Here is a 106456-nt window from a genome sequence, read left to right as displayed (position 1 = left end):
CGCGAACCAAACATTGTTGGGGTATTGTATCGGCCACGCGCCGACTTAATTGGCCGACAGATCCCCGTGCGAGTGGCGAGAGCACCTCGCTCTAGGAGAGAGGACTATGCAAATACTAATAAAGGCCTGAACTCTGGTTGGGATCATGCTCTTGTCGTCAATGTAAGGTTTACTGTTAATATCTGGGCACTCGAGGGGAAAACCTAGCTAAAGCACGTAACTTCCTTCATTAGTTGAGCATTTCATACAATATGTTATTCATGACACTTTTTTTGGGGAAAAGCGCAACACTTGTGTAAATCATATACGAAATAAGCATCCCAGATACCGTCAACGAGACATGTGAATTATTAAGGGTATTTGAAGAATCAAATTATCTTATAAACGCTGCGTAGGTTAAACAGCAGTTTGGATCTTCGTGATCCAATCCTTTTTTTTGTAATTGAGGATATGAAGTCTTCCTAAATGTTGATTGTGACTAATTTTGAAAACTTACTTATTGAAAAATAAAATCCTTTTTTATAACATGCCTAAATTACAAGAGATTAACAGCAGTAAAGAGGCGTAGCATGTCAGCGCGGGATGGGGGCAAGCGAAGCCCCCTCCCAAACTACTGAATCTCCTCCCTGTCATTAAAAAAAATCAGCGAATAGAACTTATTAGGAAATCTGGGAGGAAAGGATGAAGAAATATAAATAGGAAAACACAATTTCATAAAGAACAATATAAAAAAATTATGGGAAAGAAATTACATTTTAAAGAAAAAATATTATTAAGATTATGAAAAAGATGGGAAATGAATTTATTTCATCGAAACCCCAAGTTTTATTAATAACAACGGATTAGAAATGCGGAAAATAAATCAAATTGACATTAAGTAAATTATATGCTTGAAATGATGCGTATATACAAGATTTTAAATCAAATCAAAATAGGAGGTAACGTTTAACTGTAAAAAGAGTGTACATTATCAAGAGGTACTTTCCTCAAGATGGCTGCGATTTCCTTACATGAAGAAGTTCAAGAAAGTTTGATGAGAGGGAAAATATCAAAGGAAGGAAGAAGATGAAGAAAGAGAGGATGATGATGAAAAAGAAGGAGGAACAAAATCTATTATTAAGAGTCGACTCGGAGGTAGGGTTACACATACGAGATGCCGCCGGAAATATGCCTGATTTGGCGGGAGAAAGAGTGGTCTGGGAAGGACGGCTGGAGAAATGGAATTACAAGAAAGAGAAAAGTGAAATTAAAAATGGGAGAAAGTTAAAAAGATGGATATCGATGAAGATAGCTGAATGAAAGTAGGACAGATGGACAGATATATAATGCGATGAATAGACATTGAAAGATAGATAGATGGATATAGATAGATAGATAGATAGATCGATAGATAGATGCAATTTGCATATTCAAGTGAAAAATAGTGCAGCATTATAATGGTAATGTTGATTGAATGACAGAATACTCAGTTTATAACAGACGAAAAGAAGAAAACGTAGATGTTTGGACAATTTAGGAATTAAATCATAACATTCTAAACTTTTCTTTTTTTTCGAGTCCCGCCCGATTTCTTTACCATGTTTAAAACCGACGAGTCTTTGCGAGGAAAACTGATAATTCCGGGAATAGCTGGAACCTCTATCTTGATCTTATCACCTGCTCTCAACGATACTACTGGAGATGCTTAATTAGATGAAATGCTCAACTATTGAATTACATTATAATCCTAATAAAGTATATGGTTTTAAAGAATGATTGAAACATAAAAAAACAATCATTGATCATAATAAAGAAAAACTGCAAAAAACAAAGTTGAAGAAAGGAAACTAGCTGAACAGAGAGATTTACTGACAAACCTTTTTCCAAAAATGGGATGAGTTCTTTATTTTCTAGGCATGCTGAGGTAGAGTATAAGTTCAAGTTTACAGAGCTTATCAGTAAGATAAAGATATGTAAGACAGACGGAAACATGGAGAATAGGCGGTTCTCCCTGGTCTGGTAAAGTGAAGGGAGGGGGGCAAGGCTGTCTTAAGTTTATTTGAATAAAAAGAGAGAGAAAAAAAACATAACACCGACAATTTCATCAAAATCGGATGTAAAATAAGAAAATTATGACATTTTTAAGGTCTTCTTAATTTCATAAACATTTATATGCACTTCCTGGTTGGTATTTAAATGAGGAGACTTATGACTTCATCCACTCACTATTTCTTTGGTATTTTATTATAAGAGATGTGAAATAATCTATTTTTCTCCTCATTGTCATGTGAAACAACAATAATTCCTCCCTGAACAAATAGAATTAGCATTGATCAATATTATATGGTTCAGTCAAGTTGATCCATATTGTAAAAATTGTTATATGCATATACATTAATCTTAATGCAAACATAATTGTTATATGTATATACATTAATCTTAATGCAAACATAATAAATCTGAAATATGTTACCTCTTCTTTTCCTTAATTTTACTTAATTATCAAAAGAAAAGAAAATACTTCTAACGTCACTGATGGTCAACCTATCAATAACTAATAACTACTAACCTCTGCGAACTGATCTCTGTGTAAAAAAAAACATGGACATCGTTTTATTTGTTTGAACTAGTTATTTGCTAACATCAAAAAGACATTTCAAAACAGGAGAAACAAGATTTGATTATGATTGATATACCGTTTAACTACCGTCTCTCAATACGAATAAGTAGTATTATTTAGTAGTAGTAGTATTATCATTATTATTAAATCTATTTAGTGGCAGTGTTATAAACAAATAATAAAGTTTCGACATCGTATTTCGTCGTTCTTTAGAAATCTAGTGAAAATTGTGATTGTTGCGTTTGTGAGATTAATTTTGCTTTCTTTATCGATAGTTTTTGTTGCTATTAAGCAAAGATCACCAAATTTAATGTCTACATAAATAATAAAAATAATCATTAAACTAATAAAAATCAATGTCTGAAAATAATCTGTTATGCTGCGTCATATATCTTTCGAGTAGCTCATCATAGAAAGTTATTAAAATGTTTTCAGGTTTGCGATACTCTATAGGTGAATGAATGGATCCTTTATTGCTATACTCGCTTAGTTGATAATAATTATACAGTCACGAAACCGACTCGAATTCGACCGGATAGATTGGTCGGTTATTAATTGATTTATCCGATGTAACTAACGTATGATCTCAGAAGTCAACTTGGAATCCTACTTTTGTTCTTGGCTTAATTTATTCCACAACCACCACCAGAGGGATCAACTTATCCGATTGATCAACTTGTAAAAGGGATGATTATGTCAGGATAGGTTGGTTGGGAACATCAATCATGTATCATTTTCTTCTTTAATATGACAAAGGGATGATGGGGGAAGATAAAATATCAACAGGTTCTTCGGGCAAAATCGACGGTGAGGGATGCGGTTATACGCGGGCTTACTCCGGGCGCACAACGGGGAGGAGATCGAAGGAAGGAAATCACCCTTTAAGAATTGATTGCGGAAAATTTGAGCACTTTCTAACATCCTTCCTTTTACCGGTTCAATATAACGACTGAGGGCGTTTTAGTCAGCGAGGATGAATGTGGGGGGGGGGGGGGGGTGGAAGAGGCAACACATATTTTAATCATAGACCTGTCGGCGTGAAGGAGGGAGATGAAGAACATCGAATACTTCAGTGATTGAGGAATCACCAAAGTAGAAATCGCGCCCCTGAAAAGCATGAAAAACACATCTTCAAGAGAATAATGACTTAGCAATAAAGACAAAAAGACCCCTTTTCGGCAAGCACTAAACGAAAATGACGGCGCGGGGAGAGGGGGAAGACTGCCGCGCGTACATGTTCGATCGGGCTCTGTTTGTCCTCCTATTAAGTTACGGGAGAGATGTAGTTTGTGCGCTCTTAGTCAAGTATTTGCCGTGGTGTCCAGGCACGGCTAATAGTAGTGCTAATGGAAAAGTAGACGAGGAGCACGGCGTCCTAGGTAGTCATCCTGCGTTGATGTCGAATTTGCAAGTCAAAATTGAGTCCTGTAAGTAGACGAGGGTCAACCTTAAGACCCTAGAACAAATAAAGGGTATTGGATGCTGATCATTGGAGAGAACGGATAAGAGAGGAGAAGGAGGGAAGGGGAGAGGCATCAGTGATGGAGAAGAGGGGAATAGGACGAGGTTTATTGATTATCCCTGAGATGCTGAAGTCCCGATGCGGTGGGGGCCTTCTGCCTTTCACCGTTACTCATTCCACCACCAAAAAAAAGAGAAGTTACGTGGCTTTTAGGGTTTGATGAATGCCCTCTGAAAATGGGGCTTCATTATTGACTCGAGGAGACATGACATTCAGCGATCATTTCAGTGTGTCCTGTAGATAAGGTGCAAATAGGGACATTATTTAAGGGGGGAAAGGAAAGGATGAAATCAACAGGGGAGTTTTTAAATCTTTGCTCGACAAAATAATGGTGAATAGAAATTGTACTCTTGTCTTATAACTATTTACCGAATCATTCGCTCTGTTTCTTCATGTTCTTAGGTAGATAAGATAAACGACGCTCTAATATTTTGACATACATTCGAGGTCTGAAGGGAATTATGAAAACTTCTTCCTCTTAAATTGTCTCTTGTCTTGATATTCATATTGATAATTTTCCCTTCGCTTTACATTTTTTTTGTGGGGGGGGCCTTTCTATTTTTTGATATTTACGTGGATCACCCTTATGGCACCTTCCCTTCTATTCCTCTGAACATGCTAATACAATATATTTTTTTTCTGATGCAGCTCCCTTTCAAATCACCATTATCTTCCCCTTGGTCGTCATCAACTTTATTATGAGTAACATGATAACCATAGCCCTGGCAGTCAGCGTCATCATCGTTCTTTTTGTTTCTTTCCCCTCTCTCCTTTCCATAATATCCTCACCATTTTCCATACCCTATCTTTCAATCATTCTTTAACACTTTCGCTCTGTGAGATATAACACTTAGTACCGTAGCATGATCAACATAAAAAATATGAATTGGATGCTTAGGGGTTTGCAGGGAATGCGTGAGGATAAAAACAAAGAAGGGCTCTATCAAAATGCCTTGCTGGTGAGATTTGATGGATGGATGCACTCCGGAGGGGGGCAAGGTCTTTGCTTGGTGGGTCGGCTGGTCCTGCATCATGGATGATGAATGTGCTCATTTCTCCGTGGTGTCTCTGGTAATACGCATTGGATGATCTTGAGCATTGTTTAAACAGTGTTCACAGTCTCCTTTGATTTTAATTAGTGAGTTTGTTCCGACGAACAAGCATGCTGAGACAAAGTCAAGTTATATTGGAACTAGCGTTCGGCGGGACAAAAACGATCAAATGATTTTTTCCTTCTTTTAGAAATTAACTAGCAGAATTGTATCTAAAAATATTAAAACAAAAGTAATATATATATTTTCTGTCTATCTTGGGATTGGTTTCAATTATTCTCTTAAGAAATGTGGATCACAATGTAAACATGAAATATAAAACAATGTTTGTTTTAACTGGGTAATGTCAATATTTGTGCATACTGGTTGTTTACTTCATGTTAGATAAACAAGAAATCTTAGCCAAACCAAAATTTAGATATAAAAAAATGGGTATGTGGAGTGTCACAATGTTAATTAAAACGAAATTTAGAGTTATTCTTCTTTCTATTAATCTGCTACTTCAAAGCTGAAAGTGTTATAATTATGTCAAGTCCAAATAGAGATAGTGGTTCGAGAATGAAACTAATTAGTCAGTTCAAGTGAGGGGTGTATGTGTTGCAGTGTAATTGATCCAGCAGGTCCTAATAAAAAGAAGGTTTTGAGATTTAATTAGAATGCTAATGAATAATTGAACTACTTAAAGACACCTCAAGCTACCTGACAGATGGATGAGAATGAGTTGAGGATGTAACATGAGAATTAGAAGCAATCTCGAATGTTCGGAATGTTTTTGCCAGAACAAAGACCAACCAGTAATGAATAGAGAACATCATTCTAAGTTTCAACATTTCTCTCCAGTCATATTACATGTTTTACTTAGAGAGTGGAACTTTCATGATGACAGCGTGCACCAAGATATCGACTACAAGCGATCTTGATATCGATAACAGGAAAACGGAAGGAAGCCATCATCTCGCATGCATGGCGGCCATTTTGTATAGAGGGCAGTCTCCATCTTGTATTTCCCTTGCCTTTAACCCAACGCATCTAACGTGCCTCCAAGAGCCATCAGCCGTTCATTTAACATTCATAACCATTCATTTAGTTTGATAATGACAAGGTAGTGCCAAATGTTCGCATATTATATCTCACGTCCGAACAAATTCTACCGTCTGTTCATTTATTTCGTCACCATTGCCCTACTTGCCGTGCAGACCAAGCCCCCAGATTCCACCTACAACCTCGGTGTCTCTCCCTACGGTGTTCACCGAAACTGCAGTTGTTACTCCCGCTCAATCGTTGGTCAATGAAGCTCATTACTTCACCGTTTCCACGATACGGAGTATGACTTAAGCCAACATCGCTCCGAGCCCGCCCTCTGCCCTCATGTCATGGATGTTCGAATCAGAATGGAGGCGTTTGAGGAGTCGTCCCTTGAGTCGACCGGGCGAGGAAGTGGAGGACTTGTTTCGGAGATCCCTACCCTCGCCCTGGAGCGGCTAATGTAATACAGCCCCACATGTAGATATCCATGTATGTGCATTCGCGTCATCCAGCATATGTTCACAATCTTGGCTGGCCTGTAAGGGGAGCCAAACTGCTCAATAGCCCGACAATAAAACAAGAATGCGAAAGTAAGACTCAAGTGGTTTGTTGACTATGTATTGAGCAAACATTTCTCGACTTATCACCATATGCGAGTCTTCCTGAAGCGACCACATAATCGCCATTGCTGTCACATCCTCATTACGATACTGGCGTCTTGATACTAAGTTTTGTTTCCAAGTAACAAACTAGAAGAGAAATCATGCACTGAAATGAATAGAAAACGGATAAAAAAACTAAACCGCATTATTTTGTTTTAACGAAGGAAATCCTTGCCTATTTTGTTCATCATGTTTTCCTTTTCTTATCAAAGAAAATCATATGGGACCAACAATGAAGACATAAAGAACAAACCAAAAACAAGATAAAACAATATAAAAAAAAAACACATTAAAGCAACATACAGCAATAACACACAATTAATCAATCAATTAATCGAGCGCGAATAATATCCGAATTTAAATGATTGTTTGAGGAATGAGGAAAATTGCAAGTACCTCAAAAAGAAATATTGGAATGACGAATTTTACTTTTCGTGTTTACACCATATTATTTTCCCCTGTTACCTTTGTTCATGGAAAGGGGAAGAGAAATGCAATGTTAAAATTGAGATGTCCTATGGAGTTCGAGTTTTTCTCAAGCGCGCGTTTAAGAGTTGGCAATAAACGCGTTGCTAGAAAGTATTATCGATCACTCGATCGATTATGCTGATCAGGTACCGACCAAGTCCATGTCGCGTGAGGTCTCGCGTGAGATACGGTGCGTGGCATCGCGGGAATTCTAAATTAGAGAAGAAATAAAAAAAGGTTTTAATACATATAAGGGAAGGGTGCCATCTATAAGGGGAAACTACTGAAAAACAATCTTTTTTTGACAGAGAAAAACGGTTGTATAAAATAGAAAAAAAAGATAAAAACCGAAAAAGAATTGAAGGGGAGGGGTCGTGTCAAAATATTACAAATGTTCTTGAAGATGGGAAATAAGATTCGCATTTAGCGGGAAAAGGAGTTTTGGAAATGCAATTCATAATAAGAAAAGTGATTGTAAATATTAAACATTGCATATTTGATCTGTTTCAAATAGACATTTGACATTCTAACTTGTATTTTCTGTCCGTAGGGTCCATGTTGGTTTACTATTCATCATATCAGTCGCTGTATAACGAATAAAGTGGTATGAAATAATCCCCTATTTTCCTTTCAATCAATGCCATTTTCCTCCGCCTCACAGCACACCGTCTAAATTTTATCCGCCGGAAAAGAGTCGTATCCTCGGCAAATATATTTTCGCCCAATATCATAATCTTGCTCTTTTACAGATATCCGATTTTTTTATATTAATTCTCTTGCTTATAACGCGATACACGATCGCTGGACCTTGTTCGTTTCGGAGTGTGCGCTTCTATTGTTTCCAGCGCGCGCGTGGCAAGGCACGCGTGGCTGCGTAATCGCTCCCTTTGTCTTAGCCGGGCTTTTGTTAAGCGAATAGGCACGCGCGCAATACAAAAGCTCTGTAGATTTAGATGAACGCTTTTATTAGCATGGTTAAATGCGAGTTAGCAAGTGCGCTACTTCTTGTGCATCGTGCTTAGTGGAGGGGTTAATTCGGATCGCACAAGATCGATGCGATTTACCCTTTTCGATCTCGGTGATAAAAAACCGGGCATAATTGAGCATTTTGCTTGCACCTGACATGCTAACCTCGCAGTATTTTATGCTTACAATAACAGTGGATACGTGTTTCCGATTCTACATAAACCGAAAGGAGAAAAAAGGAATGAATAGATCCTCTTGGATGATGTTGCATATCTAGTTTTGTAATGTTTAAAAAAAAGGTTTAGAAAATGCACTCTGATTAGAATGCTGTATAAAAAGTATGAAAAACTAAGAAAAAAAATGTAGGACTGTTCAAATAGCGGCAACATTACATATAAATATACACCAAAACCTTAATAAAAGAAAGAGATTAATAAAGTACTGGGGAAGTTATATGCTTTCCCTATCCGCACCCCCCCCCCCCTGAAACACAATGCAAAGGCCTACGTAGGAAAACCATGCCATGATATAGTTTTGTTTCTTGTTTTACATTTGTCCTGTCCTACAAGGAATCCTACCTGACATACTAATCATCAAGTCAGGTGTACTTGAATAACACTCTTCTGATACCCCCTCCCCCTGCTCTCTCCCATCTTTCCTGTCACCCTCTCCCACTCCCAACGCCTGTAATTTGCGCTCTCTATAATGCGTTCCCTTGCTAGCTCGCTCACTCGCCTACCAGAGAGAGACAGAAATCACCTGCTTTGTGACTCGTCTATATCTTTTATGAGTGATCTCATATCCCACTCGCTTCGGCTCCACATCTTTAGCCGCCAACATTCCCGCGTGAAATTATACAAAATGAATAATAGAAACAAGTCTATTGATATGAATCTGAGTATTCTGTTCTCGCTGGTACCCCCCCCCCACACACACCTCCGCCCCCTCTTTCCTATTTTGACTATCTTTAGGTATCTCTCATACAGGCGAAGAAAAATCTGTGTTTCTAGATATTTTTGTCATCATTCGTCTGTTGTTGTTTTTGTCCTTTTATTTTTTCAAGTACATCTCTCATTTACACACTTAATTATATATCTTTGTAGAAAATTTTTACTTTGCACACGTCCAGAAACTAAATATAAATATCTCAATCTTTCTTTTTGGACCTGAATCTAAACAACCCAAGCCTAATTGACTGTAATTATTTTAATCCAAAATTAATTTTCCCTATATTTTCAACTGTCGACCCCCCCCTGCCCATCAACTCCTTCCCTACGGAGATCCGACAACCCCACCCAACCCCACCGATCCTTTATCATCAAATCACCAATTGCTTGGTCAGAGAACCTCCCATCATGCATCATTCCTGTGTGTCATGGTAACCTGTTATAAAGAGACTGATGTCCCTATATATTCCTTGTCATTTACTGCCTTGTCTACATACTATCATCAGTCATGGTGAAGGTCAGCTTACCATTACATATCCACTAAGAGACAAAGGAGAAGTCATAACACAGGCGACAGTATAAATGATGCCTGATCTTTATAACCCATTATTGACCAGGCGATAAGCATGCAATAGTATACTTTGATCTAATCAACTTTGTCTTTGCAGCAGTAGATAAGAACATATTAAGAGAATTTAGGAGGGGACAAGATGTTGTAAGATGAAGGAACAGTGTTGTAAATTTCAATACATTTGGACCCTTGCTGACAGGACAATAATACTATTACGACTGGTAATAATGAGAATGATAACACCAACAATGATAGCTTTGCAGTAATGATCGTGGTGAATGATGAATTAGTAAAAAGAGCACAAGATGATGACCCTATCACGAATCTGAAGGTGAACATTTTAAATTTACGTTTTATATATAAATGTATATGTATCATTCTAAAGCAGTTTCGATGTTTCGAGTTATTCACACTGTAATACTTTTAACGAACACTACTTATTCTTGCATGAACAAAACTATAAAAAGCTTACAAACTGAACAGATAAAATTGCCTTTCCTCTATCTATTACTATTGCTTTCTCAACGGATCAATATATAACAAATTGTGTTATTTTCTTTTTCGAGTTTGCATTACGTATAAGCCCAGCTGTCCGCCCTAGATAATACGGGGTGTATTTTGCCCGATCTACCCAGTACAATAGAACATGATAGGAGGTCACCTGAAGAGAAATTGTGTAGTTTTAAAAGAGCCAAGAGAGTAGTTTATATGAACAAAATAGCCAAACAGAATCGATGTGACCCTATCGATAAATGCGTCATACAGTTTTGACCTATTTACTCACATTTATGTTAATTAGGTCGAAAATTACTATTGAAATTTCTATTGTTTCTTTTCATAAAGAAAAACTATAAAAAGCGTATAAATTGAACAGATAAAATTCCAATTGCTATTGCTATTCCACTCTGTCCAATCTTACTATTATTGTTCTTTAATTGTAATAAGAAATTGGATAAAAAAACATTGTTAAGATAAATATTTGAAAACAAATACAATTGTTAAACCATCTATTGTAACCTACACATGGGTAATTTTGGAAAGGAGACAGATAAAAGGGGAGGATCAAGGGACGTGGTTATATTTTCTTTTATCAAAATAAAGATATTTACACTCAACCGTCATAGAGGAAGAGATGAGCGAAAACTTGTATAAGTACATGAAGTAATTACTATAATGACAAACAGGACGTAGCTCAATTTATCTTTTACCTTCTTTTTATTTAATCTTTTTTTTGCAACTCCCAGGCAACATGTAATAGAAAAGTATCACCAGTCCCGTTATTCTTTCGCCTTGATTTCTGTTTGTATTTCGAGCATTTCCTATCTACATAATATACAGGTTATTCTTATTTCCTTTGTCGATCAATTTATTGTACATTATTTTCAAACACCGCAATCTTCTCTTTTATTAATGCAGACCGATTCGGAGTAAGTTCATAGTTTTTAGTTAAACCACTGTTTTGACCTTGACTCACTATAAGAGACATATTGCTGATTTCAAGTCATGTATTCATAACGCCTCAGCGAGTGCGAATAGACCCTGTGTCCTATGTAATTCTTAAAGGGCTTAGGCGTCGAGGATCCGTTATTCCATACCGATATTTCCGTTATGATCTGTCTTTATGGCCAATGGTGTCTGTTTCGATTATCAAAAGTGAGAAATCACATGTCCACCTCCGCATGTTCCATTTATAATGGTTTTAGATTGGCAAATATTTTCAACAACAGCTTGATCAAGTTGATTTTGCTAAGCGTTATTCCGCTGTGAGAAAAATATTGGTTTGCGCATTAAATTCCATTATTTAGAACGTAGTTTACCTACACGTGACTTTTGCAATTGACTGTTTGCACAATTACGATAAGAAAAAATTACATGCAGATCGGGAGCCCGTTTCATGAAGACTCGTTATAGTAACAAATTCATAATATCTATAACAAATTTGTCACCAACCAATCAGATAAAAGGATATCAGTAGCTTTTAACTGTTTTTGCAAATATTTCTTGGAAACAAGTTTTATGAAACGGGGCATAGATCTATTATAATCTACAATGTTCAATTGTACAACCTGATCGCATCTGTAATAGATAATTTTCCATAATATTGTATTGACAGGGAGTAAAAGTGAACAATTCACATACCGACAATCGACAAATTTTGCACCATTTTATGCATGCTACATTTCAAATCTCTTGAATTTCGCTTTCCGTCGCATTAATTTTAATGAACGTTTTATATATCATTCTATATCCTTAAATGATTAGGTCTCCGTTATTTACGGGAGCGGTTAGGAAAGAACTATTTAGGCGAGTCTTTATGAGAGTTATTACTATGATATCCATATAGCTTTTATCGACGGAATAAAAATAATTTCAATAGGAATATTTTCATAACTGTTAACGTGGTAGTTGATACTCGTGGAATAATGGATTCAAGTTCCGCCGGAGAACGGGTTTACGATTAAATGGCGTATTGAATAATACCGATATTGCTATCCTTTAACGGTCGTCTGCCTGAATCTGTTCGGGTGTATATGATTGGGCAGGTGCGATTACGATACAGCGAGGTCATATCGATTAATCGATTGAAAATCACAGTGCAGATTTCGAGACGATACATAGCGGCTTGGCGGGAATGTTTTGTTGCAACTCTTGTTATTTTCTCGCAATCGTTCGTTGCTCGCAGTCAGTTAATTTCCGCTTAGCTTTTGTATCCAGTAATATACCTTGCGACCTCCGAGATGTGCTGAATTTCCAATAGCTTATTTTTCCTTACTTCTCCCTCTCTTATCCTTTTCTTTCCTCATATCCTTCTCTTTCCCTTATCCCCCTTTTTTTTACGTCAGGGAGTTTATTTGAATTCGTACGACGCTATTCACATTTGAGGGTACAGCAGAGCGATCGATATCGTATAAGTATGTCATGCTTTGGAAGTAAAGGGTATATTTGTTGCCATACATGGCTTTTGGTGGTATTTCGTCTCTCTCATAATAAAGCTGCCCTTAGAAATAGATGAGAATAAATTGAAGTATATCGATGAACACGTGTAGTTTATTCCATAAAAAAAATCCTTCGTGAAACTCCATTGTTGGCTATTCCTACTGAGCCTAGGGGAATGGATTTACATACAAGTGCATGTTATAAGCTTGGCTTTGCGATTTCCATCGTATAAAAACATCTTCCAAATAACAGAACATGCAGTGACAGAATACCATTGCTCAAAATAAAAATATTGGTCACGTTAATTTCGACTTCAAAGTTATGTTTTCTTATAGAATATATAATATTTATATACAAAGCTTTAAGGAATTTGTGGCAAAATAATTACACGTGAAAGAAGGGCACCAGGTAGGTTTTTTTGCTCTATATACACTAAGGAAAATAATACTTTTGTAATACATGGGCTTTTGAGTGAAATAAGATATTTATTTAAATCAGCAATTTAATGTTCATCTTTCAGAACAATTATTCTATCAATCATTGCTTTTGCATGGTGTTAGAACAATTTGGTAGATTAATTTTTTTCATAAGGATCATATTTGCAAAATCCAGTATTCAACTCAATTAAGAATGGGCAAGGATCTATAGTTTGGGGGTTATCATTCAATAATGATATCTCATGCCAATCCTTTTATTTCCATTCAAAGACGATAAAGATCAATATGAATAAAAACTTTCACGTTTCAATGACTTATTTAGATTGTCGTCCATTATGTTTATTGATACATGTGATTGGCAGTGATCATCGATTGAAAAGTTATTTTCTTGGAATAAAAAGACCTGTCAATATAAAGAAAATTCAAAATAAAAATAGCCATGCCCTATAAAGTTCAACTATACCCAAGAGTGTCATTAAAAGCAATTTAGTGTGTATGAAAGAAAGACGGGACACAATAATGATAGTACATCAAGGGTAAAGAGAGATGATAATGTGCTAAAAAGGGTTTTCATGTTTCTTTCTTCGCTTTGATAAGCTCATTTAGGCGGGATTCTTTCTGTGGGTCATTTAAAGATAATTTCATCTCGTCATCTTCTGTTGATATGATCCATTGGTTCTGGCACCTGTTTCCTTTCCTGTCTGATACAATATGGCGTGCTTCAGATCTAAAGAAGATGAAGAATTATTATTTACTTTAGTCTTTCCCCTTTCATTGTCTTTTCACTTTGATAGCCACATAAATGATTATATTTTGATACCCACTATTCCATGTACCACCTTCGTACCCTCTCAACATGTCTCAATATTATGCCCCCTCTCTCTCTCTCTCTATCTTTCTCTTTCCTTATCTTTCTCCCTCACATTTTCTCTTGTGGATCCTTGTATTTTGGAGTTACTTTCTTTGATGAGACCGGATCTAAATCATGCACATTGTGGAGCTGCTCACTCCATCTTCTCACTTGGTCCACCACCAACCTAACTCTCCGCCCTCGCTATCATCGAATTAGAGCCATCTCCTATGGTTATAGCAATCCTCAATCTTTCTTACCTTCCTGACATTATCTATTTAGATCCATCCTGCCTTACCGTCCCGATACCACCCGCTAAACGCATCTCAAATATGCCATATAAAATGAGTGTCTTATTAAGGCAACCTTGTCTATTTCTAATGCCAGATATTTTATACAGAACATGATCTTCTGATGATAACCAGGAGTTGAATACATCTCTCCTTTGAACAATCATGATAGTATGCGAGAAAATGTGTTCATGTGTGGTGTTAAAAACTCACAAAAGATATGCTATCTTCTACCTAATAGTCTAAAAAAAAATTATGGGATCATTCAAATATTTAATTGTTCCTACTATATATTTTTTCTTGATACCCCAGTTTACACAGAGATATGACATTTTTAAGGGATTTATCCTAATTTTCTGTCTGAAACGATTTTGATCAAAAGACTATTTTTCTGTCTTTACTGTTAATTACTTTGCCTAATACCATCGGGGGGATATCGTCCAAACTAACAATACACAAAATATAGAATATTTTTACGACGATCTTATACCTTTTTGTTTTCTTCGGAACACTGGAAGTGTTTAAATCCGAAAAGGGAGTGAGTGCGGTATAAGGTTTGAACAGTTGAAAACATTTTTACATCCAAAATATGCTGTGCGCCGCGATCCTTTTATTTTTTTATGAATATACCAGTATATCAATTTATGCATTATGTTCGATTTTTGAATCACCGTTTTCGTTATTAGTTGATAGATATTATGAAATTGAATTTTATTGAAGTTTATTTACATTATGAAACAGTAACTTGCTGACGTAGACACCTGAGAACTAAATTAAAACATATTGCACAAAATGTAGATCAAGCTTGAAGAAATAATATTGATATGTATTCCCGATGTGCACAATTAAAGAATGCAATTATAAATCAGAATGAAAAAAAATCATGGACAAAACCCAGCTAAAAAAGGCATCTCTCAAATTTTAATAACGATCGGTAATATACTCTTTTTAGCGAAATGGAACAGAGAATTCAAAGAATGGCAACGTGTATTGTGACATCATTTTCAGAGCAGTGCTCCGAAAGAAAACAAAAGAGACAAACCAAACCTAAATTGGACAATGGCAGATATTAGTTTTGTTAATTACATGGTAAAAGTCACGTGGGGGTAAGTTTAATTAAAAGCGGACTCGTCTCGCGATGCAGCTACCACCGTAAAGTAATGTTTGCGTTAAGGCGCGTGTGTGTGCGTGCTTGCGTGTGTGCGTTGTATGTGTGTGGCGCTTGAACTAAAAACACCATTTATGCAGCAGGAATGGGATAGTAATCTAGAATAGTAGGTTAGAATAGTTTGATGAAACTGTCTAGGATTTGTTGTTCTTGAGATTCATGTATTTATATAAAGTTTAGCATTATATTGATAACTGGTAACTGACTTCGAGTCACGAGTCATATTTGGAAAGCTTCGATTTTTCAGGTTTAACGCATTTTTTTTCTGCGTGATTTTGCAAGATTTCGGAATGTCCTGGCAATACACTATATCTACATCTACCATAGATTAACTTGTATATTTGATGAATTAATGTATGCTATTTTTTTATTCTTAACTATACACTTAAATATTCGGAATGTGAATGGATATCCACGTTAAACTAATACCAAAACTTTGTACCAAAGTTTAAATAGGTAACACTCAAAGCTGAGATAAATCTACATTTACCGCAATTACCGACAAATTTACCACAAGACGGTTTTATTTTTTAAAGGCAATTATAATTTCCTACAGCATGTCTACTTCTAATCCTGATAGCATTATGACCACAACATCAACAAAAATATTTCAATTTAATCCTGAATATGAATGGACATACCCTTATTCATTCATTTATACTAAGATACTATACTAAAGATGTTACAAAAATGTGCTTCGAATGTTGGGAATAAGACTTCTGACAATGCTATGTTCATATCTACTGCAGATGGTTCAAAATAAGCGCATATCGTTTTTTTGTTATTTCATTCACCACGAACTAAAAAAATTTCTTTTTCTATAAATTGCCATGCTTTAATGGAATTCTAGCATCGACAGAACTAATACCTTTGCAGTGTTCGGAGTGGGGAGGGGGGGGGGGGGTAAAAAAAACTTTTGTGCTAATAGAAAAGTTCTACCCATGATGGATTCCTACATCACGAAAACTATCTTCAAAACCAATCATACTCTTCCTTCCTTTATCTCAGAATGCCCATCACCCGTCTTATTTCATCCTTCATCCTGTCAAAAATATCAATTTCTTCACTCTGATCATCTATATCTCGCCCTCTTCCCAAAACTTTCTTGGTTTTTAATTCCTAGACTCCATCATCTTTGGTCTCCAGTTGACCTTTATGTCTCCATTTCTTTATCCAGAGGGCGATTGTATTACACTCATACTGGCTCCACCCAGCCGCCACAAGCAGGTTACATTAGACGGGTAAAAAACTATTAGGTGGTGTAAGGCCGTGTTCATACAGCTAAGAGATAATCTGCTTTCAAACTCACCAGAGTTAAAAACGATATTGACATTCAGCATGTGGGATCGGATTCAACTGGGTCCAATGAATGGGTTATAAGGTTCCGTTAACAAAGTGTTTATTGAATGGGTTGCCCAACATGGCAGTACGTACCATATCTGGTCCGATTTAAATTGGGTGGCTTTCTCCCTGCATCGATAATTTTGCGCACGAAACCTGCTATGAAATACATTAATGGGGTTAATAGGACTGAATTGGAATACTGTTTCATTAAAGCAACCATAAAATATGATAAAAACAAACCAAAACGGCTTTCAAGTAAAAGCGGTGTGTTCTGTAGTACGTGTTGATGGATTAAAGTAAAAATATTGATTTTTTAGTAAGGTTTATTGGAATCACATACTGCTAAAGCATTGAGCATCGAAGTTTGCTAATTGATAGTTTGGGATATGAATTGACACATGCCATGGATGCATCATTTATATCACATTACATCTCTTGAACATTTAAAAGAGGAAATCTGATTTGATTTGAAATTGTATGAACAAAGCTTGAATGTTTCTTTTATACCCATCGACCCGCACACAACTCGTCTTGACATAGACGCCACGGCGCTATTCCAGCCCACCCGCCTTTTTTCCGCTCCCCTTCGCTTCACTTCCCCATACATACACGACCCTATACACCGACCGTTTACAATATCCATCAAAAAATCGTGCGCTAGATTATTACCAATTTCCAAATATCACCGATTCCCGGCCAAACTGGCTAGAAGCTCTACCTTTAGAAGATACAATTTTTTTTCTCCATCCTCTTCCCATACTCTGTCCTTTCTTTTTGTTTGATTAAGGAGCGAGCGAGGATAATGCCTTGCATGAACCTTTAATCGCAAAGCTTTGAGCGACTTAATAAAGAGCTCTTCAACAGCGCGCAGAATAAAATCAATCAGATCTCCCTTCTTACTCACTCATTTTCATCTTGATTTTTTTGTGTTTGATTTATCTCTGATGTTTTATTAACTCCAGCCCACTTTATTGGCGCTCTACACTGACATTTTCCCTGCAAAGTGGATGATAATAGATTGCCCGTCTCTACCATCGCCAAACCCAATTTCTTTACCACCCAAAACCCTTCCCTATTTTTTTCTCAAACCTGTCTCGTTCCATCTTGCCTGGGGGTTGCACTTTTATGTTCACGGGAGCTCGTGTTAGGTAGGAATTCTTCCAATAAAGACCCATTTTATATGCGAGATGTGAGAGGGGGAAAAAAGAGAGAACTGCATAAGACAAATATAAAATGGCTGCCGGCGAACTATTAGAGGAAGGAAATTCTTTGAAATGATCGATTTCCTCAGCATATTTTCGCGCGCGCGGGAAACTTCCTTGGGTCTTAAATAAGTCTTCGTCAAGACGAGCCATTAAGGATTTCCTCCGTGACAAAAGCATTTTCCTTTTCTTGTTTCCGAGACGGAAAGTTACGTAATGTCATTTCTCAGCTCATTAATTGAACACACAATGTACAGCAATAGAAGAAAGTGGACTTTTTGTGTACATTTAGTTGTCATTCTCTAGCAATCCATTACAAGATAAGAAATGACGGTCAACACGAAAATGTGACATGTCTAAGATGTATACAATATTATAGTCATAAAAGCCTAAATGACTTCATTATTCATTTATATTGTAAAATAATAATTTGATTAATAATAATTACAATTATACAAGATTAGCATGATAGGTAAGGTGGTTTCAGTGACACTGGTAAAGGATTTTTCATTTTCAGACGATATGCCAATTTTTTTTTTTACCCATTCATAGAAATTAGAATCGTAGTTCTTATGAAAATTTACATTATAGAACACTTCTACCATCTTCTATCTCAATTCAAGCCCTTATGCAATTCATGAATTAATTTCTTATTTTCATAGGCGAAATCTACGAAAAAAAGGATTCTTAAATGAAAAAAAAATGACAGCAGTGTTTGTTAAATTATAATAGAAGAGTGTAAAATGTTATTTGTCAAATCTTTGCTTGCAATGATGAATAAATATATGGCTTTTAATTTGATGTAACTGTTAAACTTTTCAAATGACATTATTTTCATAATTCTTGTTTGATATTACACGTAAAATATCCCTTTTTACCCTCTAGAAAATCACACGTTATGCATCGACAATCATTTTTATTTTGGAGATTGAAGCATTTTTTAAAAATCCATTTTCTTTTTCCCCCTTTTTTTACGTTTACCTTTTTTTAAATTATTAACACTAAAAAAGGCTGCAAAACAATTACTTTTCATTAAAACGTGTTTATTACTGTGAGATATAAAATTATGTAGATATCAACCAAACAGCCAAATTACGCTCTATAAGATTTGGCAATTGGTGATCCAGAAAGATAATATACGGAAGCTCGCCGGCGGCTGAAATAATTCCACATTAGTAAGTCAATTTGAGTGGCGAAATCTTCTGATGATAGCAACTTATTATTGAAAAAATAGATCACCTAAATTCAGTTTTATTGAAATATTTAGATTATGTCCCAGATTTGGCGCAAAATACTTTGGTTGCATAGATAAGACGGTAAAATAAGGCGCGTTTTATATTAGACTGGTAGCCCGAACGGGTTTCGTTCCAGTTCGGCATGTAAGCTAAACGCCCAATCGGGAATTCGGAACAATACGCTTCACAGGCCACACGTAGCGCTACCTCAAATAAAGCGCGAGTGCACGTGTGATGGGGAGTCCATGTTATTGAGACTAATACGGCCTGGAGTCCAGGGGGAGAAAATAGTACGGTGAACCATCGAAACTCAACACCCCTACCTTGGGACACCCAACCACCCACTACTATTTCTTCATTGACTTTCAAAGTCTCGACATGATCCATAAAGCGGCCATTTACAGTCAGAGAGCGTTTCCTGTGCTTCAGGGAGGATAAAACATGTGCAATATTGCCTGAGAGCTCAGTGGACGCTCAGGATACGGTCACGAGGAAATAAAATGCGGGGAAAAAATAAGGTGCGCGTCGTAATCTCTTTTTTGTTCTTGACGGTACCGCATTCACCTGATCTGTATTTCACGCGCGCGTTTTTAATATCGAGCGATCTCGCGCGTCTCGCGTAACCCTTTGAGAATATTAAGAAAGAAAACGCTTGTCGTGTAGATTATCGCCCGCGAGCGGGGATATAGGTCGCCAAACCCTTTTTCGTGATAGTGATATGCAAATCTGATGTTATGTCGGGGCTGGCGACTCAGCGCCGCGATCGAGATATCCACACCAAAACCCTGAAGCATTCCATCGGGAGAGTCGCCCGGTAAATGTCGAATCAAATATGACTTGGTGCTATCAATATGCGCTAATCTTACTCACAGTTCAAAAGGCTCGGGAAAAAGTCAAAGTGGAGAAAGAAAATCGTCTGCGGTGGGATAATGGACACGAAAGTCATAAAATAAGAATATCGGACCGTCTTTCAATAATAGCTAATAACTGCGAAGTGATTGGATAATATGAGAAGAAATAAAAGAGCGTTAGTCGAGTATGCATCCAGGCTATCAATTAGTATTGACGCGCTGCAAGCTACCAAATAATAGTTAGAATGATAAATTACTGGACGGCCTGATCCATCTTTGTTATTTGCGGACACCATCAGTTCGAGTCAACACATCTAATGTTGTATAGAAACCCATCCATCCAATAAACCCATCAAAGGAACTTACAAATAATTATTAAAGAATTGTCTTCCACTCAACTTTGTATAGCCCATCGTTTTCTCTCGGAGTCGACAAAGTCAAGCGACTTAATGATAATATAAACCCAATTAAAGTTTTTTGGTTGGAAAAGAAAAAAAAAGGTTCACAAGGACGAAAATGTTAAAAATAATGATTAAACTGAAAAGATAAAAAAAATCGCACTTAGAAGCCCTCTCATTGTTTTTATTTTTTCAAATCAGAATTAAGGGCATTTAAAACAGGATTTGTTTATTTTGTAAGCCCTCTGTGTGTTTGATATATGATTTTCTCTGACTTCCAATACTCCAGCATCGGAGAAAAACATAACCATTCTCCCTTCCTTCTTTATATTTCAGACATTTCTTACTACTATTACTCCTCTGTCGGCATATTCTGATCATTTGCTCTTTTTTATCTATATTTCATCTGACCTTCTTTCCAGACATTATCTTTTTTCTGAATGTTATGTTAAAATCCATCGCAAAATGGATTTTTGTATTGAAAAAAAGGATTTTAAAAATGTTCTTTCGCTTCACTCTCTCTCAGATGTTTAAAAATTTTGCACGATATTCTGTCTTCTCCTCTCAAATGTTTGATTGATTACACAACTGCCTACTTATCAACATTATTCTACGGTTTTTTTTTATTCCAGTAGTGCAGATAGTTCTTTTTTATTTGTTACAAATATTTTTGAAGTAGAAAAAAAGTAACAATTTAATGTCAAATTGTAATGTCCAAGTTGTTTTTGATGGGGATATTTCAATAGTTGAGTTACAATTAATACACAAATATTGCACTGATGACAGAATGCAGGCGTTGCTATCTTCATTTCAAGAGTGAAAACTAAAAAATCAAATCGTTAAAGCAGACAGAATAAAAGTGCATTGTTTATTACCTGATGTTTCGATTATCAGGAAAATCATAAAAAGTTTCTAAATTAGTGTGACGATGGAAATCTAAAATCACAATGACTACCTAGTACATAAATCATCAGCTCTATTTTTTAATAAAAAAAACTGAGTCGTCATCTGTCACTAGCAACCGCGTATATTCTCGCTCTCCGTCAAATTTGTTGATGATATATGAAACATTATTTATTTGGTATCTCAATAATAAACACATTATCGGCTGATCAGTTCGGTCTCTTTTACCTTGTATAGCAGTCAACATGGAAAAAAAACAATTTCACAATGAAAATAGGGAGCGGGAATAGTAATAATAACAGTATTAGAGGACATTATCACTTTGCTGCGTACTCGCTCTCTCTCTCTCACTCTCTCTTGTTCGTGACCTCAAAATGGACAGGAAAAGTGCATTTACACCATCGGTGGAAAAATTGTTCTAAATTGAATAAAAGTACGGGGAATCCGACGTACTTTGCATCATAATGAGGCCTAATTTAGGTCCCGAAGCCGGGCGACATTGAAAGATGATTATGAATATGCGTATTTCAATTATTGCATTTAGATATGACCAGGTTTTTCATGTCTGATTTGTTATGTTACTTATAGTGTGGCAGTATTTCAATATCGGTACTTAACTCGTTTGATGCGAACGCTTTTTCATCTTCATGTATAAAATATAATATTTGTTTCAGCCCCCCCCCTTCCATCAACCAAATTTAAACAAAATATTTCCTCAAATAAAAAGTAAAATATGCTAGAAAATATTTTATTTCATATTCATTTTCAATTCTTTATTCCATTTCCATTCAAAACATAATACAAAGTAATATAAAGCAATACACATCAAGTACAATTTTACAGACGAGCATTCTTACTTCGTAAAACAAAAAAGTACAATATTGATCATAAATGGAAATTAGGGGGATCCACGTATCTTGATAATATTTTAGTTGTCGATATTATTGGATTATTTCTATTATTTGCTTCGTATTCCATCCTTGATCTAAACTTTCTGTGGCAAATACTATTTTTTCCCCTTAATGACAACCGTTTAAGAAAGAATAGTGATGACCATGATGACTATGTTTTAGCTTGGTCATAAAGTTAATGATTACAATGATAACATATTATAGGACTAGTTCCGATTATGAATAAAAGTAAAGTTATAATGATAATAATAACGATAAACACACGTCATTCATCATGATTATTATACTACCGTAGTTAATAATGATAATGGTGTGCTAATTATGTAGCGCTCATTGTTTCGGCGCTCATGGCGTTCAAGAAAAATAACATACACGCAAACAATATTAGAAAAGCAAAAAGAATAAAATTTTAAATTCTGAATAAAACACATTATTGATCTGTTACAATAAATATTTTAAGTATCTCACTATCTACCTATCATATCTATCTAATTGTCTATCTGTTTATCTATCTATCTCGTTTAATACCTCTCCCGTTTCCGTATGTTTATATTTTCGTTTCTCTGTCTGTTTCTACAAGTGTCTTTTTAACAGTCTCTTCGATGTTATGTCTCTCTGTCGACCTTTCTCTCCTCCTTTCTCATCTCTTCTGCTGCTCCTTTAATCTCTCTCTCTCTTTCTTTCTTTCTTTTCATGTTATCATAATATGAGCAAAACGTACTCTTTTTCTTCCTTGACCGTGACAGGAGCCCGCGGAGCTCGTGCTACTATGTTTGGCCACGGAAGCCCGGAAATGTCGCTCTCTTTCCTCCTTTCCTGCCCTGGCTATATAACTCCTAAAGCTACATTTCAACTTCTCCCTCCCGCCATTATACCATCCAATCGAGCCTTGGCGATATTAAAAACATTCCCATGAGATCTATCTTTTTCTTTTGTGTGCATCCATGTCGTATTTACTTAAGACTTTTCTCAATCTATTCACTACCTTTCCCTGTTGATTGGAACTATTTTCCCCTCATATTGCTGAAGACTTTTTTCATATATCTTATTCCTCGTCAGATTGCAATATAAACCTTCAATTCTTTATCATTTATGTGTCATCGGTGATAGTGTTACACTCATGACCATTCGCTTTATTACTATTCCTCGCCAATAGTAATTACCACTCCACTACGAAGCTCCATTTTACAATAACGCGTAAGATAATAGAAATCTATACCCAAATTTTAAATCAACATAACGTTACATCCAAATATCTACTATTGTTGATTGGACATTTTTTCCTCTCTTGTCATTTTTGCCTCAACCTGAAATCGTTTACTTAATGACTCCGGGCAAGAGAACGCCAGCCACAATATTCATAAGATCTCTTGTGTTGTCTTAACGAATCTCTGTGATTGTCAGTGTGATTTTGATGTGTTTTAGAAGGTATTCGATTGGCCAAAGTCACCATCGCCACTGTGCACGCCACCGCTGAGCCCGCGGGCAATATTAGTCGGCTGGGCGCGATGCCCTTCGCGTGGAGCTATATTGCCATGTTAGATTGCTTGAAGAATCATAAATGCATCTTGACCAAACAAAGGGGGTGAAAAATCACTTTCGATCTCTTTGCCTACCAACCCCCCCCCCCCCTCTCCCTCCTCCCTCTCTCTATCTATCTATCTATCTATCTATCTATCTATCTTTCTATCTATTTATTCATCTGTCTGTCTGTCTATCTATCTATTTATCTATCTATCTATACATCTATCTATCTATCCATCTCTCTCTCTATCTATCTATCCATCCATCTATCTATCTATCTCTCTTCCTCTCTCACTTCCCTTCTATCTATCCCATTCTCCATTTCTTCATAATATCATTTCTCTCCCTCTCTTTTCGTCTCAGCCGTGTCATTCTTTCATTCTATCTGTCTTACCTTAACTCTTTTATTGTTCTGTTTACCTTTGTTAATCTTCCTCTTCCCCCGTTCCGATGTTCTCTCTCTCCCACATATATGTACCCCTCTCTATTGCTCCCTTCCTCCGTCTATCTTTTCTTCCAGCTCATTTATTTCATTTTTACTCCATCCCATGTTCCAAATATTCAACACAATTGCATAACAATCTCTCATTCATACATGTACCTTACGTACACACGCCCTCTAAACAATCACCGTTTCTTATTTCTTTTTATCTTCTCCTTCTTCTTCTTCTCTTCTTTTCCTTCTTCTTCTTCTCGGGCTCTCCCTCCCCCTCCTTACCCCTTCCCGCGTTTCTCCCTCTCTCTCTCATTCATGCTGGACATGATTGAAAGAGAATCACTTAGCTCGCAGGCAATTGTCTATCGTGTGTAAGTCCTCAACAAGTTGAATTAAATCTCCTCTAATTGCGAATATAGAGCTCCCCCCATTCCTTGCAGCGCTGCGTTTACTTATGAAAAGATAACAAAAATCGCATGTCAAGTCCCGCTCGTATTACACGGGGGTTCATTTTCCCCGTCCCCTCACATGATTTTCATGGCGGGAAAACAATGCCATAAATATGATCATATTGTCTCATTAAATATCGTCTGTCATTAGTGTTCAATGCCCTTTGCCCCTTTGATACTAAACATGAAGTAAGTTGCTTTTTGATAGCAGAGCTAATATATTTTTGTTTAATACCTAAATCAAAAGTAATAATGAACAGTAATCGTTGTCTCGAATCTTCTTGGAATTTGAATATTGTATTAGCATTAGGAAAAAGAGTTAATCCTTTATCCTTTTCATTTCTGATTTATATCAATAGGCTAAGAATGTTAAATAAGCTGTGCAAATTGAGTAATAATAATGGCAATAATGATGATGATGATGATAATAATAAATGATAATAGTAACAAGAGTAATAATAATTATAACAATAATAACAATATTAATAATGATAATAATGATAATAATAATAATGATAATAATAATACTAGTAATAAAACTTTAAAATGATATGTGAAGAAAGCACGCACTATAACTTAAAAAGGAACATATCATTAGCTCTTCAATACCTGATTAATGATTTCTGCTTTCCGGTGAAATTCATGTACAAAAGTCAACTGTCACAGACCCATTGCGGATAACATACTTTATGTAATCATTCTCGTTTCCAGCAATAGCAAGCAAATAAAACAATTGACCAGCTCATCATAAAGAATCTATAACAAATCAATAAATAAGTGACATAGTAAATTCGTTGTCAATTACTTTACAATGTCCCTTATCATTGCCAGATACTCATGATGAAAAATAAATCTTGTTTAATTCTACGGAGACGTGTGAATAGTTGCTTGACGCGTTGTCATAGAAACATCCGTATGTTGATGCGCTCTTTGGTGTTGATTTTACGAGTGGAGTGTTTAATGCGTTTTGTCTTCTCTCGCTCTCCTCGTTACGCGATGATAGGTGAGAGGATAAACACAAGCCTATTTAATAATATTGGTTGATTTACAGGTGATATCATTTTCGCCTGACACATAACGCATTGCTTAATATGGTAAATCATGATTCTAAACGCGATTATGTTACATGAAACATAACTGTTTCCTATGGATCAGTTTGATCAATTTTTCTATTCACAGGAAAAAAGAATTATTCTATTTTATTTGAAAGCTTCGTGTTGTAGTGGTTCTGACTCTTGTCTTGCAATTAGAAGGTCGTGTGTTCGAATCCCACCATATGGCCTAGGGTACTTTGGCAGGACGTCAATCTACTCTCCACCCAGGTAGGATGTGAAAGCCTATGTAATATGCCTATGAGTCTTGGAACTCTTGTTGGAATGCTCCCCAGGGAGTGGAGAAAGGATACATTACGTGCAGGCATGGCAGGATCCGATTACCGAGGTTATGATAATTACCATGTAAAGTTCTTAGCACTGTGTGTAGCTATCATTATAACTATTATGATTATTTTGTAGAAATCGAAAAAATAAGGTGCAGCTGTTCACTGTAAAAATATTGGTTAAAACTTTAACCAGCAAGAGGGTAATTATGTGTCCAACCGATTTGGGGCAGAATATTTTACCCAATGCAAGAAGCATATTGTCAATTAAGGTTTAAAAAAATCAACAATTAATTTAGATTGGGTAAAATTTTCATCACACTGGATTAATAAAAATTACCAAAAGAAATGCCCAGTGCTGGTTGGACACGTAATTACCCTCATGGAGCATTTTTACCCAATATTTTTTTAGAGTGTAGATTACAAAATCTTAGAACTCAGAATTTACAGGAGAGGAGGGGGGGGGGGGGGGTGAGAATTGCACAGGCTGGAAATATCTATACCGAGTTTCCCCTTGTCGTACTTACAAATACCAATTCATATCTACAAACACATTTAAAAAACGAAGATACATCTCAATTGCTCAAGAAAAGCGGTAGATATGATTCTGCTTGAGAATTGAGCAAAGAAATAAAGAATGTGGGTATCACGTGATTATTTGGAGAGCAACAAAGAGCAATGATATTGATAATGGCGGTTGACAGTCGAGAGAATGGAGAGAAAATCACTTTTTGCACGTGGGCTATGCTTCACGTTAAAATGAAATAAAGAGGAGAAAATTAATCTTCCCCTCACCACAGCTCATCTCTCTCACTCTCATTCTCTTTCCCTCTACCTCTCTCTCGCTCTCTATAGTCATTTTGAAGTCGAGATTTGGCACGAGCGTGCGATTTGCATAACAAAAGAGATCTAAACCCACTCCATAGTCTATTTTTACGTACGCGTGCGCGCTCAGCCAACGACGGGGATGGCTAATTATACCAACGTCATAAGCGTGTAAATGTGATGGGTTAAGACGAGAGAAATGCGCGCTTTATGAGTTTGGCGCGATCCGTGATTGGTCAAATCTCCTCATCAAAATTCATTCTCATAAGTCTTCCACTCCTACCTCCCCCTTTATTATTTCTCAAGAGCAGGGGAAAATAATAACCGTTTCTGGGTGGATGACCAATAGAAAGTTAAATGAAAGATGAAGGTATTTTTGAGGAGGTAAACATAGTTAACTTTGCCACGGTTGCTACCAGACACGGGGCATCATTACAGACAGTTGATATTATCTTTTGGTTTAAATAATCTAGGGTCTTCAAGTGTAGGTGGTAGCTGAGAGTCGGGGAAAGAGAAAGTGAGAGGTTAGATAAAAGGGATCTGTAATATACGTGCGTGTTGTGAATGAAGTTTGATTCATCTCTCTGTGTTCATTCAACGGGTCGGTCGGGTCGCTCATTTCTTAAAACTTCCTCTTCGTACATCCTCCGGATTTTGAGTTAACGAGCCAACGAGTAGAGATGTCAAGTACTGCATAGCTAGGTCTCCCTCATCATCAGACGAGTCGAATCATCTCCGCAGTCTGAATAATTAGCCCTCACCAACCGCTCATTTACTGTTCTTCCGGAGTTACTTGTCTCACGTTGTATTTTTCGTCCTTCATTCCTTTAATCAACGCGCGGTATTTTTTTTTTATTTTACGAGAGAGCCTATCTCTATCGGAGTGATTTCAGCATGTTTTTAACGGGTATGTATTTCCCTCTCTGTCTATTTTTACCCTCAATTTCACCCATTTCTGGTTTTCCCAATGCCTCTTTTTTCACGGAGCAAATGCCAGCGCAAATCAAAGGTTGTGAGCATAATTTTCTGCTCAGGAAAAATAGGGTATTTGCGAGTTTCCTCCACTAAATTGGTTTAGTTTATTCCCCTCTTCCTTTTTGCGGGAGGGTAATTTCCGTGATTGGGGGCCCCACCGTTTATCGCCGTTTCCTGCCCGAGCCCATTCCCGGGGACTCAACGGCGCAGGGCCGGAGAAGAGTGGAGTTCGGCGGAAGCCAGGAAGGAAATAGACCAAGTTCTTCATGCCCAAGTCAAGTGCTCGTCCGTTAGTCCCGTGTACAGTAATAATTATGTGGTCTTCAGGCATCTCTCTTTTACCCCATCCCCTTTTTCATTTTGCAAATCAACAACATGCCATCGCCATGACCGTAGTGACTTGTTATTTAGTTTTTTCACTTGCTTCCTTGGAATCTATATACTGTGGACTTTCTTTTAGGAACTCACCAACCGAATTTTTACTTGATTTCATGTGATGTATCTTTATCCTATTACGGTGTTAAAACGATTAACCGAAATCAAATTGTTGGTATTTCCCAAATGGAGACAACTGTTGCTCTTCTAGTATTCACTGTACAATTTTGAAGTTTATTTCAAGTAAACGACCTATGGGTGTATTTGATCTATTTGGAACAAGCTTGCCTCTTTATGATATACTTCGTAGCTGCCTTTGTAGTCATTGCGGGATTGGTAAAAATGTTTGAATTTATAATTTAATCTCGATGATCCCGAGTACATATGGATACCTATTAATGTACATATATAAATGTTCTGTTCAATTTCACACCTGTTTATAAATTAAGTAACATTCTCGTTACGTCAATCTCTTACGATATTGTTGGTGTGTGTTTGTCTCCTACAAGTCACAAGACTTTTCATCGTCTTTAAGAGAGAGAGAGAGAGAGAGTGAAGGTGAGAGAGAGAGAGAGAGAGAGAGAGAAGGTGACACATGGAGGATGTTATATCTGTTATTCGAAATATCTATTTATCAACATGTTTTTTTTTAGTTTCTTTGAAAATGCTAAACTTGAGCGATATACAAAACTAACTACTTTTTGTTTCTTTCCCATTAATAATATTTTTTTTCAATAAGACGACATTACTGAAAATTATGCAAACTTTTGAAAACTATAGTAAAACTAATATAAGCATATTATCTATTTGAATAACCATCATTTGGATTGTATCCAGGCTATATATGCATAAGAATGCATGATACTTTAAATTCCTTAAAAAATATATAGCTCATCGTCATGATAAAAAGGACTTATTATGATTATGCAAGATTCGAAGAGAATAATTCAACTTTTGTGGCGTTTTGACTGCATTTTCCCCATAACGATACCACTTTCTATTGTACATACATTTTATATGTTCGCAGATCCTGTATGGATAACATTGATCACAATTAAAATTGTTTACATTATAAAAGAAAACGTTTATCATGTTATCCTGTTTTATAAACGTTAACATGAACTATGTCAATTCTAGTCAAAGAAGGCAATACATTGATGTATTGTATTACTTGAAACAGTGTGATTGATTGGAACTTATACTAATACTTGAAGATTATTTATTGTAGTTACCAAGGAAACGTAACATTAAATGTATTTCAATATTTTCTTTAAAATCCAGAACCCTCATGTGATAGTTTGGTAAGGGGGAGACCCAACGCTTGGCCTACCACCGTACCATCGGCTGTATCAAAGGGTAAGTCATTGCACCCCTAGTAAATCTTTATTACCCTTCATTTACCCCTTACGTTGAATGTGATTCCTATTTGAGAGCGTTTCATACACTGGTCAGGAAACGATTTGGCGTGTAGGAAAATATTTGAACATTTTAATCATCATTGAAAAGGCCTGATAATTTGCAATATTGTTCAGAAAGTTTCCAAAAGTTCAAGTGAACCTTTCCTATGGTGTCCAATTTTCTCTTTCTTAAATAGATAGGAAAATTACTTTTTGGGGAAGACTATATATTTCAGTGTATATGCTTCTATTACATCTTCATAGTCATGAACATGCAGAAGGAGATCAACAACTATATTATTATATATTTGTATCTCACAGAAAAAGGCGCTATAATATAAATGATGAACTACTGTTATATCTTGAAGATTATCAGACAGCTGTGGTAGAATAAAACGCCATATTTTTGTTTAACCATTTTAGGGTTTGGATAAAACTTTATATTTGAAAGGCTTAAAAATATTTATATTTTTAAAGCAATACAGCTCTTTGCAAATCAATCAGAAAACAACATCCTTTGGAACATCCGATTAAAAGATAATTCAAAACTCTACATGGTGTAATCACATTTATATCCCCAAACCACTATTATCATGATTATATCTATAATGACGGGAACTAAACGTTCGTCAGAATAACTTCTTGGTACAATCAGGACATGACCCTCTGGCAACGAACAAACAAATATTCAGTTTCAATGACAATCGCAAAGAAGAATGAGATTTGTGAAGAGATTGCAATAAGAAACAGTTAAATGCAGGGGAAAGACGATTTTAATAATCGCTTCTTCTGAAAGCGCACTTGTTAGGTTTCTCACGCAGATTACAGCGGGGCATCAGCCCACTGGCTTTCAGTCAATGGTCCGTACAACACCGCAGCACGCGACCACATCTCCATGCGTTTTGTCCGCCGTCCGCCACCGAATTCATTCAGGAGCGATCGGCAACGCTCTCCTTGGCTCAGGTGCGTGTGGGGCGTCTAAAACACAACGTGCTTTGCGAGAGAGAATGGGAAAGAAAACGAGAAATTGCGAAAATGAGGAAAAGAAGAGTTGAAATGGAGCGATCGCATTTGCAAACAAAATTCTTAATTAAGCAGTTTTATTCCATCCTTTTATAAGAATATAATATAAATATTCCTCATATTTCTCAGGTTGACATCAAATTTCTACCTCTACCCAGACATAGCACATCACGCTTCTGATCGTATTCTCTGTCTCTCTCTCTTCTTTTTCCTCTCTCAACAATACAATAAAGAATACACTCAAGCATAATAATATCGCTATGGTCGTGATTTTTGCTGCACCCAATTACTGTCATTCCCCGCTCGTGATCATGGCGTAATTGTGTACAAAGCAATAAGCTCATGGAGATAAGCAAACACTGATTTCCCAGTTAATTTTGTCCCCTTTTTATTAGCGACCTGAGAAAATCGGCTCGCTATCTCATTTGTCATCAAGCGACAAGCCACAAGTCTTTAATTTAATACTGAACGAATTGCTTGGTAGCTATGATCAGATATGCATGCTATTGGCTATGTGTGTCTTGCTGATGTACTGCTCTATGTTTTGGGGGGATACATACATACATATTTGAATATCCAAGAGAGAAAGAGTGAGATAAACTTTGAGACTTTAAAAAGCATCAGTTTTGGTTTTCCCTTTCCCATGTAAAGTGTAATTGCATGATGTAATGCATGTATAAAATAACTGGTAGTAAACAAAAATGATTATTGAGCTTACGATTTTACGAAAGTACATTATAATTCCCCCGCCCTTTCTTCTCACATTCATACACACACTGTAAAGACTGTGGTGTTAAAACTTACACCAATTGGTGTTAATAGAGGACCACACCCTGAGGTGTTAAAATAAGACCCTAGATATGGAACATAACACCAAAAGAGTGTCAATGTAACAACCATATGTGTTGTAATAACACCTATAGGTGTAAAACTAACACCACCACTTTAACACCGGTGTAAAATAACTGGTGTGGTCCTCTATGTACACCGGTCAACACCGCAGTTTTTGCTGTGCATGACCATCAATAATGTCACATTTCATATTCCAATAAACAAAACTGATGAAGAAATTATTGAAAATATTATTCGTTTTATTTTTTTTAATAAATATATATGAAAATGAGTAGTAATATATATATATTATACAGACATCAAATTGTATACATTCAGTTCTTAATCGTTGCAGCATGCCCAATTAAAATAATTATCAATTCGGCAATACTGATATACCTTCCTTGGTGTCATATTGAAGCATAGAGGTCTGTTCAGCTCCATGGTTCATCGTAACACCCAAAATTGTTTATTGTATACTTTCAATTCTTAAGCGTTGCAGCATGCCCAATTAAAATAATTATTAACACACCTTAAATGAACTTGTATTTCCACTTGACACTAAAGCGGGTTGATCAAATCGAAATTTCATAAAGTGTTCGCTTATTACACAAGGTTTGCGTGTAATATAAAGAGGTACGCTCAACATTTTCAACTACAAAAAAGGTTCCAATTGACTTAATAAATTGTACAATTTATATCAAAGAGCCAAGATCTTGTTATTGTTTGTTAAAACGTTTGGAATGGCTAAACTAGTCTTCTTTCTCAATATAAAGATGAAACTATAGAATATCAACCCATCTTGATCATTCCCAAGTCCTTACTACTCCCAGTGGTATTAATATTTTTCTACTGAAACACTACTAAATTATGATAAGCCGTTAACTACTTCAAATCGTAGTTCCTGATCAACCCCTATTGATTACTGAAATGGCATGCGCTCATTTAAAATGTATCATCTCTGAATTGCAAGCCGTTTGTCCTCTAAATATTGCGATCATTAAAATGAATGAACACGAACCCCCAAGCATGAAAACACGTTACAGTCTTGGGTATCAATAGAAATACATGTTATCTTCCAAAGGCGATACGATTATTACTCCATTCGACACGGCAATGATAACGTTAACCCCAACATACGATTGAAATAACTATCGAGTGAATAGGTCCCATACACAACGTCTAGCTTTGGCTTACGAAATTAAAGTATTTACACGTGCATATTGGCGCAAGAGCTATTTAACGAAACATATCAATAACTAATAATAATGAAGCAATTTTTCGATTGAATTTCAAATTACTTATAACTTTTGAAACCTAGTATGTGCATTATTGAAATTTTAGTGAGGTCCTTTGACCACAGGAAAGCCTGCCTGATTAGCAAAAAAATAATGTACCGATTAGTTTGACACGAGATACATAATTTAGTTATTGTAATTTATCAGGAAGGATTATTATAATCAATTGTTTTATTTCAATATTATTTTGAATCTCCATGTATTTACACAATATATTTGATTGAAGATTAGCAAATAGCCCTACGCAGTGAGAAAATACTTGAAAGATAAAATTTCCAGACAATTTTAGTGAAAGAAAACCGAATCCAACATTTTTCATCTTTGTATCCAAATTGGACATACATCATCATTTTTTTTATTATTCCTTTTTTCAGACTGGTGGGGTAATTTCAAAAGGTTTATGTTGATTGCCCTTGTAGTTTTTGTTGCTTTGGTAATGTGTGTATTGTAAATTGACATGTTTCCATTTCCAAAAATCTGCCTGTGAATATCTGCATTATTTTATTAATGCCTGTGATGTGATAATATGAAGTAAAGTGCGAGTATGGATTTACCTTTGACAAAATACCCTTTTCAATGCATAACACACCTTCCCCCAATAATGTTAAAATCCAAAGAATACAATCATACTTAGCTTAAAGTCTTTAATAATATTTTTCGGTCATACAGTACTAAAGTTTAGCCTTATACTTAAAAAAGTAATATAAAAAAAATGTCGGTGATGTACATTACTCCCCTTGCAAATAAACATGGTAACATAAACATGGAAATTGACTCCAGGCAAGGTATTATTGCAGTTCTCACGAGGATTTAAACCTCGATTATTTTCATTAGGCACTTATCAATATGACATTGGATGTATTAATGCCTTTATTACTTCCCAAACTCATCGAGACCCAATGTCAAATGTAGATAGATGATACGCTGTAATTACATCGCCAATCATCGCTGTTGTGATGGTATCAAAATGGCGTCCTCGCATACCTGGTAAAAAATATTAGCTGTATCTACATGCATTATGGTATACATATTTACCTCTAGTCAAATCAAAGTGATTTATATGTAAGTTCTTCGTTTTTTTCTTATAATTATTTCTTTAAGCACCGTCACTATGCACATTTAATGTCGACAGCTTTTGATTCATATATATATATTGGTTTAATAAATATGAATTAAAACGTTGATTTGAGGTTAAAGGGATTAATAGAGGGTATATCAAGTTGTTGGACAGGGCACTCTGATTATGTTTAAACTCTTCAGATTGTATTGTTTATTGCATTTCACTAAATCTATTATTCAAATAAGAAGATATGTAAATACTAAACTCTCACTTTTTACTACGGTCTCTACTTAATGCCCCCGTCCCCTTTCTCACCCCGTACCCTCTCTTTCATTATCCCTTTTCTGCCGTCATTGTGTATGCATATACCTTCCCAGTTTATTCTTCTCCCCCATCTTCTCTTCAATTTCCTCCTTCCCTTCATCTATTTATCATTTCAACCTCCTGAAAGGGCATCATTGTCTCTTTCTGACAAGCATTCACGATCGATTATGAGGCAAATATGACCCGTTTCGAATATCTAACGACCTCTAACTCGTACGCTGTTTAGTAATGTTGATAGTTCTTGACAATGCCTGAGTCATAGTAAATACTATCGGCACGATTTCGATCCATACTCTTTCTCCCGCCGACAAAAGGATTTTTGTTTTTAACAATATCTCTCAGATGTGTTAGGAATTATGATATTCTGATTTTGATTTTTTTACATTATTAGAAAAACCAGCCTACAAAGCACCAAGAAGTGTTTAAATAAGTGTACATTATACTGAACAGTGTATTCCAAATTTGCGCAATTGTACTGCATTCGAGCTTTGGCGATGAGGATCACATTACTGCTACTACTACAACAACTGCTACTTCTAACACTACTGCGACTTCTGCGACCACTGCTTATACTACTTCTATTTCTACTCCTGCTACTACCACTACTTATACTATTACTGTACTACTACTACTACTACTACTACTACTACTACTACTACTACTACTGCTACTACTACTACATCATCATCACCATCATCATCATCATTATCATCACCATCATCACCATCATCATCATCATCACCATCATCATCATCATCATCATCGTCATCATCATCATCAACATCATCATCGTCATCATAACCATTAATTCAGCCACATCAATCCCATCGTCATATTTTTTTCCCTTTCCCTCCCCTCTCGTCACCTTCACCCCTAGAACCCCCCCCCCCCTCCCTCACCCTCTTACCCCCTATCATCCTAGCAAGCCGACATCTCTGGACTGTCACGAGATAGCTCTCTCTTGCTCAAGTTGACAAAATATTATCTTAGCAAATGGCCGTGTTTAGCATCTTGCTCGGATTCCCTGACGTGCAATCTTGCCCGACTCGAGAGATAATATGGCTAGAATTGTGACTACTAACCCTCTCCATCCAATCTCTCCTGAATCATATCACTCACTTAATGTTTTATTCACAATGCATGTTCGACCCGTCTTAAACTTCATCCCCTATGCATACTGAACAGTCTCACTGAGAATGTATATAGCGATGTCGTGCTAATTGAATGTAAATGGGAGGTCTTTGGGTGCTATGAGCATCTCATTGCGTAATACTTGAGGCTTACTAAATTCTCCCCACCCGCTCTCCTCTGATTTTCTTCCTCTCTATTAAGATATTCAAAAATATTCATTTGTATTGTACTCTCTTCCCCTGTGATATTTTCTATCCAAAATCTTATTTCATGGCCCATTTCATTATATAACGCATGTTGATACTCCCAATCCATAAAGTGTGTCTCTCTTTCTCCTTCTTATCATTCTATGCTTATCTTTTTTTATTTTGTTCGTTTTTTCTTTCTCTCTCCATCTATACATCATCATCTTTTATTCTTTAATTATGAAATAGCATATCACTCACACTCTTTTATCTCATCACCGAATAATACCATCTAGTTTACAGTATTCTCATACCTTAACCTTTCTTATCTTGAATTTTATCTTCATAAATATATTCCAAATGAACACCAAATGATGTTATTATTTCTAAAATTTTGACTTCACAGATTCACTTCTGCAGTTATCATTGATGGTAATTCCGTAAAAAAACTCGCATGTTGCTTATATTTTGATTTCTTTCATAATCATTTTGTGTATACCCAATAATTACCCCCTTGATCTTATCAATAGAATATATTTCAAGCCATCACCTTCAGTTGGCAATCCAGTGAAAATTAATGTAAAAAGGAGATGATGACAAGTCATCTGCATGTTAACAGTGTAATAGTCATTCGATCATTATTATAATAATAAGGTTGCATAGGAGTCTCCCATTCCCCTAACCCGTCTCGGCATAAAGAGCTAATGGCTATTATTCATAAACATTAATTTGATGCCGTTAAGTGTGACGGCGGGTCAAATTCCCTTTCCCCCTTGAGCGAAAAATGATCGAGAATGCTTAGTACTTAACGCTATCTCCGCATCGGGGCATAACTCTTTCCCGCCAAAATAAGCTGTTTATAATTATTCAATTATCTCAGGATTGGACAGCAGGGAGATGAAATATAATACTATAGTTTTTATAAACATAAACATCAGTTCTTTTAGTCACGTGATCTACGGTAGATGTAGAAGAATTCTTGCACCAATCGGGATATCCGTATTATGTAAAGTTCATTTAATTTGCACTATGATATTTGGTATTTTTAAATTGATTTGTTTGGCATATTATTGTGTACTCATTATGTCGTTGATGTATGTGCGCGCGTTTGTGTGCGTGCGAGGCTCTGTGTGAGTATGCCGTGTAATCCTTATCTACGTTCTAAACAAGGATAATACTAGAGACCTATATGCTTAACCGTTATAACTGATACATTATCAAAACATAAGTGGAGTAATTCAAGATATTAAGAAATAAACCCACACTCTCAGAAAATATTTTAACCAATCTACCGGGTTGGTTAAATTAATTTTGAGCGTACCGACTGTTGGATAAGAAAATATTGATTCGTTTTACCATGGAGCTATATAACATGGTTTTACATGTAATTTTCTTTTAATATACAGTTGGTAGGTTCATTATTATGTTAACTAAATATTGTTTTGAGAGCGTATAGGAATATTATTGCGTTATCTTGTTTAGACACGAAAGGCTAAAGTAGTACATTTGATAATAAAACTATGAATATTAATTTAGTTCATTAATTTAATACATACTTTTTGATGTGTATTCGATTCATTATTTCAACACAAGTCTTTAAACTTGACAGGATAAGGACTTGGGTCTTGTACTATGGTTATATCTCATTTCGTATCATGGTATACTCGAACGTCAACGTGAAAATCACGGATTGACAAAGAGCGCCAAAATCAATGCCAGCTAATAATATGCAGTGCAAAGCCGGCTCTTGACTCTTTTATCCGTCTACTAATATAGCTCCACACGGGGGAAACCGGGCGAGAGAATCTCCCCGCCGTTGACAATGAATGAGAATTAAGACATCAGATATTCGGGGGATTCCAACTTTTTCAGGAGGCGCAAATTAGCATTGAAATGCTATTCCGATCACGAACGTTCGTATCCGGGCGTTTAAATGGAGACATCACTCATCCTGCTCGAGCTAGTATAAAAGCACCTGGTCAATATTGAGATTTTGTGGGTTTTGCTGGTGAGCTTTAAAGGCACACTGTCGCTCTCAGGAGAAGTCTAAATTATCATGCCCGTGTAATGTGTGCTGAGTTAAACTTCGTTGGTTTTGCTGATGGGCTGTAAAGGTACATTCCCGCTTTCAGAAGAGCGATGCTCCATAATTATGCACGTAATTCGAATGCAGACTGTGTGGATGCATTGATTGAACATTTTCATGAAGTACATTTCTCATCTGCTTTTCGTTGAAATATGGATTTTGAGTAGCATAACAATTCTTTATTAAAATAAGTGTGGCAAAGAGTCAGTGTTGGTGGGCCACAAGTATAAAGATTGGACACTTGCAAATAAAAAAAAAGTAAGATATCATAATAGATCTTCATTGTGCCTTTCACTTTCCTATAAGTGGACACCTTTACAGTATTGTCATTGACGAGACCTTAAATTAATGAATATACATGCTATGCTCGAACGCACAAACTCAAGAATATGTCATATGCACTATAGACGGAAACCCCTTGCTAGCTGCTTTTCTTTGAATCCGTCGTGGCTTTTTGCTATAACGCTATGGTTGAATACACGCCGAAATATTTTTTTTTGGTGGAAATAGACTCATATCATGTAGCCCAGGGTGAAATAAAAGATCTCTGATACACGACGAATCGTATCCACTGGATATGGGAACCTTAACAAGCTAGATAGGACCGAATGCCAAGGTTAATACGGTAGAATCCAGTATTTCATTAAATAGATAATGGCTTGATTATCCCTGCCTGGATCGGAGCTCAACAGTTGCTCCCCGCGCCGGTGGATTTAGCCGTATCTTTCACTGATTCCTGTAAGTTATGGTATATAGCGCCCGTCTGCGCTATGAAGGAATAAACACTTGAGCCAAAACCCATGGACATAAGTATAATGGATGTATGGACTTAATGATCAATTTGGAAAGCTTGCTAAGGTACCTGCTCATGATGGCCATTTTGAAGGATTTAATTGACCGATTGATTAATCAAAAGGAACCGAGAATTAATCAAATCTCTTTGTCCTTTCAGAGGGTATAAATTAATGATTATTATCTGAGTTGACTTGCGATTGTGAACGGTATATGCTCTTAATCAAAACATGGTTTCATTCTTGAACTATGTGCACTCTGCAATCTACCTAGTATGTAGAAATGTTTAGACATATCAACGGTACAAGTGTATAAGCAAACGTGTAATTATTCTACCCCTATTCCATTATTATTTGCGACTATTTTTTTTTACTTATTCCGTTTGGTCTTAATTTTCGTTTACTACTTTAATATAGATAAAATATGGCTTCGTGCTATTTGCTTTTCTACTCATGTATTCATTTTAGTATAAAACCAATTGTACACATGCTAAGGCATTATAGAGACAAAGTGGAAAAAAGACATGGCAAAGAGAACGAAAAAATAATATTCACCGCTCTATTTCAGATATCTAACACCATGCATGCACCAATACTAAAGCAGACTTTGACGGGAAGGGGGGGGGGTACAGAAGATCATCTAAATTTCTGCGTGTATTTGATTAAGCGCTCCGTTCATCCACCTTTGCTATCTAACTCAGATCTCAGTATCTAACATTTCATCTCTGTTACACTAACCGCGAGGACGTATTAAGCTTGGATATTATGGACACAGATTTTGTTCATTTGTTAAACTAAGCTTATTCTGTGATACAGGGCGAGGGATGTTAATCCCAACACTGGTGTGTATAACAACCACCCCCCCCAAAAAAAAAACATTACATAATTAAACATGAATACAAAATACTAAAATATGTTCATGAATAATTTAATTTTCGTTTAAAAATAAGAAGTACTAAATATTTATAGTCTTGAATTATAGTCTTTAAAAAATGAAATCAATCATTTTCAACTATTGAGGATCGATGAATGTGAAAAGTTGTCAACATCAGGTGATCCCAAATTATAAGATATTTGGAAATTGATTTAAGATTTGGGGTACAACGTCAATAAGCAGACAGATGTCGCATTAATTATGTTTATACTTTTAACATTAAGTTTCATGTCATTCCGTTGAGTGAGAGAGAAAGATTGCTTCACAGCCTTGTTGACTTCATACGAAATAAATCACATATAAAAACGAATCTTCTTCCAAGAGATGCTTTCCAACCCTCTTGTTTTAATTTCATTTTCTTCTCAACGATGCGATCAATAAAAGAGGCGAGGAAGATATTGCAAGAGTATAAAACAGCTTCCGTCAATTTTCATATGTCTCCCGAGCGAAATGAGTATTTTATCTCTCTCTCGTCAGACCAACCGACCTGTAAAACTCTCTGGCATGCGACATGCTGTTTTCATAGATTCTCTCATCATTTTGCTGTTATAATTCCTGAGGGACGAGACTCGGTTGATACGGGCGAGGATAATGTCTTCTTGATTAAATCACTGGCTTTATTAGGCTTTGTATTTACACTTCGCCTCGTCGCTTAACGGTACTGTGGTTAACATATATCCTCGGTACCCCAAGGGCTTATGAATTCTTCTATTGACGAATATACAGCGTTTTCTACTGACACAATTGTTTATAAGTGGGACCGTAGGTCTTCTAATGGCAAGGTTGTTTCTATACATTGCAATTGAAATGGCTTGAAGATTCTTTTCAATTTCCAGAGTCCGTATTCATTTGAGAATTGAACAGATCGTTTTCTCAAATAATACGCATAAAAATTAACAATTCCTGAAAAAAGCTTAACGTATTTTACTTGATACTATTGGACTTGTCCATGATACATTAAAGCAATTCTGTTCAAAGCATTATATATGTGACATCTGCCTACTGCCTTATAAAGGTCAAGTTTTATTAAGGTATGTTCGTTAAGGTGACTTTAAATGTCTTCTTAAAACCTGCTCAACCATTTTCAAATTATTTTTTATGAAGATCTTCGCACACTCTCTATTCAGTTGTGAAATTAAAAGAAAAAGGCTCACAAAATGTATCGTCACCCAAATTCGTATCAAACATTTTTATTTTATTTTCCTCTTTATATCCAATTTTACAGGGTATACACAAACATCACCTACCTTGCCTAAACCAGGAATTGATTCATCAGCAACACAAATCAGACCAGGAGGTAGACCCGCTTATGGGGGCAGTGAATTTGGTAAGACCGATCAAGACATGTTTGTTTTCAATTTTAGAGAAAAATCTCATTTGCATTTGTCGAAAATAGCATCATCAGTATGGAACCATAATGTACAGCATTCGTCGGAATTACAACTGCTATTATTTTCATCGATATTATCATATTCATTATTCAAATTATTATCAATATTATTATTGCTATTATTCCTATTACTATATATCAAGCAGCAAACATACTACAACAGAATCACAATATTACAAAGTATACCCATGATGACATAATATACGTGAAAATGGATGTTAATGTTAGTTTAAAAAAATGTTGACGGATAGAGGAATAGAAAAAAGGGTAACATTAAGGGAAATTTGTCCCCTACAGAATACCGTAAAAGGTGAATGAAAATATGTCGGATATTATAATAATAATAAATATTGTTATTATGATATTATAATCACACACAGGCTTTATATATTTGTGGTGTTGAGTTTTAAGCACTAAAAGAATAACGAATATACAGTGGGCAACTCCTTTAAATAAGATCAAATCATCGCGTTAGTGCTAAAGCACCAGAGTGAATTACAACGTATTGCTAACTCTGTGTTCTCAGCTAAACATAACGAAAATTATTTAAAGACAAAGGGTTGCCAATTTTGTACTGTTATGAACAAGTGATCACGAATTGACCTGTCAGTTTGCGACCGGAGGGAGTGAGTTAAAGGCAGAGAGAGAGAGGGAGGGAGGGAGAGAACGGGGGATTAATACGTAGCCTTTTAATCACACGGAAACGGGCTTTAATTAAAGTCAACTGTCTCGTTCCGAGCTTTGTTAGTACATGCAGGTGGTTTCTGGTTGGTATATTGTCTTGACTCTCATGCATTAACAGGGGGATTAAAAAGAATGTACCCACTGCCAAAATCAATTTATAAATAAATCTACTCCCCCTTTCTTTCTGTTTCTCTCTCTCTTTCCATCCCATTCCCTCTCATCCCACATTGTCTGTCTCTCTCTCTTTATCGGTCTCTTCCTTTTCTCTCCTTTCTCCCCAGTTTCCCCATCTATCTATTGAATGATGCGATTTGATTTAGTCCTTCCCACCTTTAAAAAATGATGGTCAATTATGTTTATTAATAACTTATTAAGACAAATATAATTAGTCATGAATAATGTGTGTCCCATACCTATACAAATACCTGACTTCCTCTAAAAACATCTATAAAAACGTCAGACTTTCAGATAGAAGCACAGCGATATACATATATAATACTTTAAATTTAACATAAAAATATCTCAACTTTTGACATAATTTGTAAATATGATTCAAATATGATTCAATATAAAGATACGCAAGAATTTATAGCAGGCGACTTATGTACAATGAGGAAAACACACGTGGTGACTAAATGCATGGTGAATAAAGTACATTGCTTGTAACAAAATTATTGAAAATCACTTAACCATTAACTGTTGGCTTAATATTTCGATCGATATATGGGTACCAGCCATAATAATATATACATATGACAGAGTGAACTTACACCATTTTCATATCTACCCTAGATGAGGAATAAAGTTTGAAAAAAAAAATGAATTAGATGATGTGTTAATGAATAGTGCGAAAGAGAAATTGGAAGTAGCTTGCATATCTTCCGATCTATTTCATTTTGGAATGCATATTCATTTAATGAGGGAATATTGTCAATATTGCGTGACTTAATTCAAAGCAGAACCTACAATAGAAGTAACAACTGTGTGTTTGGATTGAAAAAAAATAAAAGCGGAAGACAGGAGAATGGGATTGATACAATGTTTTTGGAGTTTGGGAATGTAACAGGAAAAGTTTGTAAGTGTTAGTGTACTGATGTGTTGGGGCCTGGACATGGTCGAGGCAAGTTGATTATACAGCTAGCTATATCGGTTTATACACTGGCGGATATATACGATCACATTGTCGGAATGCCGGGTCGCTGTTATTATCTTTTCTCCCCTGCCAGCGCAATGCGACGTTTTCTCTATTCACAAAAACACCTGCTCGGGAAATGAAGCAAAAAACAAGAACAAGGGTCTTTTGACAGATCCATAGCCGTTAGGATCCGTGATCATATTCAGTTTTTCTTTCATCCGTCTCTCCTTCGCCTCCCCTCCTAGCTATATACTCGACGATGCAGCGAGCGAGAAAGAAGTTGAAGGGGAGGGGGTTGAATAGCAGGAGAACATAGCACAACAGGGGTATTCCAGCAGCGTTTGGTGGAGTCACTGCAGCTATAAAGCGCTTTTCTGGTTTGGCGATCGATAACTAAATCTTTTTGCCGTTGTCAGCAGGCATTATCTCTCGCGTTTGTCCATGCGATTAAGGGACGGAGACAGCGGGCAAAAAGAAAGGGCACGCGAAGGAGAGATAGATGGAAAAGGTTACACAAACCGGCGATGGAGAAAGAACGAAAAGGTGATAAAGAGTAGAATGGGAGAGAAAGCGAAAGGGGGACGAGTTAGAAGAAGGTGCATAAGAAGAAAGGAGAATAAATTAAAAAAAAAACAGAAACGGGATGAGAGTGGGGAGAAGGATAATAAGGCAAGGAAGAGGTGAGAAAAGGTGACTTGCGTAGAAGTATAGAGATAAAACAGACTAGAAAAGTAATAGAATTAATATGAAATCTTACTGAAATGACGAATAAAATTATTATAAAACATACATTAGAAGAATGGCTAAAAATAGAGAATGAATACAAGTGATAAAGAAACACACACACTCTCACATAGAAACAAACGGAGAGAAAGAGGATGGAGAGAGAGAGAGAAAGAGAGAGGGGTGGGGAAGAGGAGTGAGGGAAGGAAGGAACATGAATGCATTTATGATCACAATCTCTAACATCTCTTCTTACTTTTTTCCTGGCTTTTTTTTGTCGATGATCATTCTCCATTGTTGAGCTCTAAATTGTCCCTCCGCCACGCTTGTGGAGTAATTAGCCCTCGTCGATTTTTATTAAGGAACTAGAACTTAGTCACCTCGGTAAGCCAGCCGGCACGAACCAATCAAATGCCGCTATTCACGGCTCTTCCATTCAACCATTTCAGAAAGAAAACACACCGGTGGTCGCTTCAGAATATGCCCCTTTCTCCTTGTTTTGGGAACATGGTAAAAATCAATTTTGATACTAAAAGAAGAGGTTACAAAATAAATCAGATGGGCTGTGGCTGACACCTTAATAATAACCCTCTTGTGATTACTATTGGAGTAAGAAGAGTAAAATATTATATCCTTCTTCCTTTTATCTCATGTTCTTGTTCTCTCTCACTATATGCCCCTCTCTATTTCTTTTCTTCCTTTATTTCTTGATCACTCTATATCACTCTGTATGTCCCCGTCCCTCTCTGTCCCCATACAACTTTTTGTTTCGATCTCTCTCTCTCCCTCTTTCTCACCCTCTCTCTATATCTATCTCGTTTTCTTTTTCCTTTTCCTTCCTTTCCATTTTCCATTATTCTGCTCGGGTTTTTTTTATAGATAATATGCATGTTGATTGAGATTATAAGCTTTTTATACCTCTATACAGTTTTACTCAAAAGTTTTTAAACCCCACCACATTAATGCACTCCTTCGTGTTGAGTGTTGAATGTAGACAACAACACTACAATGTTTGGCGAGCCCAGCGAAGTAAACTTTATTGAATGTCATATTTTAGCACCTATTTTCACAACTAAATATCTAATACATGTCAGAACTCGAATGCTTTAAGTATGTTCATTTTTATGGTTGGTTTCGCTGGTTTTTGAGCACCACGGTATAGAAGCATGGTTGAACATAAATGACGCATTAGCCACCAGAGAATTAATGAGCAATGGATTTAAGACGGAAAAAGTGGGTGTTTAAAAGCCCTGAAACGACCAATTTTGGTCACAACTGTTATCATTCAACCACTGTTATCTAAAACGAATGGTTTCTGGATTAATTAATGAGGCAATCATGTGCAAGGGTTTAGGTACAAGATTATATCTCGATCTTCTTCACCACTTGAATCCGATTAAATAATAATAGAGGATAGAGCAAGTAGGATGTCAGATCAAAGAATGCTCTTTAATAGAAGAAAGCCCAATTACTAAACATCCTGAGGAATAAAGTATGGTAGTTGTGCCGATCAAATAAAGAGGAGTTTTATTGTTTTTGCTTTAATTTAACCATGTTAATGATTATCTTGATTGCACTTGTCATATAAAAATGGTTTAATGGTCATTACAATAATTAGTTTTACGTCTCGTATATTTAATTCTTATGTGTAATGCTTCAAGATGTACGTGAAACTTTATGAAAAGACCTCGTGTCGTATGTCACGTATATACAGCGGTGTTTTGACAAGCAGCTCCCCCCCCCCCCCACTTTCTTATTTGAGGTTAGGATGATGTTAAGCTTGCTTATTTTTTGTGAGCATCAATTCACTAAACAACGACATTATCGTCGGTACATCCCAGCTCAAATTGAGATTAATACTCATAATCAAAGCGCATACGATCAAAGGCCAAAGTCCTTAAAAATGAAATCACTACCATCAAACAGTGACATTTGCCGGTAGAGAGCACCGCCACTGGATAAGCGTCTGTGATTGCAAACACACACACTCTCTCACACACATATCGTACACATACACACACTCACAGCACGCCAAAATCTGTACTACTGGCGACGGGTACATGAGAGCATTGGCGTGATTATCGTGTTTTGTCTGTGGCGCCGTGATCCCCTGCCCACCGTGGGGTAATACCAATTGGTTTCTGCACCCCTATTCATGTACCGCTGCCATCATAACTCCGTACCCCTGACTCCGCAAAGACTCTCATCATGGTATCTGTGATCAGCCCTCGCCATTCTTTTCTCTCTACTCCAAACACAGATCCTTACCAAGTATTCGGGCACACAAGCAGGACACTTGCTAACCCGGGTAAGTTCACCTTGTTTCTTCATTCTATTTTTAGCCCCCCCCCAAAAAAAAAAAACAGCAAAAATGTTATAATCGCCCATTAATACAGAGCAAATAAATTCACATACTTCAATTTTCGGAAGGTGGGGATCAGGTCACATGTTGAGAGCATACTGTAATGACTGTAATAACCTGACTTACAAGTTTTACACATATTTCATTATCGTGAGTTCATTAGTTTGTAAAATTATAACATCCTAAATGATAAGTGTCAATAAATGTATTATATATTGCTACATCATATTTGTACACATGATTTTGTTTGAGCATGGGGTTGCATGACGTTTCATGAAATACATGTGTATCCATTTTAATAGCATTTAATCTGAACCTATGTTAAGAGTTTTGTTTCTTATCATGAATTTCCTCCTATTTTCTATCTATGTATTCCATCGATCCAACATTTCTTTTACATTTTTTGATTTCATAACATTCATCTATTTTATGGTATTACTTAAGTTGACATCAGTTTTGTTCGCCTGACTCATAAAGATACAACATGAAATATATGAAGTCAAATTTTATGATAGAGTGTACAAAATTCGGTATTTTCATAAAATTGTGGGCTAATAAGATAATAGCCTCTAATATACTGACAGAACTTTGTGTTATACACTAAAATGTCTACATATTTAAATAGAAAAGCATTTGATGTAAATAATAAATTCCCTCTGCACTACATTATTATCATAAACAACATGATGAAAATAACTATGCGCCATGCAATATTGCATAAACTCTGGTAGCTTGTCTGTTCATAGTTGCCATGGTGAAAGTTTTATTTTTTAACTTGCAATATAAATCAAGGACTCAAAGTCACGCGTGACTTTCACGTTAATATTTATTAGTACAAAGTTTAACGCGACTTCCTCGGTATTTACCAATAATATTGTTTTTAACAATAATTAAACCCTATTAAATCAATAAAATATGTGTGTCGTTTATACCATTTTAGGTATAATAACAATGATAACCACCCAGCATTGTACATGTATAGACCATGCATCTTCATTTTATTTCATCCATCCATTTCATTTATATAGATTTACATAATCTATTAAACTGGTAATGTTTACGAGCCATCCAAACTTTGATTTCACGTTTGTTTTAAAAATCATGAGCTAAACATTTCGGCATTGCAACACAGCCACCACTATTATTCTACCATACTTATCGTACCTTTTTATCATTTTCTTTCTCTGCCAGTAATACCAAGCGATTGGCAAAATCTTCAATCCGTGATTTTAGCTCTCAGACATAACAAAGGTACGATATCTATTTGAAATCTTCAATACACTGTTGCCAAATAAGTTGCAAAACATATACCCACCCACTTTCTTCAAATGATGGTAGCATAATCTTCATGACCACATAATGTATTTATATGTAAATATATTATGAGGACATGCAAACTCTGTTCAGATCTATCGCTGTAACTTACAGTTGTCTGAAAATTGAGTATACCAACTTCATGGCAACAGTGTAAAAAAAAGAAGAAGTGCATTTGTCTTGCTAATAAATGAGCTTGTTATAATCAGTTAAATAGTGAAACAAAGCATTTTGAACAACCAAAATAGATTAATGAATGAAAATTAATTGCTACGAGTATTTAAAAAAGGATAATGGAATTTGGAATGATTTTGCATGGATCTAATGTAGCGAAATGAATTGTGACGTTTTTTTAATAATGTTTTTAGTATTCTGTACAAGTAGTTAAAGTGCATTGAAATATAGTTTGAAACAATTATGTTTTGTATGTGCATGATTGTCTTGTTGTAGTTGTCTCGTAGTGCATTTGTGAATTTTACAAATACCCATTAAAGTATTCAGTTTTAAAGCCCAATATTCAATACAGTAACCGTATTCCCCTACACACTGAATAAAAAAGGCATTGAAAAAAAAAATTACTATAATTATTGTACACTTTCAATATTTTTTTTACTTATTTTTTCTAGGTTATTAGGTTTCTGATAAAATGAAGTATAAAAGAATAAGCCTCCTGACTTTGTATATTAATAGCTGAATAAAACAAAACAAAAAATTAATATCTATAATAGATTGTGAAAGAAAATCATATATATAATCAATCGATAATTCCTCTAACTGAACGAACGGACAATTTGAAATCAACGGGGCAATAAACAGGTACTCATCTTTCGTCCTGCTCAATATTTTACTATCAAATACAATATCTCTTCATATCTATTCTTGATGATTCCCGAAATTCCGTCACTCTAATATGCTGTTGGCGATGTTTGCCATTATAAAGAGATGCTAATACAACCTTTAATATTTCTGTCTGTTGTTAATGGGGAAGAAGTATTCGTCATTTATGAAGCTATTAAGGGTGCATTTTCATACCACCATTTAGTTGATTGAGCTAAAACACTCCCTATGAAATATATTTCTTGTTCATCATTTGGTAAAAAGGGTCTAGATCTAGCAATCAGAGTATAAAGCCTGCTATCGGATCCTCTTCTTGTCGTGGTCTTTTTTGCAATCTCGACTTTTCACCCCTTCAATTTCCCGAGAGCGTGGCGGACGATCCGGCGTCGCCGCGTCTCACAATCATCGCCGGGCAAGTTCCCCGTGAGTCTCAAGTTACCACTCGGTGGATCATTCAGCTACTTATGGCATCGGCGCGTGACACGTATGAGATGTGCCAGCGACCCGCGAGCATGTGCTTCTCTCTCGCCAGTATTGCGCCGTAGCCCCGGGCAAGCAACACAACCCTATCTACAGAAAATGAAGAAGACAATCCGTGTGACTTCTTGGGATATCAGAAAACATGGGAAATAGAAGGAAGGGGATATATAACGACTCGCGACGAGCAAGGGGTGTACAAAAAAAGAGATGGGGAAGAGAAAAAAAAGGCAAGAGGAAAGACGAGAGAAATCACTTTGATGAGAAGTATAGGATATGAAAGTTAGAAAGCAGTATGTAGGGGTTGGAAGATGAAGTACCCGATTCTGTTCCGCGAGAGAGAGGTCTTGAAGGACCCTCTTAAATTTGGAGTTTGTCGTCCCAGCGAAACGAGACACAGATTTGCAGTTTGTGATACCTCGCGGCCATTTTGTTCACTTTAAAGACGACGCCATATTATATCTTATAGCTTTCTAATTATACGAAGCGGGTCGGATTCAAGAATGGTTCATTCGAGCTTCGCTCTGAAGTAAGATTGTTTTCTCCTCTCCATCTCGCTATCAGTGTAGTAAAATAACGAGAAATCGTCATTACGGTGTAGCGTTAATTTCGGTGAAAGTTACGTAATCTTCGCACACCGAATTCGCATAGCGGCAGCATGGTCGAGTGATTTTTGTAGCCTGTTATTAGTCGTTTCGCGCGTATTTGACACACAAGCTTGCACCGTGCAATGATGCACACAGCACCCACGCTCTTGACCGAAGAGACGACCCAACATGCCCAATGAACTTACACACAAACTAATGCCTATACCTCGGCTATCTTTCCTTGTATGCAAACGTTTATGCACACACCAAACCCCATCTCCCTGGTATACACATGATACATGTAATGATAAGCATGATAAGAGAGAATTGAGATGAATGAGGGAAATTGTTCTCTGACCATCGACGTGATCATTGTGAATGTAGGCCTACAAACATGCATGCTAACTGACCACGGGACCATACAGCCAGTACCAAATCATTCACCGTTTCCCCCTTTTCTGCACTTAACAGTCATAAGCCAAAGGAAAAATAAGGGATATTAATGATTCATGCGATATTGGACATGTTGGACAAGTCATGTAAGTTTTATAATTTCATCATGTTCATCTGTTTTGTAATTGACGATCCTGATCCTTCACTGTGTCGGTGAACTGCATCAAGGACTCATCATTTTGAATAGTTTTTACTGGTTTTTTATTGTACATGTCAATCTTATGTTCGCCGTTGCTATCACCTATGAATATTAATACTATAACGAACCTTCAAGTACGACGTTGTGTGCATATTGATCAGTACACTACGTGTAGACTGAAAGTTTACATATCGGATACAAAAGTTTACGTGAATGACGGCTGTCATAAACGCCTATCAGTCGTTTTATTCAGCTCGGCAAAACTGATGTACAGGTTCTTTTGGTAATTTATAACAAAATGCCACGGTAAAAAAAAAATCGGCGCGGATAGATCGAATGCTAATAAAGTTGAAAAACAAAGTATCGTACTTTGCAGAAATCCTTTTGTTTTGGGACAAATCGCCGGGAAGGGAAAGAAGGGGGAAGAGCTCGTGGAATCGTTCGCTCTCGCCCGTTTCTCATAGGTTTGCGTGCAAATCTCCGTGAACCGCTGGCAATGTGCAGCGCTCTCGCTGTTATCGATTCACTGTGGTGACCTCATTTTATTACATGTTTGCGTAATGACGATTTCGCGTGATTTTACTACACTGGCTATGGTCTTGATATTACCTCACAAGGAGCAGGCGGCAGCTATACTTCCCTTTTCTCTTTCCTGTTAGTTTTGGCGCGCCATCTCATTTTCACATGCAAACAGCATTGTGACGTAATAATCACTGACTAGGTGACGTCATGACCGTTGGGTATTTTACGCGATTTCGCATTTTATCTCCAGCAGATTAATGTTAGTAAACTAACATTAATCTGCTGGAGTTATATTGCACGATAAAACAAGATCATTCACGCAAGCAATCTTAGACATGTTAAAGCAGAAATATATAGTCGGGAGAATGAAACTAACTAAATGTAGACCAATATCATCATAATGTCTGTTCGACAAGATATATTGAATTAAGAAATAGAAATTAAACTTCAAAAGTTCTATCGCTTTTACTAAAAATGATGATTAAAGTGATTAATGAGCTAAATAATAAAGACCGACGTAATTGCCACAATCATGTTTTTAATGCATACTGATATTATTACCGTAGTAAATTTTTGTAGATTGAATATTCATAATATTCATAGAATTTATGAAAACTAATATGAAACAAATATATATATAATTCCATATTTTCCAAAATGCGTCAGAAATTTCAAATGCAGGATGTTATCATTAAAGACCCTTGTCTAGTGGATTCAGAAGGTGTCAAATAAGAAGTGTTGAATTAATAGTGATTTAGAAAGATAAGCCTAGTAATAATAATTATGATAATTATGAATAATTAATAATAATACTGATGATGATAACAATGAAGATAATATTAAGAATGAAATTAGTGTGAATCGATTATGCATTAAAAAGTAATCCATTCTTTCCAATGGCTATTATAGTTACATGCCTAATGAATTGTCTGCAGCATAGTTGACAGCTGATCTATTATATCAAGATAAATAATTAACTGGCTTGGCAGTAAAGAAAATCGCAATTTCCGACAAAATTGGATCCGAGAAAGGGAGAGGCGTGAAGAGAAAATGCATTGAATACTAATCGTGTTTAGTCAGGCAAAACTGACCAAACAACCAGCCGTTCCAATCAGTGCAGCTGAGTCTCTATTGTAATAAGCCATTGGGGAACAGCTGAAACGTGTTGAAGAGACCCGGTGGAAGACTAGCAACAGGTCACCTGCGATAATTATTAGAATATTTAACAGGTTATGACGAAAAGTAAAAAAAAAATAATTCAGCACCTTTTTCATCTGCATGTTCGCAAAGTACTTTTATTTAAAATACTAGAATGAATATTAATGATAATGATTAAAAGGCAATGACATGCAAATTAGTTGCATTATGTAGATGAACGCTCTATACATCCTTATATTAATATCAATTTATTGTCTCTTAAACCCACGTGGTAGTTACGAGCGACTTTGTAAACGACTGGTTGCCCTTTTTTGTGGTAGGTGATGTTTACTACACATTATTCCTGATGTTGACATGGTTTTGATTTACCTCATAAGAAAGGATGACCAAGCGTTTGTAAAAGTGTCTCCAGTAATAACTGGTGAACAGTTTTATGAAACTCCATAAAGGAAGAGGGCGTTGCAACTTGATTTTAATCCAATCAGAAGAGCACATTCGGCACTTGCGATCGATTTTAATATTTTTAACTTGCTTTTAATCACAACTTTTTCTGCAAAATGATTCCAGAGAGCGTAATACATGTAATACGGATTTGGAGCGGGAGCGGATGGGGTACGGAAAGGCATTATGGGTAGAAATGGGAGGCTTCAACTTGGTTTTAATGAGTATTAGTTTTTATTGCGGTTGCTGAACAAACCGAAGCTGACTCGAGTTTTTATTTTTAACTGTTCCTATCGACAACCTGTCACGTAGTCTGATTTACGCACACGGCAAGTAGCGTACATGGGACCGAGGAATCTTTCTTCTTCACTATGGCATTTGAAACGTCTATTTTATTAATTTCATATTTTTCCTTTAAAAATGAAAAAAAGCGAATATCTTGCACACTGGATATTTTATTTTGATTTCAAATAATGGTTCTAGATAATCGTTTCAGAAAGGGGTTGGGGGTAGACATGCGTATGAGAAAAAAAAACTATAGAAATGTTGGAGCGAAGCGAGCGAGCAAACATTTCGATCATCTTGAAAAAAATAAGCTTTTGTGATAGATTAATTTAAAAAAAAATAAAATGGCATTTCACCCTTTTTACTTTATTTTACTTTACTTTATTTTCTTTCTCTTTCTCCTTTTAATCTTTGCTTGTGAAACTTTTGAAGGGGTCCACAGCCCCCCCCCACCTGTATGCCAATGATCATTATTACCAACACGCTCGTGGAGGCACTGGCTTCAAAGACACACGTTCGATTTTATTGACTTACCAAATCAGGCAAACTGAAGAAGGTTTCCAGCGGACGGATATTTACCATTGACTCTCTTTCTGTTCCCTCTCGATTGCACCCTCCAACAAGGCTAGAGACTGCAGTCACATTAAGTACATCGACTCCAACACGATCAATGGCTTGCCATTCGAAATAACCTAATAACTTTGATCGGAAAACATGGAATCGGTATTTGGTGTAACTGGAAAAGTACACCATGTATAATGGTCAAACACAGGACTGCTACGCTCATTGCCTCTTCGAGACTGTCTCAGCTTTGCCTTACGACTCCTAGGTTGTGCCCTCTTAACCTTTTGCAGCCCACTACCCCCCCCCCCCTTCCCATCGTGTCAATGTGCTATAATATGAGATTTGGTATGTCATTGGTAGAGCAGTTACTGGGACATGCATTGTATCAGTTTTTCAATGTTTAAAACCTGGTTGAAGCGCAAATGTTTTTGGTTAGGAATAGCCATTACACAGCAAAAACTGCGGTTATGACTGGTGTACTTAAAACACCATACCAGTCATGTTTTACCCCGGTGTTATTACAATACATTTTAGTTGAAACTTTTACACTCTTTGGTGTTAAGTTCTGTCTTTGAAATGTTAATACCTCAGTGTGTGGTCCTTTAGGGACACCATCGTGTGCACCTCTTGTTGTACGAGGTTCCCGCATAAAGAACGTAAAGACATCGCTTCATTCAGCGTGCTTGTTACTTATATTGAAAACATTCATGCTTGTTAGCATATAAAAGAAAACTTGAGGGGAAAAATCCCAACCCCAAAAGCAATTTAATTCCGATATAGTGGGAAATATAATTTTTAGGCCATAAAAAAGACACCATATTGGATTATCACTACCTTGACTATGATATGGCTGAAAAGGCAAAGAACACTGAGGCTGATATCCTCCCAGTAGGTAGCTACAGTTATCTTGATATTTCCTACTTTTTGTCACCTTACCTTCTATGTACGCCTGCCTGACTCTTCGGGTTTAGTTAGAGCTGAATTTAGACAAAACATTCAAACATTATTCCTCCCTTACCGCTATAGCTTTTAATAAACGAAGATGGTATAAATGGAGTGTCATATCTACCTACGACGCAATTGGATTCTATTATCGAAACCTGGAGCGCTGTAGGTATTCATGGCTTATAGAAGAAATAAATATATCATCGCATTTATAAAGAATCATCGCACAAAATGCGGGATCGTCGACGCGAAAATTCCTTATCAATAGCACCTTAAGAAAAGGAGTTTCTGTCCATAGGCGTTTTCGTTGTATATGAGGTTCAAAGAAATATTCAATTTTGAAGGGGAAAAAACCAATCCCTTTTCATGGTATATTTCTTTGTTTTCCTTTAGGCATATACGCTTCATGTTAAGTCTATATCGGCATTATGTCTGTGCGGGAAGCGGTTTGACGCTTTTGCGACGAGGTTTTTATTGAAAAAAAAATCCGACAAAAGATGGGCGCAAACAAACAAATTTTTATTTCCACAATGAGATTATTTCGTCGGAAAAATATGCACGTTTTAACCTCTGACTGTGAAGATACCAATAGAAGTGTCATGCTGGATAACTGCCCTTTCCCCATTCTTTGCTTTAAGCACGTTAAGCATTTTGAGGATTTTTTTTCTGCAAAAAAAAAATCATTTTACTCGGAAAAATATCCTTTGTATTATCTTAGATGATTGACATCCATAGATAAATGGATGTTAATTGTGTATTTTTTCCCTTTTTAAAGAAAACGAATGTGCATGTAATTTGGTCTTCATGACCTTTTGATTTTATTTCAAAATTGAGAATATTGCATGTGACCAATAGAACTTTAACCGTTTGAGGTCATTAACGAGCTTGAACACTGGAAGAACTTATCGTATATTACTCCCCCACCCTCATCCCCTCTCTCCCGAATATATCTGTCTTTAAGTAGCTTCACTCAGCCTTATGATATACACAACACAGTCGCATTTTCGAGACTTTTGCTCTTATAAAATAACTATAAAAAATAATTTGAATAATTATTTGACATCAAAGATCAGGAACAATGATATCAGTACATTCTCGTACAAAAAAACATTTGATGAAAAAAATATAGTCAATATTGTATCGATATATTGGTAATTGTAACTGAAATCGATTGAATATTGGCATATACAGTAACTTTCTTCTATTCTTTAGTTATTGAATTATTACTCCCTTTTAATGGTCAAATTGAAGAGTTCGTATTCACAACATGAGTTATTTAGTGCACTGTTTACCAAAGGTGGTAGCTAGTACACATTAACGATTTCGTTTTTTTTTTCTTCATTATTTTGTTTCTGCAGGAAGTGGCCAGATCCAACTGTGGCAGTTTCTTCTGGAGCTTCTATCCGACAGTTCCAACGCTAACTGCATCACATGGGAGGGTACCAACGGTGAGTTCAAGATGACCGATCCTGATGAAGTAGCCAGAAGATGGGGAGAAAGAAAAAGCAAACCTAACATGAACTACGACAAGCTAAGTCGAGCCCTGCGCTACTACTATGACAAGAACATCATGACCAAGGTACATGGAAAGCGATACGCGTATAAGTTCGACTTCGCTGGACTAGCTCAAGCCATGCAACCAGTTCAGGCCGATCCTAGCATGTACCGATATCAGTCCGACCTCACCTACCTACCTGGATACCACCCGACCAAACTTAACTTTGTGGGTACACCAATCAACCCGTCCACCAATGCCAGCCTCTTCAGCTCTCACAGTTCATACTGGTCATCTCCCACGGGTGCAAATATCTACCCCAGTGGTCACGTGACACATCCTCACGCAAGTCACATGTCCTCACACATAGGCACTTACTACGGATAACACCAAGTGTCCTTTGCCCGTTGTAAAACCCGGACTCCTATTACAAAGACTCGTAAACGAAGTGCCATCACTCTTTTTTCTATTGTATGAAGAAATAATGTTGCACAGTCAGATTGATAAAAGATATATAAACCTTTACAAACTGATTCGTTGAAGGACGCAGCAGATGTGTAAAGCAAGCTGACCTAACAAAGTGCGTGTCACTCGTCATGCTTGGGACGCGTAGAACATTCGAACGAGGAATATAACCGCAACGGACTATCGTAGAGGGCGTTTCTCATCATAGACAGCGCACGTGACTGTACATTGACTGCGAAAATGCCATAGTATTTAGCCTTGAATGCAGTCCATAAACGTTTTATATAAATATTATAAAAAATAATACATTTTCGACGTGGATCGTCATCGAGGAGTATTTTTTTTTCATACTGCAAAGTATTGACCTTGTTGTAATAGGTCACATAGAGAGGGCGTTCTTCTCTTTAAATAATACTTATACACCAATGAATTGAAATGTTGCATATATTATTAATACTATTGTTTTTTGTAAAATGTTCATTTTTAATATGACTAGTTTTAGCGTACCCATGAAATTAGTTTTTAGCTGCATGAAACCTATACATAAAGCTATATATTAATGTTTTAAAATGTCTTTCGTTATTTCATTCCGCTTCCTTGAAAATCAAGAAACGCGATGGTTATCCGAACATTACTGATTTGTCTATATATTTTCAAATATGATTACCATATATTACATTGTTAAAGTGATACATCGGGAAATATTTTGATTAAAAATGATTCTGCAAATCTTTAAAGAGGTTTTCATTTTCAGGGAGTATTGTTCATACGAAAGATATAAATGCTGGAATTTCCTTGTTTGTAATGAACGACTTTTTTCAGTGAGTACAAAAATATCCCCAGAAGATATAAAAATGGCAAGGATTTAGTGAAAATGCAGCTAAACACGAAATATGAAAATAAACATGGTTATGCTTTCGTTTATAAGACCAGAGAGGTAGTGCAATTTCAGTACTCTGTCACTCTTGTTTCCTCCATATATTGTTAGTATTTCTTTAGTACGGGTATAGAAAACAAAAAAGGCATTTGTTTTGAATTTTGTGATTTTTGTTAGCTGTTTATAGACATGATTGGAGGAATAATTGCACCCAAAAATCCATTCTTCGCCTAAAATAAAAAAAAATGAATGAAACTATTCTCTGGAAGATGATATAAAATTTCCCCTCGTAGATTAAACCTTGTTGAAATTTAGTTTCAACCTAAACCTTTGTCTGAATTACGGATTTATGGCTCCGAGGCAATTGCCTTTTACGTAAATTTTTATAATGATGATAATAGTTATATTTTTATAGCGCATATTACACTTTGGTTTTAAGCGCTTTACATTGAAATCATTATTACCCCGGTCATCGGATCCTGGCATGCCCGCATACAATGTACGAACTTTTTCCACTCTATGGGGAGCATTCTAAAAATCTGATGCTATATCAAAATACACGTGTTTCTTTTTCAACCAAAATATTTATAGACATATCGTAAGTTTTATCATCTGATTTGATGCTCAAATCAATCACCATAATCTTGTTATATTTCACCTGTATTTACTCATCACGTGACCTAGCCTGACTGCAAACGAAATAATGAAATGACACTGGATGCATTACCTAGTTGTGATGTGGAAGATCCTTATTTTTCCTTCAGAAAGAGAATGTTGGCTTCCCTTTGACTTTGTACAACTGCATTGATGTCATAACAATGCGATGAACAGTGGTTCGATACTCCTGCTGTGTAAGGTCTCTGTATGGAAGCCGTGTGCCTCGGCGTCTTTTCTTGTCTTTATTACGGGTCAGTCGTAGGCTACATAAATGGTCACAAAATTTGTTTTAAAGACACCAAAATATCAAAAAACTGTTTGATTTCGACACAACTCTCTTCGAAAATCAAACGATGATTTGGTAACAACGAGCTTTGTGTCCATTTTTCATACCGATGGCTTTTATAGTATATTCTTCATAAAGCTCCTGTCATAATTTGATAGATTCACACAGAATGTAGGAAAAAGTTATTCTTGGGTTTTCCAAAGTGGTTTCCCATTTAAGTTACGAGGCATTCATAACCATAGTGTATCTATCAAACATGAAAAGTTATAAAACGATAAAATGTAGAACATTAACAAACATAACAAAGGGAATGATTTAACTGCCTGTAATAATGATATGTGGTATATATTGAGACATGGATACAAAACTGTTGAGTATATTTCTTCTTTTTGTTATTTTTCTTTCTGCAATTTTTCTATGAAGTGCAATAATAAAATTGCAAACATTAATATATATACTTTTGTTGAAATACTATAGTGTAATGTTGCCAAACATTCCAGTTTATTTCCAATAATCTGTGGAAAGCGCTTAAGTTATGATTTTTGTTCCAAACATTTTTGTTTTGTATGTTGTTATTCTTGCCAGCTAAATACTCTTTATAAAACAGTCTAGTGACATTCGAAATACATTACTAGTTCTCGTCAAAAGTTTCATCTTTAATGTGAATTTGAAATATCAGAACATATTTGAATCGGCAACCAGATAAATTTCAAAACATATTTTCCTAAACTGTTTATTAATATGAATATGTAGTATAAAAACGAAAATGGTGATATGAATAATGCCGATGGTGAGTATGATGATGATTACAATAACAATAATGATGGTCAATATTTTTGTGAGTATACATTTTGTATTTCTGACATCAATGATTATTGTGACAGGCAAATTTCAACTCTGACGAGACTAGGAGCTATGATTTTTTTAAAGTTTTTTTCTTGGTTCTCATTGTAGCCGAGTCATTGTATTACCACATTTTTTTTACATCCACATTACATCAGACTCATATTTTTGTACAAAGTCTTGAGTATAATTTTGTAACAATGTTCATGACAATAACCCCTCTATATTAACGATGTTTTGCTCTTGATTTCGTATCATGCTAATGCATATCAACGAAGAGAAATATTTTCTCAACACTTGATACAATTGCCAACATAACACCTAACGTGTGTCGTTATTTTTGCCACTTTTTCCGTATCATTTCGACAATAACTATATGTTTTACTGAATGTATTATATTATGAGACATGTTGATGTTAGTACAATGTACTTAATGTAGAATATGATGCGCAATACAAAGTTATAAGAAATAGATGATGTTTTACTGAATTATGTTTGTTTATGTATACGTTTCTACTGAGTCCTTGACATGAATAAGAACGATATTTGTAACATGCGCATGTATAAAAAGCAATGAAAATAAAGGATCAGTTTTTGATTTATAATAAACGATCTTTTTTCCATTCTCATATTTTTCAAGCATAACCTTCGATTTTATATATACATTCGAATGTAAGACATGGATAACATGTCGTTATTACGTAGTTAATACTGCAGGGATACAGGAAGAGAGATAGAGGAGGGGAGGGAGAGAGAAAAGAAAGAACGAGAGAGAGAGAGGGGGGGGAGGGGGGGGGGGTAGAGAGGGACACACTGGGAGAATAAATGATTTATAAAGAAATATAGATCAGTATAGAAAGATGATACAAATACGTATGTTTGGTATATCTGTAAGTGAGATTTATAAATCTATGAAATCAACACATGCATGCTATATCTAATCCAGTAAGAATATACCGGATCGGAAATGGATATCTGTCTGTAGATAATGAAATATAAATTGATAACTACATAGATACAAAAATAGGTATAGGACAAATCTAAAGATATACCAATTAATTTCTTTGTAAATATAATTAAATTTAAGTACAGGCTAGATTTTACATTAGTTAAAATATTTAAAAACCGCTAACCCCCCCCCCCCCCCCTATAGATCCACCACTGCCCAGAGTGACTTTCGTTTTTTTTTTTTTTTATTCCAGCCCAGGAGACTAGCTTATACCCGGAAAATTTTTGAAAATATTATGAAGAACCACGTAATTTTCTTTGACCCTGAAATTTGTTCTGTTCTTTATATGACCTAAAATGTTTTGAGAATGGGTTCGAAACGAGGGCAGGGGATGAAGCCTTCCTCGCACGTGCATCTCGTGAGGGGGTAAGCCAGGGCGTGAGCTGAATTTGACGCGCCGCGTGATCGCACGCTTTTGAACCCTTAGGGGACATTGTGAGCGTTGGCAGGCCATAATCAAATGCTCTGATTTTACCACGTGCAAAATTTCCACATTTATCCGCTTTTCTGTCATTTACCCCCCCCCCTTCTCTCTCTCTCTCTCCCACGTTTTTCTATTCATATTGTAATCGGAAGGAAAGGGGTGGAGTTGCCTCTATTTATCAAATAAGGTATTATAAGGATGTACTGCTCCAATGAATTGCTTTTTGGAAAAAAAACACAAAAATTCTTCTTTCCTTGAAATTCCTAAAGAGGCACACATTTGATTTAAATAATGGTCTTTCTTCATATCGGGTTACCATTTTCTATCATTAGAGTCCTACATTGAAAATCTGAACTGAACATGGTTAAATACTCTAAGGCATGAAGTATTGCAAAATAGGTGAAGTTGGCGAGGCAGTGTTCAAATACATTTAACCATTAATTTTTTTTTCCTTGGGGGGGGGGGGGAATCCTCGAATAAGAGTCAATGATAATCATTATTTTGCTAAAACAAGAACAACACGCATTTAAAGTTACCGAACATTGTAGTAACACAAACTTTATTTGATTTAAAAAAAATAAACGATTCTTCTTATTTCATAAGCTGCACATACTAATACATGTACGCCACTTTTGCAAAGAACCAATTTTACCAACTGAAGCCATGGGTACGTACAAAACCTCGTTTTACAACCCCGTAACCTAAATTTGATGTCAGATCGTGCGTTCTTCTCGGTTTACATCATTTATCTCTATAAGTGGGACCAAGGCCGAGTCTGTTCAGCAGGAAATGGTTTATATTGCTCATGACATCCTGAATTCTCTTCCACTTCCATTTGATTGAAGGTCATTCTGAAGGAGAATGGAGAGATTCTATATGCATGGTTGGCTCAGTGGTTGAGCGACCGCCTCATAAACAAAAGGTCATGGTTTCGAACCCACTCAGAACGATTCTTACCACATACTTTTCAGTAAAAATGGGATCTTTTGCCATTAGGCTAGGCCCGGAGCTCTGCTCAATTTAACAGGGGCAGCGGAACGGTTTGAAAGTATTGGGGAGGGGGGGGGGGGCTCAGCCAAAAGGGTTGGGGGCTAACCATGCAAAATATCACAATGAGGTGGTCATTTACGTTTTTGTACACGGTTTTGAAAAGAAATGGGGCCTAAAGTCCACCCCTCCCCGATTCCGCGGCCCCTGTAAAAGGGGACTGAACTGACCAACGTTGACTGTATGTTATAACATAATGGCTGGTCTTCAAAATTGTGAAAAATGAAATTATATTCATGTTGGATTTAAGGAAAAAGGCGTATACCCTAAAAGCTTACTAATAGGCTTGTGTCGGGATATGCCTATAGACATATAATACAATACAATAAACAATACCAAGGAAAGGGCAGAGAAAAGAAAAGGAAAGGGAACAAGAGAGGGAGACGTGAGCGGGGAGGCGGGCATGAATTGCGAAATAAAATAGAATGCTCAACAAAATATGGTTCATGTTATCATGTTTAAAGTCAAAAGGAAACGTAAGATGTGAAATATATATAAAATTTATATTTAAGACGACGGAAACATTTTTTTTTTCATTTTATACTTGAAGCTGGTTGTCGATAGAGATTTTTATGTAATCCGGAATTTCGTTCCATATGTTGGGGCCAGTATAACGAATGTTGTGTAGGGAGATTGTTTTTCTATGTTTGGGAATGAATATTTGATTGTTTGGGCGGGTATAAAAATGATGTATGTTGGAAACATGTAAATGAATCACGATTTTTTTTGTGGAATTTGAGAATTTAAACACCTGCAGACAAAATTACATTGTTAAAGTTGGTTGTTATCTTCTAACTTTAACAATTTTCGGAAATGAAACAAATTTGTGGTATTTGCTAGTGGTATCTTGTCGTCTGGGGAAATAATACGTACAATTTTATTTTGAAGGGAATATGGTTATTTTAAGATGGGTTTGATATGTGTTAGCCCAGACCAAATTACAGTAATGAAAATATGGCAAGATTAAAGACTAATACAATGTACGCAATACAGTTTTAGGCAAGTAAAAATTTAGGCGATGTATTATTCCAATATTTTTTTCAACTTTGTTCTCAATTTCATTTATGTGATGTATCCATGTTAAATTACTATCAATGCCAGTATTTTCAACTCTGGGAATAATTTGGTTTTTAAGTTCCACCGCTTCATGATTAATATTAATACGCCTTGTAGAGTTACGGAATATAATGTAATTGCATTTTTTTTTATAGTTAATGGTAAGCTTGTTTGCACGAAACCATTTACAAACATTTATTAGTTTAGTATTTACAGTTTCAAATAAGTGATAAAGATTTTCAGAATAAACAATATTGGTATCTTCGGCAAATATCATAAAGAAAAGGAGATTTTTACAAGCGAAAAATGTCATTAATAATTAAATAAACAAAAGTGGGCCAATTATTGACCCTTATGGCACTCCACATTCAATTGTCCTAAGTTCAGACTGAACGGAGTTATAAATGGTGCATTGTTTACGATTTGAGAGATAACTAGAAAAAAGGTCGAGGGCAGTTCCACGAATACCATAGTTTTAATAAAAGTGTATTATGATTAGTTGTGTCAAACGCCTTTGACAAGTCAATAAATATCCCTATTGCGAATGATTCGTGCTCAAAGGAGTCAAGTATGGTATTTGTTAATTCAAGAAGAGCTAGTTCTCTTAAGTGGTCACTACGAAATCCGTATTGAGATTCAAAAAGATACTTGTTATTTTTTTATAAAACTATTAGCCCTTTTATAAATGATCTTTTCCAATATTTTAGAAAAAATAGAAAGCACTTATATGGGCCTATATTAAAACATTTCTTCTGGCATGTCTTTGGAGAGAACTATTAGTATAAGGCAGGGTAATGAGCCTAAGTATAATTTCATTTGTGTAGAGAAGCTTAAATATATTTGAGAGAAAGTGATCCCGTTTTCTGTTACTTGGTACATAACTATTGCGGTACGAATTTACTAAGTAGTAAATGAGGGTGTTTTCATTCATTAATAATAATGTTGCATTGCTTTATAGAATATTGCATTATGGGTAATGAAACTGACCTGATATGGAGAGGGTGTTATCATTCAATAACAATAATAACATGACATTGTTTATAGAATATTGCATTATGGGTAATAAACCTAACCTGATATGGAGAGGCTTGGGAAAGTGGATTTTTCTTTTCTGCAATGTTATCCATCATACACATCACCCCATACGAGGTATTAGATGAGTATTTTGAAATATTGATGTTACCAAAATCCTCTTCATTTTGAGGAGTAAACATCCCCCTTTCTTCTCATGTTTTGACTTCTTCTTTTTACTAAAGGGGTAATAATTGTAATATCAACGCGCCTCGGAATAGAATATTTCTAGATAGATGGCGCTTTATAAATGCCTATTATTATTATTCTAAATACGAGATAGTCATAAAGCAAGATATTGAATCTGGTTATACTATCAATACTTTTAAAAACTATCGACGTGGTGATATCTTTGTCCCCCCGATATCCAGGATAACCATTTGGTAAAAGTGACACTCATGATAGCCTTCTAATAGCTAGGATTTCAAAATATTCATTCAACTTTAAGATGATGTGTGTGTGTGTATTTGAGTTTTGTCAGACGTTTATCAATCAGATATGATTATTTACGTCTGGGACCGACCTTTAACGTCACCATCCGAAAGACGTGACCAGGGCACGAACCTCGAACCTCTGCATCAATTTGTAACTTCCCCACAGCTTTGATTACAGGCGCACACCACAACGCCCAGATACATGTAGATGATCTTAACTCATCAGCAATAGTCGTAGATGGGGCTATATCACAAACACCGAGTTGCCTGATGGATTTATATTAAGCCATGATATGATTCAGAAAATACACTTTCCCCCTTTCGTTTTCTTTTTCGCCTTTTTTATTCTCGATTGAATAACTTTTTTTTTTTTTTTGGGGGGGGGACATTTCCCAAACCCTTCCATCGGTACGCCAATGCTATGCGGGTGGGGTTCGGAACATTTCGATATTTAGCAATTTTAACCATAAAGATGGTGGCTATTTTCAATCAAATACGGGTTTAAGTTTTACACGACACAATAAGCCAAAAATTTTGAGAGGGCACAGCATGGCAAATATGAAAAAAAAATATAAAAAGTTGCGAGCGACTGAAGCGAAAAAAAAATTGGCCATGAGAAAATTAAATGATAATTGTGTGATAGATTTTTACATTATATTCAGCAGATAACATAACGTAGTTGACCATTTTCCTTCATTTTCTTTCGTTGCCTCCTTCATCACGTTCATTTGTTTTCTATTTGTTTTGGAACTAGGCCTTATTAATTTAGCCCGCGCAATTAGAAATTCTACGACTTACCCAGGCCTGGTCTGGACACGCGAGGTACTGAAAGGGGTGCTGCGTATAATATTTATCATAGGCAGCACGCCTCCACCGCTAATAGAACAAATAAAACAAATAATAGAACAAACCCCCGGCACCCCCTATTTAAAAATCGTTCCAAGTGCCCTGTTCATAAGAAATAAGTATCCAACTTTAATCACAACTTCAAAACCCTCTCTTTCTTTATTCGTTTGTTGGCTTACTATTGTTTTTATTATCAGGAAATATGCGGAATTTATGCATTTACGCTCATCTACAATGCAAAACAAGGCTGTTATGTAATAAAGTACATTGTTGAGTTGAATTGTTATAGTGGAAAGGCATGAAAAGATATATGTAATCATATATGTAATCATTCTCGTTGCGTATTGTTCACTTGCCGATATATATATTTTCCTGAATTTTCATCATATTTATGACATTTCAATTTTTATTTTTTTATTCTTTCAAAGAAATATTAATTTTAAAGATCTATGATAATACAATCGTGTTTTTTTTTTACTTGTTAAAGGTACCTGGTGGGTGTTTCATAAAGCTGTTCGTAAGTTAAGAGCGACTTTAAGAACGACTGGTGATCCTTTCTTGTGGTAAATGGTATATTTATAGGCGACGATCTAGCGTGTAAAAAAGGATCACCAGTCGTTCTAAAAGTCGCTCTTAACTTACGAACAGCTTTATGAAACGGCCCCCAGGTACCCCTTTTCATATAGATTTTTTGCCCCGTAGCTACAATTAGTTTCATATGTATACTTCATTTCATGCATTTTGTTTTATTTCAAAATTCCATTTCTTTATTTCAAATAAGAGGGGAGTCAAAAGTATCATTGAAAATTTGAAAATGGCCAAAAAAGTTTTGCTATGTAAAACTCGTGGGACGTTACAAATGGGTGTTATACAGTGCGTATCAAAAAAAGTTTACACTTTGAAAAAATCCTGTAAAATTATACATTTGTAGTTTCCTGAAAATTTTTCCACATTTTAACATTGGTACAGGTCCATTACAGAAAATGACGATATAACTGTCAAAAAATATTTCCGCTTGAGTGAGCACCACTTGCTTTTGAAAATTTAGTGAAAAATCACGGACGGACAAAGTTAATTCACTCAAATTAACTTTGTCCGTCCGTGATGAAATTAATGTCCGTCCGTTATCATTTTTGATTGAGTTTATGATATGGATAAAATGTATGGATTTCAGCTATGTTCAAATAAAATGATGTACAGTGTTTAGAGAGATACCTCTACACCTTTTTATTTTTTATTTCTATTCTGATAAAGAATAAAAAACTTTTCATCTTTATTTATATCACGGACGGAAATTTCAAAATGGAAATGTTAACTCCTACCAAAAAAATTACTTCCCAATATTTTTTTTCTACTATATTATGTCTGATAATATAGTAATGTTCAGAGTGCAAGAACATCCAAACCAAATTACAGTAACTTTAAAACAATAAAACTAGAGTGAATTTAATTTGAGTAGAAATGTCCGTCTGTGATGAGAGGTAGCAGCACCCCTATGAATAAAATGGACTATTCCGGTACTTTCGGAATCATCAATCTTCATGAAACTAAATTTTTTGAAACCTGAGATATCAAAGATTATTTTAACAGCAAATTTGATAGAAGTACGTAATTTTTTTTTCACCTCAATGCGAACCCTTAACCGATCATGCTCAATTGAGAAATGACAGGCGATGGGGAAGGAATAAATACAAGCAAAAAATTAAGAGGAAATGAGAATGATAAAGGTTTAATGAAGAAGCCCTTCATTAGAAAAAAAAGTTCATGAAGAAGAAATATATAGAAGCAGAAAAGAGGAAGAAGTAGACAATGAAAAATAACTGCTCATAAGTTATGTGTATTTTTGTAATTATTTTTCAAACTGCATGATCTCACGGCTTTAATTAAAATTAAATTTGGCCATTAGACCAAGTGGTCATTACGCGAATTGGATATTAGACCAAGTGATAATTAGCCCAACTGGTTATTGGACCAAATGGGAATTATTGGAAATTAGACCAAGTGGGAATTAGACGATTGGATATTAAACGAAATGGGTTTAGACTATGTGATGTTGGACGAACTGTAGACCAAGTGGTATTAGACCATTCGATGATTCACCTCCTCTTTTACCCTATGACCCACTTCCGTTTCTCCTTTTAGGGTCAACGCACTCACTATTTGCATTCACTTATATAGATACATACAAACACACACAAATCACCTAAATGGTCAAGCATTTACTCTAAAATTTAAAGTAAGAAACATGCATGTTTGTGTGTGATCGTGATAATGTTTACGTGCATATATAAAAGTATGCGTACTTACATGTAAATTTTAATTTAAATTGTACGTTAGAAATACCAATATCCTTACTAATAAATCTGTTTTTAATTTGTATGATATACATACATTTTCACAAGACGTCTGTATATACACATTTATACGGGCGCCTGCCAAACGTAATTGACTACAATGTCAACCTATCTTTTATGTACACTCTTAAAAATGTTGGGCAACATACTGTCCACACAACAATAAGTTAAAACTTTATCCGATTCCGGGTAGTTTTAAACCAATAATGTGTGCTTTGGGTGAAATCTACACAGTATTGGTTGAAAACTACCCAGAGTTGGACAAACAAGTGAGAATGCCAAGTCAAGAAAAAAGACAATGTTTGGACATCATTATTTGGTTCAAACCAATCTGTCTTTGTTATTTCATTTGATTTGATTTTATTGTTTACTTCTGCAATTACATCATTCGTATATAATACATTTTCCATAACATAACAAACATAGTATATTGATAAATTTTTTGGCATGAATCATAACTAAATGTACTAAAATTATCATTACAAACAAAATTGATCTCATACCAAATTAGTTAGCATTTACAATTTGCAGGAGAAGGATTGTCATCATAAGCAGATTGCTTGAAAAAATGACAACCCCAGGTTAAAACTCATTGATTAATATAATACATTAATACAGCAGAATCGATATACAGTACATTTTATGAAAAACAGCAGTAATCTAATTTGAGCAATGAAGATGGAGATGATAAGGATGAAGATGACGGTGAAATGGTGAAGATGAAGGTGATGGAGAGGATGATGATGGTGATGATGCTTTAATGATGACACATCGACACAGAAATTTTACTTCAAATATTCTGATATCAACATAGATTTAACGTTTGCTTTAAATGAGTAAGTTATGACATTTAGTTGTTCGTAGCAGAGTCATATAATCTCGCATGATATTATGATTTAAGTCAAATTATACACCCGAGATATTCTGAAAATATCCTTAATCGTAGAATTTGACTACTCGTGACCCCACAAAACATAAACTTCATATATTTCTGAGTATTGAAATTGTTCTTATTGTCGTTAAAGTGATTGGTTAACATTGGTTTGACTTTTAAAAAATCTGAGCTAGAAGGTCACACTTGTTACCTGTGTCTGTGATATGTTACAGAAATGAAGCCCAGAAAAAAATGCGTTTGAAAATAATTATTTAGTGCTGCAAAAATTGAAATATAAAGTGACCGGAAACCCCATCTTAATTTCATCCCATACACTTATGTGTACTATTTAGGTGTCTATAAGACGCCTATCTACAAAATCGGGGTTTGCCTTGTAGTCTTAGCTTTTTATTCTCAATAATGGTTGTTTTCAGGGCTTATTAGTTCTAATACATGCACTTGTACACATGTTTCATCTTTGTTTGAGAATTTTTTAAATCAGCTGCTCACAAAGTTAAACAATACCTTTAAGTAATATCTTATTGGTTACTATATGAGCTATTAAACTACGTATATTTAAATTGCATTAATAATATGTTCATTCACTGCAATATAATCGTATTTATAACGTAACCATGATAAAAACAACGAATATCCTCTTCAGTTATGATGCACAAAGCATTAGTTTCTAAGATAAACTTGGCATAGAACAGGCACTTCATCTGGTTAATTATAATTTTCACAAAAACATCTTCTTGTAAATCGCGATGTAAAAAAATGATATCTGCTGGAAGGATATCACTATAAAAAAAGTACAGACATATCAATTACTAAGACAAACAATATGGTTAACTACACAAAATATATATTCGTGTAAATTGGCTTCGCGATATGATGGAAGGATATCAGTATGAAAGAAGTGCAGAAATGTTTATTAAGAAGGCGGAAAGCATTTCTATTTATTTGAATGAAAGACAAAAGAGCACCGTCGATTAAATGCCTTGCTCACAGGCATAGGTGCTGAGACCGGGGATCGAACCCCGGACTTTACTGTGTATAATCAGGCGCCTTAGACCACTAGGCCACAGCACCTCCATCGTAACCTCCCTCTCAATATACTAAGATATATCTCTTTAAACAATTTGATTAACATTATATATCAATAAGTAACACATTCAATGGAGAAAGTAAAATGTCATGCTGTTTACATTGGAACAGAAAATAAAAAAGTCGTTATAATTGCTAAATAAGAGTAAAGTAAATATGTGGATATCAATAATTGATTAAACCTTATACTCAGTGAAGATAATTCAAACCCACAGTTGTGCTCTGAAGTGAGTGGTCCCCACCATGAAACACACTCCTTCATGCTGAGTGTTGAATATAGATAATATTTACAATGTTTGACGAGCCCAGAGAAACAAACCTTATTGAATGTAATATTTTATTTCCTGACTTCACAGCTAAACATCTCAAACATAGCAGAACTTTAAATTTCCTGGAGGGTTTCACTGCCTTTTAAACACAACTTTATCTATAAGATATATATACATAGTGTAAATTTTCAATTCAGTTACATCTATATCTATACATTTGCTGAAATTTTTATTTCGGCTTCTTGCAACCTAAAGTAAATACAACACATTTCTCTGGGTATATAAGGAATACGTCCAAGTTTGAATGGTGGACCTAATATTTGCTCTAAAACCTTTCAAACTTAATGACAGAAAATATCACAGGATCTTGTATCATCGAGAATTGAGCGAAATATTTTAGACAATCTGAATATAATAATTTGGTTACCACATTGTCAATCTTGACATATTTCTCAAAGTTCATACACACAATAAAATATTCAGTTGCGATGTATTGGGAAATACTTTATTTCGTTTACCTCAGCTACATACACAATAATATTTTGAATACGAAATTAATAAAAATCATGCAGTAAAATTATTTTGTGAGTGTTCTTTAAATTAATGCAAACTGAAGATATTTTTCAACCACATACCCGGGCATAGACCGGTGTGTTGGCTCAGTTGATTTGATTTGACTTTATTTTACATGTTTCACATAAATATGAATATAATACAAAACAATATAGCATATTGAAGAAATAACATCGTACATAAATGGCCTCATTCAGTTAGTAGAGCCAACTGATGGCATCATCAGTTGGTAGAGCGCCAGAGAGCGTCCGTTTCACACCCGGGAGTTCAGACCAAAAGTCCCTCATGACCATGTTTGGTGTTTAACATTTCGGGGATAGAGCCTCGTCAATCTGGCGTCGTAAAGCGACTGTTGGGCCCACGATCAGTTGGGCAAATTTTAGGATTATTTCGTTCAATGTCTATTTCGAACAATAAAATGTGAGCTTCATTTTTTTATTTTCATTTTCATTGTAAATTTGGTCTCAATAGACGCACAAGACATTTAAGTAAAAGGTCATCGAGCGCGGATAGTCGCCGAAAATGTCGAGAGGGCGGGTTGTTTCAACCCCGACGGTTTTAGGATTAAATCAATGAAGAAAAGCTGTTGTGTCGTGGATAATCCATATGTTTTAACTATATATGTTTATTTCTTCAGTGCCTAAATCTCTTCCATTTTCATTTTACCATCCAAACAGTCCTTTTTCACTCGGTAAACCATACGCCTCTTCTATCAGCTCTTAACCACCATGTACATCTTGAAATATCATCTGTTTGGCATAGAAACCATTACACATGTAGAAAGCCAGTTGATTTGAGGCTGAATCTACAATTTGAATTTTTTGTGGAAATTATTGACTTTTAGATTTGCTACTATATAACGATAATTCCAATAAATCGATACATTTAGGATAAAGAATTCCATTTCTTTTCATTACCTCTTTTTTGGTTAACTGTTATTTATCAACACTCAGACAAAAGCTCATCAACCAAACGAACGTACTTGATGTCAATAAGGGCTTGTCTCAACAGTTCGCGTTCTTCCGATTTCTTTGTTCTTTTCCTCCAATCACGAAGCATCTGTAGCGTGCCCATGCATGGTTTATTCCTGTTTTTCTCTAGGAATGGCAAGATTTCTGACGAATAAAATCCCAGTTTACCTCCCAGAGCATCGACGTCCTTCTCTTTGTCGACCCGCCCAGCAATATCCCTCAGAATGTCATCGGAAACATACGCAGACTCTTCCCTTGGTGTTCTACAAAAAACAAAAAAAAAAACTTCGAAAATTATGAAGATGATAGTTGATTGTGATGATGTTCAACGGTGATTATAATGACTGCATTGATCATCATCCTCTGATTATTTGCAATACTATTTCATACTTACAGTTCTTGGTCACCTAAATGGATACATTCCTCTGCCAAGGTCCAAAAAAAGAAATACCGAAAGATAATATAAAACATGAAATAACTTCTAACACGATTTGAAAAAAATATATATATTTTAAAGACAGAGCTAAAATTTTCATGAAAAACCAATAATGAAAAAAATATATTCAAGTATGATCCAATATGGCAATTTTATCTATCCGTTTTTTTCCATCTGCCGACCAAAGAAATCAATTAAAAAATCAAACATTCAAATGTTCGAAAGCTAGTGTCCTCAAGCGGTGAAGTTACTTATTTCCTCTAAGAAGGTAGTCCAGGATAGAAGAGGCATAACCTTGTTTTTTTTTATATATACAATATTTTATGATGGGTTCTTGTCAATTCGAGGGTGCTGATTACGAATCTGAATGATGCCACTCATGTAACCTTGAGCAATTTCCGCAAATTGGCAAAATCCAATATGGCCGCCAAAATATGCAAATTACCCATGAAAATCCTTAAATTGTCCACACATTGGCTATGAAATGCATAAAATCGTGTGGCAGGAGTGAAATACTCTCTGAAAAATAATTTTTGACAAAATATTTATTTTCCTGATATTCAAAATGGCCGCCAAAGGCCCTTGTATATTGTATTATGTACAATATGAGTAGAGAAAACTAGTTTTCACAAAAATGAGCACTAAACAGCAAAAAATCGAGATGTACGAACGAAGTAATATATGCAAATCATCATTACTAACGAGATATGTCATTTATTATGTCATATATGGGAACATTTCTGTATTTTGATATCTAAAATAGCCGCCACTTGCCCAAACAGTATTGCGTACAATGGCAATGGGGGCCAAAAATTCACAAGAGTGATCACTAAAATGCATATTATTAAGATTAAACGAGTGGAATGCTGACTAAAAACATAATTGTTAACGAAATAATTTATTAATATGCCATGTATGTGATGAATGTTTTATTTTGATATTCAAAATGGCCGCCAAAGGCCCTAAAAGTATTATGCACAATGAGAAAGACAGGCAAAGAAATCACAAGAGAGAGCGCTAAAATGCATATTATATGTGATAAATTGATGGGATACTTTCTAAAAACATATTTTCTAACGAAATATATCCTTCAGGTTTCAACTTTGTGTTAAATACTGTATTTTTACTTTCAAAATGGCCGCCTTAGACATTAACAGTATTATGTACAATGTAAAGTGGGAAACCAATATTCACAAGAGTTAGCACCATAATCATGAGTTAAATATTGTCTGAAAGCATAATTCTATTAAGATATAGCATTTATTCTGCCAGTTAGGTGATAAATGCTGTTATTGGAAAGTCAAAATGGCCGCTACAGGCCCTTATGGTATTATGCACAATGTGAATGGGAACAAATAATTTCAACAGAATTTGGTTTTGCTTGGACAAATGGTGATGTATGAGTGAAATATTGTCTGAAAACATGATTTATAACAGAATATATCATGCCTTATGTAATTTACGTGATAAATACTGTATTTCAAAATTCAAAATGGCTACCATATGCCCCTTTTGTAAACATTATTTGTCTCCACTCAATTGAATATTATACGATAAGGGCTTATGGTGGCCATTTTCAATTTAAAAATGCAGCATTTATCAACTTAATTACACATGATATGATATATCTCGTAAGAAACCATAGTTTTAGACAATATTTCACCCTTTCACAATTCAAAATCATATGCATTATTTAGAGTCAAGCAAAGCCAAATTCTGACAAAATTATATGTCCCATGTTACAATGTACACAATACTTTAAGACCTATGGCAGCCATTTTGGATTTCAAAGTACAGCATTTATTACCTCCACAAGCAATATGTGATGTATTTAGTTAGAAATCATGTTTAAGTCAATATTTTTAATCATATATCACAGTTATATGCATTTTATGATTCTCAATCTTGTGCAAATTACTTTCTCCATTCGCATTGTACATGATAAATATAGGGCCTATGGCGGCCATTTTGAATGTCAAAATACAGCATTTATCACAATGACATAAATGGCATATCAATGGCAATGATGGCAATGATGTTTTTAATCAGTATTCCACTCGTTTATCTTAATAATATGCATTTAAGTGCTTACTCTTGTCAATTTTGGCCCCGGCCATTGCATTATACATAATACTCTTTGGGCCAGTGGCGGCTATTTTAAATATCAAAATACAGCAATGTCCCCATATATGACATAATAAATTATATATCTCGTTAGTAATGATGATTTGCACATATTACTTCCTTCATACATCGCGATTTTGTTGCGGTTTAGTGCTAGTTTTTGTGAAAATTAGTTTTCCCTATTCATATTGTTTATAATACAATATACAAGGGCCTTTGGCGGCCATTTTGAATATCAGGAAAATAAATATTTTGTCAAAAAATATTTTTTCAGAGAGTACTTTACTCCTGCCACACGATTTTATGCATTTCATAGCCAATGTGTGGACAATTTAAGGACTTTCATGGGTAATTTGCATATTTTGGCGGCCATATTGGATTTTGCCAATTTGCGGAAATTGCTCAAAGTTACACGAGTGGAATCATCCAGATTCGTAATCAGCACCCTCCAATTGACAAGGAACCATAAAAAATATTGTATATATAAAAAAAACAAGGTTTGGTCAAGTTCCTATGGGGCCTATCATCTTATGAAATGTAGCGCTTGTAATATGAAAAATTCAACCCATTTCATGCTTTGTAAGGTGTTTTCTTTTTTTACATAAAAATAAGTAATTAAATGAATAAATAAAACACCAGATCCATCATTTATCCTGCCAAGGACATTTTCAAGTCATATCCTCCACATCATTGTAAAGTAAATTATTTTCGCTTTCGGTACTAAAAATACTTATATATTAGGTTTAGTTATTTGACATGTATAGATATTGGATTCTAAGTCGAAATTGGAGTTCGTATGGAAAATAAGCCTATTTCCATGATTTCAGCGTACTTTATCTTTACCATGGCCCATAGTATATTCCATTCTCTCACGTGCTTGAAATAATGAATTATTGAAATATTCCATGGGGTTAAGTTTTATTTGTCAATACTACATACTGTCAGATTCTCACCTTGATTCAGAAGTAGAAGCAGAACCTATATTTTCTGTAGGATGATTGCCAGCTGATGGAGATGATGTCGCTATCGTTGATTGTGAGCAAGCTCCTTCCTCTGATATCACCGTAGCTGTTTCTAAATAAGAGACGAATCACATATTAACAAAATTTGAATCACTGTAATTAATTGAATGGGACATAATAAACTAATGAATATAGGGATGGTCCAGGCTGAAAATATTTTTACCTTAATACATAGAGTAGAATTCACAGAGCACACTGTCGAAAATTTCATCAAAATCGGATAACAAATTATAAAGTTATTACAGTTTAAAGTTTAGCGATATTTTGTGAAAATAGTCTCATGAATATTCATTAGGTGGGCTGATGATGTCACATCCCCACTTTCTGTTTTCTATTACATAAAACCTTATTTTTTTCATTATTTCATACTCTTGTGAATAATCCAAATTTTCTAGTTCGTAGAGGAAAAAATTTGAATAAACCTAATTCCATATGATAAAATACAAAAGAACAAGTGGGGATGTGACATCATCAGTCCACCTAATGAATATTCATGATAACTGTTTTCACAAAATATTGCTAAACTTTGAAATTCAATAACTTTGTTATTTGTTATCCGATTTTGATGAAATTTTCGGCATTTTGCTCAGTGAATTCTACTCTATTTCTTAAGCTATAAAAACGTTTAGCCCGGACGATCTCTTTAACATTAGTTCTTTCAATTGCATGGTGGTATTCATGTATTTGGTTGAATAATTATATTGCATTTTTGGTTCATTTAAGCATTATCTACATTAATCCCATTCATTGATAGGCACCTAGTATTGAGTCTGTAATTCTTCGATGGTCGGATGTATTCAGATGACAAGCCACATCGGTCTTTATCTATCATATCAAGCTGGTATTTCATCTGAGACAAAGAATTGGAGGTACGATTTTCTATTTCTTTGTTAAAAAATACTAAAACAATAGCATCAATAAACCCACGAGAATATCCATGAAGACGTTGAACAAAATGTTTAACCTTTTAACTGCTTTAATGATTCTAAAATTTTAGGGCTGATTTTAGAATTTAGTTTGTCATGTAAAACAATTAGCTATTGAATAATTTGAATTGGACATAGTCACTCTATGAAGGAACATGGATATATCATCAATATTTTCCTGAAATATATCTATACGAGATTTACGCCTCGTTGAACAAAGCATCTGTCATTCCCTATCTAGATCATGAAATCTTGTACCATCTTGACCAATCGCGCTCATGCATATTAAGATTATTATAGACCTTTTAACGACATTGGAACGATGAGCTCCTTCGTTGTATTCTGTTGTAGGGTGAAGTGTAGGTTGAATTTATTCTCAGAAATGTTTTGTGTATCCACCTCGAACATTAGTTTGTGCTCAGTTTGGTGACGGATTTCTCCTTCCTTGAGAATCTACAATAAAATTACATAATGTTGGAAGGGAAATTTGTATAAAAAATGAATCAAGAAGTTATTGGTTATTAGCTACATAACACTTTATACGAGTGACCTTTTAATTCTATAAATAGTTAATGAAATGTTTGGGTTTTTGGAAGAAAACTTTATTTGACCTTGCCTCGTACACAAATATGCAATAGCATAGTGCGATCAGGTGATATGACTTGTACGTTATAATAAGTTACATTCAGCATAACTTTGGTTATAGAATCATGAAAATGATATTACCCGAGGATCGCCTTTCAGAGTGCTTTCTTTGCAAGAAATTTTCAATTCCCCTGAACGCCACCTGACTAAGAACTGCTCCCCAGGAATCGGGACCTTATATCCTTCTGGAATCTTTGAAAAGTAAATTAAAAATGTCATGACATAAGGCGTAAATACATAAACAGGGCGGTGGAGGGGGCACAAGGAACCCTTTTTTCCCATAAAAACAAAGAAAATGTGACTTACCGGTAGGCCTATCTACCCCGCTCACATGACTCATGAAACTTACGGCACCTCAGTTTAATACTGTAATAATTGCATTATTCAGAACAGAAACAGACCATATGGGATCCCAATATAATTAGGTGACCAAGGTAAGTCAATAATTATTTCAAGTAGTTGGGAGGTTAAAGTCGCTATTATACAGTTATACTATAGTATAGTCTTATTTCCACAGAAAAACTAATGACAATGGCATTACGAATTATATCTGAAATATGAAAATAAGGAGTAGCCTAACATAATGTGCTATAATTAGAATCTTGTATCTTTTCGAATATTTTCTATTTCTGATATTCAGGGTATACCTCTGGGCCTTAAAAATTTTCTCTTCAATACAGATTGACTTGAAGTGATATCACTTTATAATCTGCTAGTTCACATATACTTTTCCTTGTTGACGATATTCAATGTTTCGTCATCTAAATAATCATGATTTCAAAAATTTGTTTTCTGCAAATTTACTATATTTGGATCTACGACGATATGATGGCAACCAAGCCTGATTGTAAAGACTTCTCATATATCAATTGCTGCGTTTGCAGGTTTACCTTTAACACCGGTAGAACATTTTCCCCATTTTTCTATGTAATATTACATATGCATCTTTAAAAACTTGTTTAAGACTCTGTAAGCTTAATTATTATACATAAGGTATCTGTTCTAAGAATATGAGAAGAAATGTGGTGGAACCCTTCCAATAAGCCTAACCTGTCCTTCTGCAACGTTTTGGTCCCTGACATTGACCCACAAAACGGGCATGGGATTTCTAGGTGCTAGTACAGGAATGATTGGTGTACAAATAACACGTTTCCCAATAAATATCTTTCTTATTGTAGCAATAATCCAGAATTCTGAGAAGTGTTCCAGGTCGATATCTAGATCGCGATCTCTCACAACACATTTTGGGATACTCGTGCTGGTGGATAGAAACGCTTTAAACTTTGCAGAATCTGTAATATCATTAAAATAGAAAATAGAAATGTGTCATTCCTCTTTCTACAAACCCATGAAGCCAAAAGATCATTCTGTACGAAATATATGTATCGTTAAACAAAGGGATCAAAATGTACTGATTTTATATGAATGGCCTTTTCCCAACACTTTATCGAAAGCGGGAAATTAGATTGACAGATGAAGCAGAAGTGGAAAGTTATTAATCTACAGAATACAAAGAAGAACGTTTCATTTACATTCACTCTCCACCTCCTGACTATTTGTACTCAAATTAGATAGCCTTGGAAACGGGCCGTTTTGTTCTAATTATCCCCCTAGATTCTATGACGTCACGTTATGTTTGATTAAGTTGTGATTACATGCGTTTGTTGTAACGAACATATGCGCTTTCTGAGCGTTCATTCTGCTCCAAGTGTAGTGGCTGACTTGTTAGCGCTAACAACACCTTCACTAACGGCGCTTCTGTGCGGCCGCTAGTGAAAAAACCCGATAAGCCCATGGCATGATCCGAGCTTGAAATACATGGGTGTAACAGCAAAAATGGAAGAAACTTATGTCGTTGTATTTTACTCGTTCATATCTTTCAAACGTTGTCTAGTTGTTTGGGCAATGAACTACATTGTAATCTTAAAATAGAAAATAATATATCTTCTGCAATAGTATTACTCAGTTCTTCAGAAATGTGAGTGGGGAAAACTTAGTGAAAGGAAAACGACCAAAACCAAAGAGGAAATGGAAAAGGAATTACCGTTCTTGCGATAATAGATGTAAACTTCTGCATCAGTAGGCTTTGTAAATGCACCACAGTGGGGCATTGTTACTCTTACAGGGCTGTCAAAGATTGCGTCAGAAGGCGACATCTTCAATCCAACCGAAATGATGGCTTCTGTTTCCTTCAGCTTTAGCTCAGGTGGGACCTCTTCAGTCACTTCCACAGTGATGTCCTTTGCACTGTAGATTTCATATTTGGAAATTCTGACAGTAATGCCATGCTTCTCAATTTGAATCAAGTCATATTCTTCATCAGTATGACCCTCATCGCTTTCTGCAGCTTGGGTTTGAGTTCCATTTTGCTTACTCTGCTCCCTCTTATCATCCTGGGACATTGTGACATCCTCTGAAGTTGCGTCAGCAGAGACTTTAGAATCCGTGTGACGTTCTTTATTCACGCTTTCTGTGCATTTGTTGAAGAAGAGTGAATAAAAAACTGGCATAATGAGCCTTCAGCGATTGACACAGGGCAATGACCTCAAACAAACACTGTATGGTTGCATATGTACCTCGGATGCCCCCCACACACAAACATGTATCCCACACACATGCACCTACAGACCCTTATACAGACAAACACATATTATTTTGTCTCTTATAAAGGATATTAATTTAAATATACTAACAGTGGTATATTTAAATTCATATCCTTTATAATGTAAACATATTATTAACACTATTATTAATGGCAATAACAATAATAATGATAATAATAACACTAACAACAAAAACAATACTACTAATACTATAATAATACTAATAATAATATCAATTCTTATCTACCAAGTCTTGCGAACTGTTCTCCCAACGGGCCCTGCACAATTTACCTTTCCCTTTTCTAAAACATCGAGAGCCTGACCCATGGAGCCTGACTAGGCAGGAGGTCTAAATTGTAATCTAGGATCGAACCCACTGTCTCCTATTAATGAGACAAACACTCTACCACTAAGCCACCAATATCGGTTGTGATGTATTGCCTGCATCTTACCTTGATAGTTGTGGGCCTCTTCAGGAGATTTCATTCTGAAAATTAATAAAACATGAATTCAATCACAACCATTAAATCGAGGTATGAAGACATAATATTGACACTGATGGCTCATGATCCTTTGATATTTACAATCTAAGACAGGGGTTCTGAAACTACGGCCCGCAGAGCTTCTAAATCCGGCCCCCGAGACTCTGCTGGGATTTTTTTAATCACTTTTAAGTCACAATATGAAACATAGCTCAATATGATAACGTTGTGTATCCACGTAGACCTAACCGTAATAAAAGTAATGGCAGTCAAATTTGACTTATGAACAAAGTTTAGTGGAGTCTTTACTGTCTGTTCGATCTACTTTCTGTTTGGATCTACATACAGGTGCAAAAGTACATTTTCCATAATGAACATTTTCAAAGGACTAACTCATACCGAAGTACCTTAGTAGTCCGGCAGCCCAGGAGGTTTATTCAACCGAAAGCCGGACAAGCAAATGACCCCATAGCTGGATGGCATGGACCTTGAAGTTTACAAAAATGCATTGCTGCCGGGTTTTATTCGTGGTCTTCCCTCCGAAATGACGTAATATATGACGTCACTACAAAATGGCCCTATTTTACCATTTTGCAGACATTCTACACATAGCATGAAGTCAAGGGAGAATATCTCAGCCAAATCATGCTTGTTTTGTATGAAACTTTCAAAATATATTTTTCAAGTAGTGCACAAGAGATATGCAAAATTTCACGAACAGAAATTATTGTTTACATATGCAAATTACGTAATGAAATTTGCATATCATTAGTTTTGGAGATTTCTCGCATAAAAATTGTCAAAAATCGATTCAGAAATTTATTTTCTTTTTTTTAGTGTACTTTATTTGATATTTTTCCTCTCAAGCATAATATTATTGTCTTCATCTATATCTCTACTTTAAGAAAATATATAACAGTAATTTAAAAAGACATTATAGACTGTGATTTCAGCCCCCTTTTCAATATGGTGCGCACGTAGAAATCGTGCGTTTTTGGCCTATTTTCACCATATGGCTGAGGTGTGCGAACGATATGCCTACTTTATTGATGTTTTCTGCATTTTGCATGATATTAAATCTTCCAAACAACATATTTTCATCTTCATGATGTCTCTGGTGATCAATCAATGATTTCAGCAATAATTGATTGCCCACTGGGCAGTCTATAGGCTACGTTTTCAGCCTAGTTTTCAACAACGAACCTATACCATGTATGACTGCATCGTTGTAGTCGAGTCGGATAAGGGGGTTTCTATGTACCATAAAAATATTTTTCACTGAATGTTTTGGTATTTGCCTAAAGTGTCTCGTTAATGAATCTTGATGTTCCCTTCCCAAAATCGTGTCCAACGGAGTTCAAAATTGATATCTTTGGCGGCCCTCTTGGACTTTTTTTTATGAAAATCAATTATTTTCATATTTTATTGCACAAAGTCTGACAATGGGAAATTTCAAATCAATACGCATTTCACTAGGATTTGGATAGTAGAAATCGGTTGAATTTTTTTTCTGAATAGTCCGGTTAATACATTAAAAAAAAGAATTCATAAAAAATTTTGAACCAAAATGTTCATGTGCATTGACATATATCTGTTTCATCTTGCATCCGATCGCCTTTGTTGATGTGCCTAACATGCAGAAAATAACGTACTTAGCGATCGATAGAAAGGTATGTATTACTTGTATCATGTGTATGAGGGTAAAAGGCATTTTCTACACAAAGCAATTTTTATGATAATTAAATCTCTTGAAAAAGATAGAAGTTCGAGGCATTGCTCTGCATTTTCATTTTGCATGCAATTACTCTCGGGCACCTTAAAGCATAGTCCCACAAGAACCAGTAAAATGTTACATACAGTACCATACCATTATCCATAGCTTGACTATTATGATATCGTGCTTTTCGGAGCCCCCAATGTGGTAAAATTTTGTTTTGAGTATGTAATTTTTTCCTTTAAATCAGCTACATATAAAGAGATTGGGGCATAGCAAAGCTTACCCCTCAGGGGGCTGCCAAAGTCACCCAATCTTTTTTTCGTATCTTGCCAGTTTCTCGGAAAATTAGTCATTTTGAGGCAAACAGTGTTTCTGCCTTGCGGTAAAGCCCTTGTTTTTGTTTTGTAACCACATAAAAATGACAAAGTAGGATCTTCTTTATCAGTTACATATGTCTATTTTCATTCTTTATTGTAAAAAAATGCAATGTTTGAGCCCCCATTCAGACAAAAGGGCATTTCTGCTATATAGTAAAGCTAGCTTTGATTTTGGAAACAACTTGGAAATAAAAGAAGAGGCATTTTTTTCTATCAGCTACATGTAAAAAAAAGTGCTGGCACATCGACTGCTACCTTCTTCAGAGGCTCCAAAATTGGCAGATTTTCCCCATATTGGAAAAAATATGGAAAAGGGGTGGGTGACTTTCGGAACCCCCGGAGGGGATACACTTTGCTGTGCAACCACTTATTAGCAGCAGATTGAAGAAAGTCTACTCCTTTAATTCCATGTAGTTTCAAAAGAATGAAACTGGCTTCACCATATAGCAGAAACGCTTTTTGCCTGAATGGGGGCTCGAAAATAGCACATTTTCCCATAAACAGGTAAAGTATGGAAAAAGGGTAGGTGATTTCGGCGACCCCATAAGGGGGGTATGTTCCAATATGCCAACACCTCTTTATATGTAGCAGATAGAGGAAACTCTACTCTTTCGTCTCCATATAGTTTAAAAGCAATAAGAGTAGTTTTACTACATAGCAGAAACACCTTTTGCCTCAATGGGGGCTCTAAAATAGCATATTTTCCCCAAAAATAGTTAAATTATGAAATAGGGTAGGTGATTTTGGTGAGCCGCTAAGGGGGTATGTTCCAATATGCCAACACTTCTTTATATGTAGCAGATAGAGGAAACTCTACTCTTTCGTCTCCATATAGTTTAAAAGCAATAAGAGTAGTTTTACTACATAGCAGAAACACCTTTTGCCTCAACGGGGGCTCGAAAATAGCACATTTTCCCATGATTTTGCAAATTACGTAAAAGGGGCGGGTAACTTTGGCAGTTCCCAAAGGAGGTAGGCCTTACTGTACCAGCACTTCTTTATAAATAGCAGATAGATGAAAGTCTACTATTTTGTCTCCATATAGTTTAAAAGCAATAAGAGTAGTTTTACTATACAGCAGAAACAACTTTTGCCTCAATGGGGGCTCGAAAATAGCATATTTTCCCATAAATAGGTAAATATGGAAAAAGGTTAGGTGACGTCAGCGACCCCCCAACGGGGGTATGTTCCAATATACCAACATCTCTTTATATGTAGCAAATAGAAGAAACTCTACTCTTTCGTCTCCATATAGCTTAAAAGCAATAAGAGTAGTTTTACTACCTAGCAGAAACACCTTTTGCCTCATTGGGGGCTCGAAAATAGAATATTTTCCCATCAATAATTAAAATATGAAATAGGGTAGGTGATTTTGGTGACCCCATAAGGGGGGTATGTTCCAATATGCCAACACCTCTTTATATGTAGCAGATAGAGGAAACTCTACTCTTTCGTCTCCATATAGTTTAAAAGCAATAAGAGTGGTTTTACTACATAGCAGAAACACCTTTTGCCTCAATGGGGGCTCGAAAATAGCACATTTGCCCATGAATTTGCAAATTACGTAAAAGGGGCGGGTAACTTTGGCAGTTCCCAAAGGTTTTACTGTACCAGCTTTACTGTACCAGCAATTCTTATATGAAGCAGATAGAGGAAAGTCTACTCTTTCGTCTCCATATAGTTTGAAAATAATAAAGGTGGCCTTACGACATAGCAGAAACACTTTTGCCTCAATGGGGGCTCGAAAATAGCATATTTTCCCATAAATAGGTAAAATATGGAAAAAGGGTAAGTGATTTTGGAGACTCCCTAAGGGGGTATGTTCCAATATGCCAACACCTCTTTATATGTAGCAGATAGAAGAAACTCTACTCTTTCGTCTCCATATAGTTTGAAAATAATAAACGTGGTTTTACTAAATAGCAGAAGCACTTTTTGTCCCAATGGGGGCTCGAAAATAACATATTTTCCCATTAATGGGCAAAATACGTATAATTATCGGGTAAATTCAGCAGTCCTCAGAGGGGGTAAGCTTTGCTGTACCAGCACACCTTTCTTGTAGCAGATAGAGGAAACTCTACTCTTGTCTCCACATAGTTTAAAAACAATGAAAGTGGCCGTACTACATAGCAGCAACACTTTTTGCCTCAATGGGGGCTTGAAAAAGCATATTTTCCCACAAATATGTAAAATATGAAAAAGGTGGGTGATTTCGACGCTCCCTGAAGGGGGTATGCTTCAGTATGCTAGTAGCAGATAGAGGAAACTCTACCCTTCTTATCTCCATGTAGTTTAAAAAGAATGAAAGTGGCTTTATTCCATATCAGAAACGTTTTTTGCCTTAATATGGGCTCCAAAGTGGCATATTTTCCAATAAATGGGTAATAATGGTATTTGCCCTTTAACTAAGCAAATAAAGACATACACATATACTGTCATGAAGCGTTACAGTCATGACAGTATTATCGGTATATTACATCCTCTTTCGTGTCAAATGCTGATATTTTGAAATAGTTGTTGATGTTAATGATTGAACAGAAAGATATCAATGCACATGCAAATTTTTGACCAAAATCATGCCCATTTCGGGATAAATATTATTTCAAAATATATCATCAGAAAACGAATTAAATCGATTTCTACTATCCCAATCATAGAGAAATGCGTATTGATTAAAAGATTGTCCCATTGTCAGACTCTGTGCAATAAAATATGGAAATAATTGATTTCCATTTTTAAAAAGTCCAAGAGGGCCGCCAATGATATCAATTTTGAACCCCGTTGGACACGATTTTGGGAAGGGAACATCAAGATTCATCAACGAGACAGTTTAGACAAATACCAAAACGTTGAATGAAAAATTGAGTGAAAAATATTTTGATGGTACACAGGAACATCTTATCCGACTCGACTACAACGATGCAGTCTTACATGGTATAGGTTCGTTGTTGAAAACTAGGCTGAAAACGTAGCCTATAGACTGCCCAATGGGCAATCAATCTGTGCTGAAATCATTGATGTATCACCAGAGTCAAAATGAAGATGAAAATATGTTGTTTGGAAGATTTAATATCATGCAAAATGCAGAAAACATCAATAAAGTAGGCATATCGGTCGCCCACCTCAGCTATATGGAGAAAATAGGCCAAAAACGCACGATTTCTATGTGCACACCATATTGAAAAGGGGGCTGAAATCAGTCTATAATGTCATTTCCAATTACTGACATATATTTTCTTAAAGTAGAGATATAGATGAAGACAATGATATTATGCTTGAGAGGAAAAATATCAAATAAAGTACACTAAAAAAAAGAAAATAAATTTCTGAATCGATTTTCGACAATTTTTTTATGCAAGAAATCTCCAAAACTAATGATATGCAAATTTCATTACGTAATTTGCATATGTGAATAATAATTTCTGTTCGTGAAATTTTGCATATCTCTTGTGCACTACTTGAACAATATATTTTGAAAGTTTCATACAAAACAAGCATGACTTGGCTGAGATATTCTCCCTTGACCTCATGCTATGTGTAGAATGTCTGAAAAATTGTGAAATAGGGCCATTTTGTAGTGACGTCATATATTACGTCATTTCGGAGGGAAGACCACGCATAGAACCCGGCAGCAATGCATTTTTGTAAACTTCAAGGTCCGTGCCATCCAGCTATGGGGTCATTTGCTTGTCCGGCTTTCGGTTGAATAAACCTCCTGGGCTGCCGGACTATAGGGGCCAAATGGTTTTCAAATGGGGGTCTGGTCATGCAAAAAATCACAACCATATGGTCAGTTTTACGTTTTTGTACATGGTTTTTGAAAAAAGTGGGGAGCTGTCAACTCCCCACTTCCACGGCCCCTGCTTGCCCCATCCTTGTTATAGTCTACAGCAGACATGGTCTATTATTCATTCTACTTTGACTACAAAAAATATTGATACTTCAAGACATTATCTGTCTCCCCAATACCAGGTATGTATAGGTACAATCTAGATTCGTTTTAATATGTTTTAAAGTTCTACAATTTGTTATCATTAATATTGACTTTTGCTGTGTTTTGAAATCTTTTCTAATTTTGCCTGCGTTCCATATGAAACTGTTATAAATTTGTTAGATTAAATGTGCCCAAAATAAGGGCCAGATTACAAAAGAGGGCATGTAGGACCCCGACCGCAAGGGTCATTGTGCTTCGCGCACAATATTTTTTTCTAAGTATCCACTTCACCCTGGCCCTTTCAGGTTTACTTGGAGTCTCATCTGGCCCTTCAAAGTAAAAGTTTGAGAGCCCCTGATGTAAGATATCAAATATATCTACTAAAGATAGAGGACATGCAAGAAGATGGAAATTAAACATTTTCGAACAGACAATCTTGTAATACAACCATTCACGAAGTATATTCTAACAAATTAAGAACTATATTTTCTCCTCATTGTCTTGAACTTTTGAACTGTCAAGACAAAACTTTTTTTTTTTATTATTGAGTGTTTAACATAATCGCTTTCTCACTTGTAGAAAGAAAGAAATTATGGATAAGAAAAAGTGTATAGTTTAAGTCATAAAAAAATCACCTCGATAAGATCATCTGTCTAACCACTTCATCTTTGGCATAATGGATTGGTAGTTTTCCTGACTTATCTTCCAGGTCTGTCTTAGCTCCATTGTCAAGTAGATAAAACACCAAAGCCTTCGCAGGTGATAGGTTTCCATTGTAAATCTCGTCTGAAATCTGAATCGAACAAAAATATTAAACCTATGCCTGTTATTTCAATCGATCTTACAGCCGTGGAGTGGGTGATCCCCCCCCCGTGCCGAGTCTCCGATGTCGGTAATGCGGTCGTGAATAAACTGCCTCGATCACAAAAATCCCCGTTGAATTACAAAAACTTTTTCATGCTAAAAAAAAATACCAGATATTATTCCTGCATTCAGACCGCCCCTATCACTTTCCGGGGAAAATTCTCTCAATCAACCCCTAGAAATAATGTATGTAAACTTTTGTTCAATTCTATCTTGGTACTTTGTATAGATCAGGGCACCGTCTTACAAAGAGTTGCGATTGATCCAGTCAATCGTAACTCTATGAAAATCCATCAGTGTAATTTTTTTTCCTACAGGAAATGTACCTTTTGAACAAAGGCGAACACACCAAATTGTAAAGAAAACAAAGAATTTGTGGATTCATATCTAGGTGTTGTTTTCAACAAACATGCACTTTATATTTGGACTTTGCCGGCTTTCCATATTTGCGATTGATTCTGGGGACTGATTGGATCGATCGCAACTATGTATAAGACCAGGGGCCCGTTGCAGAAAGAGTTTCGTTTAAACGCAAGTAAAAAAATCAATCGCAAGTCCCAAATGCGCGCTGTGGATTGGTTGAAAATCAAGTTGCGCCTGATTTTTAGAGTTTCGATTGATTGCAACTCTTTCTGCAACGGGGGCCAGCCCTAGGAAACAAAGTTTAATATCACGTGATCCTGAAGAGTGATTTGCTATGACACCATCAATAATAGTATAATATCTCGTACGATACCCGATAAAGCGCTTTCATGCGTATGTGTAGCCTGCAGCTGTGCTAACCCCTCACTCGAGTAAAGGGTCTGAATGTGCAGCCTACTCATGTTGCCTTGTTTACTGAAGGCCCTTGCATGTGCTAGTCTTTGCGTGGAGACTCACTTACTGATCAAAAATTTCAATCAGGGTCTGTTCCTGCAGACTAGCTTATGTGAGCCAACAACTGATAAAACGAATCGAGAGTAGGGTAGTGTTAAAACTAGTCTGTAAGCACAGACCCTGATTGAAAGTTTGATCAACAAGTGTGTCTCCACGCACATAAAAAAGGGATAGGGCCTTCAGCACACAAGGCATGAGTAGGCTGCAATTCAGACCCTTTACTCGAGTGAAAGGTTTGCACGGCAGACTTTGTTAAAGCCGGGGTTGCAGTTGTTCGTTCGATTAGTGTGTGGAATTCAGAGCAGAGCAATATAGTCACCGGAGTAAATGTCATGGAAGCGGAAGGGATCTGTTTAACTGAACAGTAAAGACAATGTAGTCAGCAATAAAAATTATGATGTGGTATGTAAGTGCTTCCATAAAATTTAGCTATAGATATCCTAAAACATAAAACATCTAATTTCCACTAAGCATCGAGATATGGGAGAAATGTTCAAAATATAATGCAAAATGATAGCCCAGTTCATATCATTCAAATTATTGAATCTTTACTGAAGTGTAGACCGAAATCAAGTATGAATCACCTTTCGTAGCGTGTAGCTTTTTCTACATTTCTCCCTGTTTTGTAACAGAGTTTGATGGCCTCATGGAGACACATCTGACCGTCAGCTGACGGGACATTAAGATCAGTTCCTTGAGACACTAAGTTCTCAATCGTGGGGGTTTGACCATTTTGTATTGCAAGATGAATATCCTTTAAAGTCAGTTAGGATACAAGAGGGTTGGTTGGGTTTATCCAGGTAAAAGTTTTGCAGCGATTTGAAAATAAAAGTTTATTGACCCAATTTACGACATTTTGGCCATTTGGGGAACGTTTTGATAAGATCTTCTAAATCTTCGACTAACATAAGCTCTTTTTATAGAGCCAGGCTCTGTTATGGCTGAAAAAAGGGAGCAGAGAAGCAGGTTTATTGTTACAGAGACCTATTGCTTATTGGAATGTCGTAAACATATAGATTTTTTTTTTTTACTTATGCCTCTTCTTCCTGTACTGAATGACTGACATTTTTTTATTCCTGTGCTTAATGTTTTTTTCTGTTCTGTCAAGTCAAATCCTCACTTTGAAAAAGTAGGTTCCTACAAATTTTTACAAATAAAAATCAAACTATTTTACTGACTCAGAATTTATTTAATTTGTATACTCGAAAAGGAATTCTGCATTTAGGGTCATGTATCGTGTCAAATTCTTATTGTTTTGGCCCATTAAATCCTCAATATTGGTATCGCCCTCCCAACGGCTATACCCATCCTTCATCCTCTGTAAGCCAAACATTTACCTCGGTAAGGAAAGCTAGGTTGAGACAATTCGCAACGATCATCAAGGGTAGTAACACAAGTAGAAATCTCTGCTGACGAAGAATTCCTTCATCAATACTTGCACCTTCAGCTTTAAGAACTTGAACAACGTCAAAATGATTTCTTAAAAGAGCGAAGTCTAAAGATCTCCAACCATTTTCATTTCTCATGTTCACCTCAGCCCCTTGACTGACGAGATATTTGGTGATATCAAGATGGCCTTCGGAAGCCGCAATGTGTAAAGCAGTCCAACCATTGTTATTTCCTTTCTTCATATCAGCCTCTTGACTAATGAGATATTTGGTAACATCAAGATGACCATTCCGAGCAGCAAAGTGTAATGCAGTACAACCATTGTTATTTTCTTTCTTCACCTCAGCCCCTTGATTGATGAGATATTTGGTTACTTCAAGATGACCATTACTAGCAGCAAAGTGTAATGCAGTCCCACCATTGTTATCCTCTTTATTCACCTCAGCCCCTTGATTGATGAGATATTTTGTAACATCAAGATGACCCTTTTCAGCAGCAAAGTGTAATGCAGTCCTACCATTGTTGCCCTCTTTATTTACCTCAGCCCCTTGACTGATGAGATATTTGGTTACATCAAGATGGCCATTATAAGCAGCAACGTGTAATGCAGTTACACCATCGTTATTTCCTTTCTTCACCTCAGCCCCTTGACTGATGAGATATTTGGTTACATCAAGATGCCCTTTATTAGCAGCAAAGTGTAATGCAGTCCCACCATTGTTATCCTCTTTATTCACCTCAGCACCTTGACTGATGAGATATTTGGTAACATCAAGATGACCATTCATAGCAGCAAAGGTTAATGCAGTCAAACCAATCTTGTCCTCTTTCTTCACCTCAGCCCCTTGACGGAGGAGATATTTCGTAACATCAAGATGCCCATTATGAGCAGCAACGTGTAATGCAGTCCAACCTTTGTTATCCTCTTTATTCACCTCAGCCCCTTGACTGATAAGGTATTTGGTAACATCAAGATGACCATTCATAGCAGCAAGGGTTAATGCAGTCAAAGCAATCTTGTCCTCTTTCTCCACCTCAGCCCTTTGACTGATGAGATATTTGGTTACATCCAGATGACCATTACCAGCAGCTAAGTGTAATGCAGTCCAGCCTATGTTGTCCTCTTTCTTCATTTCAGCCTCTTGACTGATGAGATATTTCGTTACTTCAAGATGATCATTACAAGCAGCAAAGTGTAATGCGGTAAAACCTTCGCTTCCCTCTTTATTCACCTCAGCCCCTCGACTGATAAGATATTTGGTTACTTCAAGATGCCCATTACCAGCAGCAATGTGTAATGCAGTCCCACCATTCTTATCCTCTTTATTCACCGCAGCCCCTTGACTGATGAGATATTTGGTTACATCCAGATGACCATTATGAGCAGCTAAGGGTAATGCAGTCCAACCATTCTTGTCCTCTTTATTCACCTCAGCCCCTTGACTGATGAGATATTTGGTTACTTCAAGATGACCATTATTAGCAGCAAAGTGTAATGCAGTCCCACCATTGTTATCCTCTTTATTCACCTCAGCCCCTTGACTGATGAGATATTTGGTTACATCAAGATGGCCATTATAAGCAGCAACGTGTAATGCAGTTACACCATCGTTATTTCCTTTCTTCACCTCTGCCCCGTGACTGATGAGATATATGGTTACATCAAGATGACCTTTCTGAGCAGCAAAGTGTAATGCAGTCCCACCATTGTTATCCTCTTTCTTCACCTCAGCCCCTTGACTGATGAGATATTTGGTTACATCAAGATGGCCATTATGAGCAGCAAAGTGTAATGCAGTCCAGCCATCGTTAAATTCATTATTCACATCAGCCCCTTGACCGATGAGATATTTGGTTATATGAAGATGACCATTGAAAGCAGCATTGTGTAATGCTGTCCCACCATCATTATTTCCTTCGTTTATATCCGCCCCTTGACTGATCAGATATTTAATGACATCAAGATAACCATTCAGGGCAGCAATGTGAAATGCAGTCCAACCATTTTCATTTCCTTCTTTCACATCAGCACCTTGAGAGATCAAAAATTCTATAGCATCAAGATGACCAAAGAGAGCAGCAGAGTGTAAAGCAGTAAAGCTCTCAACAGACTCTGTAATCTCAGCCCCTTGATCGATGAGAAAATTCAACAGCTCCACTCTGCCGGTCTTTGCTGCAATCATTAACGGTGTCCAGCCTTCAGCGGTACCCTGATTCACGTTCGCCCCTTGACTGACTAGGCGTTGAACTTCTTCAAGGTGAGCATTCTTTACAGCCATTTGTAACGGAGAGTAGTCGTCTGTATTCTCTTTAACCAGGCTTGCTCTAAGATTATCGATGGATGTGGATAATTCAGAAATTCCTTGTGGAACAGCTAGAAAACGTGGTGTGACCACAGAGGTCTTCCTTTCCATCATTAAAACCATGGTGTAGAATCTTGTTTTTTCTCTTTACGTGTATACAAGCCAACAGACTTTGGCGCTTTTATTTCACTCGATTTAGATAATGATGCTGGAAGATCGACGTCTTCTACTTCCATGTTACGTTTGTCAAGTTACCCTATACATTGTTAATGCAGTACTAAAGCTTTACAATCACTGCAAAACGGTTAATTGTATGCATGTTATGATATACTTCATGTGCAGCAATGTGTGATCCACTGTCGTTTCCTTGGGGTGCTGTAGAGATAATTCAGGTGTAACGCTGGAGCACTATGTCTTCCGATGAAAATCGTGTACATTCCATGCAAACTTTAGCCTTGTTTCAGACAAATGAGTTATATATTATACTTGTTCTTCCCAAAGAAATCTCTTATGATTATACCCAAAAATCTAAATGTAGTTTCGTGCAGTTAGAATGGCAGCGAGCGACGTCCAGCATCGGAATTGACGGTGTAGTAACTATTACGAATGAAATTTGACGCCCTCTACAACAATGGAAGTTATAATAGTCAAGATATTGGCTTTCAATGAATAGAATAACGTTTAGAATTGTCAGTCGCTCGCCCGATCCAGGATTTTAAAGGGTGCATCTCCCCCCCCAAAAAAAAAAAAAAAATTGAATGAAAAATTAATAAAAAAAGAATTGAATGAATAATTAATTAAAAAAAAATGAAATTGATAGTATAAGCCTATTAAAGTGCAATCGAATCGAGCAAGCAATTCGTCATGGTACGTCTGTTAAATTGTTTTTAAGGTGACAAGTACAATGAAGTAAAGAGATTGAAAAGGCCTGTACATCTATCTTCATATGATATTATTGCGAAAAAACTTAATAAGGGAGTCTTTGAGAAATTGGTTTAATTTTTTTCTAAATAGGTGGCATGAGGTCAGAGAAAACATGTGGTGGACTTATTGAATCTAAAGAGCGTGCTCATAGGATAGGGGTGGGTTAGGGTGCCAGTCTAGTTGTGCGTGTCTGATGGCTTTCCCCACCCTCCCGGGATCTAATTACGCGAGTGTTCAGCACTTATTATTGAACGCACAATTTTCCGGGGTTTTGCCAGTGTTATTGGTCAGGCCTATATTCAAAATTCTATTTCTTGATATGGATGAAATAGAGCTTGTACGTCGTTGGGCGAAAACTCGCTAATTACAATTGTTCACAAAAACATTCGAAAAATGGTAGTTTGGCTATGAATTCATGTGACATACAGGGTTACGCCGCCTGGTACCGTATCAGCTATTCATTATCTGCCCCTGAATACAAAATATACGAATCCAAGTTCAAAAAATATTCCCAATTTCAATAGAGACTTTTTGAGGACCGATCAAGCGTGATTTCATAAAAAAATACTTTGTAGAGAAATTCAACCAATTGTTTGTTAGCCTTGTCATGCACGCAAGACCTGTATGTAATACTACCTTAGCCATACGGCAAGTCGAAAACATACGTTCTTTTCATTTTTATTCAAACCACCTATTTGTAGCTATTACAAATATATATTGAAACGGCTGTTTTCGACTCGCCGTAGGCCGCTCTAGAGCTAGTCTATAATCTAGGCGGGGGCTGCAGTTACGTCTGATCTGGCGAAGACTACACATTGTGGATGCGAAGCATCCGCATCCACAAATGCGCAGTCTTCGCCAGATCAGCCGTATCTCTTGCGTTCAGCATTACACCAAAGACAATAACTGCATCCTCTGCCTAGATTATAGGCTACTGTAGAGCAAATGTGACTGAGGTATTACTGCCATCTGGTCATTGCCGCGCACAGATAGTAGTCTACTGGTGCAGACACTTGGTTTTCGCTATTCGCAGAGTGCATATTGCAGAGTCTGTAGTAGTGAGACTATAGATCTACCACTATGTATTGTTGACTTAGATCATGGAGCTAAGTAGTTCCATGCTAAGACAGACTTTTCACCGTCTAGTCCTCACTATAGACCCTATTATACTTTAAATGTCTAATATGAGTCTGTAGTAGTGAGACTATAGATCCACCACTATGTATTGTTGACTTAGACCATGGAGCTAAGTAGTTCCATGCTAAGACATAGTTCACTGTAGACCTTTTATTGTTTAAGTGTCTACTTTGAGTCTGTACTTGTAGACTGCACAGATATAGTAGGTTGGGTGGGGCAATCTAATTACAAGTTTTCTAAAAAAATAATAATAATAATAACATCCAAAGTATGCACAAGATCGGTGAATTTCAATTTGTTTCGCTGCTCCTCTCTCTCTCTGTAATACCATTTTGTGTATTACTTTCATTTATTGAATATTGTTACATGTAACTGTTTTATTTTGTTCTTTATATTTTATGTATTCTTAATACTTAAGTCACATTTGCCCTACGCCGGACGTACGACTTCTCCAAACCACCTATAACACGTATAATGTACTTATTACAAAAAAAAATATAACTGCTGTTTTCGACCCGCCGTATAGGAAATGTGACTGAGGTATAGTGATGAATTTTTATACATGTATTAAAAAAGGGTTTCACCCCAATTGGGAAACTTTACCTACGATAATGTTCACTACCTGGTATTCTAAGAGTTGAATTCCGCTGGTATTCCCCGATGAATAGGGCTGTAATTCTGTATGCATCTGACGTCATGCGAAATGAATATGCATTGTGTCTGTTCATAGCCCATGTCTTTTTTGTCATTTGGCATTAACGCATTTTTTTACAATGTTGTTTTGCATCACTTTATTGTGCGAAAAGCAATATAGGAACAATGTAAGAATGACAATACATATACATTCACAGAAAAGAAGAGAGCCCAGGACATGGTCACATTACTGACACAAGCAGGGCAATTGCTTTCCTCGGTTGGGTTATCAATACCAAATATGGTATATTATTATATGATATTCCAAATTGTGAGAAGAAGTAGATTATAGGGGTGCCTATTTTATAGATCCACTCTTCACATGGTTCATGTAAGATATTTTTCATTGGCAACGCATATTATTTAACTGAACCTCATGTAATTTGGTTACTAACAATTAGCACGATAACTACGTCAATATTTTAAAAGGTGATTTTTTTTCCTTCTAAATAGTGTAAAAATAGTCATTAATCTTTGTGACAAAGGCACATTTAGGCAAAAAAGATTTGGAGAAGCTCAACATTCATGACAAACTTGTACTGATCAGAGATCGTGGTTTGATGTATAGAGCAGGCGTGCTTTAGTAGTGGATACACACACACACAAACTCACCCCTGTTGCACCAACAAATGTAATAACACTTTACCCACAAATGTAATAACGCCCACAAATGTAATAACACTTTACCCACAAATGTAATAATTTTCGATCGCCCACAAATGTCATAATGACTTTACCCACAAATGTAATAAATTTGAAGGGGTTTTTGGCGAATCCGTTCTAAACTAAAATCCTATAGTAATGCGTTCATATAGCACAAAAGTGCAAAGTCTTTTTTTCCAGACAGGGTTAATAAAACATCAAAGTACAAGTCCAAAGTCTTTTATCCAGACCCGGTCGTTACAAAACTTATAATATAAATCCAAAGTCTTTTTCCAGACCCGGTTGTTTAAAAAAATATAATAAATGTCCAGTCTTTTTTTTCCAGACCCGGTTGTTTAAAAAATTGTGATATAAGTCCAAAGTTTTTTTTTCCAGACCCGGTTGTTTCAAAAATTATAATATAAATCCAAAGTCTTTTTTCCAGACCCGGTTGTTTCAAGAATTTTAATAAGTCCAAAGTCTTTTTCCAGTCCCAGTTATTCCAAAATTTATAATATAAGTCCAAACTAAGATACGATAATGATATTCCTGTGGAAAAAATGGGAATCGAGCTTAGTCTTTTCTCCAGACCTAGTTAATTAAAACTGGTGGAATTAATGTCTTTGTTGTTGTTTCAACTTATACGGTGTATATTGTGAATATATGCACTAAGAGTAAATTGAGAATCAAGCGTAGTCTTTTCTCTAGACCCGGTTACCTGTTATTTAAACATCATGAATAACAGTTTAAAAACAGTATAACGACCCCATAATCTTATTAATGCTGGATATAGCGTAGTCTTTCAGCCCGACCATTTTTTTTCTTTAAAAAAAACCGCTAATAGTAAGAATTAAAAAAATCAAAGTCTAAGACCAAACAAACCTTCAACCTAAGAACCTGTTTTAAAAGAGGTTTAGAGTGTTGTCTTTATTCCAGACCTAAAACAGTTACGAAAAATGTATTCTAACATAAGACCTTATATTCTTATTCTCGTGGAATAACACGAGTTTTAAAACGTGATCTTTCCTCCAGACCCGGCTATTAAAAAAGTAACTGAAAAACTTCAAATCTAAGACCAAATTTCCAAAGTTTCACCCAGTAAAAATATGTCTTTTTTAAATAATACTACTACCCCTACAAAACATTGTAATAACGCGTGGGTAAAGCAGACATCCTTTCTCCATACTTGGTTACTATTTGAAAAATAAAATAGTTTTTACAAATATTCTAAAACGAATACCCAATAATCTAATTGCTGTGGAACAATATGAAGACCGATTGTCGAAGATCGACTTTCCTTCAGACACAATTATTTCAGGAATAAAAAATCAATAAAACTCAACCCCCAACAACGAATCTAAGTACGAACAATCCTCCAATTAAGACCATGCATGTAGAAAAGCACATGTTTAGAGCGTTGTCTTTATTCCAGACCCGGTGATTTAAAAATGATTTAAACAATCCTAAAAACAAAAGACTCATATTCTTATTCTTGTGGAATAACACGAGTATTATGCTTAGTCTTTCGTCTGGACCCGGTTATTCAAAAGATAAAGAAATATTGAAAAAAATGACAGCTGAGACCAATCTTCATAATTAAACCCACTTAAAATGCTTGGGCTTAGGGTGTTGTCTTTACCCCTCACCGACGAATATTATAACTTTTTAAACGACCGGGTCTGAAAAAAAGACTTTGGACTTGCATTATAATTTTTTAATTAACCGGGTCTGGAAAAAAGACTTTGGACATATATTATAATTTTGAAACAACCGGGTCTGGTAAAGACTTTGGACGTATATTATAATTTTGAAAAACCGGGTCTGGAAAAAGACTTGGACTTGTACTGTAATATTTCATTAACCGGGTCTGGAAAAAAGACTGAACTTTTGTGCTATGAACGCATTACTATAGGATATTAGTTTAGAACGAATTCGCCAAAAATCACTTCAAATTTATTACATTTGTGGGTAAAGTCATTATTACATTTGTGGGTAAAGTGCATTATTACATTTGTGGGTAAAGTGTTATTACATTTTTGGGCGTTATTACATTTGTGGGTAAAGTGTTATTACATTTGTGGGCGATCAAAAATTATTACATTTGTGGGTAAAGTGTTATTATATTTGTGGGCGTTATTACATTTGCGGGCGATTATTACATTTGTGGGTGTAACAACCCCCCCCCCCCACACACACACACACAGAAAATTGTTGATATTATAAACTGTTATACTCTGAGAGGCGGCTGGTGTCTGATGTTGTAGAACCCTTTTTTGAGGGGGGGGGTATCATGTTTAAAGGCTTGGTGGCCCTTGATTTCCCATCATCGCTTCGTTGCCTCGACCTGACCTGCCCGTGAACTTGGAAGAAAGATTTTACACGGCTTGTTCTCACAGCAATAACTACTATACTCTAAGAGCCGGGTAGAAAAAATGGCTGAACAAATTCGCTGCTCAGAGTACTGGTCTACCCCAACATAAAATTGAGTTGAATAAAACGAGAAATATCCAACAAGCTAACACTAAAAATTCCATCAAAATCGGATGAAAATAAGAAAGTTGTGTCACTTTAAAGTTTCGCTTAATTTCACAAAACAGTTATATGCACATCCTGGTTGGTATACACATGAGAAAACTGATGACGTCATCCACTAACTATTTATTTTGTATTAAATTATATAAAATCTGAAGTATTCTAACTTTCTGCTCATTGTCAAGTGAAACAATAATTAATTCCTCCCTAGAAATGTGGTAATTACTATATGTTTCAGTCAGGTTGGCCCTTCTTGTCAAATCTGTAAAAAATTACGAATATTGTATAATTCAAACAATAAAAAACAAAAGAAAAAGTGAATGAGGGACATCATCGACTGTCTCCTTTGCATGTCACTGAGTTGTGCATATCACTGTTTTGTGAAAAATAAGCAAAATTTTATAATGTCATAACTTTCTTATTTTACATAAGATTTCGATGACATTCTCAGCATTATGATAGTTTGATTTTTCTCAATTTAATCAAATCAACATTTTTCTGGGCTGGGCATGACCTTTAAGTTCCCTGTTCAAATTACAGATATCAAACACATTAATGACAATTTTCAAACACGCTTGATTTTTACTTGTTTAAGGGGCTGACTTTAATTCTTAGGCGTTCATACATCTTAATGGTTTTATCCTCATATCTTCATAATGTACATTTTTATTCGTTTGTTTATGTCAGGAAATGTATGTAATGTATGTATTTTACATCTACATTGTAAACAAGCACAATTCAGCCACTAGTCTGATATGCGTTGCTGTTAAACCATCATTTAATTGAATCATATTGTATCGAAATTGCTGGAAATATTGACATTTGAAAGCAATATGTAACATGTTCATAATTAGACTTAGGCCTACATTGCGTACTGCTTACCCACGGATAGATTTTAAATGTTATTATGGGATATTAAGATTTAATTTTCTCATTCTTTTATTTATTTCAAAGAAATATTATTTTAATACTAGGGCTATACTAATATAATCATGTTTTTGCTTAATTTGAAATGAAATTAATTAAACAATCTTTTTTTTTCAAATATGCCTTCCCAAGATTTTCATTGTTAAAATGTAGGATGGTATTGATTGTTCATACTAATATAATCGTGTTTTTGCTTACATATATATTTAAATGAAATTATTTAAACTATCTGTGTTCTTTTCCTGATGTGCGTTCCCAAGAATGTCAATGTAGGATGGTCATGATTGTAATCAAAGTTCTTCACTCATGCTTGAAATTGAAGGGTGAAAGTCGTAAAACCACTTTGGATGATCCAATAATTTCATGACATTGGTCCATAAATCTTCGTATATTCCAGTTTTTCCCAGCCTCGGAGTCAAGACACTATCCCTGTGATAGTAAAAAAAAACAACACACACACACACTTTAGAGTAAATTAGAGGAATTCTTCTCCTTTCTTAAACTAAATAAAAGAAAATTGTTTTACAATTTAAACAACAAACAAAACAAAAGAAACAAAGCAAACAAACAAAGAAAACATCACGAATATGTTCATTTTTCTACAGTGTGTATAAAAAAAGTTTACACTTTGAAAAAGCCCTGAGAATTAAAAAATATACAACATGTGGGCATTTTTTTTTTACATATACATGTATATAATTTTTGTAAAGCTCGCAGAAATGCTCGTTTTCACGCTGTGCCAAGGGGAAAAAGCGAAATCAAACTTACCCTGTGAAACATTTCTCATACATTTTCTCTTGCACTTTTAGTCAATTGTAATGAAACGGATACATTCAAGCATATTGTAACAATTTTGCCACCCAAATTGAAATCTTAACACTTAGTAAACACAACCTTTACCCTTTTTGTGCCAGCTGGATCTGAGGTCACAATTGAATCTGAACAAAAGTTTAAATCAGACATCTCCAGCATGTTTTCACTAAGTTTTTATCATTTAAAGTGGGTTTACATTTCATTTTTCATTTAATACTTGTTTTTCCACACTTTTTCCAAGATTGACACTGATTATCAAAATGAAAATCAAACGTAAATCATTTCATGTAAATCACAGCTCACTGTAAAGCAAATATCGTCACAATGGCCTCGGTGTGTGGGGGAGTGGGGTGGGGCGCATTGCACACTTTGAAGTGTTTTGGGCAAGGAAATAAGTTAAAAAGGGTAAAAGATATCTTCTAATCAATTTTACTAGCTAAATTCCACGTGTTCTTCATGATTAAGGTCTACTTTTATTCGCATAACTATTTCAAATATTTCAAAATTCTTTGCAAATCATTTTCACTCACTTTTCAAAAGTGGTGCTCACTCAATTTAGCGGAAATATTTTTTCGACAGTTATATCTTCATTTGCTTAAATGCTAAAATGTGGACAAATCTTCAGGATGTTACAAATGTATAATCTTACAGGATTTTTTCTAAGTGTAAACTTTTTTTGATACGCAGTGTATATACCAAAGGTAGACTTACATCATTTAAAAACATTACAAGAGTACACTGACAACATTAACAACATGAGACAATTAGACATTAATACAGTTCAGATAACAAACAAGAAACAAATAAAAAACAGCATATTCTTTATGTAATATATCAAAAGTACAACATTTAAAACAAATCCAGGAACGATTGACCAATTGAAGATAACTTTTATTGTCTAATAGTCAGGTTCATATTCGAAAAAAAGTAGACTGCCTCAGGTAAATTTTGTTAATGCTGAATTAAGAGCGGTATAGCATGATTTGAGGGCCTTGAATCCAAATATGCCGATTGCCTACCTACAATTTGTTGTTAAAACCCTCACCTTGGCAAAAATAAAATGGCAGCCATTCTACACCATTTATTGCTGTTTTTGGTTTTCAAGATGACCGCCATTCACTGGAAACTCACGTAACCTTTCTTTATCCACCCTTGAAATCATTTTCGGTCCCTATTCAGTGGTTTAGGGGGTAAAAAGTCTATTGATACACCCAATTTTATGAGCCTTAAAAACATAGCAGAGACACCAAAATAATGTATCTTCTATGGAATAATTGCCATCGTTGTTTGTCGCCAATCTAAAAAGCAATTTTGGGAGCCTCCTTCAATTTTTAGACGAAACAGACAACATCGTACCCCTGTAATTCGTCTTAACCTATATTTTTTTAACCTGGAAATCATGGAAAAGGAAGCAACAAATTTCTCTGGGATGATAGTATATTCACTTTGCAGCCAAATTTTTAAAAGAAACAGCAACCATTTCTTGAAACCATCATGTTTGTTTTTTTTTACAAATCGCACCCCTGACAAACCTTGAAACTTGTCCAACGTTATCTCCCCCCCCCCCCTTGGAACCATTTTTTTTTTATAGACCTCAACATTATTTCTACCATGGCAGTTGAATATGATATGGATTGGGAACAATTACAACGTCTATTACAGACGTCATTTGTGAAGGTCATCTTGAATTCTCTGACACACTAATTTAATATTGTTTTTTTTTGTAAACAAAATTAAACTGCACTGATGAAGCTTCAGCAAGCAATTGATGATTTACTTTATTTTGTAGAGTTGATGGCACAACGACTGCCGTTTTAGATGATACCTTGTACTTCCAGGTACCCTTAACGACCTTTTTTCAGTCAAACCTGTCTCAGATTCTTTTTTATAGACCTAAGTTTCATATATTCTTATACCCCCAAAAGTTATGACATTCCAAACGCCTGACCAATGTTGCGATTTGATGTTGACTTCGGCGACTTCGCCGCGGCCAAAGTCATTGCTGCCGTCGTAAATGCGGCGTCCATGTATTGTTTCTGCTTAACATGCTAGGAAAAAATGGCGAACAAGATAAAGTTATCACAATGCAAATATGCAAACATTGCCGCAAAATTATCAACAATTTGGCAATGTTATCTTTCAATCAGCAGTTGTGAATCATGGCAGCGATCATATAGAAATCGTTTATTAGGAAAAACCGCATTTAAAATGCTGTCATTTTATTTTTCCCGATTTTAGGATGTAGACGTCAGGTTTGGGAAACATCATTATTGGATTCAGCACCCTTTAATTACTTTAACATTCAATCAGCATTAACTTAAAATACCTAAAGCTCTTTTCTTTTCTTTTGTGAGCACATGTTTTAAAATCCGGACCTGACTATAATGTTGTTTTTTGCCAATCTTATGTTTATTAAAAGCCTCAAATTTTGGGCGATCTTTCGCCCTCGTCAGGGGTTAATGACAATGATCATATCAGTCATATTCAGAGGGCGCAATTATATAATATATATATATGTGTGTGTGTGCGTTTATGTGTGTGTGTGAAATTATACAGGTACAACAGCTTTGGCAACTCTTTTATTTAAATATTTTGTAAAAGAAATGGATGAAGAGAACAATGGTTCCCGGCAGAGACATTTTTTCAGCATCACCAATTTTTCCAAAAGGGCAGATAGCTCTGGAGAACTTTGATTTAAGCTACGCCTACCATTGTTCTCTTCATCCATTTCTTTCACAATATATATATATATCTATATATATACATTGGTTTTTTTTACCTTGTGTGCAGCTCCCAGTTTGTTGAATAGATTACCACTTGAAACAAGTAAAACATCAATAGAAAATTTCAGATAAATAAAAAAAAATTGCATTTGTTAATCTAAGATATCACAGCAGCTTTGGACTCTCTTTCAGGGTAATGGTAATACGTGTCATCAATAAAATAATATTTTATTATGTTTTATTTGTTTATTTATTGATTTGTTAAAAAATCTGTAAACAGTAAAACATGTTTAGATCAATTGTTTTTCTTTTTTGCATGGCCCTGCGAAAACATGAAGAAACCCCAAAAATGGATACATAATAGAGTAACTTAGATTTTACAAATATTATTTAGTAAATTAAAATAGAAAAAATCTATAATAAAATATCATTCAATATTCTGCTGAATGTATGAAGGAAAAAGGTTTAATGAGAAACGTTGAGCATAGAATATTGGATAATGAAATTGAAGTAAACTAGAAATTAGAAATATAATTACCCTTGGCATTCCGCGTAAGAATTTGTCTAAATTCTCTGAATTTGAGATTAAAATGAAAAAAATGAATTAATACCATTAAAGCATAAATTATTGAAAACTGGATTCTTCGAGTTGGGAAATGAATATCATCAATTAAAACTGTTGGATATCCCAAATTATTAGCACATTAAAAAAAAAGAAAGATCAGTATTAAGTTTGGACATACTTCTTATAAATCTTCTGCATTTCTTTGATTTATCTTTTTGTAGAAATTATAATACATCTTCTTGATATTTATTTTCAATATATTACGACTTTTATTACTTTGTTATATGTTACCTTTGTTTATTTATAAATTTTGATATTGATGTAAATGCAGAAATGAAATGAATTAAAATCAAATATAAATGCTAGGCCTATCATTAGGTATCCGTCCCAGTGGCAGATCCCTGCTATATCATGTGCGGCTATTTTTGTAATTTATGATATGAGTTTTTGTTTTTATCAGCAGTATTACGCCATACAGGCAAGCCATAATGCATGATAATGTAAATAGGAAAATAAAATCTTTGGAACAATTAGAAAGCCTGTGTGAAAACAGAAAAATCAAAGAAACAGATCAACAACAAAAAAATCGGGAAACTAATGAGAAAGTTATGAGAATCTGAATATTTCGATCACTAATGCTATGGAGATCCTCCAAATGGGCAATGCGCCAAAGATGTGTGATGTCACTTGTGAACAACTCTCCCAGTAATTTTGTATATATTTCACTCAAAAAACCTCTTTTATCACATCTATCAGTAGATCATGATTGTATTCTTTCGATAGGAGGGAATGTATATACAAATTTTGAGTTTGTATCATCACAAGAAAGAACAAATAAAACATTTTGGGAGTATTTTATAGTCCACCATAGGGAAAGTTGTTCACAAGTGACATCACACATATTTGCCGCATTGTTAATGGGAGGATCTCCATAGCTGCATTAGTGATCGTAATATTCAAATGCTCATAACTTTTTAGATATTTACCGATTTTTTTTCTCAAATTTTCTTTGCTCTTATTCTTTGATTTTTTCGACACAAGTCCTCATGTTCCAAAGGGTTTAATTTTCCTATCAATAGATTTGCAGAAGTTATTGACATAAATACTGTATAGCCTATCAGTATCTCATTTAAGTTTTTCAACTCCTGCATAAACGGTAATGACTTAACTTGCTCGGTTGAAGTCGATTGATAAAATATTTTCAATTCTTCATGGAAGCGTGTTTGCAGAATTTTTTTATTGAGGGGGGTTCTATTTCGAACATGTTTAGGTAAAATGTAAATCTTCTAAGCATAAATTGCTGTATAATTTCACGGTCTACACTATCAAACGCTGCGATATATCTAAACAAAAATGCTTAATTTAGATATTATGAATCCTGTATGATATAATGTTATCATTATCATTACTGTCAGAATAATTACTGTATTTCCTTTTTTTAGTAAATGGACTTTTTGAAAATTTAGTGAATATGCCAACATTTGACTTACCTAATTTCCTGCAATACTCTTCGTTGGAATTTGCCTTCATACAATTCTCATATGCTTTAAGAAGTACAAAAGGAAGAACAGAATTAAAAGTTTAATGAGTTATTACATGAAACATAACCAAGTCATTTTGCTATAAATTTATATTCATGCCTTATTATGTGCATGTGATGACATATGCTTTTCTTATGTGATATTAAGGACTGTCTTTAGCTTATGTAAGTGTGATAAGTGTAAATAAAAGCCAATGATATTAATTATTCTAGATTATAATCTTGCATTCATAAATACTTGTAGTAACGATTTGATTTTTTTCAACGGCCGATTTGCTGGTAAAATTTTTTACCAGCATTTTAATCAAACATATAGATCGCCCTCTCTCTGCGATATTTTTTTCCCTTTAAACTGTGTTCGTTAAGAATGTATCTTACAAATTTAGAGATTTTATATCAAGAAAGCGATATACATGCGGGACCATCCTTGTGGAATCCGTTGCCATATTCCATTTGTAGTATTTCAAATATCGATAATTTCAAAATTGCTCTAAAAACCCATTTGTTTAAAACTGCCTTCCAATAGCTTCCTTTCATTGTCATGACTGTCATTCTTTTATCTTTGTTCTTTCCTGCTCCATGTAATTTTTCTCTGATTTCCTATTCGTAGCGCCTTGTGCACATAATCAATGTGGATTTGGCGCTTTAGAAATACTCTGTATTATTATTTTTATTAACTTTATATTTTGAGATTTTCAGCACAATCCAAGCTATGAAATATGTTTTATATACAAAAAAAGAAACCCTACGCAAATATATATTTCATTTTTATAACCTTGTCACAGGGTTCTTTTTATTGAATAGACAAACAAAATATTAACAGTTATATATCAACTTCACTTATCAAACGGGTAACTTACCGATGTAACAACAAAATATCTTTAACATCACCTAAATTCAATCAATGTCTAGATATGTTTAGATCATAAAGAAAACTGTCGAAATACATTTAAATTAAATCATAAACATATTTGCATAAAAATAGAATGAACAAAATCAACTTTCATGATATAATGTATATGTACTACATTCTAATGGGAAGAATGCAAAGAGCACACACCGGCTGTTACCATTTTAATACATTCTGGGCATGTCAACTGGGGAAGGAACCTAATAGCTTTTACCAGAAGGCTGCTGTGGTCAAGATATGTATTATGACAATAACTATAGTATCTAGGGAAACACCATTAGGACTATAAGAAAAGTAATACCTCAAACGTAACTTACTCCATGATCTATAGTAAGCTATAGAAAGCAAACAATAATAAACAAACCTGTACTAGCTTGTTCTTCGACGTCGAACCATGTACCAATATCACTGTCGGTGTTATCTTCAGTGAATGCATTGGATGCGAAGACAGGCATAACAAGAGCGATGAGAACTGTGAGAATTCTTAGTTTTGATGCCATATCTCTGTCAATTCTGTAATAAACAATAAATACATAACCAATATTAAATATGAAATATCTTCATACCTGTCATAGCACGAATACTGTTCTTTTAGTCCTATTTTTTTCCAAACCGCGTAAAGAGCCTAAATATGTAATCATTATAATCATAAATCACTGTGAACAGGCTTTGCTCAACTTGTTTACTACAAAACACACAACGACATCATTTATGGTGAAAATATAATCAAAATGCCCAAATTGACATATGAAGAGCTCAGTTGCAAAATAGGTCCATTTTTATCGAATTTGATTTTTTTTTTTGGTCTCTATGTGGAGCGTTGTGGCCCAGTGGATAAGTCTTCTGACTTTAAAACAGAGGGTCGTGGGTTCGAATCCCAGCCATGGCGTAATTTCATTCAGCAAGAAATTTATCCATATTGTGCTGCACTTGACCCAGGTGAGGTGAATGTGTACCCGACAGGATTAATTCCTTGAATGCATGAGCGCTGAAAGGCAGCTCGAGCTAAGGTCGGAGTAATAATAATAATAACAACGAATAGAATATTTCTAGATAGACGGCGCTATATGAATGCCTAATATTATTATTATGTATAAATTTTTAGTAGCTCTATAAGATGATACCAAAGAAAATTCCCTTTAAAAATTAAACTAAAATGGCAAAGAAATTTTTTCTTCAAAAGGAGTAAGGTCCAATTTAGTTTGGTTGCAAAAGGGGTAAGGTCCACACAGAATTCTTTTGGAAAAGAATATTTTCAAAAATATGAAGACAGGTAGATTTATTTTATATCTAATTTTATGTTCTCATGGTAGGGTATCATGAGAATTTAGTTTCGCATAAGAATATTGCAATATGGGAGAATTAAAAAAAAATGATTTTCTTGGAGTGGATCTACTCCCTTTTGCAACCAAACTCTTCTGAAGAGCTCATTTGACAAAAGGGGTTAGGTCCCTTTTCATAGATTTTATTGTTTTCTGTCTCAAAACTTTTAAAGTTTTTGTCACTCTGATGATACCAAAGAAAATTTGAAATTTAAATGAAAACGTGGATAAAAGTGGCAAAGAAAGATCACTTTTTTAATCAAAGAGATTGGATTCATTTCAGTTTGCTTGCAAAAGGATTAGGTCCACAATGATTTTTTTAATATATAGAAAAAATTGAAGACAGGTAGATTTCTTTTATACCCAGTTTTATTTTCACATGATAGGTGGTACATCATGACCATTTAGTTTCTCATAAGAATATTGCAATAAGTGAGAACAAAAATTTTTTTTTTCTCGGAATGGTCCAAAGTGGACCTAAGCCCTTTTGCAACCAAACTCCTCATATTTAATATGAAGAGCTCAATTGCAAAAGAAGTTAGATCCTTTTTTCATCAAATTTAATTTTATGAGTGTGTGTCAATATAAAGATTTTTAGTCGTTCTGATTATGCCAAAGAAAAGTTAAAATTCCATTACATATAGTGGGGAAAAATGGCAAAGAAAAATCACTTTTTTTCAAAAAGAGGCTAGATCCACATTAAGGTAGATTTTTTAAAGAAAACTTAAACAAATATTAAGCCAGGTAGATTTCTTTTACACCAAATATTCTTTACACGGTAGTGTAGTTTATCGTGACAATTTAGTTTCGCATCATAGAATGTTGCAATATGGGAAAATAAAAAAATCTCGGAATGGTCTAAAGTAGAACTAACCCCTTTTGCAAAGAAACTCTTCATAACACAAGTGCCCCTTTTTTGCTTTGCCCCTCAAAGGAAAATACGTTCGGTCGCGCCCTTACCTTCCCATTCTCAGAAAATGATTGAAAATGAAACGGTGTTTCTACCCCCCCCCCCACTACCACCACGCTTGCCCTTCTGGTATTCCCGGCTTCGCCACAGATTATTTCGATTTTTTATCAACGAACCTCATTTTATTTTCGGATTAACGAACCTTATTTCATTTCCGGACTAACGAATCTTCGGAATAACGAACCTTATTTCGTTTTCAGACTAACGAACCTTCGGAATCACGAACCCTATTTGTTTTCGGATTAACCAACCTTCGTAATAATGAACCTTCATAATTTCGCCACAAATGTTCGGATTAACGAACCCTTTTCCTTTTTTTGGAATAACGAACATCGAGGTAGAGGACTCTTAAGGTGTTTCGGAATTAGGAACCTTCAAAATTACGAAGTGTTACCGGCCTATCAAGGGTCGTGGGCTCGATTCCCAGAAGTGTCAAATAAATAAAAGGAAACTCTTCATGTAATCACAATTAATTGAAAAAATGGTAATTCGCATCTTCTGGAAAGAATCAAACTTAGGTTCATTCCACTTCATATTAAGGATAAAATTAAAATATGAGAGGATGATGACTGTCATCGTTCTATAACGACCATAACTGTTTTGTGAAATATAACCAGAACTTTAAAATGTCACAACTTTCTATTTCAATGTCAGATTTTGATGAAATTTTTCAGAGTTATACTTATTTGATATTTTTCTTTTTTTCATTCAAATTAACCTTTGGTTTGGTTAGGTTTGCTCTTAAAGATAGTATTTTATCTTTTGCTAGGGTTACAACAGTCTTTGCAAATGTACATAACTGGATTATTTTGTTAATACACGCAGACAGAATTATATACAGGACACTTACCAATTTCCGTACTGTTGTTGTGATCAAAGTCTGAATCGAGGAACCTTTGTCGAAATGCTTCACACAACTGAAGAGCACTTGCTGAATGATTTTCAATTGTTCTATCATACCTGTATTTATCAAGATTGAACAAAATACTAGCAATCATAACAACAGCCCGTATAAAAATCTTGCA

At 35.5% G+C, this 106456-nt stretch overlaps 3 protein-coding genes across 5 annotated transcripts; 1 reads left to right on the top strand and 2 right to left on the bottom strand.

The window, feature by feature from the left end:
• Positions 1 to 27508: 27508 nt before the first annotated feature.
• Positions 27509 to 58612, top strand: LOC121419882 (transcriptional regulator ERG homolog). 3 transcript variants are annotated; one of them, XM_041614347.1, is made up of 6 exons: positions 27509 to 27858; positions 29583 to 29657; positions 40587 to 40688; positions 45554 to 45601; positions 46847 to 46906; positions 54736 to 58612. In XM_041614347.1, exons 1-6 carry the CDS (start codon positions 27846 to 27848, stop codon positions 55257 to 55259), a joined length of 822 nt encoding a protein of 273 aa, XP_041470281.1. In that variant the 5' UTR covers positions 27509 to 27845; the 3' UTR covers positions 55260 to 58612. The 3 variants fall into 3 exon arrangements, with proteins under 3 accessions (XP_041470281.1, XP_041470280.1, XP_041470279.1); XM_041614345.1 differs by lacking the exon at positions 27509 to 27858 and adding an exon at positions 28330 to 28637; XM_041614346.1 differs by lacking the exons at positions 27509 to 27858; positions 46847 to 46906 and adding an exon at positions 28313 to 28637.
• Positions 58613 to 67590: 8978 nt separating this feature from the next.
• LOC121420600 lies at positions 67591 to 77652 on the bottom strand. Its single transcript, XM_041615263.1, has 6 exons — positions 77233 to 77652; positions 76239 to 76480; positions 75270 to 75380; positions 74846 to 74996; positions 73549 to 73669; positions 67591 to 70298 (listed from the first exon to the last, which is right to left on the bottom strand). The coding sequence occupies exons 1-6, from the start codon at positions 77588 to 77590 to the stop codon at positions 70007 to 70009; spliced, it is 1275 nt and encodes a 424-aa protein (XP_041471197.1). The 5' UTR covers positions 77591 to 77652; the 3' UTR covers positions 67591 to 70006.
• A 475-nt stretch (positions 77653 to 78127) lies between these two features.
• Positions 78128 to 89856, bottom strand: LOC121420599 (ankyrin-1-like). Its single transcript, XM_041615262.1, has 3 exons — positions 87379 to 89856; positions 84937 to 85094; positions 78128 to 78278 (listed from the first exon to the last, which is right to left on the bottom strand). The coding sequence occupies exons 1-3, from the start codon at positions 89854 to 89856 to the stop codon at positions 78128 to 78130; spliced, it is 2787 nt and encodes a 928-aa protein (XP_041471196.1).
• Positions 89857 to 106456: the final 16600 nt, after the last annotated feature.

This window comes from Lytechinus variegatus, chromosome 8 (genome assembly GCF_018143015.1).
Source record: "Lytechinus variegatus isolate NC3 chromosome 8, Lvar_3.0, whole genome shotgun sequence".
NCBI lineage: Eukaryota > Metazoa > Echinodermata > Echinoidea > Temnopleuroida > Toxopneustidae > Lytechinus > Lytechinus variegatus.
Note: the sequence above shows the minus strand (reverse complement) of the source record. Positions and strands in the feature narration are given on the sequence as shown.

Bases quoted from the DNA above. Each gene is read 5' to 3' on its own strand.
- LOC121419882 (XM_041614345.1), top strand. From the start codon at position 28,556: ATGGGTGTATTTGATCTATTTGGAACAAGCTTGCCTCTTTATGATATA. The intron at 28,638-29,582 runs GTAAAAATGTTT...TTTAAAATCCAG, and splicing joins TTGTAGTCATTGCGGGATTG to AACCCTCATGTGATAGTTTG. The intron at 40,689-45,553 runs GTAAGACCGATC...CTCCAAACACAG, and splicing joins TTATGGGGGCAGTGAATTTG to ATCCTTACCAAGTATTCGGG.
- LOC121420599 (XM_041615262.1), bottom strand. From the start codon at position 89,856: ATGGTTTTAATGATGGAAAGGAAGACCTCTGTGGTCACACCACGTTTT. The intron at 85,095-87,378 runs GTAAATGTTTGG...TGTTCGATTCAG, and splicing joins ACCTAGCTTTCCTTACCGAG to ATTTCAGACGAGATTTACAA. The intron at 78,279-84,936 runs GTGATTTTTTTA...ATTAATTTTCAG, and splicing joins AGACAGATGATCTTATCGAG to AATGAAATCTCCTGAAGAGG.
- LOC121420600 (XM_041615263.1), bottom strand. From the start codon at position 77,590: ATGTCCCAGGATGATAAGAGGGAGCAGAGTAAGCAAAATGGAACTCAA. The intron at 74,997-75,269 runs GTAATATCATTT...ATTTTATTGTAG, and splicing joins CTCTGAAAGGCGATCCTCGG to ATTCTCAAGGAAGGAGAAAT. The intron at 70,299-73,548 runs GTGAGAATCTGA...TGTTTTTTGTAG, and splicing joins GCTTCTACTTCTGAATCAAG to AACACCAAGGGAAGAGTCTG.